The sequence below is a fragment of the Nelusetta ayraudi genome, unplaced genomic scaffold, assembly GCF_046127955.1.
Source record: "Nelusetta ayraudi isolate G7.1 ecotype Tasmania unplaced genomic scaffold, CSIRO-AGI_Nayr_v1 ptg000053l, whole genome shotgun sequence".
Lineage (NCBI taxonomy): Eukaryota > Metazoa > Chordata > Actinopteri > Tetraodontiformes > Monacanthidae > Nelusetta > Nelusetta ayraudi.
Genome location: NW_027466103.1, coordinates 6,042,412 through 6,185,817, shown reverse-complemented (window position 1 = coordinate 6,185,817; position 143,406 = coordinate 6,042,412). Strand labels below are relative to the sequence as shown.

Genomic DNA, 143,406 nt, shown 5'->3' with positions numbered 1-143,406 from the left:
CACCCCTTTGGATTTCTCTATTTTTATACTAACCTATGCAACTACAGCTTAGCTAGCCTATTACAGAGTTTACAGATGTCTACCATCCTATCAATTGCATATTTGCTGTCTCTACCATGCTGCAAGATCTACAAGGTAATGCAAAGCCAACATTTAAGATTTCTGATTTGTTGTGCATTCTTTTTTTTTTTGTAGATTTGGCTTTAGTCTTTTCACTTGAGCACTGATGCCAAATGTAAAGGATCTAGAGCATTGGGGGCACCAGAGCTACTATAAGGCAGTTCTTGGCGCAATGCTTAATATACAGTTATGGTTGAAGCCAAGTATGTTGTAGTGGGGGTGCAGAAATGGATAACTAACTTTCTGAGAATATGCAGAGTGTGGGGTGTAGAAGGATGTGACCCTTACAGTGGTGGTTAGGTAGCGTACAGTTAGCTATTTTTAAATAGAATTTAATCTAAACAAATTTAACATGACTTAATTCATTTTTGAGACCAGGAAATACATTTGGTTTAGATGGTCCAGTTGATGTCATGCACAAGATACAGCATTTGTAAAATGTGTGTCCTTGTACTAAATGTGTCTTTACAGTGTAATTAAAAATTCCCATTTGTAGGCTAGTGAGATTCACACTGGTACATGCTACCCCTAAGGGAAAAAATGGCTCTGGAAATGGAAATACAAAAAATGTTGCAAAAGGATTTCAGTGATTGTAATGTTTGAATGTCACGGTTTGTAACGTAAAGCATGACTCGTCACGTTATTGGCTTGAAGATTCACCTGTGGTCAGGCAGAGCGCGTTAATGACTGCAACTATTTCTGGATTATCAGCTTGGCAACATTGACTTTTGATTATAGTTTGTTGTGTTGCGTACATGGTAGAGGAGCGACAACGATCCACTGGTATCACAAGTTGGTAATGTGCTTTACACATTTACGCAAGTAGCTGTCAGACTCACTCACTTACTGATCTGAAACCTTCACGCATCAGCCTGATATTTAGCATTAATGTCACTTCTGATTATTTCTGAAAAGGGCTCAATGCATTAAATGCCCACATGCAGTGTGTAATTTACACACTATCTCATCAACAAATTGTAACGGCTGAATCAAATGACGTGTGCTGTTAAAATGTGAAATCAGGAATCTGTTACATGACGGAATGTACACTTTGTGCCATTTAAAAGCAAAAACAAAATCACCAAGTGTTTACTCACAAGCTGCTTTTATTCACGTTATGAAAATGTACATGCTTGCTTTAACAAAAAAAAAAAAAAAAAAAGGTGCCAGCCCTCATTGGAAATTATTATAAATATATTACAAGAAATAAAACCTGCTGGAAAAAAAACCTTTATGATTCAGAGTATTTTTTTCAAAGCCATCTTCTCTTCAGTATTTTACTTTATTTACCTGATCTGGAATATAACACTATGCATATGGACATAGTTTAGCTATTCTGTAGACATATGTGTCACCTTAACGTGGCAGGTTAGAGTCATAACAAAGGAGCATTTTTAAGAATCGGACTTGGAGTTTTCCTCACTTTCAGTGGGCGCTGCAGCTGAACATGTGTCCGGTTTTGATTTTCTGCCTCGGCTCTGCTGTTTCCTGGCCACCTGTGGTGCCCTGCAACACACAAGCTGCATTATGCTACAGTCAATCACAGGAATTACACTCGGTTACATTAGTTCTTGTTTTTTATGTTGATTTCTTTGGTATTTACCATCAACGTGTTTTAGCTGAAATCAATGGTTGTCATGCAGAATTACCTTGCCAACATGTCCACAGCTTTTTGTGTAGCTTTAGTCTTCTTATGTTGAGCACTGTACAACAACTGTTGAGTCTCCAGGCACTACAATTACAAAAAAATACATGTTTTTAAAGAAATAATTATTGTAAACTGAGTGACTGATTCCTTAGCAACACATGAATGCATAAAACATCCTCTTCTACAGTTTTGCGTCACCTGTGTGCTGTAAACTTGGTGTTTCCTACCCACAAACTTGGCAGATTGACAGTAAACCAAAACCCAATAATACAACTTTTTCTCCACTTTCAGATTCATCCACCTAATGGATCACTTCATCGATTTCCTTCACCCTGACTTTTTAATGGCCTTAAAGCCTTTTAATCTATCACAGAATTGACTGGAATACATAATGGATGTGCACACACGTTGCCATTGGTGCAGCAACAATAAGCAAAATGTGGAGAGAACTTTGTATAAGTAAGGAGACAGGGAGCATGAAAACTTTCCCTTGCTCGCTGGGGAAAGAAACACTCAGTAATCTGGACCAGATCCATCTGGCCCCTCCAATGTTTTCACCGTTGCTAAGGTTGACGTCATGGAAGGCCTTTTTGAAGCAGGACTACAGAAGAAACACGGGGGAAAGTCAGATCTCCGTTTGTGTATTGCACCATTGTTCACTTTGTTGTTGTTTTTTTTGTAGGGGGCTCTCACGTACTGTACGGACTGCGTGAGCAAGATGTTCTTGGGGAAGGAAAAAAATAAATCCGGATGTAGTTGGTGTCAGGAATATAAAAACAAATGTGCTCACGTATCAGCTGTGTGAACTTTGGAAAGGTTGCGAGTTGGACACAGTGTCAAGAGACTTGGTGCTGATATACCCCTCCAGTGGGAGGGGACTTAATACTCGGACCCAAAACAAAACAACATGGCAACCAGGCTCCTTAACATTCAGACATGCTGTTGCTAGCGCAAAGAGATCTATTTACTGGTTCACTGCACCTCACTATTTCGATTGAATGATATAATGGCTACACAATTACATTAAAGGGCCTCTATATTGCAAAATCCATTTAATCAAAAACACATTTTTTCCCCTTTTGTCAGTGAAGTCTTCAGAAATGAGAGATTTTCACCCTTTACTTTTGCTTAGTCCACTTTTTCTGTACCTCACCCCTTTGTGATGTCACAAAAGGCACTGATACCTCTCCCAGGTGAGTCAAATGTTTGTTCTGCTCACACCTGCCTTGTTTGGGAAGGTAAAACAAAGGAGCAATTGAGTAGGATGTTAAAACTGCATCCTGTGGATGGCTGTAAACAGAGGGCTAAATATACGCCACGTTCTCTATGGAGTTTTTGCATAATCATGTGAAGCTACTTCACTGTGATGAAAAATAAAGCCCCAAATTTGAGTTAAGATCTTTTAACAAAAAAACTGTTCTTTTGAATGCCTGTTTGGTAACTCCTTGAGTTGATGAAGGACATTTCTGAAGGCCTCACTAAGCGGCTGTCATTGCCCCTTTAATTGACAGTAGTTAGCAGGATGAACTTTCTGTATTCTGAGTCATGCGGCTTATCTGTCAGGCTCCATCCGAACTGGGGAAATACCAGGTTGCACAGTGTGATATCTAACACCAGCAAAACAGTTTTTGCACACAGCACCTTTCTAAGATTAGCAAGCGACTCTGATAGCACTGAGCTTTAGGGAGGACGGTAGAAATAGCTCATCTCACTATGACAGAGACTGTGTGTGTGTGTGTGTGTGTGTGTGTGTGTGTGTACACTCTGAACAGGCCTCTGAGTGGTGGAGAGGGGCACACCTGCTGACTTATGGCCTTTTATTAAATCCTCCCAAAATACTTTGGCAGGTACAACATCGTGACTTGGAGGATAATGATTGTGGACTCTGCACAGCATTTATGACTTGTGACCAAGTCATAATATCATCTGTGCTGTTTATTTGTGTTGTTGGTGGCGTTACCTTCGTTAAGGTCCTGTACGCCTGCTTCAGCGAGCCTCCAGACATCTCCAGACTCCCAATGAGCTGAAGGGTGTCGGCCACCTCAGCACTCAGGTCACCAAACGTAGATCTCTTTGATGCGAGTGAAGCTCTCTGAATCTCCACACACCTCTGTAGTGGCACACGGGGAACTTAGGCCTCGTCCAGTAATACAAATCTATTTTCAGAAAAATGCTTCAATTTGGCTTTCAAAAAAAGTTTTATATATTTTAAAATGCATATGTAGACGGTCAAGCAATGTCAAGCCCAAATCCAAATCAAAATGTGGTGACAGCCTTTTTTCGCTGCAGATTCAGAAAAACTTGTATTAATCCCTAAAGGGCCAATTAAGTGTAAGGGCATGTTAATATAACAGAGATTTCTAAATAGAAGAAACTAAAGATTCTCATGACACCTGTTTTGTTAGATTAGAGTACCACAGCTATGTAGTAGTCTTTCTGCACGTACAGACGGTCGGCAGGTGTGTGTGTTTAACCTTTTGCTGGCCATTGGAGAGGAGGTGCCGACAGAAATCGTCCTGGGCAGCCAGAAAACCCGGATCGTGTGGACCTGCGCTGTTTTTGTACCCACTTAGACTCAGCTCAAAGTACTGACCTGCAGACTCTGTGCCGGGATGAAGAGGAGCACACGAACGACAAACAGGCAAATAACGACAGAGTAACTAACATGCAGCAGCAGAACAGCTGACATTGGACTATTTCCTAAAGTCATTTTCTCTGCTCCAAAACATGCTTTAGTGCACCGCAGAGCACAAAGATGCCACAAACTAGCTGGTGGTCCCTCAGACATGTCCAAGCTTAGACCTCTCCTCAATACGACTATTATACATCTTGTTTCCATTACTCTGCCTTTAAGAATTTCACATATAGGAGGACAATGGGAGACTCGGCTCTAATTAACCCCTCATGCATGTTGTTCTGTGGGGGTGGTGGGTGGGGTGGGGCTGTGTTTGGAAGAAACTCACCATTATGATTGGGCTCTGCTGCAGTAGAAAGGAGAAGAGCCAGGCTGTGGGAGATCTGAGCTGCCTCCAGCTGCTCTGGACCATGACTCATAGCAGCGGCATGTGCCTAGCAGAAACAACAGAGGTAAAGTAAAACAGATCGCCCGTCACAAAGTAAGAGGCGTGGCTGCGCTGCCAGATAACAGAAATCTGCTCGGATCCAGTGACCGGACGAGATCAGGTGTTTTTGTGTTTATGTATGTCAGTTAAAAATGCTCTTGACTGGGAAAAAGGTGGCGTGCCCTCTCCGGGTCGGTGGAGAGACCCTGCCTCAGGTGGAGGAGTTCAAGTATCTCGGGGTCTTGTTCACGAGTGAGGGAAAGGTGGAGTGCGAGATGGACAAGCGGATCGGTGCGGCATCTACAGTGATGCGGTCGCTGTACCGATCTGTCTCTCGATTTACTGGTCAATGTACGTTCCTACAAATGACCTATGGTCACGAGCTTTGGGTAATGTGTTGATACAAGCGGCCGAAATGAGTTTCCTCCGTACGGTGGCTGGGCGCACCCTTAGGGACTGGGTGAAGAGCTCAGTTACCCAGGAGGAGCCACTGCTCCTCCACACCAGGAGGAGCCAGCTGAGGTGGCTCGGGCATCTAACTTGGGATGCCTCCTGGATGCCTCCCTGGAGAGGTGATCCAGGCATGCCCCACCAGGAGGAGACCCCAAGGAAGACCCAGGACACGCTGGAGGGACTATGTCTCTTTGCTGGCCTGGGAACGCCTGGTGGTCCCACCAGATGAGCTGGAGAAGGTGACTGGGGCAGTCTGGGTGTCTCTGGTTGGACTGTTGTCCCCATGACCCGACTCCAGCAGAAGATGGCTGGATGGATGGATGGATGGATGGATGGATGGATGGATGGATGGATGGACTTTAAAGTGCTATGTTGTGTTGCAGACTTTGCGTCGCTCTTACCTCGGAGAGATGCTCTATGGCTCGGTCCACACGGCCTCGGTCTTGTTCGATGGCGGCCATGTCTCGGTAGACGGAGCAGGTTTTCTCTGGCTGCCCACCGTCCACTAGCAGTTGCAGAGAGCTCTCGCACTGGCTTAATGCATCCTCTGGTCTGTTCTGTTTCTTGTAGACTCTTTCCAAAGAGGAAAGGAAATAATGAGAGTGGATAGACAGGCTGTCAGACGCAGGAAGGCGTGTATTGAGACAGTCTACAGTGCAGTGTTGTACACAAAGCAGCACGGAAGAGCAGTGATTGAAACGTGACTGTGCGTGGTTTCCAATTGTCGCTCTGTTTGGAAACCTACTGGCAGCTCATCAGTTTAAACATCAAGTCCTGGACTTCCGAGCTCTCACTACCGTAAGCTGTTTGTATCAGTTCCATAATATAAACATTCCATTGATACTAAAAGATTATCACTTTGTATTGTTTTCAATTTCAATGTGTCATTTGTCGAGTGCAACAAATGCAATTGTGGCTTCATCATAGCAGCAAGTCTTTTCACCATCTCCAAAGTGGCTGTTTGGTCTCTGGCCAAGCAATGCAGTGTGTTTGAAAGCAGACTATATTAGGGAAATTATGCACATTGCTCTTTGGTTTCTTCCTCCACATACCATCCCCCAGTTAGAACCTTGCACTCCCCAATTTGCCCTCATGGTGACTGTAATTTGCCTAAAATTAAGGATTAAGGATGATTACAGTATACAAGGTCAGGATGGGAGAGCAGTCACCGTCAAGTTTTGATAAGTAGAATCATCAGTTCATTGTTTTCTTTGGAATGGACGCACTTCCATACCGCACTTCAATATTGTTTGGGCTCCAACAGAGTCACACAGTGGGAGGAAGGGGTCAAGACGGCAGCAGGGTTACCCGCTGGAAGGCACTCGGATCCATCAGGCTACTCCGCTAACAGCTCCAAGCATCTAATGGATTCTAAATTTAATTCAGCTCCCCAGTCAAGGAGATGGCCTTCCTGAGAGGACACTTCACCACAGTGCAGCCTCCCGCTCTGCTGCTACAACTGTACATGGGTCCAAAACGCTCTCTATCAAATCAGGGATCGCGCATCCTCAGTGTACTGGGGAAGCTGTTGCTGCATTCAATCTTTTAAAGCATCCCGTTTTATATTTAAGGTTGCGTTGTGTCCAGTCTGCCTGAAGCTTAAGTCTGAACTGTTTAATCTGAGTTTGGCCTATTTTGAATATGGTTGAATGGTGCAAGCATCATAAGAGTCTGAGTATATAAGGCACAGTGTTAAAATGCCAATCGTCATAGGTTCAAAAAAGATGAAATTTTTTTTTCTCGGATCTCTCTTTTCTCATAGCCTAAGATGGATCCAGGAGTGTCTCTCCTATAAGTTTCATGGAGACTTCAGGTCCTTATAGGGCAGTAGTGACGGCTGGAGTGAGCGGAGCTACATTCCTGCATGGCTTGAGTCCTGCCATCCTGCCTGCATGGTCGAACGGAGACAATACCCCTCTATCCTCTCATTCACTCTGCATCCTTATGTGTTTCCTGGCAGAGCGGCGATATGCCACATCCTGCTACAGTCCACTACCACGGCAGGGAATTAGTATATTTGAGGTTCAGGTAGTTGTGCCAAACAAGCCACACAGCCCTCTTTTGTAAAGCTTTCCATAACGTAGTTGACGCAACGTTTACTCCGGAAAAAGAGGAAGAAAGGTTGGGCTGGAGCGAAGAGAGGGACAAAAACAACCTTTAACCTGGTGAGGACATTGCCACAATTTGAGCAAATGGCTTTCTCACTGACACACACTATAATCACTGCCATATTTATCAATATTTAACAGAAAAATACTTATCAGAGATGATACAACATTCAGAATGGTCTTGAACAGAGTGCTGGAAAAGGGATTCCAGCCTACTTTAATATGTGATAAAGTGTAATGTCATCTAGAGTAGAAAAAAAAAAGACATTTTATTTTAGTTTGAAATCTATGAAAACCTTAAATAGAACATTAAACCATTAGTGAAGTTTTTTTTTTTTTATTATAAAAACAAACAAACATATTTGTCTGATAGTTAATGCACACCTCGAGCGTGAACATAAAATCCAGAGCAGAGTGTTTGGACCAGGATGTATATGAGAGCTGAGCTTAGATTGTTTTTCTGGGCTTTGGTGGGAACATTCCCCTCCATCACAACACTGTTGACTGACAGAGCTTTTAGACGCATGCCAAATTCTTAGTCATCATCTGACAAAAGAGGTTTATCGAGCTCGCACACCAGCCAGAGTCTGCACATTTTTCCAATTACAGGAATCATGTCAACAAACTCTGACTCTTTGACATGAAACCACTATTAACAGGCACACTATTACTTCTGCGAAGGCTTAGATACAGCATCAGCTTGTTCTTGTTTGAAATACACACATAGAAAACATAAAGTACTGAAAGGAACCCAAACAGAAGGACCTCTACCCACACAAGCATTAAAAAGAAAAAGATACTATTTTGGTAAATCTCAGTGTACTGTCGCAATTAACTCACTGAATTGCTGCATTCATTGTAGGTGTAGAGTGGTATGTGTTATAAGATAATGCTCTGGTTAGCAGTTGTACTTCTAATTCCAGTCACAGTGATTTAAAAACACCAGGGGGTGGTTATTTTTTATTATGTCGCTGACCATATCCCAGCTCCTGGTTGTACTTCTAATTTCAGCCACAGTGATCTCAGCACAACAAGGGACGGCTATTTTCTGTTCCGCCAGGCCACAGTTTCCATCACTCGCTCCTGCTCTCAATGTCAAAGCTCCAGGCCTCCGCCAAGATCCAGGATGTGAAATCTTTAATCTCCCACTAAGCATCGGGACCTTTGCTGTCAATACCACCATTACAATAAAAGCGCAACATGTAAATCAGGGCTTGAATCAATAATATTGAAGTAGTACTAAGAGGTAAACACAGCAGCTGACAGGTAACAATAAAACATAATTTTATGACCTCCTCAATGACCATAATGTATAAGCAATGTGTTGTTGTCCTACTCCAAGAGCTATCATTTAAGAAGGGACTATAGGCTGGTGTGAAAGAGGAGAAACCCTTTTTTAAAATGAGGGATGCCTGACACGTGCCGTTGCTGTGCAGTTGTTTAGCAGAAACCCAAAGGTAACATAAAATGACAACTAAAAAAAGCCACAGACTAATTTTGAAGAATGTACTGCCCTCTTGTGGTGAAATCCTGAGAAGCGTCATTTTAAAATGGCAATATTTGAAAAAAAATAAATAAATGTTGTATTACCAACGTATTATTGTTTCGTTTAATCATTTATCCTGTATCTTTACCTTAAGTTACGTCCTATATCATATAAAATACACAAACTGCTCATTCTTGTGGAATAGCATGAGGTTATTTTGCTCAGTCTGAAGATGACATGATGAGATGATACATGTTAAAATGTGTAATGCTAAAATGTAGATAAAAGAAAGTTTTAATTTTTGTACCTGTATAGACCAGTGGAGATCTCCAGCTCAGCTTTTGTCTTCTCCTCCAGGCTGATGCTACTTTGTTGATGAAGCTCCTCAAGGGTCTTTCCTGCTTCTAGGAAAGATGCTTCAGCCTCATCTGCTGATTTAGAAATAAGTCAAGGTCTCTTTTTGCATTCAATTTTGTTTTTGTTTTTTTCTAGCCTCAAACATTAAATATGAAACTTCAGAAAAAGTCAGGATATTTGGCTGTTACAACACAGGCAGCTCCATGTGTGAGGTGTATGCTCAGGAGACATGTGAGGACTTCCAGCTTTTCCTCTCTGCAGGAGCACCAGAGAGGCAGCATCTCTTTGGCCAGGGCCAAATGCTTCTGTGCCTGCAGTCCGAAACCTAATAATTAAAGTAAGTAAATTGCAGAAAAAAAGCTGCAGCCATTAAATAATTTTGTAAACAAGCGATGAGGCATTTGTGAAAACAATAAATGGTACATTAAAAAAAACCTACATTATTTCGTAATTTTCTAGATGTAGCACTCAACTATTGAACAAATATTTCATTATCTTTAGTTCATATTCAATATGTTGTTTACACTGTTATTTACCTTTGAAGATTAAGTATGCTTTGGCCAGTCTGACATGGGCCTGAGCCAGTTTCAGATGTCCCGTCCCGTATACCAATCTGGTCAGAGCCACACAACGCACCAGGTCCTGGATGCAAGCATCAAACTGAGCAAACAAACAAACAAACAAACAAACAAACAAACAATCAAAAATGTGCCTTTAAAAAATAGTGTTTTTGATTAGCAGACCATGCACAGGCAGCCAGGCTGCTATACACACTGCAAAACCTTTCTAAATCACAATTTGGCCTCATCATATGCAAATGTAAATATCAGACTATGTTTTATCCATGACAAACTCCAAAGCAATTTTTCAACCTCCTGGTTGTCTTCATAGGCCTGGGCACGACGGTCGAAGTGTTCCAGTTTATCTTCAGGTGTCATCATAATAAATTGCTTTTTTGCCGTCCCTGGCAGGGAGACACTCAACACATCTGAGTCACTTGCAGCAGATCCGTCCAGGCCACCGTCCGGGCTTCCCACACTGCCAAACAAGGTAGGGCTGAGTCAAGACGTTTGTCTAAAATCATCCGGCTTCCTAAAAGCCATCTGAGCTCATATTATGCTGAAAACTAGTCATTTCGTGGCAAGAATGGCCGGTGAAAGAAAAGGTTTGGAGAAAAATAACTTACTCAACTGGGGAGCCGCAGGAAGCTGGTCGCGCTCTTGTCGTTTCATGAGTGCCAGCCATTCTTCCAAAAAAGTTAAAAAAGGTTCACCCTTAAACAATCAAACAAAACAAAACAAACAAAAACTTTGTGGACATGCAGGCTAGCAAGCGTCAACGTAAACCTAGCCGTGAAACGCCATTGTTGTTGTTAGATCTCGTTGCCGTGGTTACACGGCTAACGCTAGCATCGCGGGACCATAGGGAGCCTTTAAGGGGAAATAGTACAACTAAAATGATAGATACCGTGTTAGACCAAACACCACTCCGCTGTGATATAATATACATAGTGTACGCGACACAGCATACAAAGTATAATTTCTTAGCTGTGGGCTAAGACCACGAAAACTCCTGTCTGCTCATTCAGAGGCATAGCTACACGCTATTAGCTAGGCAGGAAGTGGGGTGCGTTCAAGAACAGCACTGTTTAGAAGCGGGGAAATAGTTATTCTGCCACGGTAGATGTATTAAAAAAAAAAATAAATAAATAAATAAATCATGGCATATATAATGCGTAACAACAACCACAGTGCACTGCCAAAACATATTTCACGTGATTTCAAGATCAACATCCGTTAGCGTTTCAAACTTCAATACTTGCTTATGTTTTACTACAGGCTATTAGATTATCGACAAAGGAAGAACCGTTGCCGTCACTCCACCTTCCTACAGTATTGACATGTTTCATATTGATCATGTATGAATTGATGTAAAGGTGACAATTCAACTTTTAACTTAAAATTAGTTTAAATTGCCCTGCCACGCTGACAAAGCCCCCCTGTCTGGCCTGTGGTTGCTTGCCTGGCATCTTCTCACAAGAACACACACCTTATTTTGTGGCAGCACAAATCACACCTCTGATGACACCAAAACCGACACCTCTGCTCTAGCTAGCTGACTCATTAAACCTCATGACAGAGTCAGGGACCAGGGCGCTGTTCTAAGGAGCCGTTCTTTCTTTTCGATGAAGTTTGTGAACTATGCCACATCGCATATCAGTTTAAAATACTTGCTTTGTTATAGATTGTTTTATAAAGCACTGACTCTAAAACCAACATCCTTCTTTGTACTCAGAATAAAGTGAAATGAGAAACGCCTGTCTTTCAGAGGTGGAAAGTAACAAAGTACAAATACTTCAATACTGTACTTCAGTAGAGGTTTCAGGTAATTGTACTTTACTTGAGTATGTCTTTTTTCTGTCGACTTTTACTGCCTACATTTGTACATAAGTATCTGTACTTTCTATTGCTTTATTGGAAACACATGCTTGTTAGTTACTTTTGTGTTTAAAATAAACGAAATGTATGAATAAATTGAACAAATTCTGTTCAAAGTAATTCACTTATTATATAGTACATGTTATTTATTTTTTTTGAAGTTCGGCTATTTGAACGATGCTATTGTGTAGTTAAATATAAAAGTGGACCATATAGAGGGCGTACCTCGGCTTCTGTTCAGTACTTTTTTTCTTTCTTTTTTTCCTTTTTTTTTTTTTTAGTACAGAGGAAAAATAAGATATAGAAAATAACTATGGTTATTGTTATCAGTATAAACATGCAATAATTCACTGGTTCAATATTAGCTTCTATCACAACTTTTTCATTTGGCAAAATCATATCAAACAACAAATGTATTGTGTCGTTAAAGCAAAACAAAACATTTTTTTTTAACTTGTTTACTTAAGTGCATTTCAGAACCTGTACTTTCATATTTTTACTTGAGTAAAGGAGTTTTTATCTCACCTTGTATATAGATTTTTTTAGTCTTGTATTTCTGGAACTGGGCAACGACATTTCGTTGTGAATTGAACCACTGCTGTGTTTTTCTTCATAATGACAATAAAGAAAGTCTAAGTCTAAGTTGAATCAGTACTTTTTTTTTTTTTTTAACCAGAGTATTTTTTACACAATTGTCTGCTCTTGTACGTAAGTACAGAATGTAAATGCCTTTGCCACCTCTGCTGCTTTCAAGTACAAACCCTCATGAAAATCACAAGGCGTTTTGTAACATTGCGCATTAGTTGTTCCCCCTCACTCTCTCGAACATTTGGTCGGCAATGCTCTTGTTTCGCCACGAGATGTCAGGACTGAAACACGCGAGCCGTCTCGTAGGAGCCACGGCAAGGTTCACAGTTGGTCTTCAGGGAATATTATGATGTTGTTTTGCTCTTTTAAGATGTGATGGCTGGGATTCTGGCCTTTCCTCTGGGAGCCCACACTTCAAAGTGTTTTGGCTGCTGATTGCGAACCCATAGGCGATCCTTAGTGCATCCTCAGCTCTTATCAGACTGACTGTTTAATCTTTTTTTTTTTTTCCTGAAGACCTCAAAATGTTCCTTATTTTCAATGAACTGAAAATCGGTCATCTAGAAATGCCAACAGTTTGAAAAGAAATTTGAAAAAAAGTTTGAAAGGTTTTTCTCTCTGAAAAATAATAGAAAAATTAATATAGATTCTTACATACCTTCTCTGCATCCATTAGGTAACGTGAGAGAAGCAACATTAACCTTTAAGTTGTACAAGATTGGTTGCTAATAGCTCATTAGTTTTACTGGATGGGCGCTAAATGGAGTGAAGTGAGGTGGCTGTCACACACAATGTTAAACAATGAACCTTAAAGATGCTCTTTTTATTGCTCTGAAACCCCCCCCCCCTTTCAAAGATAGTCTTTTCCCCAGTGGGTGGTGTTTTTCTTTGAAAGTTTCATGTCAGAATAACAGACAGACAGAATAACAACATTAGTTGTCTGGTTTATCCCTGTAGAACTATCATATAAATGCTCCGTTATCTCTTAAACGTGCTTTGTGTGTTTTTTAATTTTTTTTTTTTTATATATAAAACACAAGGTCGTCAGACGTAATTGTGTGATTTGAAATGTCTATCCAGTTTGCACAATGTTGCACTAGTTTGGCTCTGAGGGTGGAAAGGAGAACTGTAAGGCCTTTTCAAATTTTAAATATAACGCAGTTAAAGAATAAAAAAAGAGAAGCAATTTCTGTGCACCACATCACTCATTACTTTTATAGACGCGAATGCCCTGAAAGCGAGAGGAGGAAATGTACATTTCCTTGTGAAAATATTCTTTCTCACATCACTGCTCAAAATCCACGCCAAATAAACAAGGAGTAATGTCTCTGTGGCTGCTTTGAGAAATTGGTCTCCGGAGGCAGCTTTCTAGGTTAATTCATTCTGTCTCTGGCTGGCGGTCTGTGTACTGTCACCACTTTTAAAACTCAGGGCAGGGCCTATTTTACGTGTAAGGCTACCTATGATAACTTCTTATGGCTCCTTGGGATGGCTGCTGCCGGTTGACTCTGGCAGGCCATGAGACAACCCATTTATTTGTTTGTTTGTCCCGTGAGTTTCTGGCTGGACGTTCAGGGCTCGGCTTGGCCTCCGTCCCTGCTGGGCTTCTATTTCTGAAACCCGAGTGGCTCTTAATGAAGCTTGTAGGGTTGGCATGGGCCCTCAGCAAACCCAGGCCTGATCAGACCCTTCTTCTTCTGCCTTGGCAGCCTCACTCCGTTCGCTCCCTCTGGCTTCCTAATTTAGTAACGGTGGGTAAAAATATGTGCTAACGAACAAGGTCTGGTATGTCAGGCTGGCGTCCAGAGGAGGGAGGAGGCAAGTGGGGTGAGGAAAGAAGGAAAAGGGGGAGGAGGGCCGGTGCTGTTTTCACAGCGTGCACTAGTGCAGTGACAGGGGCAGAATCACTCAGACCTCACTGACATCTTGTGTGTATGTGCAGAATACCTCGATATTTTACAGAGTGTGTGTGGGTGGATGTCGAGGGGTGGAGCGTCAGCACTTAAAATTTCTCACGATTGCCAAACTGCAGTGAAATACTTCATCTTTCTTTCGCTTTATCCCAAACGCACAAGGCTGCTAAGTGCCTCTGTGGTACTGGTGAAAATGGCCAAATTATTCTTAAGAATATTGCCTATACATGCACCATATATGTTACTTTCTGCACTTTTTTTCTGCCTGGCATCAATGGCTTATAGCCCCTCTGATATACAATTCTTTCTGAGCACTAATCAAAGCATTACATGGAAACCTGTGATCTTTCCTGGGGATACCAGCCCCAAAAGATGACTCTTTTTTTTTATTGTTATTAAAATTGATGAAACCGTAACTGCATTAGTATAGTTTTGCTTTAGTGCATAATAGATGAGTAGAACCCCTTCTGTTTGGAGTTTCTATTTGAGTTGAGTTAGAGTGTTTGGCTGATAGATGTTGTTGACTCTTTCAGTAATTCTTGTTTTTTCAAACCCAGACACCAAATGCAGATGTTACATAAAAGGTCCCATATTATGCAATTTTCACTTTTCTGCCAAAAATCTGTATTTCTAGTCTGTCAACAAACTCCCAAGATCTTTGATAAACATATTACTTCACCTTTCAGGCAATATACGTTTCAACACAATTCTGGAACCTTGTCCTCTGTGATGTCACAAAGGGCAGTTGTATACATTTCCTGGATTAGCAATGTCGAATTTTGAGCAGAGCTTCAGTTTTAGCAGGAATGTAAAATCCTGTATTTTTGCGAAAGGTTGTAAACAGGAGGCTAAATATCCTTATTACTCGCTATTGATGTTGGATAATAGATTACAAGAGGCCCTGCTGAATAATCTAAAATGTAAATAATTTGTCAACTCCATAAAGAATATCAACTAACAACAATGTAAAAAAATATATATATATATATGTGTATATATATATATATATATGTATATATATATATATATATATATATATATATATATATATATATATATATATATATATATATATATGTATATATATGTACATATATACATATGTATATATATGTATATATATATATATATGTATATATATATATATATATATATATATACATATATATATATATATATATATACATATATATATATATATATATATATATATATATATATATATATATATATATATATATATATATATATATATATATATATATATACATATAATAGTTGATTTTGCTGCTGTTTCTGTTTGGCCTCACTGGATCTGTGCATTTGGCTCTGCACATGTGAGTGCAGAGTTCACTCGCACTGTAGATTGAGTTACAAACCACGCAGGCAGCGGAAGAAAAACAGCTATTTGTTTTTCATGTATGTTTACCCTGCGCACCACAGACATTCAAAAGTTTCCCCTTTCCATGGAACCTTTCCAGCAAACACTGACGGTTAAAAATGTTTATTGAAGCCTTTTTGGATGGCGCAAGTGGCCCCAGAAAGGTGTCTAATACGATAACACTCCATAGTTTATACTGGGACAGGTTTTAAAATATGTTGAATATAAACAAGACGGTTAATTTCTTTGTGGTCCCTTGTGAGCGAAGTCCTGTACTGTTAACGACTGTGTCTAGACACTTAAATGGAGAATTGTGTTCTCCGGCACTGACGCTCTCATGCTCATGGCTTAGGGCGAGATTTTTAATTTAGTCATAAACGTCAGATGAAATACAACAAAACTTCCGTCAGGTGGTAACAGAAGAGACTCGACATTCACGTGCAGAGCGCCAGCTGCTCAGCACTCTTTAATAGCAGATATTCATCAGCTTATGAAAGAAAACGACGTCTTGTCTCGGTGCACGCAGAGTTTTGGGTGACTTGAACCTTTGCCGAACAAGAATGTTGCCACAGGCACAGAGCCGTGTTGTCAACACGCAGCATGATTCACATCACTGACGGCGTGATTGTCTTCACTGAGCTGAATCTGAAAAACAACAGTGCTTTTGCCAATTTAGCGGCTGTGTGTAATTATCAACAGGAGCCCAATAATATTTTCTCATTCAAGTAATAGGGTGAAGCAAAACTGCTTGACTGCCTTTTTTTTAATGGCCCATTTAACTCATGGTTTGGTATCAGGCTGGCAAGATTTTAGAGTTTGCTTTAGACATTAGTAATTGATTTATTTTAGATAACCTCTTCTTCTCCTTTGGGCCGCTACCTTTAGCCAATCACCTGCCTCCGTCTAAAACCTCTCCCTCTATGCTCTTCTCTCACACCACCCAACTTCATGCCCTCTTTCACGAGCTCCATAAATCTCTCCTCTGCTCTTCTTCCTGACCTCCTGCCTGGCAGTTCCAACCTCAGCATCCTTCTACTGATATATTCACCGTCCCTCCTATGCTCATGTCCAAACCACCTCAGTTTGGCCTCTCTGGCTTTACCCCCAAGACTTCCAACAATGCTCTGCCCCTCTGATGTTCTCGCCCTCGGTCCTGTCCATCCTGGTCACTCCCAAAGAAAAGCTCAACATTTTAATCTCTGCCTCTTTCAGCTCTGCCTCCCGTCTTTTCCTCAGTGCCAGTCTTATATCACGTACGGGTTCATATACAGTACATGCATACAGATATATATTGATTTATTTGTTCAGCACTTACTTATATTCTTGAATGTAAAGACAACCTGCGGACCTGGAACAGAATTTTACAATATCTGTGTGTATGCTGCAGTTATTTCTTAACCACATAGAAGGGCCTAGCTCTTGTACAGCTGTCCCCACTTCCTGTGTTAGTTAACCCACAGGCATCCCCTCGCTCAGCAGCGAGCGTCAGCATCCTGAGACCGATACTCTTGTTTCAGCCTCATTAAATATATTTCAAATGGAATACAAAACTTGGGGGAAACTGGCACAGCTCTTTGGCCTTTAATAACACGAGTGTTTCCACCTACCCTGACCCGCAGCACACACGCCAACATTCACGCAGCTGACATACTTTATTTGCACACAGGGTGAAAAAAAGGGTGTTTTTGTTGAACTGTAGTCAAAGTGTTTGTGCAAGTAATGCAGCTGCTTGGAGGTAGAGACAAAGCCTGGCTCTTTAAACCAGACACCCCTCTCTTTTCAGCCGAATGTAGCTGTCCACAGCACAGAAGTGAGAGTCTTTGAGCGATAAGATAAGCTCTGTTTCCACCCGGCAGCATCGCACCATGCCAGTGCCTCGCTCGACAATGCCGTTGTATTCAAATGTGATTGTTCTCTGCTATGGCAAAGACTTAGAATGGCTTAAACTCGTGTTTATCCTTACCCAAACCATGGCCTAATTTGATGCATTCGCAGAAAACAAATCTGCCATTGTTCCACCGCCAAAGCTTCTTCTACCCCCCCATTCAATGTCAAAATCAAAGATTACAGAGAGCTTTGGAGGTGATCGCGCCATTCTTTGTTTAGACAATGGCACCGTAAACCAATAACTGTGTTTTGTTCGCCGGCGGCGTGTACATTTCGCCTTAATTCGCGCTTTTAGCAGCGCTGTGTCAAGGAGATATGTGTATGGCAGAGTTTCATCTTCTTCCTGTGGCACCGCGATTAAGCTGCTAAAACACGAATCGTCAAACTCTTTGTCTCACTAGTTCGAACTGTGTAGAAGGGCTAAGTTGATGCAGCTGAACCCCTTCAACACTAAGACGACTGAGGACCCTCACAGACAAAAGTTCGAAATGGCGTGGCAGGTTGTGCAGGTTTACCAGCACGCACAAGTTTTTATCATCCTGTGTGGATGTAGCATGGCAACATGGCAACATGGATGTCCTACCATTTGATGAGAAGAGGCAGTAAGTCCTTGGTCCTTAGTGCCCACTGAGCCAGCCTCGAACAATCGTGACGATTGTCCACCACGAGAGGTACTGACCCATGTTTCATCTGTAAAAGTGTGCCCTTCAAAAAGAATGAGAATTTGTTACATAAACAGTTTCCCACGGAAATATTCAAGATAGAGTTTTGCCTCTTTGTCTTGCTCAAGGACACAGAGGGCCGGCCTCCTGAGTCGTGACCGCTTCAGTTCATCATTCCCCACTTTGAAAAATTCTCAATGTTTTTTTTTCCCAATGTGTCTTTAGTTTGTCAGTGCAGCGCTAACGCACAAAAGCCAGAAACCAACCCTTTGTGAGGTCACAAAAGTTTTTTTTTTTTTGTTTCCTCATCTGTGATCAGAGGGCTGAATATATAATTTGCAGAGATTTCTGGATACATTTTCAGTGGCTTCTCCAGGACAAAAACTTGTGTGATAAAGGGGAAACCACAGTAAAAGTACTTTAAACTTGCACATTTGGCCGAAAGGACAACAAAAAACTAAAATCCTAACTGAAATCACCTGTTTTCTTGAGGGTTAATTACGTCTTAGTATACAGTTTCCTAATAAATTTGGTAATTTCATAACCAACACAGCCTGAAATTCAGTGAGATTACTTGTGCTCCTGCTTTGTGAAAACCAATGTTTGGGGGAAAAAAACAGATGGTAGAATTCAACAGTTGATGTTGTGTACCATTTTGTATCTTCCAACCTGCCCTTGAAAAGTGTCCAACATTGTTGATTTCTCTCAAAACGTTCCAAACTTTGCGTCAGACTGGTGTACGTTTGGGGTCCTCTTTAAAATCAAACATTACACCGAACCTTTACCTTTTGACTTTGACTGTGAATGAAAAACTAAACGTCTCCCAGTGGTTCTTTGACCTTTGTACTCTTGTGCTGGGCTGAGGTAGGCGCAGTATGTGTGATGCAGTGGTATCAATAATGAAAGAAAGGCTATTGCCTCTCTTTGGCTGCTATGTGGGTCAGAGGAGGCTCTCCATGGATGGAAGAGATTGATGAAGAGCACCAGGGAAAGCGGTAGAGTGCCTACCGCACAGCGCTGCAACCTGAGCCGCTCTCCCTGCACTTGTTTCGAGGCCCCCCTCCTGAGCAGCAGCGGCTGCCGCTCTTTCAATGACCTTCAAATTAGCCTTATTTTTTCCTGAAAACATGGTGGGTATTGTTCTCTCTCCCTCCCTCTGCTTTTTACGCTGTCCGGTTGCCCACGGACGGACTGCAAAAACAACAGAGGATCACAGCGTGTGCAGCGGCAGCCGGGGTGATTTTGCTCTCCTGCTCTTGTCTCATATGTGATCGCACATCAGAACTCTAGTGTTTTCCTGATAGTGCAGTATCACTTACACCATTTTAAACCATTCATCACGATTATACAGGATAATTAGATGTTGTCAGGAAAAATACGTCTCCTTGTCAGACTGTTATACACTAACCCGAGCCACCAGAGGGAAAGCTTCCTGGATTCTTTAAATTTATCTTTATCTTTTGTAACATTTCCATCTTGGTAGATCCCATAGAGTGTGTTTAGAAAGAAGAGGCAAAACTTGAAAAAGATTTACGCAAACCCTCGGTTTGACGCACGCAAGTGGATCAATCAGGATGTTTGTTGTTGTGCAACATTTGAACTAGTGTCTCACTGCCCACTGGCTAGTTGGAAGCAAAAATGAAATAATTTTGCCCGACAAAGTGTTTTTTGACATTTTTATGTTCTATATGTTCTGTTGATGTAACGTTTTCAGCCCAACTCAGCTCGTAACCCTGGTCAGTATTGTACTAAATAGTACCTGCTACCGGGGACTACCACTTAAAAGCGTAACAAAAACTAATAGAGACAGTTATCGGAGTTTAAATCTAAGTACTCCAGCTCTTGTTAAAGTTAAAGTCCCAGTGATTGTCACATCGTCAGCATTTGACCCATCCCCTGAGGGAGCGGCAACCGGTAATAGCAGACAACCCCTTTTTACGGTAACTGTGGTCCTGAGCATTTTTTGCATGCATTTCTTGCAATGCAAGTTTGTTTTGGGAAGAGCACCCTAAATCTCGAACACCATGAAGATGGTTGAAGAAGCTCCACATAAACTCACATTACCAGTCAACAACAACCTACAGTGAAAGATGGAAACAAACACTTAAACAATCACTCAGGTTTTGAAATTATTGGTTGATGATTAGTCCAGCTCTTGGCTGTGAGCAAAATATAGCACAGCAGCCTCAAAAGCGACCTTACCTTGGAGAACATGCAGACATTTTTTTAATCAAATTGTGAAGCCTTTCCTCTTTGGAAACAGCACATGGCATTATAAATTGCATTTTCACAAGTGGCCCTTGGTCTTGAAAAGCTTTGATTTTATTTGACCTTGTTGTAAAATGGTGTATGGAAACTTTGAGCTCTTTGAAAAGATAATGCGGTGTCTGGTCTGCTCCACACTTAGAGAGCCTCCTTGCATATATTCTAAAGAAAGAGATAAGATGAAGAGCTAATTGTCACGCTGGTCTGATGGAAAATCAAGGGTCACGTTTACATCTCTGCGGTTGTAAAGCAGGGAATGAAAAAAAGAACATTGTCAGGTGAATTGAGAGAAGTCTGAAAACATGATAGTTCAACACATTTGCTGTTGAATGAACACAAAGCTGGTAAAATAGGCTGGAAGACAAGTGGAGGTGGGGCGTGACTGATTGCTGGGTGGCACAGGGTCGTGTAGCAGCAGAGGGGCAGATCAGGCCTGATTGATGGGTGAGTATCTCAGACAAACAATCATCATTTGTTTGTGTACGATGCTGGGATGCATTGACAGCCTTTTGTATATAATACAGCGTGAAGATGGATAGTTTTTACATGAAAAGCACCTTACTGTGAGTGACCCACAAAGAAGCAGAACATATCATATATTGGTAATTTCATGTCTTTGGGGAAAATGAATTCAACAATGCTAAATAGATGTTAAGTGCAACCTAAACAAGGTGGTGAGCTGCTGTAAAATCATTCAACCAACCGTCAAGGGCTAACTCCAGACTAACTAAACTAAACATACTAACTAACTAAATAAAACAAATGTTGTTGTACATGGCTGATGCTGAATTAGGAAAGATGGCAAATTAGCCACGATCAGTGTCCCACTTGAAGTAGTAGTTTGCACATGGATATAGTTAAACCATTAAATTAATGATGTGTGTACTGTTGGTTTGCAACTCAACTTGGTGCATACCGCAAGAGACCGTTCTCCATCCATCCATCTGTTTTCTAGCTCGGTTTTTCTCTGTCTCAGCGGTTGGGAAAAGGTGGGGTACTCCCTGGTCAAGTCAGCAGTTTATTACAGTTATGAGCAGAGAGACATACAACCATTTGAACTCACACTCACACCTACGGATAATTTAGAGTTGCCAGTTTCCCTGATGGGCAAGTCTTTGGACTGTGGGAGGAAGCCGCAGTACCTGGAGAGAACCCACGCAGACACAGGGTGAACATGCCAACTCCACACAGAAAGGTCCTGGATGCCGACCACTGCCCCACTGTGTCATCCACTCACTGTATTTGTGTAGATTCACAAATGTCCAAAGTCATACCTGTCATGATTTAATAAGACAACATGTGTACTGTTTCCAGCTTTAAGTCCGAATTGAATGTGTTTGACAACCAGCTATGATTAGTACCACAAGCTAAATGTTATCCAAAGGTGGTGATTCATGTAATAATTGGTGGCATGCACAGACATGGATCCAAGGAGGAACTGAATTTACCTAAAATCATGTGATCCATGTGCAGGTACGTCCCTGATGGCAACACTTCACAGTCCCGGCAAGGATGAAAAAAGTTTCTCTTTCTGCATAATTTTCATTTCTCCTGCCTGCTCTATTTTTCTGCCCCGACACTCATCCATTACAATGTCATAATGGCTCACGCACTTCAACAGCACCACTGCATTAAATTTCATATCTAATCTCACTAGTCTCTCTCGAGTAGTGCGTGGCTCTTTTCCATGAACGGCAACAGAAAGAAACACTTAGCTGTGGAATGTGCTTCACTCAAGAGCTTTTCTCCAGCTGGATGGTGGCTTTGCTCTTTCCTGACTTTCTACCACCCAGCCATAGAGGTTATTACCAGGAGTGGAGTTATGGTGCGTTATCCCTGGACACGTTGCAAAAACAATCGCGGCGATGTACGGAGCCCTTTGCGCGAACACGGCCAGCTGTTTGGCGGTTTTGTGGAGAAGCAGCGAGGGATACACGCTGCTACCACATTGCACTTTTCCTCTTTGAACTTACTTCAAACATCAGCCAGTGTGTGTTTCGTGTCATGCCAGCCATGTGGATGGCATATGCTAACATTGCAGTAGGGCTTGCTGGATATCGTTGTTTCTGCGTGTGTGCGTATCTGTGTGGAGACCAGTAGTCCTCGGTTACGTCCCTGAGCTGTAACTTTGATGTGAGGCGGTGGATGCCAGTGGCAGGGAGGCGATGACTGAGGCTAACGTGTATATGGAAACAATTCAGACACACACATTGTCTGACAGTAGCCACATGAAAGGCCCCCTTTGAGGGTCTCTGCTACCTTACAGATGGTCAGCTTCCCCCGTCCATTAAACAATAACAGAGCTCCCATCTCTCCCAGGGCCAGATGTGTCGAAATCTCTGGCTCTAAATGGAAACAAATCTGGACAGGCTTTTTACTTAATTGCACATCTGAGTGTTTACTTTCCTGAGACTGTCACAATAGACTTTGAAATTCCCATGGAAAACTCAACCATGAGGGCAGATTAGCCCATTTAGCACCTCCAGGCACTATTTACCACATGAGACGAGTCTTAAGTGCAGTTGTGCTGGTGGCGAGACTTCCACACGGGACTGGTCACATCTTTACTCACTCCCTATTTCTGCCCTGTGATCTTGCACTTAGGAGCTCCCCTTGTAAAAGCCGTCAACGCAGGGAGGTCACCCTGACGTCTTTATCATAATTGCCCTAAATACCCCCATTAGAGTAGCTAGCCCAGTATCCTCAATAACACCAGCCATCCCTGGTAGCACTGGTGCATCTAATTGCCCGGGCCTTTTTTTTTTTTTTTTTTTGAAAGATCGCCTGACATCAGCACGGCTCCCTGCGGGCCGGCCCTCTTCATTCTCTGCCCAGCAAAGCATATCGTTATCGGAGCCTGCGAAGAGACCTGGCCTCCCTGCTCCTGGATAATTAACTGTCTGGCTTAACTGCATAATGGAAAAAAGGACCATCGGAGTTATGGTAGTTATTCGAGCAGACTTGAGAGAGGAGAACTATAACACAATAGCGGGTCATCCGTGCTGGCCATTTTTTAGCGGGACGGGCGATAATAAAGAAGGATAGGAAGTTCGTATTGTTGGCAGTGGCTTGTTACGGAAGGATTGGTTTCATATGATAATTAGGCCCATATGCTAAGTGATGAGGAAGCTTGATGAATTCCTGGAGCCCAGTAGCAGCGTCGCTATCAGCCGTCCCCAACGTCCCCTCCACTTCAAAGGCTCGAACCATCTTTACATTGCGATGCATTTCCTCCGTCTCGTTTTTTCACATCCCAACAGCAGTCGCTATCACTGTGTACATGCAAACTCCCCCTCCGCCGCCCCCCCCAACCTCACTCTAACAAAAAAAAAACAAGAAAGCAAGTGGAGTGACGGCACGCAGGGGGAAGTGAAGGGGCGTTTCCCAGTGTTTGACATTTGCAAGTCTCTCAGTGAAACGCACGGTGCCACATCCCCACCAGTGTGCGAGCGCAAGTGTAATTAGAACACGGCGGGCGTGTGTTTGTCTTTGTGTTGCCGTGCGGCGGAGGTATCAAGGACAAGTGCATTAATGAGCACCTGGAGAGGAACAGCTTGTGTCTCCCGGTTAGTGTGACCGCAAGCGCGGCGCAGACTCCTTCACTGACTCAGACGATGTGACTGATGGAGGGGGAGGTTTCTGTCAGATCTGGGGCACTCCCGAGAGCTGCAGTTTGTCTCGGCTGACAACAGCGCTCACCGAAGGGGCCCTTCGTTCCACACATTAGCTGGAAGAGGTGAGAGTCGACGTTGTCCTTCCCTGCGTACTCCAAGTCCTCCAACTGCGCGAAATGTCCATCTTGAAAATGTGTGCGTCTGCTCTGCGCGTCTCCTTGCTTACCTTGGCAGCGTGACATGAGAAGGAACAGCTGCCACATGCTCAGTGACAACCTCTTGGAAAATTATCACATTTTCATCTGTGGATTTTAAAGGCGGTTGTTCACCCACAATTGAATTTTCACTCATTTGCTACTCGCATCTTCACTCGCCAGCCACTTGCTTAGGTACACCTTGTCGTTACTGGGTAATGAATAAAGTGGTGTGTGTGTGTGTGTGTGTGTGTGTGTGTGTGTGTGTGTGTGTGTGTGTGTGTGTGTGTGTGTGTGTGTGTGTGTTTGGCGCTTTAATGCTGGATGCGTTGTGCCTTAGAGGTGCTATCCTGTCAACCTCTGTTGTAACCAGTGGTTCTTTAAGTTACCGTTGCCTTTCTAACCTCCCCAACCCGTCTGCCCCTTCTGACCTCTGACCCTGACAGCAACGAGACATTTTCCTCCACACAACTGACACTGACTCAATGTTTGCTCTTGTAAGGACCATTCTCTGTAAACCCAGAGATGGTTGTGCGGGAAACTCCCAGTTATATCCTCTTTCTTCCCTCTTCTGATGCTGGCTTTGAATCTCAGGAAGTTGTCTTCAGCGCATATACATGCCTGAATGGAGTGAGTTTCTGCCATGTGATTGGCTGACAAGCTATTTGTGTTTTCCAGCAATTGAGCGTTTTACCTAATAAAATACCAAGACACTGTAATTGACTTCAGTGATGTTTCTAAAAGAAAACATAAGGAAAACACATGATTCCTCTGTTTTGCTCACAAGGTCACATCAACATGTTGAGCTTGAGTCAGAAATTTACATTAACTGCATGTTGTTGCAGAAAAATAGTCAGGAATCAACGTTCATGAAAGTGAGTACATGAGATGATGACCACATTTTGGATAAAAACAGTGTTTGCGTGGCTGTTTCAACTCAGATTGTACTGCTGCGTCTTCCTGACACTTGGATCACATGGAAGCTGCAGACATTTTTATGTTTTCCTTCTGTTGTTTTTTTCCATTGGAACTCTATGTTATGAGGCTTCCAGTGGGTCCACGAAACTCTGTGAAAAGTTACGTGGATTAGAAAATAACATTAAAGCCTGTTGCAACGTAGGGGTGAGTAGTAAATGCTGTGATGTAAATTTTCAATGTCACTGAATCTAAACAAGTTTTGCTTTAATCAACCAAAGATCACCTGGTAAGATATTTGTTCTTCAGAACAAAAATGTATATATATATATATATATATATATATATACATAAAAACAATTTTTCAAGCTGTGAAATTCAAACCATACTCCCACCATAAATTTGACCACCTCAGGGTGGAGTAAATATCCCCCAAATGTCCTTCATTGAGATGGCAGAAGAACAAAGAGGCAGCGCTATATCCTCGGTTGCATATGGACTGAACAGGATGCACGTGGAACCAACGCTTGGCTTTGCTTGAAAGTGCGCTGACTTACTTAAGGCCAGCCCGCAATAAAAGAGACGCTCCCCCAGAGCCAGCTGTGCCACTTAACATAACACAGTGCAGCGTGAGATCGATAATACCTTGCATTACATCAGCTTAAACCTTTTACATTCTCATTAATACAGAGCAATGCCCATGTATGGGCATCTTTAGAGGTTTTGACAAGCAGCACACTGATATTGTAAGTGATACACTGGATTTGCTGCAATGCACAAAGTGGGGAGAAATAAAACGTACTAATGACGTTCATGACATTTGACTCGAATACTGTTTTTACTGTGTGTTCCGTCATCCTACGTGAACTTAATACCATGTCAGCAAACTTGTTTGAGACATTTACTGATGAAGATCAGGTAATATGATGAACAGGTTGATAACTGGTACCTTCCAGCTGTTAACTAGAACTTTGTAAATAATAATAATAAAAAAGAAAGAAATGGTGAGGGCCACGTTGGGAAATACTGTTTTGTTCTTGCACAGTGGTTTTTACAAGTTCTAGTCTGTGATGGCTTTTCCAGGATATACTCTGCTGATTTTATATGAACAATGGCCCTCTACGAACCTCTACAAAGGACTTTAAACAGATGATACTCTTTACAGTGGAGAGCCTCTTCAAGGGGGAAAATGAAGCTCGGGAAAATTGGAGCGGCACGCTGCCACATTACCTTTTCTCTGTGTCTTTTCATTGTCTTTCCCCTCACCCCAGGACTGATTGGTGAGCTGCTGAGGGTCTCAAAGTTTGAAGAAGAGACAGTGTTGTAGGCCGAGACGGGGTCTGAAAGCGGCAGCAGCAGCTCAGCTATTCTTGGCTTTTGCCGTACGGCGGTGAAATTCTTCTAGACTTGATAAGGTTATCAATGCAACGCTCTCCCCTGGCGTTGTCCCCTTTTTGAAAAGCCCAAAATGAGCCCATGGGGGGCATTTGAGCTTGTGCTCCAGCTGCCCATGTTTACCATCCTCCACCTCAGGCTCTTTCCACCGGGGGAAAAGGTAGCGGCCTGGGTGCGGTGTGGCTAAATCCCACCTGGATGTGACATTTGTAATAAACAACCTCGGGCCACGGCTGCCACCTTCTTCCTCCCCCACTCCCAGGGCTCGTCCCCGAGTCACTGCTCGCGAGCTCCCCAAAAACAACCCCTCATTTGTGCCTCGATAAGTGGCGTATCAATTTGCGCGGCGTCGTTCCTTAAGTAACTCCATGGGAAACATTTGACGTGAAATGTTTCTTTTGCAACGCTTCCGCCCGCTTTACGCTCCCTTTCACACACGCGCGCACCCTCACTCTTCATTACTCTGATAGCACATGAGGGAGAAGATATAGTTATTCAGGGAATTATCTGCCTCATTGGTGCCATATCTCATCCCGCGCTCTCCTGCCAAATGGCCATGTTGCCATGGAGCCTGCCCGTGTTTACCGTGACGTGCCATGGCAGAGACCTTCCTGCTACACACAGGGACTCGAGCGCAGAGGAGTGGACAATATTTCAGTCCCCGTTTGGAGGTTTGGGGCCTCTCTCCTCTCCTCCCACCTGCTCTCCTTGCTGTTCCTCCACCGGTCGCCCTGGGCTCCTCCGCTCCCGGCCCCGTTCTTAGACAGACATTGGCTAATTGAAAGGGAAGGCTGCTCTCTGCTGATCGGCTGTGACAGCAGTGTCTTGCCAGAGGTGGGTGTGCCACCCCGTGCTGCGAGTTTTCACAGCGAAATAACAGCGCTGTCTCGAAGAAAGAAAAACACAGGCCGCGATTACCCGGGCAGCGAGCCAGAGGAGGCAGATGAATTTTTGCGAATGGGAGAGGAGGGAAGCCCACTTTGTGTGCTGTGCGACTTCAGTGATGGGATCCGTGCCAGCATTTATTGAAATATAACAGGGATTTTTTTTAATTAGTCTTAAATGTAATGTTACCACTTTTTTTTAAAATGAAAATGAACGAAGCGCAACAATTACTAATCATGCTCAGTCGCAGATGTACAGTCTGTCGTTTTGTGCTGCCTTCCAACTTTAAAGAATAAAAAGGAATTGTTCACGAAAAATGTAATATTCAAGAGTTCACAGCTCACTAGCTTGTTAAAAAAAAATTATTAACAGACACACACAGAGGGAATGTATTCCAGGGTAATTGAGGACAGCTGGCATATCAACCAGTCGTATCCTTCGTTTTTTTTTTCCCACCTCCATCTTTTGCAGCGGTGTGTCAGTTTTCAGCTTTGAGGGCAGAAGTATGGTGCCACAGATGGTGACAGATCTAAAATGATCATGATTTCCTCCAAGTCATCATCCAGCCGTCAACCCGACCGCAGATTGATTTCATATGCTTCAGGTTCTCGGGTAAACAACACCTCTTTTTAAACTTTCCTCCTGACTCTTAACCCTGCTTGGAGGCTCTTCCCACTGCCCATGTCAGAAGATGCCACCAACGCAGGGTGACTTGATGCAGCCGGACAGGCTGGCACCCCTCAGCGGGCCCGTGTTGGACAGCTGTGATTACTGTTGACAATAATTTATGGTCTCCCCTGATTGAAAACACGAGAGCCACAGATTGAAAGCCCGGTGTGGAGTTGAGGCACCACCGTAAGATGTAAAGCTGAGGCCACAGCTGCTGTTAGACGCAGGCTCCTCGCCAACCTCTGCAGGCCGTATGCCCATCCGGAAGAAATCGAGCTCACATCTTACTCCCTTCCCTTTTGCGCTTCCGTCCTCCATAATCTTTCATTGGTTAAAAGTCTTCGCCTTCCCTGGCATTGTGTCCGTCCTCGGAGCTCCCGAATTTCAGTTTTCGATCCACGGCTTCGAGCCGCATCGGCTCAAATGTTCTTCACAACATGGAGATGGGCTCTTTGTAATGGGGATCAGCCATGAAAAAGGGGACAAACACATTCATCCTGGCTGATCAGGTGTCTCCACAGTGAGCTTTTTCAGCACCGAGATTACCATGCTAATCCTAACAATAGCAACGTGCAGCTGCTTTAAACGACTATCTGCACCATTGTTTATGTTGTCATCCCCTGCTGAATCGCTCCCGTGAGGGGAAACCATTTTACTGGATTTGTACTTACCATTTCAACACCATGTCTAGGGATGAGGGACTCTCCCACTAAAACAATGTGAGTTATGGGTATTATGTTTTTTTTTTTTCCTAAAAGAGGCCTTGAACCAAAGGGAGATGGTGGCAGCACTTCTTTGAATATGAAGGGTTATTGAATAGAAAAAGATTTAAATTATTCTGTAGTTTGGAATTCAAAACCTGTTTTCTTGCACTAATTTGCCCCGGCAGCATATAAATACTCGATAAACAGTCTGGTGTAAAAAGGAACATGCAGGAACATTTATCATATTTTATTCATTTTATTTTCCTAAAAGATCCAATGCAGTATTAATTAATTCATTAAACAATTTTCGATGCGCTCAGCTTTAAGCTTTTAAAAGCTTGACCGTAATCTGGGCCTCGCCACCACTCTGTTGGTTACCTGTAAAAATAGCACCTCGATGCGAGGGCGGAATATGTTTCCTCCCTGAGCACAATGGTCTGCTGCTGCTTCAGTGTTGTGTCAACAGGAGCGGCAGAGAAAGTGGAATCTCCCCAAAATTCAAGGTGCGCGACTTTGTCATTGTTCACAAAAGCGGCCTTTGTTCTCATGGCAACATGATTAAAAGCAAATAGGTAGAGTGAAATACCAGGTCATTAAAAGCTGCAGTGTACAGCAGTATCAAACAATATTTTACATATCCACCATCTGCTTCCTATATGATTGAATATGTACATTCTGCACTTGGTAAATAAAGTTTAAAGGATGAAGAAACCTTGAGACAAATCCACATCAGAAAGGGCAAGTCAACATCGTGAGATGTTATGTTCCATTAAGGACTGATGTGCATAAACTGTGCACTTAACTGTGTGAAGTCCTCTGAGAAGGAGGCCAGGCCTACCAGGACTCAGATCTGCACTCCGCTGAGGTGATGCTCCATTATTTTTAACAAATCTCCAACGCCTCCATTCTGTTGTGCCTCCTCAAAGTGTGTTGTTAAGATTTGGCAACACTGAATGTGACCAGGGAGTGCCACATCTCTGGGGAGTGGGAGGAAATAGCATTAACCTAAATGAAGGCAGGAAGTCCAAACAGGAGGGACTGGATGGTATCTGCTACACGAGTGCCAGCGTGTGACCTCAGACACACAAGTCATTCATCGTCAGAAACAACCAGAGCCGGAGCTTGTTGATTTGTTTTTGGTTCACGGCTCAATAAACGCTCAACGCAATAATTCTTGAAGAGTTATTGTAGAATGCATTAGTTGTTTCCACGTCATAAAGAGTCGTCTTCAGCTGAAAGAGAACACATGACTTTAGAATGCTGACTGTTATTATTATTATCATCATTATTATTACTGCCGTGATTTATTGTTGTTGCTGTTGCAAAATGAAAAGCACTGCTGAAGCTTTAAATGTGGTGCATCTCAGAATTCAATCAAATTTTGTGTCCAATTCTTTTTTTTCTAACCGCATAACTATTAGTGACTCTAGAAACACTTGCTTCTATTTGTCAATTGACAAATGTGGTAACGTCTATTATGCAAAGATTAGCTCAGACCAGTCCTTCTGATTGGGCAATTTCAATAATTCCATATATGATGATTAAGATTGCAATAACAGAAGGACTTCTAATTTTATGTATAATGCCCCGCTAACCATTTATTCACACCCAATTCCACCAGTGTTGTGTGTGTGTGTGTGTGTGTGTGTGTGTGTGTGTGTGTGTGTGTGTGTGTGTGTGTGTGTGTGTGTGTGTGTGTGTATTGACGTGTAATCACCTTGAGGCATGACTGGCAGCCACAACTGTTTCAAAGTGCTGCTGGTGTCAACTTCAGACACGGAGTCTGAGAAGACACAGCGTGATGATTGTCAGCGCTCCCGCAGCCTCATTGGCCTCCAGAGTGACAGCATGTGATAGTGATCAAATACATTGTAGCTGCCGAAAACCACATCTGATCCGCGCTGAAAATGGTTTCCCTTGCACCTGCTGAAACCATACAAGATTATCCATAGGTGAAATTTAACTTATTTGTTGTTGTTTTTTTTTCCTCCTGAAGAAAGAAACTGAAGCGCAAAGAAAGGGAAGAGGAAGCAGCCGGCAACGTGGCACAGTCATAGAATTTCTCTTCTCATCGTGGTTTTATGGCGCTTGATTTTGTGCATTTCGGCACACACAGTAAGGCTCGCGCTATCAGACCCTCCATCTCCGTCTTCCTTCTCATCCCCGTCTTCCACCTCACATCCATCCTCTGCACGCGCGTGCAGCAAACCCACACATCCATGACATAAAAAGACTTTCTTTCTGATGAATAAATTTGTATATTTTAGAACCTATCCCTGTTTCAGCAAGTATTCTCCAGAGGCCCTGCCTGCTTCTCTCCTGAGCTCCCCTGCAACCCAGTGGAGTCATTAGTCTGCTTGCTGTGTTGAACTCTTTAATCATCTGTGTGTTACATAAAAAGAGGACTATTCCTCAGTGACACACAACGGCATGCTCAGCGTGGCTGGGGCTCGCTTTGATGTGTAAGGGCTGTTGTGTCTGCACTGTAGGCTTCTTCAGGCTCAGTTTTTCCATTTCTCTGCGGAGGTGAGATAAGATGTCAGTCTTCCTCTTGTCGCACTCAAGATATGACTGTGAGTGTATAGTTTCCCACTAAAAAGAAGCCCGGGACCTTTGTAGACGCATGTCGCGCTCCAGCTCAGTCCTGACTGTTTTCCTGTTCCCACGCTCTCCACACCGCGCTCGCTGTCGTCTGCCTCAGCCAGCGAGGCAGCAATAGAATTTTTTTACGCTCACCACACACAGGCACATACGTCTTTTTAATGGAATCCACTAAATTTCCCCACTCGAAATTTTACACACACGGGGACGTAAATGCACTTGTACACATCATGCTGCATGCCGGCTCCTCGGGGATGCAGGCAGGCGCCTTCTCCCTGGTCGCAGGTCTGTCAGACGCAATGATGAGGAGTTGCCTCGCAGCTCCGTCTGTGAGGGCAGAACAATGGAGCCGCAGTGCAGACCGCGCAGCAGAGGGCACGACCAGCCGATCTGTCAGCCTGGTAGAGCTGCTGCTCCGACTCCAGGCCCCCCCCCCTCCAACCCTCCGTCAGCACATACAATGGAAAGTGGGAGGTCAAGAGCAAGCGGAAATGGAGGGGAATTCCCAGTATGCTATAATAAAATGGAGTCCTCTATATTGGTGACGGAAGGGATCGGACACAGTTGGTCTACACCCAGAATACATCACTTTGTACATTTGTGAAAAAGTGAAGTCATCGCAGCGGGTCAGTGTGCAGCTGGAGATAATCAATTTACGGGTCAGCGGTTTTGCTCTCTCGAACCGCCGCTCATTACTTTTGCATAAAACTGGATTGTCTGTCGGACGGGCGAGACGGCGGGAGGCCATTACGACGCGCTCCCCATGGTGATGGCAGAGCGAGAATGTTGTCGAGAAAGAGGGGACGGAGCAGAGCGAGCAGGAAGCCTTTATTGAATCTTTAAGGTTTTCCTCTTTTTTTTTCCCCTTTTCTTTTATTACCGGCGCACATTTAAAGAGGCATTTCAGTTTGTCGGAAAAATATAATTGAATCACATCAAGCCATGACATCCAATAAAGTGTGTCTGATCTCCTGCAGCTCTTAGCGCGGAGCGGTTCTGCCACGACTTTATACAACGCAGCAGGAATATCTCCACTCCTCGCCTTTTTATCTACCCGCCACATGTTTACTGGTCGGATTGGTTGTGCATGTGTGTCTGTGCGTGTGTGGCTTTGGGTGGGTGGTGGGGGTGGGGGGGGGGGGGGCTAAGCATTTAGATGGGGCTGTGCGCAAACACAGCTCCTGAAGACTGCCGCCTTCATGGCTGTGACTAAGGGTGGGAAAAGGGGGGCGGGAGGAGTTGGTGGGGGGGGGGACTGAAAGCCAGATTTTGTTAAAACTCTTAATAAGGCACAGTGTAACATATAAGCCTGCAGGCGGCAAAGCTCTGTGTGCAAACACTTCAGCTCGCCGTGTGATAGGGCAATCTGTGTGTGTGTGTGTGTGTGTGTGTGTGTGTGTGTGTGTGTGTGTGTGTGTGTGTGTGTGTGTGTGTGTGTGTGTGTGTGTGTGTGTGTGTGTGCGCGGCGGACGCTCTAACATCACTGCCGCTCCACACGTGACCCTGCTTGGCCCCTCTGATATCCTCCATTCGGTGGCTGAATTTGATAGACTGCCGCAAATATTTGCCCGGGCACACGTTGGCTCTGTTTGCCCGCCGTGTTACGATAAACAAACCTCGATGATGTCGCGAATGTAATAAATGTTAAACAGTGCGTGCAATTATGTACTTTACATATCCGGCCCTCCGCACTGTGAAAGCACACGTTGTGGACTTTTTTCTTTTTTTTTTTTTTTGACAGATCGCTACTTCTCTCCCCCGACCACCTAAACTCGCATTTACAAACAAACCGCTCGGTAGGGGCCTGATGTGGATGCAAATTTTAGCTCATGTTTTACTGGAATTTCACAGACTATTTTCATATCTTTGGCCACGTTAAAGTACACCCAGAACGGCCACCAGTCTGATGCAGGTACGCTGCCCTTAGAGGGGAAAATGTGGGCCGGTGGCAAAACTGTTAGATTGGCTGGCGCTTTTGCTCTTTCTTGCTCTGCTCTCTGTCATACTCCTTTCATTAGGACTTCAACTCTTGAACCGCAGAGCCAAGAATGAAAACCATAACCATATTCTTGCTCTTTCTTCTTTGGCTCTTTTCACCTCTCTCGCTCTCATAAAAGACTTTCTCTTCCTACCGCAGCATTGCGTATTACTCCTATTAGGTCCAGTAAAACACACAATAAATTGCTCGGGAAGCGTTTGGGTTTATCAAAAAGGTCTTAGAGGCTTTTCTCTCAGACATCACAAATGGAGAAACTATCTGTCCAGCTGTCGTTCTCTCTTCCAAGTGGCACAAATCAAGTCTGGGCCTTATATAAAAAGGTTTAAAAAATGACATCATTCCTTTTATAAATAAAATCTATATTCAGTGTACCCGCATTGTTTCCATTGACTTTTAGAAATATGTTGTAGGGAAAAAAAAAAACCATCCTAATTACCCACAAGAAAACTGCTTTAATTCTTCTTCTGGGATTAATTAGTTTGAATTCAAGCCCAAGCTGAAGGGTGTGAGTGTGTGAGACCAGGAGAAAGTGGGGCATCACTGATCAGCTGTACTTCTAATCCAGTAGGTGGACGTGCTTTTAGCTTTGCTGCTCGCTGAATCAGCCCTTTTTTTCCTTCTTTGTCTGGAGAATAAATGATCCCAAGTGTGTAAATCTATGTAGCCCTCTCAGAAGGAGGAACAGAATTAGAATGGTGCAGATATATTAGTCAGGGAAGGTCTAGACAAAGCCACAGAAGCTCCTTTGACAAAGGATCTGCTAGTTTATAGCTTGTGGTTGTTGTCCACTGCAGTTGCTGGAAGCGTCGACCTACATCAAAGAATAGATCATAATATGCTTTAGTGCCTGGTCACTGCATGCAATCTGGAAGCGCTCGTTCAATGCACCATTTATTTTAGTAAATTTTTCACTGCATGAAAAAACTGCACAAAGCAACAAAAATACAATTGTTAAACATAAAGCCCTGCCTTTATTTTGTAAAAATTGGTCAGTTGTAATTAAAATTGTATTCATGATTAATTCCACTAGTAACATTTTTCCCAGGAATGTAACTGATTACGATTATCTTTATTTTGTAATGAAATTACACAACTTGCTACTCCTCTTATTAGTTACTGCATGTCGGAGATCGTGAGTGTGGTGTCAGGTTCAGGGGCTGCAACTTTACTGCAACACACACATATATCTGCTGCACTGCATTGCCTCGCCTGCGGTTTGAGAGTGGCGTCGGCGGCTCCTCTTACTCCTCCTGATGGTTGTTCCGGAGTGAGCGCTCCTCAGGCTGGTGACAGCTCGCAGCGGCGGCGGCGTGAAAGGAGGGGAAGACAAAGCACTCTGCACTGCGAGGCTGCGCGTGATTAATGGCAGAGGTGTGTGTTGCGCCGGGCACCCTCGGAGCAGCTACAGATCAGTCTTCCTGTAAGACAAATCTGACACTCGCCGAACCACCGCCCCACCTGCTCCCTCCCGAACCCCTCCACCCCCACCGCCGCCTTCGCCACCATCACACCCTCGGCCCCTCGCAGCCAAATGCACCCGGCACGACGGCGTGCCCATAAATCATCCCAAACAAAGCATGTTTAATCTGTGACACGCAGGCCTGACACGCAAATTTATTACCTGTTGTAGCTAAACTGCATGTGTCCCGGGCCCCGCTGAGTCCAGCCTCTATTTACCTTCGAGAAAAGCAGTTAAACGCGGGAAAGACAAAGTCTGCAACAAAAAGGGAGCTGATGATGACGCCGTCTTTCAGCCTGAATTCCGGAGACAAAGCCTCTCTTTTGCGTCGCTGTCCTGCCGCCTTTTCACGCTGGATGACATGCTCACCGCGACTTTCTCCGCTGCACTTGCCAAATAAGATTTAGGGATTTTTTTTTTCTTCCCTTCTCAAGCACATTTGTAAAACATGAATACCAAATTATCTCTCACGGATTAGAGTTGGGTAGCTGCTCTGTGCCTGGCGTGAGTCATAATGCTCGGTGAAAAACTGGGCACCTACTACCTACGATTGTGCGTCGGGGTTAGCTCTTGTACACATCAAGTGTGCGCGGCGAAAAAGAGCATTGTGAGGGTGGGATGGCGAGCTCGGTGTTCACAAGCAGGAGAGCAAACAGAGGGCAGATGTGAAAAGTAGGTAAAAGTCCAAAAGTGTCACTTTAAAATCCTTTAAGGGCAGGAAGAAAAACAGTGAGTGGTTTAAACGCCTGGAATTAAAGGTATATTTAGCATGCGCACTATACAGTCTGACAAAGTGAATTACGCTGGCGTTGGCGCGGTGTGGACTTGCAGCAGAAATGCCAGGAAGAAACTGGCTGAAAGGCAGAAATTAGCGTCTCGATGGTCTCCCACACACTCCCCATCGCAGACGCTCCTGATCCCGCTCGCGCTTGCCGAGGCTTTACACCGTGGATGGTGGGAATGAGAAGTGATGGCACCTGCTGACTGGCCTTGGCGATGTCAGAAGCTCACACGTACAGACACACACACACACAAGCGTGCACGTACGTAAGCAGACACTGTTTTGCGTATGATGCAATCGCCAAGTCAGAAAATCTGTGAATTTCTCCCACAGTGAAATGCAAAATGAATGTGCTCTTACATGAGATGTTTGTAAGCGCAGAAAATCTATCATCTATTTATGTTCATTTACAATCAAAGCTGCAAAATAAAGAATCAAAGCGGCCAGTTCAGTTGTGCCTCTGGGTCTAGAAATCACCCTGAAATTCATGACACTGTAAAGTATTTAAGTCATTTTTGGTGATTTATTAAAAAAAAATGCTTGGGGACAAAATTGAATAATGGCAAGAGGAGTTTTCAATCTTGACCTCAATCAATTCTTAATGAGCTGCTCGGTGCTTGGAGAAGTGGAGCCATGCAGGCTGGCGTTGAAATTCTATACAGATAATTAAGAGATTGTGTTGTCATTTTTCCGTGTACCTGCAGGAAAAGTGAAAAAGAAGAAGAAAGAATAAAGGGAAAAAAGAGGTCGCATCAAGCAGCTGGAGACAGGAGGCGGTTTAGGCGACTTCACCTTGCAGTTGACAAGCGCTCTGGAGCGCGATAAACAGAGACGAGCGCCATCAGAAACCCAGGAGATGGGAAGTCTCAGGAGAGATCATCAGCTCATCATAAAGGCTGCTGCTGAATGCTGTCGCTCTGCGCCTCGGGAGAAGCACAGACACTCCACAGAGCAGAGTGTCACAGCGACACAAGTGAGTTATGAAGGGAGGTGGGGGAGGGGGGCATCACAGGAGAACACCTGGGAACTTTTCCCGTCGTTAAACCTGCGTGACAAATACAATGCGGCTACATTTTTTTTTTAAATTAAAAATTGATTTTTGAAAAGATCATGTAAAGGGATATTGAACCTAATTTGGACCCCCAACTCAGTGGAGACTCTAATTCATTTTAATGTACCTGGTTTTGCATGGAGGGATTAAATTTCACCCATTGTGACTCTAATGTGGCTCCAATGACTTCTTTTCTTCTTGGGTTGTTCCCTTCAGGGGTGGCCAGCCAATCACATGCCTCCATCTAACCCTGTCCGCTGCATTCTTGTTCCTATCAACCAACTCCAAGTCCTGGTTGACTATGAAATACTCCCTCCATCCGTCCATCCATCCATCCATCCATCCATCCATCCATCCATCCATCCGTCCATCCATCCATCCATCCATCCGCCTCAGTCAGCTTGACTGCCTTTTCAATTCTATTGTGGATGGTTGGATAGGTGGATGTACTCTACGCACTATGAAATTTCAATATGGACTGTAATATCCCGTTAACAACAGCAAGCGTAATTATAAACTCATTTTTTAGTGTCCCGGGAGTGAGATCTTTTTTTCTCGCCAGCGATGCCACACACAGCTGCGCTCCCGGTCCATGTAGCCAGAGTGTGGCTACAGTAGCTACTGTATGGACTTGTCTCCGGTGACACACATTCCCGCTTCTCAGAACTCTTCGTTAGCTGCGCCGCTTCAATTTTTTATTTTTTTTTGGCGTATTTGAGTGTATGCAATTCATCCATGCCGTGTAGAAGTGGCAGACCTGGGTTACTTTTAATTACCACGTGTAATGAGAGAGGAGATTCAGACGCTGAGACACAAGGTATTTTTAGATCTTGATTATCTGAAACATTGCTGCTGTCTCCCTTTCCCTTGGATACAACCTTTCAACAATGTGATTAACATCCCCCCGGACCGCGTGTTTTAGCAGCAGCACTTTAAAAGTATAAAGCTCCTCTGTCTAACCCCCTTTTTAAACGATTGCACAACTCATCAGATGTTTGTTTAATAAGCCCAAGCGGCGATTATGTGGTAATTCGAAATGAAAAGGGTGCTATTGGCAAGTATGAAAACTGATTGGGTTTGTTTTTCTCTCCCATCAACGAGGATCTGGAGGCTCAGGGTCTGGTCACTGAGTTTTCAGACAGCCAGTTTTAATTAGCGCCAGATAATTAAGCGTTATTTCAGAGTGCCGTGGTCACCCGCCGTCTCCCAGAAATTGTGACTCAGCCCTGCTTGTGCTTTTCTCATTTATAAAACAAACATCTCTCTCTCCTCCTCCCTCGCTATTGTAATGCAGATCAAACTTATATTGCCTAATAAAGCTCCCTGCATGCAATGCTCGTTGTGTCCCTTTTTTTTTTAATTGGAGGGAAAGAGCGTCTGAGTCTATTTGCGGTCTGGCACAATGCTGGAAAATGCCAGCTGTCGCGCATCAAAGCCTCGCTGGAACAAACCGTTAACAACTCGCAACTTGTTGAAATACATCACTATCATTTTGACAAAGTGTGCTTGCGTATGTGTTTTTCCCTCCTCTTTCGTTTAAACACGGTGTGTTAGTTTGATAATTTATGCTTCAATCAGATGTTTTTAATTTTCACGTTTGCACGCCAAAGATCGTCCTCTCAGGAAGTAAAGTACAGCCACTTTCTCTCACAAGGATTTTGTAAAGAAATAACTCACTACTTCCTTGTTTTATTCTCCACCAGACGCACATTAGACTCAGGCAAGCTCCTCAACACCTTCTGCAGTTATGACTGACAGCTGTGGCTGGCCCAGAGAGCCCTGAGCCAAAGCCCATCACATAACACATGCCCGACATGTCTGTGTCCATCTGGGGTCCGACCCTTCAAACCGCCGCAACCCTCTTGCTCTCTGCCGGCAGAGAGACCGAGGGACAAGTGGAGGAACGGGGGTGAGAAGACGGGCCTCTCAGGGCCTCCGGGGGAAGCATCCCAAGCCAGCTGGTCTGGCTTTGAGGTAAATCGATGGGCGGAGTGACACAAAGGAAGCAGAAGGGAGGCCAAGTGTTGTAGACGGAGCGGAAGGGAGACACAAAGAAAGTGAAGACTTTTACCGTGGAGAGAAAAAAAGTGACGAGCGGAATCAGCAGGTTGTGTGCAGACGTCTGTGACGCACCGTTGCACAGGTGAGACACGCGCAGGTGGGACCCCGACGCGAATGACAAGATTGTGATGCCTGATTCAGTAATTCACCTCGTGTCTGATTGTGTGAATGCAACATCACTTGCTGCCTCGTCGTGCAGCACTTTGTTTCTGTGTCTGTCGCAAAAGTGCTGATTTGCTCGCATGAGTGTTTTTTTTTTTTGTCACCACCACTTTGGGGGTGATGGGTAGAATGTGTGTGTGTGTGTGTGTGTGTGTGTGTGTGTGTGTGTGTGTGTGTGTGTGTGTGTGTGTTGGTGAGGTGATGCTGAGAGCAATTTGTTTCTAAACTGTTGTCAGTTTGCATCAACCTGAACTCTCTGCCAAACACAGAAACTGCAGAAACTTTACAGGCTGAAAACACCTCAAGAAAACAGCCGGGGACTTCTTGCAACTCTCCTGCATGTGTGATGTCGGCAATAACTACCAGCATTTATGGTGCCATACAGTAAATATTTATTTTTTATTTTTTCCTGTACTCGGTCATATACATTTTGAATTGAATTGATTGTTTTCTGTGTTTTCAGAAGACAGAACAAGAACGTTTCTGACAGATTCTGTTAAAATCGAATCGACAGCACACATTTCTAAAGCCAAAACTTTTATGAGAAACATCTGCACGGATCTGTAAGCCAGAGGTGAGGAGGTGAGCCTTAGAATTTTGGATTAAGCTCTAAATCACACTCAGAAAATCTGAAGCTTTTGCATATCAGCTCAGCTAATGCTCAGCCTCAAAGGTGTGGTTCAACTCGGCCACGATGGCTGATGTCACACCGAATGGACAAACTCCCAGGCACCAGGTTAATGAGGTAGCTGCTGCTAGTAGAAGAAAAGATGCATAGACTCCCAAAACCTGGATTCACCCATGGCTTGAAAACATTTTCCTCCTCCGTCAGCCGACCAAACACTTGCCAGTTGGGCTAGCCAGAACATCTTTCAGGCCTAAGTGTAACTGTTGCGAAACCCCTGGTCTTTAAATTGACACAATATTATATATTATATATTGGACTCGAAATAAAACCTTCCACCTATAAAAACTAATCCTAGCCTTTGAATTTTACTCGTAGTATAAATATTCTGAGAAAAGTACACATAAGAACTAATAGCTATTTTTAAATAAGTAAAATAGGTCACAGGCAGTGTGTCTGGGTCAAGAACTCATGTGAAGTTATTCACACAAGTCTAAAAATGCAGCCCAATGATCCTGATAAACTCCCATATTTCTAAAGTTTGGGGGGGAAATCCCACCCCCTCATTAAAAATGCTTCAGGAAACAACACTTTGGCAAACGTCTCTAGACGTGACGCCCACTTGAACGCACGTATCTCCTAAAATCAGTCCAGCACTTTGTTCTTTATCCCAACCAAAACAAACTTGTAACATTTGATACCAACTTCGAGGGGGCAGAAAAACCACAGCGGCGGCGCTGCACATACACGTGACACAATGTGATGAGAATCGGATCGGACCCCGCCCTCTCCGCTCTGGTTGGCGGCTCAAGAGGCGCTGCGCGCTCCCATTGGCTGCGAGGGCCGCCCTTTAAACCAAATTCCATCGCTGTTGTCTTAGAGATGTGACGTCAGCGGCTGTTCCCTGCAGGCTGGAGGGGAAGAAGTTGTCCAAGTCAGACGGAGGAAAAACTGATGGGACGCCGCAAGTTGCTGCGCTCAACGTGACACAACCGACATGATTGTCGCTTGTCAGTCTTGTCAGTGGCGTTTTCACAGTGTGGCCGCCAGCTGGAGTGCGTCGTGCGTAAACAGCCACGCGGGTTATAGTGTACGAATCACGAGTAGCAGCGTAACCTGCGTGGCGTATCTCTCAGACTGACTGCGAAACTGTTTTTTATTGGGGAATAAAGCCACTTGGACGCGCGCTCCAGGCGGGTGGAGCGCGTCTTTACGCGTGCGCGCGTTTCGAGAGAGAGAGAGAGGGAAAGAGAGAGAGAGAGGGAGGAAGGGGGGGGGGGGAGTGATAGAGAGAGAGAGAAAGAGAGAGAGAGAGAGAGAGGAACGGAGTGTGTGTGAGAGAGAGAGAGCAGGAGGCAGTCCGCTGTCTGTCTGAGGGGGAGGAGTCTGTCACTAACTGGAGGGAGCCTCGCTTTTCCTGAGTTTGTCAGCTCCCCCCAACCCCGAAATAGCACTCGGCGTGTTAAATGTGAACCGAAATTACGTTTATCCACTGGAGCCGCCGATATAGAGTGTCTATACCCGGCGACTGGCTTGGGAGTCAAGGTGAGTAACGGAAATAGAAACAGTGCCGCCGCCGAGTGCGAGTGCGAGTGTGTGTGTGTGTGTGTGTGTGTGTGTGTGCGTGCGTGTGTTAGAGAGAGAAGAGTGTGCGTGCGTGTGTATGTGTGTTTGCGTGTGTGTCAGCGGCACAGTGAGCAACGGTGCCGAGTGAGGCAGAGTGCGAGTGGAAAAGCGCGACAAGAGCGAGTGTGTTTTTTTGGGAGACAGTGAACGCAGCAGCGGCGGCGGCGGCAGCAAGCACCGAGTCACGGTGCCCGGTGTGACCGCGGTGTGTGTGTTTTGTTGAGGGGTCTTTTTTTTTTCAGAGCAGGAGGTGGTGGTGGTGGTGGTGTTGGTGGTGGTGGGGAAACTTTTACAGTAACGCGCCGGCAGATGGGTTCTCATCACGGCACGGCACACGACAGAACAGCACAGCACGGCACGGCACGGCACGGTGGTCCGTCCGTCTGTCCGTCCGTCCGTCCGTCTGTGGGTCATCGCGTCATGTTCGTCCCTCAATCTGATTTGTGTCAAAGTGTAGTTTTTGTGAACCACGCGCGTCGCTCTGGGCGCAAATAATAATCAGCGTGCTTGTAATAACACGGTAGAGGCGTCGCAACAACAGCAGACTGCACTTAGATGGACTTTACTCTCTCTCCCCCCCCATCAAATATCTCTTTATGTAGGCTACATGATACGTGTACATGTACACATATATTTTATGTATATATATTTTAATTTAAAGTTGATTAGTTGTAGTTGGACGGGTTTGGTCGTTGACATTGTTGGTTGTGAAATCTAGATGGTGCTGTCAGCCCCTTTACAATGCTGCCTACACTTTGTTTGTTTCTATGTCTAAAAAGAATAATAACAAATTCTCAACATTTGTATTTTAATCTTCCACTATATTAACCTCTCGATTTGCCATTGATTGATTGTTTTGCTGTTGTTAAAACAATCCAGAACTGCTCAGTCCACCTCTTTGTGTTGTACAGAGGACGCAGGATGAAAGCTGAAATAAGTGCAGATGAATTGCAGAATAACATTATTATCTGTTTAAATTTTGGTGGGAAAGTAACGTCGATGTCTTTACGCCACTCGGGATGATTCCGTCGTTTTATTTTATTTATTTATTTTTTTTGTCATTTCGAGTGCCAGTTGTAAGGCAGAGCAGCTGGAATTTCAACTTGGCACCGTGGAGGTGAAGTGACAGAAGGTCTCAGCTGTCTGCTGCTTCTTTGAATCTCAGGGAATCTCTCATGACCTTAACCCCTCGCCAGGGTGGCTGATGACCAACAGTAACCTGACCCTGACAAATGTTCCTGCAGTACAGTATCTCTATACCATACCGGTATAATTAAACATGTGTGACGTGAATGTCTTTTCATTTGGTGCCCTGTCAGAAAGTGTTGTAATAATGACTGTCTAGTGTTTTCAATTGAACTTTAAAACTCTGTGTTGCTGTTTAGAAGAATATTTTTGTAGAAGGCACTCAATAAAAATGCATGCTAAAGTATTCATTTAAAAAAAAAAAAATGATGTACAGGGATTCAAAAACATCATGGTATGATTTTTTTTTATTGTAATATTTTTAATTAACTAGGAGAAAGTGCAGGTGCATTTATTAAGCAATAACTTCAATTGGATTGTGGCATAAAAAGTGCAGTGTGAGTGTTGGTTGTCAAATTGACAATTTCAATAGATTGTTGCTTTTCTTGTCTGTTACATTTTTTAACGGACAAAAACGCTGAAACCAAAACGTTCCTCCATGCAACGCCAGCCCTCTGCCTGGTCATGCTGTGCCTCATTGCACTCTTCCGCTGGAGCCGTGCGAGTGAGCATATAGCGCAGCGGCTAATCGGCACGCATGAGCCACTGGACACTGTACATCCCACTTCTCTCCGCTCTGCCTTACTGCAGCTGTCAAGAAAAAGGCTGCGTCTGCCTGAACCCACGACGGCTTTGAGACGCTTTTGTCGTCTGTAAAATTGACAACAACACGTCCTTATTGGCCTTTTGTCAAAGTGCTGGGCACCCTTTGCATTAACCTTTGAATTGCGATTCTGTTCTGTTCTGCGTGACATGTGCCTGAGTTACCAGGTCAAGTTGGGGAATGCTGCTATTAGCAAAGCCTACTTGTGTTCTCTGCTGCTGCTGCTGCCGCCGTCCCGACGGCTCCTGCATTACTGTACCAGCCAGTTGCCAGTGATTTCCAAGGCACGGCGAAGCAGTAAAGCACCCTCCAATCTGCAGTCATTAGCTTCTGCGCTGCCCCGGGCCTCGCCGGCAAATGGGCCTTGTTGCTCACGACCCACGTCACGTGCGCTCTTATGCCCCGACGTGTGCATGAGGGATTCTTTGCCTGCCGCTCGAAATGAATATCGCTTTAACAATTCATGCCGCGCATTAGCCAAAAGCTCTGGTTGTGACGTTGGGGAGGGCTGTTGTGTGTGTGTGTGTGTGTGTGTGTGTGTGTGTGTGTGTGTGTGTGTGTGTGTGTGTGTGTGTGTGTGTGCCTGGTTTCCCTTTGAAAGTTGACATCAAAAGGTCTGAACTTTGACATCTTCACAAGCGGCCGCGGAAGCTTAGTGGTTCGTCGCTCGAGTTCCCCGTCTCATCACCGGTGCCGCCTGGACAGACGCCCTCGCCCACGCTGGCTGCGTTTATTAAATGTTTTAGCACCGCTCGGCGCGTGTTTGCGTTGCCCCCGCGCATCCCAGCGCGAGCGAGGGTCGGTGCCTCGGCCCCCGAGTTCGCAGCAGGAGAAAGGCAGAAGTGAAAAAACGAGAGAGAGGGGCGGCGGGCGGCGCGAGGAACGGGCAGCTGCAGCATCTTCTCTGCCGCGCTCCTCGTCCCACTTCAGTCTCGGCGCCTCGGCTTCTCCTTCCAGGAGAAATGTGGAGTGTGTGGGCGAGTAGGATCTGCAATTAACGCCGGTTGTCAGAGAGAGAATGCTGGCGTTTACAAGATGCCTCTGAATCACTGAGTGAAAGTGTTTCTCCTCCTCCTCCTCCTCCTCCTCCTCTGCCTCCTCCTCCTCTCAGGACATTTTTCCAAGGAAGACCAAAAAAGCAGGGAGCTAAAGGCCAGTGTTGTATTGAATGAAAAAAAAAATATCAGAGAAGGAGTGAGAGAAAGAGAGAGATAGAGAGAGAGGGGAGAGAGAGAGAGGGAAAGAGGCTGAAGATTCTGGTTCCAAAAAGAGGGAAGCGTCATTGGATTGCTCAGTGAGTCAAGTTGTTCTTTTGTCCTGCAAATATAGCTCCAAGATTATAGCATCGATTGTACCGTTGTGTAAGGATTGCTTTCTGTGTATTTCTGACATTTTATTTGAACAAAATGTTTGTCTTATTCTTGTTTTTCAGTTTTTTTTGGCGAGGGAGCAGTTGAGAGGTAGTTTCTTTTTTTGGTTGTATAAAGATGGGCCTGATTTCTTTTCTTTTCCTGTTTTATTTCACGTGTAAACAGGGCTTTTCAAAGAGAAATTTTCAACCTCACTCAAAACAGAAAGCGTCCCGCTGATAGCGTCACATAGCAACAGTTTAGCTCGGTGTTAACTTCCCAACAAAGGCGCCTTGGTAACATGATTCATTGTTTATTGGAGCGCTATCATCAATATGGAGTTTTCAGCGTTTTCCTGTGAGACTTGGAGGCTGGATGCAGAATTTTGAGCCCGGCAGATAATTTTTTTAAGGCCGCAGTTCGCTGTGGACTCTCCTCTGTACACTAAACAAACAGCTGTTCCACAGCAAAACCGGGCCTCGTATCTGCAACTGAAACAGCTGATAAGTGGATTTCCAGACAAGTGGATTTGTAAACAAACACATTTTTTTTGTTCTCTGAGCCGCCGGGTTCAAGTTGAATAGATTGTGACAAGCCCAGCTGCAGACCCTCCTGTTTCTCAAGAAACAGCCACTGCTGTTAGTGTTACAGCAGTAACAGCAGTGGAAGCAGGTTGTGAGACGTGTCATAGTGGTCTGGTGGTCTGGTGGTCAGACCTGGCTCTGGGTGCTGCTCTTACTTGATGTGTTAGTGTGAAAGATTTCATAACAAAGTTCCATTACTTTTTCCAAAAATGAAATAAACAATTAGTACAAGTTGTAAACATTTTTTTAAAAGTCCACATTTAATATGGAGGTGCTGTTCAAAAGGTGCAGCTGTTCAGAAACTCCAGTGTTTGTTGCCTGGACTCTCCGGAGGCCCCACGTTCGGACTCAGAGGGTGAACCTGTTACTTGCCCGGGCAACTGTTTGTACAGTGGGAAAGCTCACAGTGACCTTTCAACTGTCCTGCCCTTGACTGAGACCTCTCGTGGTAAGCCACCTCGTTTGGCTCACTCAGCACATGTGCTGCTGAGCAGGGCAGAGCAGCTTAGCGCCGCCGCCGCACCCACACCTTCCTGTCCCGTCTGCCGCGCCGCTCCAAACGAGCCCTGACGGCGGCCGCCGGTCTCTTCACCTCTTCAGCCCGGACCAGGCGGGAGAATCAGTGGGACGATCCCTCCGAGCAGAGCCGCGCTCTAAATCTGCTGCTAATCTGCTTTCGGCCGCTGCGGTTCGAACCCTGTTTGCAATCTAAGGTCCCGTCCAAGGCTGCCATTGTAAATACAGACGGACAAACACGACTTGTTAGAGGCATTTCAAATAAGCATTAGAGTAAAATAGCTTTTTTTTTTTATATTTCGCATGCTCCTAATTAGCTTTTCATGAGGGTTTTTAGCCCCCTGTATGAAAGCGTCATACTTCATTTGCTGCTCTGAGAGCCGTGTCAGAGTCACAGCGAGCTGCAAGAAGAGCTCCTGCACTCGCGGAAGCGCGCAGTGAGGCAAAGGTGATGACTTTGAGAAGTCAAGTCATTTCGCACCTTGGTAAGATGCCCCCTCCTCCTGTTTCTTTTTTTTTTTTTTTTTTTTTTGGTTTCTGTAGTGCAAAACCACACGCAATAGAGTGTGTCGCACACTCACAGTTACGCGTGTGTCCTGTGGTTTTGACAAGTTATCCTTATTCAGGCCTTTTTCTCAGCCGCCTGAAACTACACATCTGCACGAGTGGAGGTGCGACGGAGACGGACCTCGTCGCCACAGGAGCCGACGGGTGAAATTGTGAAGCTGAATTGTGCGTTGAGCTCAACCGAGCGCCGCAAAGGAAGTTAAGAAAGACATCTCTTTGCTGAGTTGCATTTAACTGCATTTTAATGAGACCCTGAAAAAAACATAAATCAAAGGAATATATTATAATCTAATTTGCTACATCAAAAGATCTCCCATGATTGCTAATATGCCCCGCTGTATTGAATTTCTGATGTTCTACTGTAGATCTTAAAAAGCGCCCCTCACTGGAGACTCGGCTTCTCCGGCTTTGTCGGGGAGCGGTCACGTGCAGGCAAACAATCGAATTATGTGCAAAGTAAACTTCCTCCAAAGTCTGCTAAGCTCCGCATGTGGGAGTTGTTTACTTCGTTGTTTACCCAGTGGCGAAATGGGCGCTTTTTGAAATACCGGCAGAGGCCGTAGTCTGCGCGAGACGTCAATAAATACAGCTGTGAGAGCCGTGAGAGCTGTGAGAGCTGGGAGTGGCGGTGGCTGGCGGGAGGAAGACCTGGATCCCCTGCAGCTGGAGCGGCTCCCGTCGCCCCCCTGAGCAGCAGGAAGAGAGGGGCCTGCGATATTGTTGTGTTTTGGTGTTTGTCTGAGGAGCCTCCGAGAAGCCGGGCAGCTGGGGAGGATGCGATTCCTCCCATTATTCTGCAGCGCCCATCGTCCCGTATGAAGTGGTAAGGGAAGTGACCCTGGATGCTGCTCCGGGGCCACCGCGGGGGCTCCGACTCGCAAGTTCAAAGTTGCCTTCCTCTCCGCTGCGAGGGCGGAGCCCCGCGCCGCATGTTGTGTGCACAAAGCCCTTGCCCGCGCACGTTCTTATTCACGGGGACATATGTTTCCAAATTGTGGGCGCCGTCTTATTGCAATAGTCGCCCCTTCTCACCCCCGTCGCCATATGGCTGCCCATGGGGGAAACCTGGGTTTCTGCGTGGTTATATAAAAAACCAACAACAAAAAAGATAGTTAGATAATGGATGACATAGAGTGCGGGCAGAATGTGTTGGTTTTTTATTGTTAGTTCGACCACATTTGAGTGATTTCAAAAGCGAAACACAAGCCGAGAAGAAGAACACAGCGTGTTCCCGTACGGCTGCACAGTAAGACCAGTAGGTCTTCTTTAGACTCAGACTGTGCATTGAGAATCTATTGCTACGACAACTAAATGTTATTTTTTTGTTAGATTTTAATTGATCACATGCGTTGTCTTGTCTTAGTTAAAACTCCTGTCCATGGATTACGGCCCTTTTCAGCACAGAATCCATCCAATCAAGAGAAAGTCTCTTGTCGTGTCCCAGTATCGCAGCAGCTCTTTAGTGAAGGTTACTGGGACGTTAGTGCCACATCACGACTATGTTACGTGTTTTTCTTACTGATTTCAGCCTGACGGTCCTATTCCTCATGTTGTTTTCCAAACCTTGCCTGGTACTTTGTCACAGTTGTCATGTGACAAACACATGCCCATGGCCCTGACAGGATACATAAGATTGACTGGGCAGCAGGTTGAATCTTTGGCAGAAAGGGTCCGAGGGGAAGAGGTAAAAATGAAGGATGGTGTGGGGCCTTAGGTCACAGAACAAAGGAATAGTGTGGAGCTCGGACACTGTCGCTGGAGCCTCAACCCACTCGGCAATAAAGCCTTCTGAAGTCCTCCAGACTGTAGTGGGGTGAGACCAGGCAACGATTGTCCTCAGCCATCGTCCCCGTTTGGCCAGCACTGCACTCTGAATGGCCACGATTGTGTTTTGAAAAATGGATGGCGGGGGAAGCGGAGGGTGTGGGTGGGGGGGCTTCACAAATTATTGTTGCGCCTCCAGATCCCACCTCGCCACAGTGTGACTGTGACGCTGAGTGAGGTGTCGCGTCTGCCCCGCTGTTTGTGCGTCTGCCCGCCTGTCCTCTCCCTCCCGCTCTCTGCCGCTTCACTTTCCATCTGTGTGCCGCAGGGCTGCAAATCTCCTCGCAAAAAAAAAAGACCAAATAAATAATGAAATAAAAAGGGCCACAGCGTTTCCACCCTGAGAGCGAGTCGTCGCCGGCCACTGCGATCTTGCTCTTGTTTCTCCACAACCTCTCTGTCTTTGGTCCAACTGCTGGGTTGTCCAGAGTCTAGACCTGGGATTGAGTTGTGTGGGGGGTGGAGGGTGAGAGGAGGGTGAGAGGAGGGAGAGAGGAGGGAGAGAGGAGGGTGAGGGGCATCCATCCATCATCAGCCTCAGGCCTCGGGACTCTGGACTAGAGGCTATCCAGTGGTTTGACTGTTGGAGAGGTGAGCAGCATCAGGGCCTGTGTGTGTGTGTGTGTGTGTGTGTGTGTGTGTGTGTGTCTCTCTCTCTCTCTCTCTCTCTCTCTCTCTCTCTCTCTCTCTCTCTCCATTTCTTTGTCTGTCTCCATCTTCTTCTATCACACTGTTTGCACACAGCCTCCATGTGACAGCGAGCACACATCATCTGATTTGGGAGAAACTGTGCGCTGAAGCTGCAGAAATGCCCCCCCCCCCCCCGCACTATTTGCTCGGTGAATGCCACTCATTGATGTCGGCAGACTTTTCTTCTTTTAGAAATTGTTTCAGATGGGGGGGAGGAAAAAAGGAGAAGAAGAAGATCTATTTCTGCTTTTACGAGTGATCAGGATGTGACGAGTCGCAGTGCGTTTTGCCCAATATGGAGATATGGAGAGATTGTCTGGTATTTAATAACCTGCCGCCTCCCTACACAGACACACACACACGCACACGCACACACACACACACACACACACACACATCCACACACACACACACACTTCCCTGTTTATTAAATCGCATCATTCATGGAGCAGGGCTCCCAGAATTGAGATTGAGGACTGCCACTCAGTGTGGCAGACGCTGCAGCAGCGTTGTCTTCCACTCGCTGGAGCGAAGCGCCGTCCTCACAGGAGCAGGTGAGGAGAAGCTTTTTTTTTTTTTAAAGCGAATAACAAGCTTGCGCGAGATCATTAGCGGCCTAATTCTGCAATATGAAATTGTCAGGGCCGAAAAAAAACATGGAGAAAAATCAATACTACTTTAGCAAGCCTCTTTCACTGTTGTTATGACTCATGGCCATTCTCACCGCTCAGATTGCATAAACCTTTTATGTAATGGAACACTGTGGGAAAGAGGCATCGAGTGGAAGATAAAAATGGGAAGAGAAAATCAAATATTTATTCTCAGCTTTTTGAATACCCCCTCCCCCCCACCCCCAACCCACCTCCATTAAAAGTAGACGTCCACTGAAAGCTCCGACAATGGCGACTCAACTCAACGAATGCATGCGTCTCTATTTATTCAGTGGAGTTTGCCTGCTGATCATCAAGCAGCAGCAGCAGGCGGCGGTGGCGGCCGGGGGGAGGAAGGGGGGCGAATATCTGGAATTTCAGGGCCTAATCTGATGCATCTGATTTTTTTTTTTTCTCTTCCCCCCAAAGATGTGTTGGAGATCGTGCGAGTGCACCGCCGCTGAGACACATTATCCATGACGTTCCTAATATTCTTACACTGCGGATTCCCCCCGGAGGGAAGATCTCGGTTCATCTCTGCTGTTTACCATTTCTGGGATGCGGCCTGCGCAACATCAAAAGGCTTCCATGGCAGTTAACACAGCTCGCAGGGTTCCTGGGAGGGTGGAAGTCGGCGGAGGGGGGGTTGGAGAGATGCCCCCCCTTCCCCCCCCACCCCCTCCTCACTCCCCCACCTACACTCTCCCCACTCCCCCACCGCGCCGACATTATTATTGTTCCCCTGGTGAGGAGTCCATCTGACGGCTCAGATCTGTAAAAAAAAAAAAAACTGCGCGTTTCGCCAGTTTTTAAAAGCGCACGCGAGTGTTTACCCCGTATGAAAGCTGGCGAGAGTTCGAACCGTGTTCACAGCGAACGCACGCGGCGCCGAGCAAAGACAGAATAGGAGATCAGACGGCTGTGCGTTGAGCCGAAACCCAAGGCGACGCGCTGTTTGGCCAGAGGACGGCAGTGACACAGGAAGTAGTCACCGTTAAAGAATGCTGATCGTTGACGGTGTGTCAGGACACGGACTCGTTAAACTGACATATTGTCATAAGGGATGTCGGTGATGGAGGGTTCGTCCGGCCTCCACTACCAGTGCTGTGATAGGAAGTGAATGGAAAGACATCGGTCGACCTGTCAATTGCTTCTTACAGATTTGACTTTATTGGAAGGAGGTCAGGAAGTTTTTTTCCCTGGAAACTGAAAGTTTTATTCATCGTTGGAGTCTGAAAGCATCGCAGTCTCAGTAGTTTGGGACTAGTCGCATGTGTGTCTCACTCACTCGATGCAAATCACGTAGATTTACATAAAAAGTTTTGTGTAAATGCCATTATGACTGTTGTAGACAACAAGTTACCGTTCTGCATCTTTCTCACAGATTTCTTCAACTCCATTTCCCTTCAGAATGAGCAATTGGCAACACGTAAGTCCCTTAAGTTTTGCTCTGATTAAGCAAGAAAAAAAAAAAGTGCTGCATTTTAGGAAGCACTAAAATGTACGGATGTGATGATAAAGAGTGATTCAGAACGATGATGTTGTCCTTGGATTTTCAAGTTGCTTCCTTCAGTTGCCTCAGCAGTTTAGTTAAATGGCTGCATGAGGCATTTAAAAGGGCTCCATCATGGGGTTGTGTTCCCACATTTAATGAATTCAGTTTGGTGGTCTATTCCTGACAATCAATAAACCTGGTTTGTTTGGTCAAAAAACTACTAGTTTGGAGTTGTTTGGCTCCCCCCCCCCCCCACCTGCTTGGACCATGCCTCCCAACTGATCACTTCCTTGATTGGCCAGTTGCTTACTGGGAAGTTGACTCTTTGCTCTGATGCAGCGATTGCATCGTCAAAACTGGTGATGTCACTGTGACTGTGGTAATCAGCTCGATTTGTGACATAGAAAGTCAAACCCCGTCCAGCTCCATCTAGAAACGCGCAAGCTGTAATTTTCCGTACTTGGTGCGTCAGTAACACAAAAGAGATGCGTTCAAGAGCTGAAGGATTTTCACGCTGGGACCCCTCTAGCTTTTCTGGCAGTCAAAATATCAAAGCGTTGCCCCGGTGGCTCACTAACACATTTAAACGGATCTTGTTTTGACGCTGTTTCCACCTCCGCTGTCATCACAGAGATGGAAAACTTTGCCGCTCACCCTCCCCACACCTCCATCCCCCGTCCTCTCCCTCTCGTTTGTGTTGACGCTGAACAGGCCCACATTGAGCGGCCCGTGTAAAAGAGGCTTAATTAAGTTGCTCGACGGGCTTTGGGGGTAAAACGCAGCAGGCGTCTGTCCTCGCCGCGCTCTTTCTTCTTTCTTTCACCAGCGTTTTTCCTAATTATTACCATAAAAAGCAACAAAATCATCGGCGACATGCTGATGGAATTTCACGAATCGCTGTGGATTACACGCACGCTGAGCACAGGTCGCGTGTCAGCCGTGTTCCACCTTTTCGGAAGACTGTAACCCCTCCAGGCTTTGGATCGCCGGCCGATGAAGTTTTTGGGCAACTCATATGCTTAGCTCACATGTACCGGGGCGCGCTCGGGAGCCACAAATGGGCTAGTAGGACACTATAGCAGCTGTACTGCAGCAGCCCCCGCCACGTCTCAGCTGTCGTTAATTTTTAATGAGACATAATTCATCATCTCACGCCGCATCGAGGCGCTTGTCGGCGCTGCTCTTTTTTTGTTTCATGAGAGAAAAAAAAATGAAGCGGGGTGAAAAAAGTTGCGCTCACTCAGAGGTTTACCTTGAGCGGGCCAGACCCCCCTGCATGAAATGGATATAAGCGCTCGGAGAGGGTCATCTCTTTATCCTTGAGAAACTGAAAATCCATTCGTCGGATGAGCTGGAGAACCTGACTGACGCAAATGGATCGCTGGGAATAGACGCGTCCCAGCAGTAATTATGTTACAACGCGGAGCTGCCGCACACCACCTCCGAGGTGGGATGGGATGGGGATGGGATGGGACGGAGCGCTCTGCGTTTTTCCTTTTTAGTCTTGTTCCCTCACATCTTTCCTCCTAGTTAACATAGGCAAACTGTCAAACCCAAGCACTTCCCTCCCTCCTTCCCTCCATCCCCTTGTTTTCTCTCTGCCTCTTTCTCGTGCACACACCTGCTATCAAGCCCAAACAGCTCGACCAGCGCAGTGGAAAGTTTCTGACTAACACTTTTTTTCCCGCCCTGTTTTTTCGGCCCGTCCTGCCGGTCAGAGTCATGGAAAAAACGTGACTGCGCTGCAGTTTGTCACCGTGTCGTCTTCCCGAGGCTCTCGATCTCCGCTGCCCTCCCGCCTCCAAGCGGAAGGCAAAAAAAATGTCTCTTTGGTTTTTTTTGCGGGGAAGGACTCACTACCCAGGCCTCTGCGGCTATAAGTCAGTTGAGAAAGAGACATGAAATTAATGTAATGTCAATGGTGTTTTGTGGTGAAACCCCAAGGCGCTCCGTCAAAGTCACCTTGCCGAGTCCTCTCGTCCCCAGACGGTACGGCGGGAGTGAGATGAGATGGAGGATGACTGTCTGGCAACGCTGCCTGCGCCTCCACCGACTCTTCCATCTCCGAGTTTATCATTTGCAAGTCGCAGATCCCAAACGCAGCCTCGATATCCGGCGTCGTCCGCTTCGACCGTCGTGTAACGCCGCTGCTGCCGCGTCGCTACGTTTCTCCCAGCGAGGACGAGGTTCTTCCCTCGGGGGTCCCCCCCCCATCCATCCCTTTGATGTCATTTTAGAGGTGATAAGTAGCTTTCCCGCCTCCCGGTAGCTGCCTCGCCGCACCATCCCCCAGCCCGGGCGAGGTGCTAGCAGCACGGAGGGCTGTTTGAACTTGCACAGATCCGATGTGGGATTACAGCTGGGTCAGTGGAGAGTTGGACCGAGCTACCGAGTCATCAGGCCAGATTAACCGCTTGCTGTCCGCGCGGCGCAGCTCCTGCGGACGCGTGGACACAATTCTTTGTGAAATGCCTCAGTTCTCCGAGCCGTTTGTCAAACCGTGACCCGTTTAAAGATTTTAAAACCGTCTAGATTTGGGCCTGCAGGCTGCTCCGTTCGGCAGCTGATGATTTAGCTCCCGCACCTTGGAAGTTTTCACATTACCGGGACTTAATATCCCACTTAAAGGTCATTTGAATCAGCCGCCGGTTTGAGAGCGGACACGTTTTACAGGAAACGGGGGAAGCGCTGTAACGGAAAGTCCAAGTATTGGCGAACCGCCCCGCCTCCACTTTTGTCTGGAAGCCTCCCTTTTTTTTGCACTTCTGTGTTCGCGTGCCCTTGCGATAGCTCTTATTAATTACCCCTCATTAGTTGCTGTGGCAACCGAGGTGAGGAAATGTGCAAAGCCAGTTCAAAGTGAAAGAGAGGAAGACGGAATGAAGGAAAGAAAGAATGAAAGAAATAAAGAGCGAGATCTCAAGAAACCAAAAGCGAGAGACAGACAGAGAGAGAGCGAGCGCAGGAAAAAGCAAGGGGGCGGGGAGGCGGAGAAGAAAAAAAAGACGAGATCCGGAGAGTGGTTGTTGAGGGATCAGCCGTGTGTCAGATTAGCATCAGGAGACATTAACACGAGCGATGCTGCCGAGGCCACAATCCTGCCTTTCACTGCTGGAGAGGGAGATAAGCGTGCGCTCACAAAAGGGAAGAGGCAGAAAGCGTGGAGAGGGCTGGCTCGCCTCCACTCCCCTCAGGCCAGCGGCCCCGTTTTTACAGGTAACGGCACCTCCTGATGAAAGCCAGAACAAAAAGAGGGGGGGGGGGGAGCTGCGCGTTCGCTTCCTATCGCGCCAGTGTCAAAGCTGCATTGAAGCGAATCTGTTTCAAAAAAAAGAGAAAAGAAAGTGTGGATTTAGGCCGCGCCGCTCCGCTCTGCGTCCCCGGTGGCGAAGAACGCGTCACAGCCGCGGACGCCGTTGACACTTTGAGTTCGACGCACTTCAGGACGGCGTCGGGGATTATCGTGCCTGCATCCCGGTATCAATGCACATCGAGATTTGCTCGCACGAGTAGAAAAAAAAAAGAAAAAAAAAAAAAGCGCACTTTCTGTCCTAACCATGTTGTTTCAGTGTGCAGTAAGTCATGTTGCTGGAGCTGTGATTCACACTTACGTAATGGCTTCAAGTGCTCGGGAAAAAAAGCAGGGAGAGGTCTCCGTATGCTAATTGCGATGAGAGGTGTCGCGCGGCCCCGTCGCTCGGCGGCTCCGTGTGACGACCTCCTCCGGTAAACACAATCAGGGCGGCTGGAGCGTGTTGTTATTGTTGCTGTTTAGTCTGAGGCTCGAGAGCCGCGGCGAAAAGGCCGTCCCTGTCGCGCTCCCTCCCTGTCTTCCTCCCCCGCCCACCCCCCACCCTCGCACTCCCCCTCGCCGAGGGCACGCAGAAGGGTCCTGAATAACAGGAAGTGGAGGGGCAGGAAGTTCGAGTCTTGTCTGCCCACGGCCTGCGGTAGGATAGCGAGGCTGACGCTGCATCGCACAGGAAGCGCAACTGTCACGGCTCCAGCCGAGGCTCTGGCTGCTGCTGTCCGTCACTTTCAAGAGGACGTCGAGTGCGTGTGAGTGCGTACGTACGTGCGTGCGTGCGTGCGTGCGTGTGTGTGTGTGTGTGTGTGTGTGTGTGTTTGTGTGTGTTTGAGCTTCACAACAAGTCAGGATAACAACTTTCAAATAGCATCTATTGTATTTGATTTGATCTGGACGCGAGGGACGCAAAGAGAGAAGATTAAAACAGATTTATGTGATGGAGTTTTATTGCTTTACAAGCAGAGGAGATAACGCCGGTCACATTTTGTCTATTAGGTAAGCACTCCAGCGTCAATCTTTGCCTCGTAATTTCGTTAGCCGCTATCTGGGACAACAGTTGGAGAGTCATGCCTCGACCAAATGGAGGCGGCGCACAGGCTTTTACATGCGAGGGGAGGAGGAGAGGGACGAAGAGAGGGAGGAGAGGGAGAGAGAGAGAGAGAGCAAGGGAGGGAGGGAGGACGTGCTGGATCCAGTAATTATACTGGGAGTTGAGCATGTTTTATTGATTGTGAAAGGGCCGGCCCTGTCACCACGTCTCTCTGCGTGCACACAGTCCGACTTCAGGGAGGAAGAGGAGGAGGAGGAGGCCGGCTGCTCCTTCTTTCCAGTCTCGCACCTCGTCATTGCGAATCACAAAGCCGATCAGGTGGCGAAATGACCGGGTTGCCTTCAAAGACGCGGCCGCCCAAGGTGGAGCCGGAGGTCTGCGGGGTGTATATTGTCTTTCTGCCGAGGGGATTTGGAGGCTCCTGTGGCGACGGATGCCCTCCACATTGATTTTAGTTTTTATCAGGGCCCTGGCAGCCAACTCTCAGGATTGATAGAGTAGCGTATGGTAAAGAGGGAAAATTCACCCAAAACTGAAAATGTTTAGTCAAATGACAAACTAGGGGAAAAACGTCGGCAGGCTACTCATGTGGTACGAGAATCGGGAAGACGCGGCAACAGTTTGTTACCGAATGTGTTTATTTTTGCCCAAAAAATCTCACTGAGTACTCCCCCTCAATGGCAATACCCTCCTTTACAATATTGTAATTGTAATCGCACGGTTTCAATTTATGATAAAAGAGATATAGAACTGCACTGCACAGGAGAAATGCATTTTTATAGGCTTTTACCATCAGATAGCACAAATCTAATAGGCCGACTGCAACAAAAATGAGAAAACAAAAATATTTTTAGAAACCTTCCAGAGGCCACTTAGTACAGGTGGAGTGCAGGTGGTCGGGCATATTGAGGGCGACACAGAGAAAAAGTAGGAAAAACGGTCGAGAACTAATAACCAAAAGCTGGAACTTTATAGCAGTGGGCTCTTCAAGTTAGGAAAATAAAAGTAACTCCGGAGTCTGTATAAAAAAAAAGCCAAAAATGTAGCTCACTGGACTGCAAACACTTCAGGCAGACCTTGTCATCGTCAGTACTAGTAAACAACTGTCATTTTACTTTTAATCAAGAAATAATGTTTTTTTTTCTTCCTAATACTGTTAAAATAGAATTTCAGTGAAATAACGTCCACTCATATGCGTATTAAGCTCTAGAAAGACAACAATGTTGCCTATATTGAGAAGTTGTGGTACATGTACATGTAGTAATAGTAATAGTAAAAGACACAATTGATCAATAAAACTACCAAACTCGTTGATTTAAAAGGAACCCCGCTCGTATTTTTTCTCAAGGAGGGAGTTCTATATTTCCTAGTAATTTCAACAGGAAATCCCCCCCCGACCTCCCGTACAGTGTTTTCTGTGTAGATTCTGCTATTGCCACATTGTTACCTCTCAGGCTGGTGTCCGTGTGCACCACGCAGCCGCAGACACGCCATCAAGCATTGTCTAATAGGAGAACTCAGCGCTGGTGTTGTGTGATTGCTGGTTTTTGTGAACATGCTCAGACCTCAGAAAACCCAGAGCCGTGGAGCACACAGGTTTCATTTCGCACTTACACTCCTTTGTCCGTCCACACAGAGAAAAGACTTCTCCAAGTGTAATTACTGGGTGTTTGGTCTGTTTTTCCAGACCAATACCAACCTGTTAGACGGCGTATCTCATACAGTCATGTTTTCTCTCTCCAGCTTCAAGGCTTGTTAATAAGCTGTAATGTCAAACCTGGGTGTTTTTGTTCAACACATGATAAATCCATCCAGGCAGGGCTGCCAAACAGCCTTTGAGAAACAAGTCCGAATGACTGTTTCAGGGACAAGCTATGAAAGAACAGATTATTCCCTCCGCTTCCTTTTTTTTTTAATAAGACCATTTTACCACGTTGCACCGGCAGAAAGTAGATGTGACTTTCTTCTCAGATTTTGCTCTGTGCACCACCATTAGAAATGATGCAACGCAGAGCAAACAAGGTCAATAACATGTCATTATTGGCAAAATTATACTTTAGCTGCTGAGCTGAGAGTCTTGCTGCACGCTTCATGTTTTACATCATATACGCAATGTTAAAGCCAAGCAGCCGTGCATACAGTATGTACTGAGGTGGCTTAGTGTCGCTCCCAGGCTCAGTTTCCTCCGCTTCTCTTTCGCATTTCATGTTTGGCCAACAGTCACACACACACACACACACACACACACACACACACACACACACCCACCCACCCACCCACCCACCAAAACAGAGGGGATGTGACTCTTTACCATAAACAGATGCTATGTCCGGTGCTGGTGAAGTCTTAGTGTCTTGCACATTGTTTGTGTCTGTCAGTGCCTGCAGGTGCAGGTGCAGGTGCAGGTGCAGGTTCAGGTGCCTGCTGTGGCCGGCTGAATGTTTCCTACGTTAGTTGCATGGAACGACGCCTCGTCGTCGTCTCATTGACGGCCAAGTCTGTTGTGACGTTCTGCTCATTTCAGTCCTGAAAGTAAAGTCTTTGGACAGCGAGTGTTTTCGCCTCTTGACTTTTGATAAATTCGGACACCGAGTTGGAAGAGCGGCACACCTGCAGTCTGAATGCCTTCTCGGCCTGTCATCTTGTATCTGCGTAAGAAATAAATAAAAAAAAAGCCAGCGTGCTCCGCTGGGCCTCCGAACTCGAACTCAGCCGTTGTGACATCTCATCTCCTCGTGGAGACGGGAAAAGATGTGCGTGATGAGAGCATTCTGACGGTCGGATCCAGGGGAATTATAACGAAGTACGCGAGGCATCGCCGTGAAGAAGTGGCTTTAATTTGAGTGGGTGCTCCTTCATGCACACGTTCTCAAAGACTGTAATCTGCAGTGGTCGTTTCAAATCGGCCCTAACAGATGCTTACAGATGAGTCCACTTCATGTATGCTTTCCTTCAACACCAAAACCTTCGGATTAAGGGGCCTTCTATCGGCTAAAAGTTTGATAAAATAGAATACGGCACATTTTCTGATTTTATGTCAGACTGTCGGCTTTTCTGCTATTAAAAAATAAGTGTGCACCTCATTATAAAGTTAAAATTTTATATTTTCAAGGAGAAATGCATTTGACATCATATCGACTTTAAACATCGTCCATTGTGAAGTGTCATCTGCGTACACCGTCACCTCTGTACTGTAGCGTCATTTTCCCAGACGGCTTATGTGCGCTTTTGGAGGAGTTCGACCGCAGCCCTTGCCTTCTTACTCAAATGAACACTGATGCGTGTTAGTGTGTGTGAAATAGTGAATGAAGCTGTCACCGCACCGGGCGTGCTATGATGTGGTTTCTGGGAAATTCTTCGCAGGGGTTCAGGCGGTTAGTTTCCAGGCTCTGACTTGCTCTCGCGTGGGTAGTTAGCGAGGTGATCTCAGTCAAGTTTGCCTACAGTGGAGCCCCGATTCAGACAGCCAGACACCGTAATACCAGTCCATTTGTAACCCATAATGACTGTGTGCCACTGGAACTGGTCATTTTCGTTTTCACTGCCAATTCGGTCCTTGGCTCCCTCGCCTCACAACTGCTGACTGCATCTAATGGCCCGGGTTGTTAACCTTTATACATTTGTACTGATAGCGGGCATGTAGTTGTTTAGACAGCTTCTATTTGCCGGGCGTGCGTGATGGATGCACCTCCAGGGACAAGTGCTATATCTCTTCTTGCAGAATAGCAGAGACAGGATGGAGTTGGATGTTCCCCGGGGAACGGAGCAGTCTGAACCACTGGCCGGTTACGATACCCGTGTGGGAATATATCCCCAGCCCTCCTCGGACCCATTGCTTATCCTGCAGCCCAGGAGATTCTAACTACTGTCAACCCCAGACTGGGTGCTTGCTCAATCATCCTAAGTGCAAAGCGGCCAACGCAGTGAGTCGACCGAGGAAGAGTGAAAAAAAAAAAAAAATGCAGGTTTGCCTTGCACAGGGACAAAAATGTAGATTTCTGTCTTGAGGTCGACTAGATTAGGGTGCAGCTCCCGCAGTGTATTTTTGTCCAACCATAAAAACAGAGTGAGGCCCCTATCTGACATTGATTCTGTTTGTTTTATGTGTTGGAGACTGAACTGAGATGAACACTGTTTTAAGCCAGAGCGCCGAGTTTGTGTCACGCAACTCAACTGTTGTCACTATGGTTACGGCCTGTTTACTGCGGTTGCGCATGTGTGCTGTTCCTCGTGCATGACCTTCAGAAAGCATCACTTTATGCAGTAGGTGGCTGTAATGCACATGCGGACACATGCGAGCTGGAAAAGTTCTGGCAGAGGCTGTGGATGCGTGCAGGTGCAAATCACAACCCCCAGCCCTCAGCCACGCAAACAGCAAAGAAAGTGGCATTTCAGTCACCTGTGCTCTAAAAGCTGCCAGAACCTCATACAAACTTGGTCTCAATATTTAAAAAAAAATATCACAATTTGTTTGAACCCAGTACCATGGTGCACTAAACCAGATTAGATTATAATGGCTAAATAAAATAATGGATTAGATCAATTCTGCATTGTAAGCTAAGCTGCTGCTGGTGTCTAGTTTGACATCATTGACTGCCTATTTCCATGAATAGTAGCCGACGTTAGTCAATGAATCCTAAATGAAGTGGCCCCTCTTGATGGCTTTCAAGTGTGCCAATATCTGCAAGTTGACAAAAAAAAACGTGATGTCTATTGGCACGCTTTGATATACTAAAGGTGAAGTGCACCTTGCTAAAGCAGTCTTCATGCTGCCACCAGGTGCTGAAAACCATCCAACTGCCTATTGCAGCTTCAGCTTGTGGCTCCGTGTGGCTCTCATATTTCCAAGCGTGCTGGAGAAAGAAGACGGAGACCTTCGGCGCTTTGAAAAGCCCTAATAGATGTCGCTGAGTGTCGGACAAACACTCTTGCTGAACTTCTCCCTGTCTGATTTTCTCTCTCTCCCTTTTTTTTATACGCAGAGTCTGCTTATGAGTGTGCTGTGAAGAAAGAAAGAAGAAAAGAGCCTACACAAGAAGACAGCGTTGTTGCACAATGTGCTAGAGGAGAGCGGAGACAGAAATCGTGTTGTCCTGATATTGTTGAGGTGTCAGAGAGAACGGCAAGAGCGCAGCCATGGGCCGGAAGAAGATCCAGATCACCCGGATCATGGATGAGAGGAACAGGCAGGTGAGTGTCTCTCTGCCGAGCCATACACCTCTCTGTCTGTCTGTCTGTCTGTCTGTCTGTCTGAATGACAAATTTAGATTTCAAATTGCAGAATGTAGATCACACCGAATAGTAATGGATGAAAAAATAAAGTCTTAAAATTTTACACAATCTTAAATATTATAATAAAAATATTTGTGGGAAAAATCTGAAAGACCCAAAAAAAAATGCAAATGAAGAATGCAAAACAAGACCAAAAAAAAAAAACCTAACTTCTTGTGCTCTTGATGTGTCCTGCAAGAGACGGCTTTATCCTGCTTGATCATGCAGATCCAGGTTGGACGTGCAGTAGGAAGAATCCGGGTTGAGGGTGACTGTACAAAAGGAAAATGTAACTGCAGGAAAATGCACTCTGAGACTTTAGGAGGGATCCATAATGCAACATTATCACAAATGCATGAGGTGTCCAAACACCTTCACCCACAGCTGTATTTTTAAAAAATAACACTCGCACACGTCCCAACTCTCAACCTGTCTGGAGGTTCCAGTCTTCTTTTAGACCCACCGCCCCTGCCCCCTCCCCCTCCCCATCCACCACACCACGGACAAGAGTTCAGCGGCTGTCATGATGTGCGCGGATCTAAGCGGACACACCTCCCTCCCCGAAGTCTCGGTGACCGTGACATTTCTTTGTGAGTGCGGTCGTACTCGCAGACGTGATTCCCCCTGCCGCCCTGCAATTTCGGCCCGACAAGTTGATGAGGCAGCAGGAGAGCAGGGCTGTCGTGGTCGCATCTCGGCGTGGGAGTGAACCTGAGGGCCGAGCGCCGAGCGCGGCGGGGGCCCCGCCTGCGGCCTGGCCACACTCTTGGCCTCGTCCCCTGGACCGGCGGGCCTGGCTGGGGCCCCCTTCGCTTCGCTGTGGCCCCGTGTGTTTGCAGCTGTTTGGTTGTAATTAGGAGCAGCCAGTGTACCACAGCACCCTCTCATTTGCTGGGCGGGTCAACGGGACACACAGTGTCCTTCTCTGCCGCGGCTACACTGGCCCCAGAGTTGGAATTCACTCTGTCTGCTAGCGTTAAATTTAAACTCTTTAACAGCAGAACACTGTACAAAACAGTCTGGGCCTGTTTTGAGAGGGCTTGGATATCTTTAGCTGGACGGCTGCATGCGCTCCTGTCTCTGCTGCGCCTCCTTAGCTCCACCGAGCCATGGAGTAATAAAAGTACATCATTAATGGAAACAAACAGCTTTTACACAGTAAAATGGGAATCATTTTCTTCACTTCTCCTTCCTCCGCTGTCGTGCACACACATTAACAGAGGCCTTCAGAGGCCCATTTCAGACACCAGCAATAATCTCCATTGCCGTGAGTCTAGCAGGTCAGCCAGCTGCTAAACAACAGTCCACAGTGGGCTGATTATCAGTGTAACACCTGCCTTTGGGTGGGATCCAAACACGGTGGCAGGAGAGAATCACCTGTGTTTCAATGCTGTTGTCTACACTGCACGCAGTGGCCAGCGGCAGCTGGGAAAAGGAAGATGCAGAAGCACAACGCACGCGCTCAAAGAGCTCGTTAGCCTCATCAATCTTTAACATCTTTCGCAAAAAAATTACAGAGCTTATTTGTTTATTGTATGCCTTCAAACTACAGTTACAGTCGATTTAAAACTTTGCCTAATTCCCGTATTTTCTTTTTTTTCATGGGTCTTGTACCGCTTAGTATCGCCGCCATGGAGCTCGCTGCTCTCCGAGGGGGAAGAGCCATCAGCCAATGGTTCTCAATGTCGGAAAAACAATTTGAAACCTTCATGTAGCCGTCCTGCTAGCTATCTGTTCATGTGGCATTCAAATCAAAGAATCCCTTTAGCGGGCTAATAAGGCAGTTTGGCTGAATGGGATGTTGTGGGGGAACAGCGGTTGCTCCCTTGCATTACCTCTACAAGGGTTAGAGGAGGGCGGTTAACCTCTCAGGATTTATTATACAGAGCAGGGCAAAGGTTAAGACGCCGTGTAATTGCACAATCTATCAGGGATTGTAAAATGAGAGCTGAGACAAGTAGTGATTTTTTTTCATTTATTAGGTTTTTTTTATATATATATATATATTATTTCCCCCAGGGATAATATTCAGTTTGGCTTTATTATCTATATCTATATTAGTATAGATTATTTTAAACACCAGGTTAGAAACAGGTTTAATGTAAAAAGAAAGAAAGACAAAAAAACTGGTGAAAATGAGGCAATGAGCCAAAAGAGTTCCCAGTTCCTCAACTGCTCCCTGCATAAATGTCAAATGTCTCTCATTGCAGGATCACAGTCATCAGCCAGATTGACTTGCTGATTGCAAATGATTGCTGCAAGGAAGACAAGTGCACAAAATCAACATATGCTGAACATCTCGTATTTACAACATATCTGGGTTGCTCCAGAGTTACTTTTCCACATTTGCAGTGAGATTAGATGGACTCGCAACATTTGTTGTGTTTTGGCCTGACAGAAATTTAACCTGACGCAATAGAATAATCAACGTCAATCAATTCTTAATATTTTTCTATTAAAATCTTTGGTAGAGAGCCCATAGTAAGGTTTTTGGAAAGGAGAGACAGAACATGGATAGTGACTGAGTAAACCTTCTATGTCGAGATTTTTTTTTACTCTGGGACATTAGCCTCAAGTTAGCGCGCGCGGCTAGTCCCTGTGTCTTTGATGGAACAGTTGCCAAGGCCAGTTTGGACGAACCAAACAAAAAGAAACAATGTTATCCAGTTTGACCAAACTGCAATGACTTCAGTATCCATGCTAATCTCATTAGCAGAAGACATTCTTCACAAGTCACGTCTCCTCCGGGGTCTTGTCTGGTGGCTTCGTGCAGAAGCTTGGAGCAGTCTCATCTTACCTGAGTAACTCGCAAAATTTCCATCCACATGGGAATCTGGAATCTAGCCGACTGAAACGCTGTATGCTGAAGATGGATGGTAGATGGATGAAGGTGGATGAATTTTAGTGTTGAAATCTCAAAAATCCAGCGTTACACAAAGTTGTCTGAACAATTGTCGGGGTATTTTTGTGAGCAAGGCTGAGCAGAAGAACCAGTGGCGAGCAGACTGAGCTGTGCAAGGAACTGAGGAGTCAATGTTGGAGGCCTGATACGTAGATAAAGATTTGCACAGCAGAGCAGTCGGTGCCTCATGATGTCCTCTCGCTGCCATTAAGCGAGCACAGTGGGGGTAATTGCCCAAGTCATTAAAAGTTTGATGATTTTGCTGCTGGGTCGAGGGTTGCCTGCCCTTGCTGTGACTCACTTTGGATTTTGCTCCGGCTCTTCAGATGCCTTTAGGCACCGTGCAGCGTGCTCTCTCTTACTGTCTCTCCAGGGACCAACACAGAGCGCATACCTCTATTTCACAGTCTTCACCCGTTCCTGAAGTTGTGAGGAGTCATCATTACTGTTTGACAGGTAGGGCTTGTTGATTGGCCATGGATAGAGCACAGGAGCCAGGTTAGACCTGGCTGAATCACATTCAGAGTATCTTCAAAATTCATTTGCAGCCACACCACAGATGAATGTGTCGCCTGTCAAAAGCCCCAAAGCAAAACCCAACAGTAATAAAAGGTTAATGGGCGCTAGGTAAAGTGAAATAAAATGAACTGAAAACAACTTCAATAAGACAACAATAAATAGATGTTGTTTAATCATTTTAAAGCCCAGCCTACAAGTAAGTGTCAAATAGATTAGCTGCCTTCTGAGTGTAAAAGCCTGACAGCCAAAGGAATAGCAGATTTTGAGGTCGGCTCATTATGTTCTCTTCCTTCCTCGCCACCTGATTCTCCCTGAGGGCACCTGAGTCTCCTTGTTAGACTGCAGTCATTTTCGTGCAAACTTAAAAATCATATGCATGTGCCACAAAATGAGCCGAAAAAAGGGGGTCTGGATTTAAAGATGTTGAGTGTTGGAGGTCCTCGAATTTTAGATGTAATATTGGTTAAAGAAACAACAAAAAAACACAGTGAACTTAAACCGCAATGCATCCCAGTTGATATTTCCAGGAAACCTGCTTCCATTTGCTACCTGGCATGTCACTTGTTCGCACCAAACAGTATCAGTCACAGCTACTGTCGCTTTCAAGGTCAGTCCCGCCCAGTGGACGAGGCCATTGTGCACTCATTTGTCCACATGAGGCTCCCGGGGCTGTCCATTCTCCCGGAGCAGGCTGATCCAGGCAGACAGTCACGGTGGCTCTGGCCTGTCTCCCAGGCCCTCACACTCTGGGACTGCGTAGCCAGGGCAGCAGCCACAGGGCCTGGGTCACTCTGCCAGCTGGTGCCAGACCTCCGCGACTCACAAAACTCACCCTCACGTCTGCCACGGGGGCCATCAGAGGTGACATGGGGTTCTAATAAGGCTGCTATCTCCTCACCCCTCTGAAGGTGTTAGTGACTCGAGCATCTCCTGCCGTACCCCAGACACAGCTGCACTCGGAGTCCCAGATGTCTTGTTTGTCATCTTGACACTTCTGCCTGGGGATATTTATTGATAGACCTGGTGATTGACACGCGAACCCTCACTGTTAGTCTGCACTGTTTTGTGTTGTTTTTGTTTTTTTTTCCCCCAGCATATGTTATTATATACTCAATAGTTTTCAGTGGCAGGCCATCTATTGTGTAAAAACACATGGCAGTAGGATGTGTTGTGGAGAATCTTTGCAATGGTTTGTTTCTGAATTTTCTGTGGCGTGCACATGTGGGATAACAAAGTTTGTTAGTTTGATTGGTCTCTGGATGGATTTAGCAATTTAATACTTTAGTAAATACGTAATGCCTTCATAACACTTTCATGAAGGGGAAACTGATCACTGAATGTGTTCACCCAAATGGAAAGAGCGCCTTTTAAAAGTCTCTGTTACGTTCTCCATTTAGGAAGTTCTCAATCAAATCAAAACAAAAGAAAAAAGCAGCACTTAGGTGTCTGCAGTGCTGGGTGTACTTGTCTTTAAAAAAAAAACACATCCAAGCTAAATTAAAGGATTATTATGTTGGGTCACGTGGCTAATGTTGAATTTGAAGAAAGCGTAATTTGAGATTAGACTTGCCCTTTCAAAAAGTCGGCCTTGGCACGGTCAGAATTAGATGCTAGAATATTCTCAGACGCACCTGGTGTGGAGTGAGACGTTCTATTGACCTTACTAAAAGCAAAGAAGGTTAAAATCACTCCAGTTGATTGTCTCGCTCACTTCTTTTTTTTGTTGTCTCCACAACAAGAGAGAGAAGGGCCACTAAGGTTGCAATATAAACCACTGAGGCTAATCTGGAGGTGCAAATTCTATTGAATTAAACTGGAAATCTTCTTGGATCTTGTGTTCCGTGCCTTGCTCGAGGGTCAGCGAGCTCATTTAAGACAAGGCGTAGGTGTTTGTCGGTGCCTTTGAATTGCTGGGCCTCAGAGAGCGATCCTCCCACTTGACCTCAAGGATGTCTGTGGTTTCTGTGTGTCACCAGCCACCCCAGAGAAGATGGGGGCGGAGGTCACACCGGTCTTTAAACAGCAGCACCTCATCATGACTGATCAGCAAGGGGCTGGACTGTGGAGTCTGTGTCATAACTTCCGTTGCATATGTAATATGATTGAATTTCTCTATTAGCAGTGTGTTTATGTAAAAAAAAAAGGGTAACAAACTCTCTTGTGACCTTTTATGGCCTTAGAGCAGTCATTTTATTTGAATGTTATGTTTTATAGATGACCGGCTCTCCACTTGGAGCTCGTTTTAAACTTTTTTTGTATCTGTAAAGATTTTTGTTGAGTTTTTACACACTATTACCACTTATTTACACCAATTGTTGTTTTTTAATGATTCCTACATCTTTCCCCTTGTACGGTAAGGATCAAATGTCAAAATGTTCTTTCTTTTGTGTTGATTTGGCTGTGACTTACAAACAGATCGCTGTTGTGTTGATTCTGGCTGCTGTTTAGCCTTCAGGGCACGTTGCTTTCCTTGCTTGCCTCTCACAAAGGGAGATGCACACCTATGGAAACATTCTGGCACAAAAGGTGGAGATATAGTTAGAATAACAGGAAGAGCAAAACATAGACCCTAACACAATTGTCGTGAATTTGTTGACACTTTGGTGCTGCCCTCAGTCATTTGCGTTAATGCGTTTCTGGATGCGACTGCCGTTCTGAGCCTAGAGAGAGGACGGAGTCGTGCTATCGGCAGTCCCAGGATGCTGTAGAGCTTTCGCTCCTGAGGTTGGGGCCAGCACCAAGTGTCGGCGCTGCTGCTGCTGAGGCTGAAATGAAGCGGTGCCTGGGTCAGCAGCCCTGCACTCAGCACTCTGCCATGCATTCAGGTGGAACAAAGCCCTCGCTCAGCGTCGCGTCCCGGGCTTCCTGCTGAAAGGTGACATCTCCGTGGCTTAGCAGCCACATTCATCTGCTAAGAGCATACATTTGGTTAATCATGCCCCCCTCTCGCCCCCATTACGGCACCTGCTTTCCACTTGGTTAGGCAAACAAACAAATGCGCAAGTGGGCAAAAACGAGCGAGTGGGCAGTCGCTGTTTTTAAAGTCAGGGGAAATTGGTGTCATCTGGAAGGGGGCTTCAGGCGATCTAAGTGGGTTGCAACAAAACCCGGGACTGGTTACGTTATGTGTGTTATCTGCGGCCGCTTCCGTGTTGCTGGTCCACCTTGAGAAAACCAGCGGAGGGACACACACACACACACACCAGACAGAGCCGGCAGACTCACTCACATTATGCGTCTGCAATTTGCAAGGAAACATGTCATTCGATCCGGCTCCTTTTGTATCTAAACCTTGTCATTTAAGTAAAAAAAAAAAAAAAAAATGTCATTTTAAATTTTTAGTCTGTCATGTGAGCTGGCGGACGCCAAATGGAAGATGACACGGGGACAGGCTCCTCCATGTCTGGGGCCCGGAACAACGAGCCCGTGTAATTACCTGTAGTGTGGAAGATTTGAAATTCATTTATCACAGTTGGAGTGACCCGGCTGCCCGAGCGACCGCGTGCGCCGCGCAACGCGTAGGATTAGGCTGCATTATACCTGTTTAAATGAGGGTATAGCCGCAAGCTGTGACCAATTAAAATTTGAACAAAGCCAACTCATCTGCTCGACTCTGCCGTTAGTAGGTCAGCGAAACTGACGGCGAGCACAGACACACGGTTTCCGCCGTGGCTCTGGGCGCAGCCTCAGCGCCCTTTAATTCGCAGTTCAGCGGACGTGCGAAGCCAAGGCCGACGCCGATCGGGCGCCTCCGGTTGTTTTTCCTCGTTTAACGGAAAAGCTGTTTAGACGCAAGTGCGTAATCAGCCAATCAGCCAATCGCACGGCAGCGTCTCAGCGTTGTGTAAGACCGCCGTAATTTCAACCGAGCGTCGGGACGGCAGATTTGGGTGACTTTAAACGTGACGCAGCTGCCTTGTTGATGCTGGAGGTCAGAGACGGAGCAACTCTAACAACCACTTGAGAAAACGGCGGAGAGACCAGAAGATCATCTCTGAAAACAGTAGCGGCTGCGAAGCAGGTGGGCAACAGCAGCAGGAGGCCACTCTGGTTGCCAGGTTTGCCAGCTAAGGTCAGGAAAGTGACAATTCATACAGGCTCACTGCAACTGGACGATAAAATGTTGGAAAAATGCTGCCGGGGTCTTATGAGTCACGATGAGTTATGAGTCAATTTCTGCTGCAACATTTGGATGGTCGACTCGGAGTTTGGTGTAAACAACATGAAAGCATTGCTCCATCCTGGCTGTATCGACAGTTCAGGCCGGTGTCGGTGAAATGGTGTGTGCTTGGGGGGTGATTTTCTTGGCAGAATTGTTTTAACGCCACAGTCAATAGTGCACAACTACTGTTACTGATCATGTCCATCCTACTTCTGCAGTGTCACAAAGTGCCAGTCATCTCAGAGCGTTTTCACACTTGCTCGTTTTCAGCCCTCATAGTGAACTCAGACCTATGACTCAGCATCTTTTACGCATATGCAATCAGTCCAATAGGACTGAGCTCGGTTCACTAGAAGTCCGTGTGAGGGTTTGTTTTTATTGTGCATTGTGAACACAAAGAACTCCAGGTTTGTGTCACCTTTTGCCAGTGTATTTTAGCCCTATGTGCTTGTCTTGGATAGATGACGTTCTACGTTACGTTGGAATGTTGGATCAGTGTTGTTTGAGTAGTGCAAACAGAAAAAAGAACTGAGACCCCAATGGAGCTGAAGTGAACCAGAAAAAGACAGAGTCCTCTTTCAAATGAACTGACAGTTTGAACACAAAAAGGGTTGGGTCCCCATTCTCTGGTTATTCTGGTTATTGGTTATTTTAAGGTCCTCCACAGTCACCAGATCTCAATCCAGCAGGGCACCTCTGGATGCTGTCAGAGAAGGACATTTTCATCATGGGTGCGTAGCTGACAAATGTGCGCCAACACTATGGTGCCTCCATGTCAATGTGCACCAACATTTTTGAGGAATATTTGCAGGATCTTGTCTAATTAAGGAGGTCCAACCCTGTCCTAGCAAGTTGTATCTCATCAAAGGACCATATCTCAAAGATAGATTTTCTCCATCACAAGGAGCGCACTGTCATGTTTGCTCTCCTGGTGACGGATGTTCTCTGCGTGGAAAATGACGGCAGCATGACATGTAGAGGTGCTCTAACATAATGACATGCGCGTGTGCACGGCTCTGACACGACCGCAGAGACGGCTCTGCAGAGGTACAGCGGGACATAAAGTCACTCTGCAGAGAGGGGTCGCGTTACCACGGGAGTGATGTATGACCCCCAGGTCCCATCTGAGGGCTCACGTTACAAGGCTTATGCTGCACTATTGCGATGGCCCTCCGTACGCAGAGTCAGGGGCTGCGGTAATGTATGGACCCCTGTTATTGCCGAATGTCTGACTCAGCTGGGTGACTCGCGCCCGTAACCCTGACCTCCGTCCTGATAACTAGACATTTCTGACAAGCACTATGTCATCGAAATGGTTCCTAAAGGAGGAATGATCTTGTTATCTGTCACCTTGGTTACTGTTACGTTGTAATGTAATGATACTATTATTTTACTGGCGCCGGCACGCTTGGTGTGCTGTAGGCGAAAGTAGTTTGTTTTGGTTTGTTTGCATACAGGCTGTACAAGTATTAAAACAGGGCACTAAGTGTTATAGCCGTGTTGTTACACAAGTTGCACCCAAAAAAATGGAAATTTCACCATGTACTGCTCACTCCTGAGTCTTTGCTACAACCCAATGAATGTCTATTGTGAGGAAGGCCTCCAACATAAATATAATACAAATTAAAAAAAAAAAAGTTCATATACCCATGCTGGTGATGTGCATCCACCCAAGTGTCATTAAGACTTGGCAGTCCGACTGACTTGAAATGGGAACGCTGTGTTTTTAGCCTAAATGTGTGCAGGTGTGGCAAGTTGCATGTAGACTAAATTGCACTGTGGAGCTTCACACAAACTCTGAGGCCACAGTGTTTATTTGGGTTAAAGACACGGTGTGGATGCGGCTTCTTCGGAGATAAACTGGCGAATCTCGACTTCACATCACACAAGCAGTATGGAGGCATTCAGCTTTTTTGTTGGCACCTCCTACTCTTTGAAACTAACCAACGGTTGTGTTATTATGAAAATGCCAATTTTGTGTTAACTATCCCTTTAAGCATGTAGCCGAATAACAGCTGCACTTTAGCATTTGCCAGTGCGCCGCTCGCGACAGGGTGTTAGCTCGCGTTGGCTAGCCTGTTTTCGCTGACATCTCTCTTCATCTCTCCCTCTGCTCCGCCAGGTTACCTTCACAAAGAGGAAGTTTGGCTTGATGAAAAAGGCCTACGAGCTGAGCGTACTATGTGACTGTGAGATCGCCCTCATCATTTTCAACAGCTCCAACAAGCTGTTTCAGTACGCCAGCACGGACATGGACAAAGTGTTGCTGAAATACACAGAGTACAACGAACCCCACGAGAGCAGAACCAACTCGGACATTGTGGAGGTGAGTGACTGCAGCCTCCTCACCCCAGAGAAAAAACAACGTCTGAAAACATTTGCCTGTGTCATGCAAAGTAGACAAGAGTAATATTTGGAGATTTTGAGAAGAAACAACAACATCAAGTGGTTACATTTTTAATTGCAGCGCCCTTTCGCTCACCTTCCCTCTCCGAGCTTGCCAGTGAACTACGTTGGCTTTCGCACGCAAACCTGGATAGCTCGTCCACCGTCTTCTTCGTTGGTTTATCTGAATACGAATCGCGCTGTCAGGCATGGCTCTTTGTGTGTTCTTATATATAAATTAGAAGCGTTCTATGAGCGTTCTCACTTTTATTAATGCATTCATGGGCAGTATATTAAGCTTTTACCAATATAAAAATCATAAATCAGGCCAAATGTTACACACTGGACCTTTAAGCTCAAATTGATTGTAGACTTGAACTATTTGTTTGTCGTGACCCTGAGCGGAGGGCCGGAGAGGAATTAACAGTTTCCTTCTGGGCTCTGCTCAGATAGGGACTCGTCAGCCTGCGTCCCCTGATAAGTTGAACTTCTCGTGTCGCCAAAAGCCGCTGCGGAGAACCTATCTTTTCTAAATGTGCCGCAGCCGAGCGCCAATACAAGTCGGTTTCCTGTAGATATCGCACCTGTTGTTATCGCACCGGGTCCTCCTCATCACAGACCGATCAGCTCGCCTGTTACTCCAGTTAAAAAAACAACAACAACAACAACAAAAAACCAGCACACACACACACACACACACACACACACACACACACACACACACGTTGCTTAGTTGATTCCCGAGCACTCGGCAAAACTCAACAAGCTCTCGCCTCTCCTGGCAGCAGAGGAGTCAGCCACTTGTTATGCCAGCACACAACGCTGTCAGCCAGACCCGCGAGGGGCCCAAAGTAAATGAGAATGATGGGGGAACACGTCCCCTTCCAAACATCTTTGACTGGCACACGGCGCTTCCTCTTCCTCTTCTTCCTCTTCTTCTTCCTTTTCTTCTTCCTCTCGTCTCGCTTCAGGAGTCTGCCGCTCTCGACCGACGAACCCCGGATAGCGCAAAAAGCTGCCTACTTGTTTTTATGGCGCTTATCTGAAACACATTAGTCTCTCGGAAGATTTCTTCCTTTTTATTGGACCATAAAAACAGCTGCGTGGCGATGTTATTACTGCCACCTGCCCACGAAAACACATCCCTATTAAGAAAAAAAAAATGAAAAATTGACATTAAGTGTTGGAGATGGGGGTGGGATTATGAAGAAATCAAGAATCCCAGCCCTTGGAATAGACTCTCACTTGACGGAATTAGTGAAATTACATGCAGCATAAAGGAGTCAGCTGTGGCCCATTATCTTTTATTCATGCTGCTGCTGCTGCTGCTGCTGCTGCTGCCTGTGAATTACCTGCTTGGCAGAGCTGCAGGAGAGTGCTCTGGCATCCAGTAGACCCATGCAGTCATCCCTCCATCAGGGGCCCTGAGTGCCGAGCAGGGGCTCACCTGCATGAAAAATACATGGACACATTCCTCCGTTACGTAACCGTGACCAGAAATGTGTTGTTGTTTTTTTTTGTTCCTTTTTTTTAACACGCCATTCTGGAAACAGTTTTTTTCTCCCTTTCTTGTCGGTCGTCGTCTTCGTCGTTGATTCCTCGTCGGCGCCTCGTTAGTCAGGAGGACCGCGATGCGCACGGTCGGCCTCTCTGTACGATGTTTACGTTGTGCACAACGCAGCACCCATGATCACATCTACCCCCCCTGCCCCCCAACCTCACCCCAACCCCCCTTCCTCCTTTTTTTTCGCCCTCCTGCTCCGGGCTACGTTCATGGAATATGCTCCCGCTGTACAAAAGATGAGAACAGACCCACTGTTATCCCCACCGACTCTCCCGCTTGGCCGGGACGGCATCTTTTGCAGATATGCGCAGCCTCCGCTCCCCTCCCCTCTCTTGCCTGCTGGCTACGTGTTTCAAGGTCCTGAAATGAAGAAGCAGAGCAGAAGTAACCAACCCCAGTCCACTTCACAGCGTCGCCGCACAGGGCCTCCTTTCACGAGGGAAGCCGGTGCCGAAGGAGCTCGATGATCCCGGCCGAGGCCGTGATTAGATTGTATCTCTAACAGATCTAATCGGGAATGTCTGCCCGTTTTGCGTGTTTGGGGGCTTACAGTGGAACCGGGAGGTAGGGGGGCGGGGGTCTTTGTGCTAACGGGGACTGGTGTCTTTTGTGTTGATGGGAAACTTCCAGCCCTCCCACCTATTTATCAGGCGAAATGGGCCTCACATGAGGACACTTACTCAGGACACTGTTTTTTTTCTTGTTTTTTTTTTTTTTTTTTAAATCGCGTTAGACCAATCGCTTTTGCCGTGCAAACAATCATGTGCTCATTAATGCGGGGGCCTGGGCTGGCCAGAAAAGCCCTGTCGCACACCACACCGCACCGCACCGGGCCGGACGCTCGCTCCGTGAGAGGGACTGAATCAAAGGTCACATTCCTGCCCAGTAGTACCATCTGTAGATAAAAGGGCCGAGCTGTGCCGTGTGGAAGAAGCACTCGCCGTGTTCTCCGCAGATGGACGCATGCCTGGGCCGCAGTGTGACAACCCAGTGGAGGGCGGTGGACTTTTTTTTTTTCTTTTCCCTCAAACTTGGCTCGCCATCCAAAGGGGAGCAGTAGGCTCAGTTTGTGTTTTTTTTTGTTTTGTACTGTGCGTGTGTTGGCGCGCATGTCGCCATGTTTTGATGGCAGAGCTCTGGCTCTGCAGGCGACAGGTGAACTGTTAAATGAAGGCTGTCGCACAACGGGCGCACTTTTTAGTGCCACGCAAACCTCTCTTAAAGGGATAGTTCATGGGTTTTACATTTCCGAATGAGGAGGAGGAGAGAATTCCAGCCAATGGAAAGTTCTTGTGGCAAAGTACTCAAGTCGAAAAATGTCTCTGAGCTGCTCAAAAAACAGAAAACAACAGCAAAACATTTCCATGATTATGAGGCTACGTAAAGAGTTGTTCCGCCACTGCTCCTGGATGTAGCAACAGCAATAGCAAATAGCACATGCTAACCCTTCTGGCCTGCTGAATTACACCTCGTGACCAATATGGCGACATGGTAACGTTTCACTTTTGTTAAACTCCTGGGTTCCACTAGCTGCGCTTCCATTACCACTAGAATTGCGCACAACCAAAATATCCCAATAAAAATCTGGTAGTGGGATCATTTAAACTTGGAAAAACCTCTCAGATGTGGCTAAAAGGTTTTGACGCTCTCACAAGGAGGTTTTTCCAGACGTATCGATATAGAGGTATATCGCAAAAGTGTCATGGAAACACCTCATTCACATTTACACGTCAGCGGACGTGACGTACGGGGTCACATGACCAGTTCACGTAATTCTTGTAAAATCTCCTCCAGCGAGATTTACGGCCTATGCGCTTCACACCATTCAGTGGAAACACCTGCAAATGGCAATTGTGCTTTGTCGAAATTTTTCAAGTATCACTTTTATTTTGTGAAAAACTGTTATGGAAATGCAGCTACTAAGTATTGGGTGCAAACGCTCTGTCTGTAAAACTCAGGATCAGCAAATGAGTGGGTGAAATTTCCTTTTTGAGTCCCTTAAAACACTGGTAGAACAGAAGTTCCGTGTCTGCTATTTAGTTGTTTGAGAAAAGATTCAGCAGCCTTTGTCGAACCTGCACTCTGTGAACGTGGTTGTTGTTGTGAGTGGGCAGTAGATCGGCGGCTACAAGTGAAATGATGTTGTTCTTATTATGCTTGGCACCCAGTTCTGTTTGTGCCGCAAATGAAAACGCTGCCGTTAGTCATTACATTAATCTAATAATATTTACCCTTCCTCCCCTCTCTGCTAGCAGGGCTAATAAGATTTGGCTCATGATCCGGCACAACCTCACACCGGGCTTTGGCGCGCACAAAGATCACTTGTGTCTCCCGTAGAAACCCTGAAAATCACATCGCCACTTCACACGCCTTCATTTGCCGTTTATCTGTCCCCTTACTGAGCAATTTAACAGGATTACGGTACACAGCATACATTAGGATTAATCGTGTTTGCAGGCACATGGAATCAACATTCGGCCCACACTTAGATGTAATCTCATAAAATCCCAGGCTGTGAATGGGCCTTGAACCAATTTGCCTTTGCTTTTTCTCACTCTAAGTAACGGGAGTGCACAATATGCAAACGCAGCGAGTGCTGTGTTTTCATTTCTTTTACCCTGATGACTTATGACAGTAAACAACATTTCATTCATAGGGAAATGTTTGATTATCTTGCTCTAAATCAGGGGGGGTTGCCATTGTTGATGTGACTCGGGGAGGAGAAAACACACACACACACACACACACACACACACACACACACACACACACACACACACACAGACGAAAACACAATTCGCTGGCTGCCGATGATGGAACGCCCCTCTCACAAGACCACGGCAGTGAGGGAGTCTGTGCATAACATTATCGGCTCATTTCCATTTGAGTTTATTTCACAATCTTTATCGACGGCTCTTATAAAGGGAGCTGGATTAATGACAGAAGATATGCAAATTCTGACCATTGCTGAATGTCAATGGCTGCTCCCTTTAGTCAAACCGTACATTTTGCCATTTTATGGTTTAGGAAATTGTTCAACGGCTTGAATGACCACAAGGCTCCAGTTTGGCATCGAGCGTCTCATTTTCTATTTTGAATTATTCCACTCAGTCGAAACAATGACTTCAGTCAGCCCTGAAGAGTTCAACCAAAAATGAAACTTCAATTATTCTGATCCTAATGATTTTCCTATTTCGGTGGTGATGGAAAGTTGTTGAAAGAATTTGTGGACCTCTGTAGAATAATGAATGATGAGTGAGGAAGTAAGTAAATAAGCAGATGCTTCGAGTCATGTTGCAGCTGATCTGATGTGTTTTCATCTTCTTTTAAAATCTTTAAAGTTAAGGTCATGACTCATGACCAAAGGCCATTTTCATTGATTTGAGGTAAAATTTCCATGCATCCATGTTCTATCACTCCTATACTTGGGTTGCTGGAGCCCGTCCCGGCTGTCTTGGGGTGAATGTGGGGTTACACGCTGGACGGGTCACTAGTTTGTGGCAGAAAATAACCACTGCACTGACACTCACACCCACAGACAATTTAGAGTTGCCAATTAGCCTAATGTGCATGCCTTTGAACTGTGGGAGGAAGCCGCAGAACCCGGAGAGAACCCACGCAGACACGAGGAGAACGTCCACACTCCGTAAAAGGAATCAAACCTGCAACCTGTTTACTGTGAGGTGACAGCGCTAAGCACTGCACCACTCTGATGTCTGCAGTAAATTTCCTTTTAAGAGTGTGATTCATGATTGGGGCCGTTCAGTAATGCGTTGGTCTCTTTAAAACATGTAGCTTCTAAAGGGTTTAATGGAAAACTGTCATCACTTTTTGCAGTCAAGCTCCAGAAAAGCACACCTTTATTTTTTGAATTGTCTCTGTAGAACAGAAAAGACAATGGCTGAGTCCGTGCTCCCTGGTTGAATTGTTCCTTTTCAGAGAGCAATAGCAGCGGTTCGCTGTAGGGGGAAAAAAAAAAATGTTTTCTTTGCAACACCGCTGGATTCCTTGTGGCGCTTGCAGCGCGACGGGCACCAGCAGTTTCAAATAAGGGGATGTTTATGTTGTCAATCAAAGCCTGAGCAGTGATTAAGACTCATTTTTTTATCTTAATGAATGCAAATTGGCACATCTGCTATGGTGGGCTAGCTGTCCAGACTCTTCAATTAGCATGATTGATCAATTATCGTCCTGCTGGTGGCGCAGTGGAAATGGAGGCTGCAGCGGAGATGGGTGTGGAGGTGATGAAGGGGGGAGGAGGAGGAGGAGGAAGGGAATGAGAGATGAAAGCTGAGAGAGAGGGAGGGGGGATGTCAGGAAATGGTCCGAAACCTTTGTTCTGCAAATCACTTTCTTTCTCTCTTTGATTCGATTAGAAGAAATGCTGCAGTTTTAATTCGCTGCTTTGGGGGTCTTTCTCATTTATTTTTGTTAAAGATCGGCAGCAATAAATGAGCAAATGAATGTTGAGCCCGACTCTCTCTCTTGCCGAGTTCATGATAAAATATTCCAACAAGCGAATGAGTTGCAGCCTGACCCTGGTGGGTCGGCGCTCCGTTGACTCTGAGGTTTGCAGAGGATTTTGCCTGTACATGCATATATGTGAATATTTCATGGCACGTTTCTGAGCGCACGTGAAAAACTGTGAGTCAGTAAACACAACAGTGTGTTCAAACAGTGCTGAAAAAATTTTACATTTTGCAAAATTGTTAAAAGTGATGTTGTTGTATTCATTTTAACACAGCGATGCAATTGCACACTCGAGAAACACTGGAAAGACTTTTGCTGTTAAATTTGCATTAAGACGCAGGTGTTTTTATGCACGAAACCTCTTCAATTTTCCATGTACGTGTTCTTGTTTGGTTTTTTTTGAGAAATATATGACATAATTTCCCTTTCTGCATCTGTTGTGGTCACAGATTTCCTTTGTGCTTGATTATCATTTGCACAATCTAAACAAGACGCACGTTTGTCTCTGTCAACACGCATTTAATAGATTTTATTTCTGGGCCGAAATGACTGAGTGGTTTAATTAGAAACAAAGTCAAACCTTCTCTCCTGCAAACCAGTTTGATTCTGCTGGAAATTGTAACATAAAGTAAGACTAAACCCATGGCAAGTTATTATTACAGGTTTGTTCATATTGATTTATTCCGAACTGCACGTATATCAACATGTAATTATCATTTTTGGTCTATTTACACTGGCTTGTCAGCAGAGAAAATTCTAAATTTTAGAAAAAGGTTGATTGATTTTGTATTCATTTGAGAAAGACCCGTCAAAGAGATACATTGTACGTGGTCAATGTATGTAAACTCACATGAATCTACTGGAATTAACGAGAATAAACCAGGAATTTTATGGATTTTAATGTTTACCCTCGACACGGAACTTAAATATAGTTGTGGTGAAATGAATTGCAGCATAATAAGTACATGGAAAACCCGGATTCAATGCAAGAACACTTGAATATCTATGCTGTCCCTCTGTCACATGCACACAGTGCACAGCTTCCTGCAGGGCAATTGAGGCCACGCCATGCATTCTTCAATCACATGCACAGATGATTTGTAGAACCCTGGCTTATAGAGGCCACACTTGTGAGCCCAAAGCACAGCACTACTGAAGCCATGCATTTGATGATGTATTGTATTAACGTTTAACTCCAAACCATAGTGTTATGGTTGTATATACTTTCATTTCTTTTATTTTTTTGGGATATTTAGCTAACTAAATATCTTTCCACATTACTTATATACTTACTTATACTGCTATATAGTTTTACAGACTAGGTTGTTCAATGCAGCCATTAAAACTTTTTAAAATTTACTCACAATACCATCTAATGTCATGTGTTTTAAAGGCCTTCTGATGTCAATGAGGTTTATGTTTATGTTGGAATTTGACACAGTTTGTTTAGATTACGCCACATTTATACGTTATTCCCATATGTTCCACGTAATTTTATTAAATTCCCATAAAGACCTTAATTCCCATGGAATGTTTCCAATTTGGAATGTTTCCAAAGATTCCCCAGCATGGCTTTCCATTGGAAAAAAAAAAAATTCTGGCCCTTTAAAACACAATAAAAGTTTCCATTAGATTTCCATTAGCTTCGATGATCTAATGCTCACACAGTACTTCCTCTCATCACTTTCCTCCCGTCTCTTCTCTAAACCCTGTGTCACACAGACAGCAGGAGTTTTCTTTTTTTTTTTAACCAAACCTAATGTTTGAATTTTTATTCCAATCTGTTCACTTACTGCAGTCAGAAATAAATACTTTATTTCCAACTGCGCGTCATCCAATGTCATGACATGCGAATATCATTCAAAATATAAAGGTGTATTTTTCTATACTTTGAATTCATCTCCTCACGTTGGTGTGCGTGTTGTAAAGACAAGCTGCTCCCTAGTTCCTGCTTTGCGCAGACATTCAACAGTAAATGACCGGCATTATTAGGATATTTTTTCCTAAATGTATTGTCGGATGAGGCTTTTTCCTACTGGAAACTCTGATGTTCGGACGTCGTTTTGAGCCTGATCACGTGCGACTTCAACTCTTCGCTGTCACCGGCGGTTTGGCGGCGCGTGTGTGCGTTTGGAGGCAGCCGTCTGAGGTCTGTCACAAAGGTCTCACCGCGGCGAGTGGAGCCGCGTTAATGTTTCCGTCGCGAGCAACATGCTGGGTTTCAAAGTGCCCCTTTTTATAGGACAAGGACTCCTTTTCCTCTGGGCTTTTAGTGAAAAAGGGTCACCACGTCTCCTTTGTAGTCGCACCAGAGTAATAATGAGTCTGTAAAACACATGCTTTCCTGTCCCCTTTAAGAGCGTCCTTATCTGCTGACAGAGATCTGATTCTCAGCCTGTTCAAATCGTATTTTTTTTTTTCCCAGCCACGGGTTTAATTTAAAATCCTCACGGTGAGACGAGGTCCGGACTGGGTTCCTGAAGGAGCGATTTTAAAGGCGGCGTGCTTTCCATCACATTGTTTTATTGTGGCTCGGCTCTCCGCTGCGTGATGCTTGTTACCAGGTTACTGCTAAGAGAGTTTTGCTTTTAGCAGGTCATACCTCATTGACGTCAGAGCCCTTTTTCCACCCTCTCAAACACGTTGAATATGTCTTATTTCAGATGGAGAGTCTCCGGGAGAGCACATAATAACATGCGAGGCTGCAGCAAAAGGCCACAGGACGTTTTCTCGGTAAACACTTGAATGTGCAGAGAGCAAGGTGGTCAAAAAAGGTTTTATAAACCTCACTTTGTTTTCGCCAGTATGTTAAAATAGGGATGGCATTTTTTTTCCCCATTTTTTTTGTTTGCTCTTATTTTCTTTTTCTTTTTGAGATATTAAAACTTCTCAGAGTTTCATAGAACCAGCTTGGCAAATTTATGAAAATAAAGCAGTGGTTTAATTCCAACTAATCTGCGAATAAATGTCTCTTACTTTGATTTGATACTTCACCCAAAGCTATTTTGTTTTTTTTATTAAAGATTAGTAGTAGATTAGCAGTTAAAATAAAATTAGAATTGAATTCCTATTTGCTTTTTTCAGTAATTAAATTGTTACCTAAGTTCTATTGGCTTTTTTTTTCTTTTTTTCTTGTAGAAACTCTGCAACTACCAGTGCAACACAAAGCAAAAAAAAAGAAAATTGCAATATTTAATGAAAAAAATGATTTTGGACAACAATTAAAGACTTAAAAGTAACAATTAAAGAAGTTTTGGTAGTCATTGTTTTATGCACTTTTATGTGCCCGAGTGATCAACCAACCTGCCGATTCATTTGAATCCAAACTGTGTAACACAAAGCAAATTTGACATGATTTTCAGAGTTATTCCAGACAACTGGACGACAGAGAACCTTTGCAGGCAATTTTACCACGACTCGTTCTTTTTGCTGCCAGCTGCCACGAGTGGCTGCTCGCACAGGAGCCGAAACCGCACACCTTTCTCGACGGTCTATTAAAGAGCACAAAATAGACCGGGGCAGGAAGCTGACCTGATTAGGTCTGTTCCACTTGCAGGAATTGTCTGTTAGTTCTGTTGAAGATCGTCAGAAGCGGCGGGCCGTGTGCGGATGTGCGCGGATATGCGCGGCTGTGCGCCCGCTGACCTTGTGGGCTGTGCGGCTGAAAGTGAGACCTTGCTCTCGTGCACTGTGGTGCAACAACCAGCCTGCCCCTGGCTGCCCGTGCTGTGGCCAACCCCCCTGCAGCCCAGGGGCGAGGGCAGAGCAAAGCCTGCTGGGACGGAGAGGGGCGGGGGCGTTGGGGTTGGCTGGCATCGCGCCACTGCCGTGACTGCGGGGGCAAAAGCGAGAGGGCTGCTGCACCTCGGACTCATGAGGACGGGGTCCGTGGTCCGGGTGGGGAGTGTTGCAGGACTGACAGACAGACAGACAGACTGACTGACAGACAGACTGACTGACGGACCGACGGACATCCTGCTGGCACATCCTGCCCTCTCTGTCGCTCGGCCCTCCGTACTCTCCTTATCGGAACTCCTAATTGTCCTTATGAATATTTTAGAGGCGAGCAGGAATGGGAGATCAGAGTTGAGGGCTTTGGTTACAAGGGCCCTGACGGCAAATGATCCTGAGAGAACAGACACAGCGAGGACGAGAGTGAGAGAGAGGCGGACAGGAGAGAGGGACACGTGGCAAATTGCTCTGAAATAAAAACGGTTTTTCACATCGCTGTTTGTTGATGTGTTCATCCCAATTGTATTCCATTTGGATTAGACGTGTGCCACATTTTTTCCTCTCTCTGTGCGCAGCGTGCTCTCATTTCCTTTAATCTGTAGATAATGATGACATTGGTTTGCCTTTATCCTCAATTTGTCGTTGAATTCCCTCTCGTCTTTGCTGAGAATATGCCGTCCGCTGATTGAGACCGCCGCTCTCTCTCTCTCTCACTGACTGCACCATCTAATAGCTTCGCCACATCAGTCATTCACCGCAGTCTCGGGGAGGAAAACTCTAAAGGGACCGCTCACAGCACGGCGCTTGCCTTTTTTTTCCTTGTTAAATGGATGAGCTATATTTAATTGGCCATCAAAGCAGCCCAGTGCAGGTTAACATTTGCAGCACACTAAGGATGTTTTTTTTTAAAGCTTATTTTGTTAGGTTGCAAAGGGGCATGGAATGGAAATTTTTAGAAACATGCCACAGAAAGGCAAGCTGGAGGACAAGCATGAAAATTTCCATGGGATTTAGCAGGGACTTCATGGAATCACGGAGATTTTGTGACTAGAAAGTTGCTGCAATTTCTATAAACTCTTTATTCATATAAATATGAGCATTCTATCATAAATCAACGACCTACTTGTGTGCAAACCAAAAGGTTTTATATATATAAGTTCTATATACGTTGTTCTCACACACAAAAAAAGAAAACTGGCTCGCAGAAGGTAGAAACAAACAGCTTGCGATGTCATGGTGTCAGCTCGCCATCATCAAAATGTACTTGACTGGATGATGTTGGGCTCCAGTTGTGACTTCAGTGGTCACGCTGTAGTGTCCTGCATTATAGAAATGATCTGAGCATGTTGAAGGACACAGTGCACAGAGCTGGGTTGAATCTGAAATTGAATTTGGGTTAAATTAAAACGTTCTGTCCTGCCAGATGCAGGATGTTCTTATATTACAGTGAACTTGCAAACTAATCAACAAAATTTGAAAAATCAAGTTTGCTCCTGTTTGCCATCACTAATAAAGTGTATTTATTCTCATGAAAAAACCTAGTCATTTTGAAACTTTTTGTTAAAATCTGGTTGCAGGTAAAACTGATCCCAGCTCAGTCGCTCCTGCTACCGCAAGCCACCGAAATTAAAATAAAATGTAGACAACAGAACCCGCAGGTATCCCCTCCTGCTGCGCCACTTCCTGTCCACCGTGTATACCGCACAATGGAGCTGAGGCAGAGGAAGGACATGCACATAGCCTCATATCCTGATATCAGTCTGCTCTGCGATGTGTTACGGTCATGAGATTAAACAAGATGTGTCTGGGAATCACAGAGGCCTTTTTTATCCCTTAGCAAAAAGAAGAGGAGAGCTGGCGGGTCGCTACAAAACTTCCTAAATACCAACCAAAAAGATCTTTCTGTACGCTCGGAGCGGAGACAACAGCGCCGTGGGGGGGAAAATAAATATGATGGTAGTGAAAAGTCTCTTAAGATATTATATAAGGGTAGAAATATTCCTCGGCTAGATAAAAGCCCTCCTATCAACCGCCTCCCCATGCCGATTTCCTAGCGCATTCACTCTCAAAGAAGCCCTTTGATAAGCACATTAGGTGGAACGGCGTGGGCACAATGGTTATGTCATGAGGATTAGCACGCTACCTTGCCTTAGTGTAGCAGTGGGCAATCCGTGGCTAACGCAGCGGCGTTACACTGCAGGGCGCGAGTCTTGAAGAGACTCAACTAGAAACGAGGTGGTGGGGGTGGGGGTGAGGGGTGAGTGGGGGGCGCTGCGCCACCCGTCCAGTCAAAACATGGCTTTTGGTGTCGTTGAAGGGCCCGAGATAAACACGCAATATGGCAATATGACGGCATGGTGATTCTTTTCCAGTGGCCACTTGAGGTACTGCAGCCAAAAATCCCATGTTTCCCAAAAAAGTGTTTTCAGCATAAACCACGACAACTAGAAAATAAAGGATCTGAAATGCAGTTTGTGGTAAATCTTTCTCTTGGCTCGTTCTGATTGGCTGATTGGCATCCTAATGTGTGGTGACAACGCTGCACTGCATGCTCTATGGGGCCTCATAATGCGGAAGCAACTCGGAAGCCAAACATTTTTCAATCAATGGGCCACCATTTTGGATCCCGTGGGGCTTGGGTTACCTCTTAAGACTTTCCCGCCTTTCAGGTGGGTGGGTGGGGGCGGGGTTGTGGGTACAAGAGCTGTGGCCCATGCAGCGCCACGGCATTTCATGTGGTGGTCGTCTGCCCAACAGTCAAAGCCGCTTGCAAGTAAAAGCCTCAGCGATGTAGGCACAACGTGGTGGTGGCGGGGGGGCATAGAAAAAAACTGCCTTTTCTCGTCTTCCCTTCAGCAACCCCCCCACCCCCCACCCCCACCCCGGCGCTCCGGACTCCAGCTTTCATCACGGAGGAGGCAGCCACTATCTCCCTGCTTTCACGCGGCCCTTCTATTCACATACAGTACTGTGCGCAGCATGAATAAGTGAAATGCAGAAAGCTCTCCGGACACAAGAAGTGGGGAGGAAGGTGGGTGAAGGGGGGGAGGGGAAGAACATCGGAGCAAAATAGTTTGATTTTTTTTTTGTTTCTTTTTTCCGAGGCGGCAGCCGAGTAAATTGCTCGGGCACGTCTCACTGGAAGTGCTCCTCAAGAAACAGGTGATGTAGGTGGCTTACGCAACCCGGTCGGGTTTTATTTTTATTCCGTGGAATCGTTTTTTTTTTCTTCTTTTTTTTCTTTCAATTTTGCAGCAAAAAGTGCAAATTCAACGTTTAGATGTCGACCCACCCGTGCATCAGGGAGAGCAGCTGATGCTAATTGTTTAAGCGCGGTTTACAAGTGGGTTGACGATTGTGTTGACGGCAAGTCTAGGGGGCTATTCAGCGTTGCCGCGCCACTCGCACCTTTTGTACTGCGTGTGTCGATGCGAAGAGGCGGTCGCTGCGCTCGGCGTTACCCTTGGTTACGGAGAGGTTCAGGTGGAAGGTGTTTTTCTCCTCCGTGAGCAGGCGGGCGGGCGGCCAGGCAGGAGGAGCCGTCGTCTACCCGGCCAATGTGTGTTCGCTTTCGCACACACGACTCTGATGTCGAGTCCGTCGGGGGCGTTGAATGGACTCGCAGGAGCGAAGCCGGCTCGAGCCAATCACAGCGGGGGGTTTGGTGCTTTAGGTCGCTCTTGGCAACGTCGCTCCCTGAAGTTCGCAGTTTTGTCTGCGTCCGTCGACTCTGTGGCCCCTGAAATGAAGTCCAGTCGCACCACGGTAGTCCTTGAGTCTGAATGGCGAGTTGGTGCCAGTTTGGCCGTCAAAGCCTCCCGCCATTGGAAATTGCTGTTTGAGGAAAAGTTGACACACGCACGCATGCACATGCACGCATGTGCACGGTCACAGAATAGCGTCCAGTCGGGGTTTGACGTCAACCACTCGGCCGTCTTTGTCTTTTGTCGACGGAGCCAAATTTCTCTCAATGCAGGTCTGGACTTTAGTGAGCAAGTAGCAGCTGGTCTGGTTCCCTCTCATCTCTCGGTGCCAGTGAAGAGTCTCTGCAAGTCTCTGCTCTCGACTGCAGAAGCCCCGTTCTGCAGATTCAAACGTCAAACTCTCGATCTAGAAACAAAGTCTCCTGTTGTCTCATGAAGACGACAGAGGCGTCGTCATTCCCGATTGTCTCGTCATTTTTCCGCCTTTTCTAGGTCACAGCCCGGCGGCGTCAGCAGCATTTGGCACCGACCCCACGTGCACGCACGCAATAGTTGATCCGGGGTCGGTTGGCGTTCCGGGGGACGCTGCCTGCGGGCCCCTTCTACGGCCATGTCGCCTCTGATTGGCCGGCGCCGGGAGCCGGGTCCTGACAGGTGTTTGGAAGAGAGACACCTGTTTTGGCCATGTGCTGGTTTAGTGATCCGTTTACCCGGAGCCGCGGGCCGCATCCGCGGGACGCCTGGGCCGCGCCAAGTCGTTTAAGTAGCGAATTAGAGCTGCGTTGTGCGTGCGCGTCGGAATGGCAGAAAAAACTCCGGCGAGCGGCGGCGGCGGCAGTGATGCACTTTAAAAGCTTCAGGAGATAATATGTAGAGCAGTGAGTCACGTCACGTATCATGGAAAGGATTGCTGGTGCGTGTGTGTGTGCGTGTGTGTGTGTGTGTGTGTGTGTGTGTCTAGCCCTAATCTCTGGCTATCTGGTTCCCCGCTCCCCCACCATGGAGCAGCCGCCGACCCTCCCTAAATGGCCGCTCGGCCTTGCCAGGCTCCTCGTGAAAGTAGAGAGCAGCCGTGCCCGACCCGCCCCGACCCGACTCGACCGACCCGACTCGACCGACCGACGTGTTCTGGTAATGAGCGGCTTTGGAGCTCAAAATTTGCAGGTGGAGGCCAGGTCTGCGGCGAGGCTCCGGAGAAAGTGCACCGCTTCTCCCCCAGTAAACACCAGCTTCTCTCTCTCTCTCTCTCTTTTCCTTTCCAGGACCCTAACTAAAGAGGGCCTGTTCAGTAAACAGGAAATGAACCAGCAAGGCGTTTTCTTAGAATGAGAAGAATGTCACAACCACTCGGAGCAGTAACGCATCTGGTCTAGCCGTTCATTACCCGGAGAGACTTCTTTGTCTCGTGAGCTCCTGAGGGCTTTGTGGATGCTTTTCTGAACTTCCCCATCTCTGCCAGCATCTGCACATTTTCTCGCTCTTTCTCTTTCTTTGTGTTTTCTCTGCGCAAAAATACATCCGATCCTCAAAGGTCTCGCAAAGAGATGGACTGAGTGCAGTCACAGAGCGGTAGCGGCCGACGTGATTAGATTAGAGTCAACTTTATTGTCATTGAACATGTCGCAAGTACAGAGCAACAAAATGCAGTTAGCATCCAACCAGAAGTGCCTAGCAGTGAATTACATATAAACAGAATAGACACATCACACACACACACACACACACACACACACACACACACACACACACACACACACACACACACACACACACACACACGCCACGGGGTTGAGATCATTGCATAAAACCAAAATATTGCAATAAAAAACTGCTGATTGAAACACCTTGAATTGGTCACCCACCCGCGGCGCATTGTGTTATCAAGTACCATTTAATGGAAACACCTGCGAATCATACTTGTACTTTGTCGAAATCTTAGAAATATCAAGTTTATTTTGCAAAGAAACTGTAATTGAAACACAGCCCTCTTCTTTTAGTGTCTTGTTTCCATCAAGAACAAAATCAAGGCCAATCATCAAGTCAGAAATACAGATTAAATATATATATATATATATATATATATATATGATATATATATTTTTTAATAAAATGATACTATACATCAATACCACTGCTGGCCCCCAAATAGCTCCGCCCCTGTATGATGGAGGAGCAGCATGGTCGTGGAGCGTCTCGAGCGAAGGATCAGGCTCAGAGAGAGAGAAGTTGCGCTGAGGTTGTGGTGTGGTGAGCAGCTCTGGTTTGGAGGATGCAGCAGCTGTGGAGCTCTGACGACCCCCCCCCCCCCCACTCCCTCCTCCACCGCCACCCACCCCTCCCCCTCCCCTCACCACCGCTGCCGCCACCTCTCGCCGCACGCAAGAAAGTGGTTCCCACACCGAAGGCGCTGCATCCAACACACACTTCTCGCACGGTTTGGGTTTCTCTCACGTGCACCGCCCCCCCCTCTCGTGGTCGGGTGATGAAGAGCGCAGAGCTGAGAGCGGCGAGGTCTCATTAGCGCGTCGGCTCCTCTTCTCCGCCGTGACCTCTGACCCCTGGCATCGGCGGGAGTCGAGGACCTCGGGCCTCCACGCCGGGGGCCCCTCGGAGTCGGGCCCCGCTGATGGAGGGGTGAGGGGGGTGGGGGAGGGTGGAGATCTTCTCATAAATCACGTTTTTTTTTAGTTTTTTTTTTATGTCCGCCGTCTCGATATCACAGGCCGTCACACGCTGTCACCGGGTCTTGTTAGCGGCTCCACCCGGCGCCGTAATGAGGAGCGCAGAGCAGAGAGGAGAGCGAGCGGAGGAAGATGTGTGTGTGTGTGTATGTGTGTGTGGTGTGTGTGCGTACGTGTGTGTGTGTTGGAGTTGGGGGGGTATCAGGACACGTTTGTTGGTCTAGTCGTCTGTTTTCGTCCCCCAAAGTTTAAAAAGAAAAAAAAAAAATCTCTTTTGAGCGCAGACACAACAACAAAGCGGCTCCTCTCTTCCACTCGTTGCCCCGCTTTGGTGAGCCGATAAAATAAGCACCTTGGAGCACATTAAGATCATCCTCTTCCTCTAATTTCCCCACATGCATTGGCTTCGATACGATCCCGGGGCGCGACGACCGTACTGAGTCACAAAGCTGGGGAGTGATGGAGGGTGGAGGGGGGGCAGCAGCCTTAAGAGGATCCCCTTACACTGGGCTCTCTCTCTCTCTCTCTCTCTCTCTCTCTCTCTCTCTCTCTCTCTCTCTCTCTCTTTCTCTCTCTCTCTCTCTCCTCCGGCCGGCCGGGCGGCTCGCGATAACGGGAGATACAATGAAAAATGCAAAACACACATTTGCGGTGGAGGAGGGGTTTGGGGTTAGGAGGGATGGGGGAGGATGGAGACGGTGGGGGAGGGGTGGGAGGTGGGGGGGGGGTGAAGATGAAGGATGGAGAATTGTTTCTTTCCCTTTGCAGCTTCTCCTCCAGTCAAAGCGGAACCAGCGGACGAGCCGATCTCACTGCTTTTCTCCCCCCCCCCCCCCCTTCAGTTATTTTTTTTTGCAGGTGGACGACGCGACACCGATCCTCCTCCATCCTGCCTTCCACTCCTTGTAACTGTGCAATTTCATTTTTCAGAAATTGAGAAACAAAGGCCATAATGACTGTGCTAGTCCCGATCCCGAGGACTGTTTCGGGCACAGCCCCGTCATGGACGACCATTTCGGCAAACTAAGCGAAGAAAGTGATTTAGTGTACAAGCGCTGCGGTGTAAGTACTTCCTCCACGTCCCCTGCTGTTTGGTGTTGATCCCCTGTCTCTATGTCGATGTTCACTACAGGCGCTAAACAAGAAAGAACACAGAGGTTGCGATAGCCCGGACCCCGATGCCTCATATGTCCTCACTCCTCACACTGAAGAAAAGTATAAAAAAATTAATGAGGAGTTTGATAATATGATGAGAAATCATAAAATCGTAAGTACTGTAAGTGCAACGTCTTTGCTTGGCTTTGTGGCTCAAAGGATTTTCACTACTTTTTTTTTTCTTTATTTTTTCGATTTAACTCTTCCGCTTTTTTATTTTGTTGTGACCTCCACCACCCCTGAAACCTCTGCCGGCCTCTGCCAGAGCTGCTCTAGATTATTGTTGCCCCTCACCCACTCACGCACACGCGCAGCGGGCGTGGACTTGTTTTACTCTGTGTTACGTCACTACCTTGGCTTGACCGATATTTCGGCACACCCTGATAAGATCACATTTCCTGTAAACAGGTGAAGAAAGAACGCGCTCGCTGCAAAAAAAATAGCCATCGATTCCAATCTGTAAGCACAATAAATACACAATCAACACCTCCTGTGTTGTGTTGAGCAGTTGCCAGAATCAGACTTCAGGCCAACTTCTTCTGAAACCTTGTTTTTTGTGATAGTGCTTTTCCCCTCCTCAGTTGAGGACCCTGCTTCCTCTCAGTTTTATCACACATGGTCACACCTGTCATTCTGAAAGATGAAATTAGAGACACGCTGCACCAGTGTCGCTCACTGTCTCCCCCCTCTTTTGTGATCTTATCAAGCGTTACGACGCCGGAATCACGAAAGCACTTTCTCAACACCCTTTCTTTTTTTTTTTTTGCTTTTTTTTTTTTTTTTTGCTTTTTTTTACCCCCCTCCCCCGACGTTGCCGACACAACATCAACGTAACAAAACTAATGACGGCCGGCCGATCGGTTAACGCCGCGATGAAACTTTCTCACTTTCGCCACCTGCCATCCTCACTCACACTTTGCGCAGTCAGCACTTGGGAGGTGAAAAGCAGGCGAGTCACGATTCTTTGAGCAACCCCCCCACCCCCACCTCCCTCCTGTGCCGAGAGACATGTGACACGGTGCCGTTAGAATAAAGGAGGGGTGTGTGTCCGCCGTGCTGACTGCTGCAATGCCACAGTGCTCACCTGAATGCATGTCTTTGGATTTTTGTGGTTTGTGTGTTTTGTGTTGTTTTTCTGTGTGTTACAAAATGTTTGCGATAAAACTGAGAAAAAAGTTGCATAATTTTATGTAAAAAAAACCAAACAAATGTACATTACTGTGAAACAGTTTGTAAAGTATGAGCTTGACTGCAGTATGTCCTAGTGTACTGCAGTTTTAATTGCGCTTTGCCCGACTACATGACACCAATGTATTTGTCTATTAAAGCAAACCCTCAGGGTGGCAGAGTCGCTCTCTCTTAATGATGCCGTGACACTGACCAGTGACCCGTCAGATTTTATTTTTGGTTTTGAGCGCCCCCTCTGTCTGTCTCCCTCCTGTAGCCCACGGCGCTGCCTCAGCAGAGCTTCTCCATGCACGTGGCAGTGCCCGTAACCAACCCCAATGCCATGTACCAGCCGGGAGGGACGCTGGGCAGCCAGGCCCTGGCCGCCGCCACCGCCTCCCTGAGTGACAGCGGGATGCTGTCCCCGCCCCACGCCTCCCTGCACAGGAACCTAGGCTCGGCCGGCGCCTCCCAGAGGCCCACCAGCGCAGGTTAGTGTGGGGCGACCCAGGCAATTCACCCAGAGTTGAAAATTCACCACATTTCTACTCACCCGGTGTGTCGAAAGTGAGTGGAGTGAGATTTTCTAATCTATAGTAACACCACACGGGGAAAACTGATTTTCCCCAATGCCACTGAAATAGAAGCGCAGGGTGGCCACATGCTGAAAGATAAACAAACAACACGAGTTAAACATAGCCTGTCTCCATCCGCTGGTGCACAGAAGACTGAAGAGTACAGTGTGTCTACAAATTGTCTTATTAAAAACCATTGCTTATTTGTTTTGCTTTTTTTTTGTTGCCCAAAATGTCCACTTGTTCTGGAGCCCTGCTCTTGTGGAACTTTTATGGAATGTTTAAGTAGCATGTAAATCATCTTGCTAGTAATGGAACTGTTTGGAATTTGTCTTTAGAATTGTTACATGAATCCCAAAATGGCAGTTTTGGGTGAACTGCATCTTCTTTTTTTTTTTAATTAACAAGATTTCTGGCTTTATGATCTGCTTTACAACTCACTCAGGGCGATATGCCTTGCAGGCGACCAGCAACACTAAACGTGCTGAGTGTGAAGCCTGAGGTTGACAGGGGAGGAGAAACACTGAAAGCACTAAACTTTTTTTTGACCTGAACTGTGCTTACATTTAAGATACAAAGCAGAAACACTTTTGTGTACTGTACAGCCATTTTATCTAATTTTGTCATCGACCGTCAGTCAATGGAAATAGTGTGTTTCCATTAACATTTGTATTAATATGATAATTCTGCAAGTCAAAATTGCAAAAGAAAAAAAAAAACAGCAGTTGGGCAAAAACCCATCACTTTCACGAAAAACATTTTTACATTCACATCATTGCTATTTCAGATGAAGAAAAAACCTGAGAAAACAATTGTGCAATGTGTGTGGTCAGAAGTGGGAAATTGCAAATCTCAAAGCAAGAGATTAAAAAAAGCCAGAGAGCAAGAAAAAGCAAGATAAGCTGTGCAAAAACGCGACAGTTCGATGTCAGGGAGTTGGTCGCTGCAATGGAAGTGGTCTCTGAATCTAGAACACCCACCGCTGTGCTCCTTCCAATAGCTTAATGTGCCTGAATGTCGCCCATGTTTTGCTCAAGTTTGAAATGGCAACCTGGCTAAATGATCGACTCTGACTTCAGCTAGACTTTGCAAATTGCCTGACGAGAAAAAGTGCAGTGTGTGGTTTTGGTGTGCTGTAGCATCGACAGGCTTGGCTGCTGCTGCTGGCTAACTTGGAGTAATCAAGCAATCAGTGAATTCATCGTCCCTGCACCCCCAATTAATTGGAGGAGGTTTGGAGGTGTTGTCTATCCAACTGGTTGAAATGTTTTCGTAGTACCAGCTAGTTTATCTTACTTCAACTGGTTTTGCTAATACTGGTCCCAATATGCATATTTCTTTTGCATTTTGGCTATTTTCTGCTATAAATTACAAGTGTCGTTCAACAAGGATTAAAGCTACTACTCCTTGAAGACCCTTGGAGTGGTGTTTTTGCATATTTCTTTGCCACACTTAAAAATATTATTATAACACCTTTCACTGGATCTGCATGGTGGAAAGATGAAGTCACTCCTGACTTGTGCTTGTAAGACCCGAAATGACTCAACCAGGGTGGCTTTTGCAAGATTCAGGTTTGCTGCACGAGTGATAGGCAGCGAGGTGTGAAATACCTCATTCAACTTTGACCACATGTCAAAACTGGCTATCACCTTCCCGTTTGTGTTGCGGTTGATTTCAAACGTCTGTTTGTCTCTTCATTGTGATCACTTAGTGGGAGCACTCCATTTTCATTTCCTTTACACCGCTTTACAGCCGTTCCTTTTGGTAGAGTGTGTTTTAAAAGGCTCGAGACTCGTTACTGTCCGTGAGGAATACCAGCATGGCGTGCTTTTAATTCAGGTGGACCTTTTTGAACGCAAAGCCTGGCCGAGACTTCACACGGTGGATAGAGCCTCCGCTAGAAACCTGTTTTTCCGAGACAATTAATAACTGCATGCTGGGTGCTGCTGTGTCTTCACAATACGCTGCATGTCCCGCCTCCATACCTCCGAACGTAACAAACGATTAGCGGCTCTCGGCTTGATATGGGCTCCTTTTGATCGTATGTGGACAAATCCCCCAGCATGAGGACGCTGGCCAGAGCTTTTTGAACCCCGGCCGTCGACACGACGGGTCCGCGTCTTCCGGCGCGGTGCGTTCCGCTAGCCCGCCGACGGATGCAGATGGTTAATCATATCACTCTGTGCATCTCATTAGGTGGCATGCTGGATACCACAGACCTTTCGTTGCCAAGTGGTGTGGGCTCCAGCCCAGCGGGTAAGTCCTCCCGGAGAGATTCATTAGCTCTGTGTAGCTTTGCCCAATAGGCCTCCTGCTTAGCATGCGAGCTGGATGGCTTGCGTGTCCATCTGTGGCTGGTTCGAGACAATAGTCACAGTCCTCGGCTGATGGAGCTCCTCCCTGTGTAATTTCACTGTGTGTAGCGCCCTCTTTGACAGAGGAAGTGTTTGTTGCTGCTCGTTAAAGGTTAAGTGTGTAATGTTGGGAGATTTTGAAGAAGAAACAGCGACATCAAGTGGTTACATTCTAGATTGCAGCGCACGTACCTTCCCTCTCCTGAGCTTGCCAGTGAGCTGCGGTGGCCTGCGCACCCAAATCTGGAAACCACGTCCACCTTCTTCTTCGTTGGTTTATGTGAAGAGACGAGCAGGCCCCCGAATTACGAAACGCGTTCTCAGGCGAACTCGATTGTCTCGATTATTTTTCTTATTTTGTATATTAAGCTTTTACCAATATAAAAATCCTAAATCAAGCCAAATATTATAAACTGGATTTTAAAATGGATGACAGCGTTTTGCTTGAATTAACCAACTTTTTAGCCAGGTAGCTAAAGGGCTCCTTTTCCTCCATCCGTAGACCTCCCTCCTCCCGTCCCCTACCCTTTACTGACAGGTGCATCTGTCCACCACCCCAACCCCCCGCCGCTCTGGCGGGCCTTATAAGGCCGAAGAAGGCCACCAAGATGCCTGGAGCGCCATAACCCCTGTAGGTATTCGGGCCGTGACATCCCACTAAGTCCTCGAGTACACAATGACCGGACTGCCTGTCAATGTGCTGCGTGAGAGGCAGCGGCAGGTGGAGCTCGGCTCCGTGTAGCGTTTCTGACGAGGTGCGTTACGCCGCAAAACTCTTAGATGTGGTTTAGCGCCTCGTGATGTACGACTTGGAAAAAATAAAATAGATGTTTGATAACTTTTTCTTTTTGCTCGCTCTGGCGTGACTCGCCGCGGTTGCCGTGGTTGGCAGTCGGAGTGGCTGCGAGCAGGAATGCTGGGTGTGTTTCCAGAGCAGGGTGTGGTACCAGGGTTGGGGTGAGGTCCTCTGCCAGGGGCGTCACTGTCTCTGGGTGCTGCAGCTGTTGTTTTTGCAGGCGGAGGCCGCGGGGAGGAGAAGCCTCTCCGGGCCCCTGCTGTCAGATGACCGTTCCTGACATAGTCCTGATTCTTGGCGAGTATCAGCTCTGACCGCAGCCGAAGCCTGTCAGCGAGCGGCCGGATTGAAGATGCAGCCGCGTGAAACCTTCACTCATTGATAGAAACACCTTTATTTAACAGTAATAGTGGGAGTCCCTGAGTTTGACTGCGACCCAGCGAGCGTGAGTTTGCTAATTGTGAAAGCAAACACATCAAACTGCGAAGCGCGGAAACTTTCAGTTCAGTTGTTGTTTTCTTTTCTTTTTCAAGGTCCCACAATCCACCTGTTTCCGCCACGCACAATTAATTATCCAGAACATGCTGTAGACGCCGTGCTGAAGACTGTCTTTAGCGTCTGCTGTGACATCACAAGGCTCTCATTTCCAGAACAGAGCGATTTAACACCCATTTTTCTGAAAAGTGGAGCGAGCAACAAGAAGCAACAGATGTTTTTTTCTTCATTGCAGGGAGCTTGCCAGCGGAACAGACACGTCTTCCTGTGTTAGAAACATTTGTAAAGTGAATTATTCATTCAATGGGACCTTGATGGTGCAGCGGCGAAGGCGTTACTGTACTGTCTGAAATCGCTTTTTTTAATTGAAAGTAAATCAAGTTTGAAAGTGATGATGGGCTCCACGCTGTGACAAGTCTCCCAACTATAATTAACTTTTTTTTTTTAAATGCCATGTATTTTGGACCCGCCCTCTAATTGCGCTCGGCCTCAGTGCCCAGGAGTCTCTGGCAGGTCTTGGTTCTCGTCGTTTGGTCTGAACCTGGCACACGTGGGCCGTGGACAATAAAACTCGCTGGGTTTTTCTGCCCTCCAAACTTCAAATGAAAGCTTAATATTTCATTTTGTAAACACACCAGTCTTATGTAATGCGCCTTCCTTGCTTTTGTACATAATTCAGGGCCACGCAGTGAAACCAGGCACCTCTCGACTGGCAAAGGTTTGAGCCAGGAAGGATTTATTGACAAGAGGAAGCCAATAAAGACGTGTGCAAACATGTCTGACATCCGGGGAAAAAAAAAAAAAAATCTTTATTGAAATACGGTACTTGCTGAAAAATTCTCCACCTGCAGTTTTTGACTTGCTTCGTGCTATTGCACTACAGGTGACATGTTGTTCGTGCTCATAGCAGACCGAGTCGTCATAACGGCTGCGTAGTTGGCTGGTGTTGATCTTCACTCGATCATGAAGATAATAAGATGAACCCAAGTCAACAATTACCACCAACAGTCAGTGACTGCGTTTTTGGTTCAGAGTGATGCGATGGCTCTGACTGACGTTGTGTCGGATTGTGTCACATAACACAGTGCAGTTCCTATAAACAGTATTACCATTTCAAAAAGAGGGCATTGTTCCCATTCATTGGAGCAGGAGATGGAGTGAGCTGCACTTTTTTTGGGAGATGAGTCTTGTGCCTACTGAGGGGAAGCACATCATTTCCACTCAAATGATATGAAGTTATTGTCAAACTTGAAATCGGTTAATATTAATTTGCAAGTGTAATTTTTTTATTTATTTATTTCAGTATCATTTCAAATCATGATAATTGTGGCTTTTACCATTTTTACACCCTTTCTTCTTCTTCTTTTTTTTAAACACCAAATAGTTTCAGAAAAATAAAAACAATCTCTATGCTCATCTTGTTCATCACAAATAAGTTGCAGTTTCCAGATTCTGGATTAGAAACGTGGCTGAGACGTTGCTGCACTGCCTGTGTTCTAGAGAGAGGTTGCTTTTCTTTGCCGACGGCAGCTTTCACAGCTCGCTGATTGTAATCAGAAAGCTCTTGGCCTGCCGTTTGCTGTTTTTTGTTTGTTTTTTTTGCCTCCCGTTTTACATGAAATTGTATTTGCACTTGTGTCCAATTCCAGCTCAATGACATCTTCAGTGCTTTTAATCAGGTTTGCTATTTTTAGGGCTGTGGACATTTACTCTACTAATTCTGTAAACATTGTTTTCTGGCAGCGGCCGAGTCTCGTGCGATCAAAGTCCTGAGCCCACGGCGATGGCTACTTGAATATACTGTTGATTCAGCTGCGTGATACTATTGTCGGCATCATAACTGTTTATTTGACCGTGAATTGTCGCCGTCCTTATCTGCAGTCGGAGGGCCTATTGTTCCATTATGTTCCCAAAGCAAGAGCCTGCGTATTGTGCGTACACTTTGTGTTTCGCTGGAATACGGCAAACACAATGGCGATGTCGGCAACTTGTTGAAGTGTTAGTTGATCTGTCGATGGCCTGCCACTGATACAATTCATTCCGTCTTCCCCTTGTTTGTTGGGCTTCGACATGTAAACCAACAAGTAACACTTGTAGGTTTGGGGCGAAATTTCTATTTTTTATTTTTTATTTTTTTTTATCTCAGCGCGTGTTCATTTTCATGATAGTACGCACACAACTCACAAGTAACTGAGAGATATTCAGCTTTCGGTTGAAATTTAAGAAAGAAACATTGTTTTTTTTTAGGCAATAGCTTATTTAAATATAGGCATGCGGTGATTATTTCTTCTGCTTAAACAAACAATTGAAAACAAAGTTTTAAATACAAACTGACCTTCAACCAGAACACTTGGTGGTCACCATTCATGGACCAGACACTTGTGTTTGTGATTTTTGGGGTTAATCGACTTGTCAGACTACAGTATGTAATTCAATAAACACTGAAACACTCAACAGCTGCACATGTGCATTCAAAAGTTTAGAGGAGGTCAAATAACTGTAAATGTTATAGTGCATTTTAACAGCACTCTGAAATTGTTCCCAAAATCCAAGTGCACGCGAAATCTTTGGCCCTCGTGCACATTGTTGAATCATTACGGCTTGTGTAATTATTTTGCAAAGAAAAACATGAACGCCAGCCCAGCTGAATAAGATGTGCACTTTTTCTTACCTTTCATTTGGCTTCAGTTTAATTCAGCAGACCGCATCAGTTCACACAAGCAGCAGCACAAACACCGTCAAGCAGGACGAGCAACCTTCAAAGAAGTGAGCTGATGACGAGTTGCGGTCGGATCGATAATGTTGCCGAGCTGCTGCTGCAGTTGTTGTTGAGATTGCAAGAACACGCCACAGTCACCTTGAAAGAAATGGGAACGTTCACATAGACGCCGCTCAGGTTGTATGTCTCACTGAGCGTCAGCGTGGGCCTGTGACATTTAAACAAGGCTGTAAAAACTATTAATCACCTTCTATTAAACTGCTCTGTCCACAAGCAGCCATGGTATTCACCGTCGTGCACGGCCTCATTTCTGCTGCGGTGCATCAGCGCAGGTGGGAGTTTCTCATGTATGTTGGTGGGGAGTCACACTCTCGCTCTGCAAAATAAGGAAATGACTAATGACGGTGCGCATTAAGGTGTGAATGTTGAAAGGGAGTGTCGAGAACTTTACCGTTGTTTGTTGGAAAACAACTTCAATCTTTTTCTTCTTCCTCTTCTTTTCGTTTCTTTTTTTTTTTTTTTTTGAACAAAAAGCCGTAATAGCTGCAGCTATTCCTTTTAAACAGACACGGTACATTTGTCAGCGAACCGCTGCTCAATCCCAAGATGCAAGGCAAACTGACTTGCATCCAATCACTCACAGTAAAAAATAAAAGGCTCATCAATTTTGAAATGGACATTTTATTTTTGTAAATGTGCAGGATAATTATCCCAGCCTATTAAAACTTCCCAGAGGGTTGGAATCGCTTAGCGCCGTGCGTGGCGGTGGTGTCTGTGTGTGTGTGTGTGTGGGGGGGTGTCGTCGGTCACGGCGGGCGGCTCGCTGATGTCTTTCTGTGGTTGTCGCACCTCTGCAGGAAACGGCTTCGTCAACCCCAGGGGCTCCCCGGGCGTCCTCAGCACACCCAGCGGCAACGGCCTGGGCAAAGTCATGCCCACCAAGTCGCCGCCGCCCCCTGGAGGGAGCATGGGAATGGGCGGCCGCAAGCCAGACCTGCGGGTGGTCATCCCTCCATCCAGCAAGGGGATGATGCCCCCACTGGTGAGTGTGGAGCTGCTGCCAACAGGAAACATCAGCACCAAAAGACCCTTTCAAAGTGGGCTTCGCTCGCCTTCTTCGTTCCGAGGCGTTGGTTGCAGAACTGGGCGTCCGCCCTCGGCGTTAGCGCCACCTTGTCTGATCAAAGCAAGGCCGGGAAGTCATTTGCTGAGCTCCGGCCGTGTCTTGAGCACACCTCAGATCTTCAGACGGCCCCAAATCAAGGGAGCTGGCACACGGGGCGAAGCTCCTGGAGCTCGCCGTCGGTTCGTTGTGCTGAAAAGGAAAGGTCATCGCTAACTCAAATGTGCTGTAAAAGCAGTCTGGACCACAAGCTGACTTTCCCACTTAACACTTTTTATTCATTCATTTATGGGCAGTATGTTAAACTTTTTACCAAGATAAAAATCATAAATCAAGCCAAATTTTACACACTGGACCTTAAAGTGACTAAAATACAACAAGAAACTGAAAAACAAAACCAAAGAGTGTCTCAAAGGGGCGGAGCAACAACCGGAGGACGGTTTCCTGCTCAGTCCGAGGCCGAGCAGGGCGCCGACTGTGGCAGGTCTGCAGATAACCTGTCATTAGGCCATAATGGTATTAAATTAATCACATCTCAGTGTGACAGAGTGTAGATGAAGACTTAATCAGGGACCCGGGGTGTGAGCCAGATAATATCTTGTCGCCCTTGTCGTGTCTTCCTGCCGCCATTGATCGAGTGCAGGTATTTAAGACGGCCATGCCCCGGTCGCACCGGCTGCTGCTCTGTGCGACGGCGCGCTGCATAAAAATGTCGGAAGATGAGGTTTCATTTTTTTGCCTCATCGCAAAGTCTATCCTGTCTTATTTGTCGTGGGAGAAGAAAAAATATATAATTTCTGGTGTTTACGAGAGAATTCCGATGTCACAATGAGAATTAGAGGTACAAGGAAACCTGCATGCCAACCACATTTACCATCACACCACATAAAAAGACCAAGTACAGCGTCGGACGTTCATTCATACATTTTTAAAAGCCGGTTGATTTTGATTTGGCAGCGAGAGAAAGACATTCCAGTAGTAGCACTCAGGCTCACAGGCAGTGCAAGTAAAGTGTGTTTTAGGACTGTAGGAGGAAGTCACGCCACTCGAGATCCGATTGTGCGTCTTTGTTGTTGAATCTAGACGTGACAGCGCAGCCTGAGCAACCAGAGCAGGTTGCCAGTCACCTCTTTGTAACTTTGTAAATCTCTTCTTCTCTTCTGTTGAGGGCAGTCGGAGGAGGAGGAAATGGATTTGGTGAGTTTGGACTAAAATGCCTGAAAGTGGCTGAGATGCGAACACACGTCTGGTAGTCGCGCACGCTACACTAAAGACAGCGCCTGAGTAGGACGTCGGCTCTCACAACTGCTGACAGTGTTCATCAATCAATAAATGTTTTGTCACTGCATGTTTTTTGAGGGTTTTTTTGGCCTGTTGAGATCGGCTTCCAACACGTCCGTGCATTAGTCATGTATCACCTGGAAGGAGAGGAAGAGAGTGAAAGATGGGCCCAGATTTTTACTATCGTTATTATTATTAGAATTAGAATTAGAATCACCACTGCTTTAGTGGTCATATTATTGACAGTGGGTTTTAAACGTCGACAGAGGTGTTTAGTGGGTGAAATTATAAATAATTGCTATTTTTTTCTGAGGAAGAGAAGATTACATCACTTCAAATGACATCACGGTGTGAGTTAGTCAGGTTGGATGAAGTCATCTGGCCGGAGAGTGTTGGAACAATACAAGGAAGCCATCAACTGGATTATGATGCAATGCTGCCTCAAATGTAACTGCTGGCAGCTGTTGGTTACATTACATTCTGATGATTTGTTGAAGTATTGTTCTGAGCTGTCTGCTTTTGATTAGTGCCGTTTTCTGTGAGTGCACGTGTCCCCCCCCCCTCCCTCTCTCTCTCTGTATGTGTCTAGCTTAGTTTTTACGACCACACCATACTAGGGTGGTTTTCTTGTGTGTACTCCCCACGTTAGAAGTCACTCGAGCTCTCTGTTCAGCACTCTTAGAATTGAAACGCGCTCTATAGCTCCCCCTCAGTTCAGATTAGGTATTTCATTTGAAATACATGAGACACTGCTCGGACTTTGGCTGTGTGGCACCTTGAATTACTGCTGTTTATCACTGGTATCCGTTGCCTGCAGTGTCTTATATAACCATGTTGTTTTTCATTACTAACTAACTAATAAACAAACAGTGAGTAGAGAGAGAGAGCCGCATAAGCCGGTAATAATTTGCTGTGCACTTGCATGTAAACTCATTGTGGTTGGTCCACTGACTGCATTTGCCAAATTGCATCTTTAAAGTAATGAAAAACACTTTTCTTATTGTAATTGTAAAAATATCAACAACTTACTTTTAAACAAAAATGTCTGATGTAGATTTAAGATGTTATTTTTTAGTTTAATGATGATATTCTTTTTTGTCAGTGAACCAAATCTTAACAGTTATCAGCAGGAACTTAGAAAAAGAACTTTCATTATTATGCCCTTTTTTTATTATTCTTATCGTTTTATCATTATTTTCCCCTTCAAAAATTAGTTTAAATAAAATAATGACAAACCAAATCGGAAGTGTTGAATCACATGAAGTTGTACCTCCCCCTAGTGGTATTTTTTATTCTTACAACCAAACTAAAAAAAAAATTGAAATACGCCTTGTGAACACAAGTATTAGATTAAGAATGTAAAAGCAACACATTTAAAAATATCACTCCAAAAATTATTTTAAACGTCTTTAGAAGCATGGTGTGTTTTACTTTCAATGTGCTTCTCTATGTGTTGCAGAACACCCAGAGGATAAGCAGCTCCCAGTCCACCCAGCCTCTGGCCACACCAGTCGTGTCTGTCACCACTCCCAGCTTACCCCCACAGGGCCTGATGTACTCAGGCATGCCCACCACCTACAACCCTGCTGGTGAGTGCCGCCTCGGCGAGACTCTTTTCGCTGTCGGCCGTCGTTTCCTTCGGTCACGTCGACGCAGCAGCTGAAATGTGAGCTCTCACAGTGTGTGGCCGTGTCGTCTTTTGGCAGAGTTCTCCCTGAGCAGCGCAGAGATCTCATCCCTACAGGGCTTCAGCTCTCCCGGGCTCTCGCTGGGCTCCATGTCGGCATGGCAACAGCATCAGCTTGGCCAGGCAGCTCTTAATTCTTTGGTGTGAGTAACACACTTTCAAACAAAGGCACACTCTCCAGACGCCCTCACATGAAAGCAACACCCACTGCGCTCTTTGATATCACGCTGAATCACAAATCTACATGTTCTCGCTTTTCCTTTTTTTTTTTTTTACCCCCGACCACACACACGCACACACACACACACACACACACACACACACACACACACACACACACTTGCTACTCCCCTTGTTGCCTCGTGTATTGCAAAAACACTGTCTCTGTCGTCCCTGCAGGGGCGGAGGTCACCTACCTCAGAGCTCCAACCTCTCGATCAACACCAGCCACAACATAAACATCAAGTCCGAGCCCAACTCGCCGCCGCGGGAGCGCGTCACCCCCTCCGGCTTCCCCCCCCAGCAGCCGCAGCAAGGCTCCAGCCGGCAGGAGGCCCTGGGACGCTCGCCCGCCGACAGCCTCAGCTCCTCCTGCAGCTCGTACGACGGCAGCGACCGCGAGGACCACCGGCCGGACTTCCACTCCCCACTGGGACTGGGGAGGCCCCCTGCTGGCTCGGAGGACAGGGAGAGCCCCTCGGTCAAGCGCCTGCGCATGGACACGTGGGTGACATAAAGATCCCCAGCCGGGCCTCCAGTCACCAGCCAGTCAGAGAGGGGGAGGGGTGAGACGTGGAGAAAAAAAGAGGAGAAAATAAGAAAATGAAACAAGGGTCCTTAGCGCTATCATTATGATGCTATTATTCAACTCCATTTTGATTTTTTTTTTTTTTTTTTTTGTGTTTGAGTCTCAGTGGAAAATTGTTACGAGACACGTCAGGACATATCTAAAGTAAAAAAAAATAAGACTCAGACGGATGTGGAAAGATGAGAGGAGGTGAACCTCGGCTAGCTGGAGTGAAACTTATGCACAAGCAGGTGGTACCAGGTACTTGATGCAATTCAGACAGCCTTGGCAGGTGGGAGAAGAGAATGGTGGAACTGTAGGCGCTAGGCTATCGTAGTCACTGGTCTTGTCAGACACTTACATGTAGTTGCTTGTGTTGCTGTCGTGCTTTGCAAGTCGCAAACAATCGGAGAAGGTCGCCGGCTGCTCTCAGGCTTCTGACCCGTGTATATGTTGTTCACTGCACTTGACGTTAGAGTCATGCCACGCGACCACACAGGACAGTGGCCTCCTCTAAAAACATCATTTGCCATCACAAGGAGACGCCCAAAACATGGATTAATTGACATGCTATTTAAGAAACAATTGCAACAGCTGAGACTGCAGAAAATTTGAAATAAAATGAAAATAAAACCCATACAACATCAACAAGAATTTATTGCAATAACGACATCTTAACCTTTTCTTGTCATTTCAAAGATTTGGGTGGATGAATTAAGGTCATTCGAAGCTGTCCACTTGAACTGGTGACAAACTCCACACGGTCACGTTTGTGTAACAGCTCATCAGTAATATAAGCCAAAGCGGTTCTTTCTCGTCTCGTTTATTTTGTACAGTTGCTGCAGTTTTTTCCTAACAGCTCACTCAAAAAGGCGCGGTTTCTCAACGTCATAGTTTTATTTTTTATTGTGCTGTATTGCGAACAGTGTAAAGTCACGTCAAAGCCAGATCCTGGGTCGATATCTAAAGCCATGAACGTACGCTGTTCTGTTTGTATAATTGAAAAAAAGAAAATTTGAGCCAAACGTGTTCGGTTTCTTTCTGTGTAAATAATGACTTTAAGATATATATCTATCTATATATATATATATATCACACGGGTGTGTGTACATGCTGAATGCTCTGTACGACCCCCGTTTTTTTTTGTTGGTCTTTTTCGAGAAAACTATATTTTTGTGGATTACAGCCAAGTTTACAAGAGTAGACCCTTGAGAAGTAGATCAGTCACTGGTTAATAGTTGCTATTTTGTTAATTTCACTGTAATCTCCTCTCAATTGGTTCACATATACAAGCCAACATTAACCTACCATGTATTTTTTTTTCTCCCCTGGCCGCCTAATTTGTTCTTTCTCTATTAGTGGTGTGTGTTTGTCCTGAAGATAGTGTCATAACAGAGCCGCGAGCTGGAAGTTCCCCTTAATTCATACTTGGTGAAGGATGATGACGAGGGTAAGGGAAATGGGAATTGTGCTCTTCTATTTTAAGCCCGTGTTAGCTGTATACCAGCTGCTGCTGAACACACTGCCAGCATTCAAACGCCAAGGTCCCAGCCCCACTCTGAGGAACCATCGATTGTGCTCGCGTGAGGCCCCACTGAAAGATACGCTGTCCCACAAGCCCTTCCCACGATGCTGTTGTTGGGTTTGCACAGTGAAAGCCCAAGGCCGACTAATGTGACCGTAAAACACAGCAGCGGACCGTGGCGCGCGCCCACGCGTCTTTGTAAATATCTCGCTCTACTTGAATCCTCACCCCGACTTGTGTCCCAGGATGCGCTTTGATTGGATCCCATTTGTGCACCTGTGCAGGTCAACATGAAGCGTACGATAGTGCTGAGGAACCTGAGGAAGGTCTGACCGTCAGGTGACGAGAGGGGGAAGCAGTGGCTGTGACTCGTTTTCTTTACCGTCATCATAAAAGAAGGGGGGAGGTGGGAGGAAAAAAAAAAAGAGATACGAATCAGCAGCTAAATCATGACAAACACCACCAACTGCAAAATGTCATTGACTTCAATCTCACTGCTGGATTGCACACATTTGTACGACGAGTTTGCTTTGTGAGAGAAAAAAGGGCATCACGCTGCATTCTCCGTGCTGCCACGTCTCGTGCGTCCAGACGCGGGTCTCTGCTCTCCATTGTTTCAATCTCTATTATTTTTTCTTTCTTTTTTTTTTTTTTTTATCAACGCAGCATCCTTTCATAGGCTATGATGTCATAACAGATCACTTTTAAGAAGGAAAACCAGAGAAAAGGAAGAGTAGCTGAGATCTGACTGTTAGCACGTTGCTACAAGTGCCAGAGGGTGTAGGTTGCAGGATTATCATGAGTTTCATACGATGCATCTTTATCAATCAATTGATTTGGAAACCCCCTTCCCCCGCCCCCTCCCTATCCATGATCACACACACTGACAGACACACTTTTTATAACATATAGTCATCCAGTCGAACACAGCTGGTGAAAAATAGCAATAATAAATAAACAACTACAAAAATTGTCAGCCGGTATTGGCGGCACCACCTCGTAGTTGGGCACATACTTTAGCACTTGATTACGTATCAGGGAATTTTGTAGTTTCTCTCTTGACAGTATATGCACAGATAGGAAAATGCCTTATCCCAAAGAAAGGTTCTGCGGTTGTGTTCCTCTTGCTTTGAAAAACAATGGAGATATCACCTAAGTAAAGTGGAGCAGACTTGACTCCCCTCCCAGAAGACCCACGCTATGGAATGCACCGTGAATGCACCGTGATACACTTTGCTCTCCTGGTCCATGTCCAAATTGTGCACAACTAATGAATGTGAAATGGAAGGCGTTATCAATGAAACTTTGTAGAGGACTTTTCTTCACTTTGCTGTGTAAGAGTACACCGCTTTGCTTCATGGCTTTTATAAACAGAACTACGTTTGGTAAGTGTTTGTAGTTGATAGTTCACTTAACTCAAGAAGCTGTTTTTTCGGTTTAAACCCTTAAACCGTTTGGCGGCACAAGCTGGACTTTGTTGCCAACAATGAAGTTATTTGTTTCAGAAGAAGAAGCGATTTTAAGTTAATCGACATTTTATTTCCCTTGAATGTGTAATTTTATTTTTATCATACAATAAATATTCAAGTGAACTTTTTATTAAACAATTAAGATACTATGCTAGATATTGTTGTACAAAATTTGTATTCTTCACAAAAGTACAAATATTGGCTTTTAATGTGTAATTTAGGTTCTCTTTCTCTTTCTCTCTCTCTTTCTCTCTCTCTCATTCTGTATAAAATGAAGTTTAAAAAAAAAAAATCAACTCTTACATAGAATTTGTTCTGTGAAGTCCCAAACAGTAAGAACTGTCAACTTTATTAAACACCTCAGTGTATGCTCAATCTGAACTCCATGTCTCGTCATCCTTTCTTCTGTCCATTAGAAACTGCTTTTCTTCTAACGCTTCGCCGCATACCTTCCAGTCAGTTCAACGTTCAATCTGTGTCGTTGGGCGACATCTAGTGGTGTGAAAGCAGAGTGCAAACAAGTTCAACCCTGCTTCCTGGTGTCCCATGTGATCCCGCATCTGTTGGTGTCGTGGTTAATATCAGTTGACGTGAAGACCCCCGAAAAGAGCGAATGAAAACACCTTTTCAGAGGCTTTTATTTCATGTTTGCAATTCGAGCGTTAGACGCCCAACTTTAGCTAGTTGTACTAGATAGACTAGTCACTAAAAGTATCGGTACACACTAGCGGGAAACAAGAAAACGTTCTTATTCTCAGTGTACTATTTACACCTTCGTGGGTTATTAACTATTAGCAGTGACGGAAACTGCTGATGTCCACGCATGCATTTCCGCCTGCTGATCCACCCGGAAGTTGAGGTAAGTCGCCGTTCACTAATGGACTAATGGGACGACGGAAAAAGATTTTTGTAATATTTACAGGATTTGGCGAAGCCCTTTCCATTTACCACAACATTAGGGGGCTTAAGGTTAATATTTTATGAAGTTTCTGTTTCATAGTTTCTTGGCTATAAATATATATATATTTTTTTTTTAAAAAAGAAAAAGAAAAAAAGAAAACTACTGATACAAATGTACATGACCACTAGGGAAACTGTCACCAGTACATGGATCATAGAAAACAAAAGACAGTACTTAAGCAAACAACAGAATCACTTTAGAAAACAATGCAACATGTACACAGATTCCTCGTATGTGGCGTGACAAGTTTGTACCGGAAATGTTTTAAGTAAGAAAGTCTGGGGTAAGCTAATACCTTTTTTTAACTTTACATAAGGAAATGTGTTATATTGTGTGCTCAGTTTTATTAAGTTTTTTTTTGTGTGTTTGGTTATCAGAACAACCAACACTAACATTTTGAACCTTTTCACAAGTTCATCATTGTGGCCACTGGCCAGCGCCAATCCACTGCAAATTATTTTATCACACATTTTTGTTTTGTCCATGTTGTCTTGTACTTCTTGAACAAAACAAAATGAAACAAAAACAAAAAAAATCTGGTAGCAGGGTTTATTAAAGTTTTTTTGGTGTATGACCTCATTCCCTGGCAAACGCTGACATCCATCCTCAACAGCACGGTTGTCCCTATGTGCGTGTTCCTGGCTTCTTGTGCACAAGACAAACTGTGCCACCAGCTGGAACATATCCAGAGCTGCATGTGTGGTGTAACCAAAGCAGGGGTTTTGGGACTGTTTGGGTTGTGTGAGAAGAAGGGCGACAGGCCACCTGCCATCGGGCCTTGCCCCCTCTGGGTCCGCGGCCCAGCCTTTCAACTTGGAGCCAAGTGTGGATTCTTTCATGTGGGACTGATCTCTTTTAAGACACCAGCAAATATTCAACGAGACTCAGTCCAGACTCAAACACATCTGTTGTCATATAGTCCCCACTGCCGTGCACAGACAAGGAGAGAGCGTGAATCCCAGTCGGTCTGTTGCTTTGGCTCGTCTATGTGTGCAGAGTGCTATAGTTTATACTCGGCAAATAAAATGCACTTTTTATGAGCTTAGGCTAAACCATTTCCCACTGTAAACAAATATGGGGCTGTGTGAAAGAATTGGAGTTTGGTATGACAAGGCTAACCATCCAGCGCCAGACCCATGATGAAAATCAGAGATGAGCGAATAAGAATAGATAGCCAACATTTCATATGCCTCAGTCATGTTGTGGACTCCATCAACAGTATTTTGGGACCGTCTTGGGCAGATAAAACTGTTGTCTGGTAGAATCATGCTAGATTATAGTATTAAGAATCCCCCCACCCCTTTAAATACTTGAATACACATATTAGAGCATGTGTAACCACACAAGTCTTTAATGAGACCAAAGCTTCACAAATGGGACAGTAACATTTTCAACAGACTGGCCGGTTGGTAGAAAGCAGGCTGTTCGACTTGCGATAATAACCAGCCCCACCTTTCTTTTTTAAATCCCTCAACTCTTTATTTAATCTATGCCGACCTCCTTTCTGTGACTTTGTCATCTTAGACAGGTTTATTATTCAGTACTCCCACATAGCTCAAGTGGAACTATATCACGGTTCACCCTTAGTAAAGTTGTTGGGCAACGCCTGACACCGTTGCAGAAACTCACCTTGCGAGACTGGTATGGCTAGTTTCACCCAGTCTGTCTTCTCCACCAATCACTATTTTGCCAGTAACACTTCCTCTTTTTGCTCATAGCTAGAATGATTTAGCTGTCTCCTTGGAATTTTGCTTCTGCCCGTGTTGGAGAGTGATTGAGCACAGAACTCGGTCGAGCTTTTTCAACACCCGACCTACTGAGCAGGTGAGCAGTGTGACATTTTTCTGTTTTCTGAATGAACTTGGAAAATTTCATCAGAAATGGATTGATTTGTAAGAAGGTACACAGGGTTGGGCTGTGATCTCAGTATTTGATCTAAGTAGTGTTGTGCTCAATGAAGTTGACCACTTTTCGGTCTAAAGAGGTGAAGTTAGTTAAACTCAAGTTTGTCGTTACAAATCAAAGCGTCAAAATATAAAATCACTGAAAATGATGAGTCACTCTATGTCTTTTTTGCATCCTTGCATGTTATAGTGATTCATTCACAATCGTACAAATGCTCATAAAGCTCATAAAGAAAAAAAATCCAAAGTGATTCCATGTAATCTTTGTGTGATCTTGTAAACCAGTGATTTTCCACTGAGGGACATGCATGTTGAAAGGAGTGCTGTTGTTTTTTTCTGTATCAAAGGTTTCACTCAATATGGATGCCAAAAAGAAGAACTTTTTGGAGAACCTGCGCCTTAAAACTAAGCTGGTCAACCTGAAGAAGCCACGCAAGAAGCCGCTTAACAAGCAGGATAGACTGTTGGCCCATCGGCGCAGCATTTCTGTACCAAACCTGACCTTAGTGCCAGATGAAGGATTTTCAATAGAGAGTGGCTTGGAGTCCACTCTCACAGAAGCCATCTTTTTTGGCATCTCCCCCGGGCTGAGTGATACTGATTCTATTGCAAGTGGCTCCAACGTTGATGGCCCTGTGTTCACAGAGAAATTCCCTGATTCAGACCCAGAAATTAAACTCAAAGTTCCCACCTCTCAGGTAGACACTGCAGCTTATAGAATGAGCGCACCAGTGGGGACCCTGTTCTCGGAGGAAACTGAAGAGCCTTTTGTAAATCCAGGCTCAAAGAGCAACTTGAATTTGGAAGGCATGTATGCACAAGTAGATAAGAGGGCAAAAGGTAACGTACCAAAGTTTTATTTCGAGCCGATTCCTGCACCAAGGTCTGTCTCTTCCAATGCTATTGCTCAATCGCCAAAGCCAGATGTCACAGAAAGAAGGAGTCCCTGTGGTGAAGACATGCTGGCAGAGAGGGTGGTTTCCGATACCGTGTCTGCAGCACTGATGAGAGCGAGCTCCCTTTCAGAACAAATAAGTCCTTACACGCGAAAGAGAATCGCAACTGACATAAAAAGTCCGTCGTCTGAAAAAGGGACCCCTCCGACACATAAAAAAGTCCCTGCAGATCGAACAACCCCGGTGTTGGATACTCTAGTTACTCCCATGGAGAACATAGACGGCAACTCTCTGGACTCAGCCTGTGGCACTCCCAGCGAGGAGCGGCTCAATATGCCCTGGACGACAGACTCAGAGGACCTGGACCGAGATCTCTGCTCCCCTTTTTTCACGAGAGACTTCGCCACAGAGGAGAACATGCTGGAAGGAGTCCAGTTGGAGGATCCCCTGGAAGAAATGGCAGAGGTCAGTTTCATCAGAGCTCGACTGAACTGTATGAATGGTCCTGTAGTGTAAAGCCATGGACGGTGTGTTTGAGGTCTGAATTCTTTCATTTAAAATAGCCCTCCCAGATCAATGGTGACCACTTGAATGTCAGTAAATCTGTCTAGTAGCATGACATGAGTGAATGCCCGTCATGTAAACATTTTGTTGACCAATTAGATACCTGACTGTGTGGGTAAACTACTGCAACATATGATAAGTCGAAGCAGACGTTTGCTGTTAAATCCAAGATTAATTCAGCCCAAGATTAGATTTGTATGCGTGTATGTGTGTGTATACATTTATCTATATATATATGTGTATGTGTGTGTGTGTGTGTGTGTGTGTGTGTGTGTGTGTATAAGTTTGTATACATGCACACATACATGTGGAGAGACTGTTGTGTGCCTCTTATGAGGAAACCACAAGTTAAGAACCTGTCTTACTAGTTATATACCATGTTTTAAAAAAAAAGTGATTGATGGGAACTCACTACTTTTCCTCTTTTTACTGGACCTGCACCTGTTGTTGACATGACTACTTTTGCTACAGTGTGGAGTGTTGAGTGGGTTCGGTTGAGGTTCCTTTTGGAATGAAACAAATCTGTTTCCTCGTGAATGCAGACACATTTTAATTTGTATCGAAGGAAAACAAGCAAAAACAATTATGACAAATTATTATTTTGCAAATAGATGTGATCTCCGCTGCTTTCTTTGGACACTTTATGCGTGTTCCCAATATGGATGTTTCATCCGCAGTGAACTTGCAGTTTGCATGCAGATGCTCCATGAAATGTCAACACAGCCCCTTTTTTCTGTGTAGATGTCCAGTGAACAGTGCGATTTCTTCGACGAGAGCATAATAGATCCTCTGGAAAACTCTGTGAGTACTCGCCAGACTGTGTCAGTTCATTCAGGTACAACAAAGCACGTGCTGTCAAAGTATGCACATATGAATTGGTTCTTCACAGCAGGTTTCGACAACTGGGCCAGAGCTCCAGGGACCAGCACCTGTTCAGAGATACCTCCTGAGCATCAACCTGAAACAGGGAAAGAACCTGATAATCCGAGACAAACGCTCCGGTAGGTCAACAGCCGGCATTTAATCGCCAAGTCCTGACTTTTCACAGCCTGTTATGCAGTCACCTTCTGTCTCTGAGTTCATTTTCAAACTGGGCTCAGATGGTGCAGTTCAGATAAAGAGATGTCTTATCAGTTTTTTTGTCGGCCCTCAAAAGAATGCAGTCCTTGTATGTTGTCTCTTGGCTTTGGCGAAAGGACTCGCCCTCTTGCTGAACGCTGCACAAGCAACGCATATTCGTCTTGTTAATCTCCTTGTTTATGACAGCGGGGAATGGGGAATGGGGAATGGGGAATGGGAAATGTGTACTTGTGTATGAAGGCACGATTGGCTTAGTTCAGTTAATGCCTCTGTTTACTTGTAACGATGACGTCCCTCGTTGAGTGGCATATGTACACAGAGGGAAAGAGAAAATCACTTGAAAAGTATGCGGTCCAACCAGTAGGACACAAACTGCACTGTCAGAAAGCAATCTGTTCTAATGAGAGAGAAAACATGATGAGTACATAAAACCCCAGCCAACCAAACTTTGTTAATTACTCCGGTTACACTATTATATAGGCATGAATTGTGTTGGACTTTAATGCCTCTTGGATGCGTTATGTAATTTAATTTTCCTTCTTTACTCTAGATTTAAAGCAGTTCACACGCTGTATGTATTTTATTATATAAACTATATATGTTTTAAATTCTAAAAGTAATACTGAATGCTGTAACTTCATGACAGGAATGCTGAGAAATACCGAATCCCTACCTAATTCACTTCCTCCTGCCTTTGCCTCTTGCTATGGCCAGACTTGGAAGTTTGCCATTAGAACACAGTGACGCTATGTGGGCATGACTGGAACTACAACCCATGGGAAGACAATATCTTTGTGTGTGGTCTGCTAAGGCGTGGTCATTTTTGTTTATGTGGTGAAAATTGATTTTTTTTTTTTTTTTTTTTTTTTTTCTTGGGGAGTGAAGAAACATGACACAGCACAGCAGTCTTTCAAATCCACAGTGAGCCGACAGACAGGACCAGTATGATTCTCTACCGCTTGACCCTTCAGCATTGGGAAATCCCCTGACGTTAAAACGGTCAAAGGACTGCTTCTTCCCACTGGTGCCAATAGTTCCTCATTAGTTCCCGGTCGTCGCGATGATGCAAGCCCGTCTCTCCGCTGTTTCGCCAACAATAAACGCCACGCCAGAGGCTCACCAGTGGCACACATTGTCGTTGCGCGCCCTGAAAAGGACGCCACCAGCCCCCACTCCTTAGTTTTTGTCCCCCCCCGCCATCTTTCTTTTCCCCATTAATTTCCACCGTCACCGTTCTCAGTCATGCCAGAGCCTCTCCGGTTGCTCGCTGCCACATTCTCCTCCTGTCAAGTTGCCTGGAGGTTTCCCTGTCACAGGTTGGCAGGGTGGAGCTGCTGTGGGTCCTGCCTGCCTTTGCGAGATGTTCATTTGGAGTGGGGAGCTGACAGGCCTGACAGCCCATCCCCACAGGGCCTTTGTCATGTGATTCAAGCCTCCCTGCGGGCTGTCTCAAGCACCCCTTTATTCCCCTATACAAATGAAGGCATGGGACTGGCTTTCATTTTTTTGGTCATTTTGCATGCAATTGCAGAAACAAAGACGGCCCGCACCCCCACCCCTCTCGGAGACAGACTTTCTTAACAGGCTTGGGAGATTAACACTGGTTGCTTCTACATTTGCGATGCTGGTCGCCTCATGCTGCTCAGTGTTCCTACTCTTTCCCAGTTAAACAGCTACATCCTTCTGCCCACCCTGTGCGTGTGTGTGTGGGAAGTGACTACCACATATTGTGTTTTCCTACACAGACAGCGTACACTTTGATGTACTAATGTGCCCGACACTAAATCGCCACAGTTTGTGTTTAATAACAAGGCTTTGACATGGTTTGCTTCGTGGCAGCGCACCTTGGTTTCCCCCTTTGATTTAACAGCATGTGTTACACAGCATTGATTTTTCTCCTGTCGATTTGATTTTAGGTACCAGTGATCCTTACGTGAAGTTTAAACTGGAGGGAAAGCAGCTCTATAAAAGCAAAGTGGTTTACAAAAGCCTGAATCCACGTTGGAACGAGTCCTTTTCCTACCCCCTGCGAGACAGAGAGCACGTCATTGATTTGCGGGTGGGCATCCTTTGTCCGAACAGAAGTGCGGTTTCCACCAAGAAAAGCAGAGTGGATGTCAATCTTTCACGCCTGTAAATCAATTGCAGGTTTACGATAAAAACCGTACCGCGGATGAGTTCATGGGTTGCAGCAGCATATGCCTGAAAAACCTGGACCTTTACAGGTGATGAAAGAATCATTGCTTTGGGAAAGGGGATATTTGAACAACTCTATGGTATGGGTAACATTATTCCTTTGCCTTTTCTCTCCTCAGAACCTACGAAATGGAGCTGCACCTCTCCGATCCAAAAAAGAAAGACGAGGACATGGGATTTATTCTGGTTGATGTGTGCTTAATGTTTAGAGATGCCACCATCAAAAAGGGCCTGGTGAGAGAATTTCTGTTGTGACTTCTATTTGCAGCCGCAACGTTTTCCCCTGCTTCGTTCATTCTTATAATGCTTTCTTTTACAGAAATGGGTACAGAAGAAAAACAAGGTATGGAATTTATTTTTTCCCAACACACCTCATTGTTTTCTAGGTCCAACCAGGACAGCCTCAGTTATCCTGCGTTTAATAAGGCCGTTTTCATCATGGTGCTTGAAGTCACCCTGATGGGAAACACTAGGGGGCAGTATCACACCGCGTTATAATGTGACAAAGGACAAACTGCATGCCCAGGCTTTGTGTGTGTATCACTGGGCTCAGCCTGTTTCTTTTGTGGCTCATTGTAAACTGTTTTTGCCTGGCATGTTGTTTTCAGTGCTATCACTGCTCAGATAAAAGTGCGGTGTAGTATTACATTCTAATCAAAACCGTAATAATAACAATGACTGAATATGTTGTTGTGGCTGAGCTCACCGCTTGGGAATCAAAGAGCATTATTTGGTTTTGTAGTAAACAAAGTTCCGTTTTTTTTTTCTTTTCCCCTCCCTCCCTCAAGTGGCTTTCAATACATCTCCACGGTAATTAGATTCAGAGTGAAATAGGAGGCTCGCTGTTTGGGACTAACGCCGCGGCGAGTGGGTTTATATTCACACCTATGTAGTCACTACATCTGCCACTGTTCGGTCTCTTGATGGTCCGGTAGACGGTCTCAATTTGAAATTAGATGACAAAGGAATGAAGCCATTTCCTTGCGCGTCGCAGGTTATCCGCTGCAGATGGTTAAAGATACTCTGAGGGAGACGGAAATGTGTGATGGGACTCCTCGCCATGTTGCGCTGCCTAAAACCGCGGCGCTAAATTAACAATGTAACAATGCCATCCCATCCCATCCCAGCGCCACCCCCCCACCCCCTCCTCCTCCCTGGTTTTCATCTCTGACAAACGTACAATATCTTGTCGCATTTAACACCTATCCTGGAAGTGCTGAACACCCGGAGCTCGCAGCTCCACTCCTCCTCCTCCTCCTCGTCCTCGGAACATCGTTCTCTTCCCCCCTCTGTGCTACCACCGCAGAGACCGCAAATGGCAAGTGCCTGAGTAAAACTCTGCTGTGTGATAGTGTTTCAAGCAGGAAAGGGGGGCCGAGGGGTGGCGTATGGGAGAAGTGGGAGTGTAGGGGTGGGGGGGTGGTGGTGGGGCCGCCACTGCTGTTCGAGGCATGTTGCCAGTGTGGGATGCCTAAGATCGCCGGCGCTGATAATTCCCAGGCATGGCGGGCAATAACCCAGATGTTGGGATGTAATATCACAGCTGTGGACGGACAGCACTGAGGTACCAGCCAAATGGACCTGGGTCTGAGCTCATCGCGCTTGTCCCCATGCTGTCCCACCATATGGAAGCAATCGCACGGCTCCTTTTAGGCCCAGGAATAGATTCTCCTTTTGGGGCCACTTACAGTTAAGTGGAATTGTTTTATTGGCCGCTGAGATAGAAACGTGTCCAAGATAAACACTTGGGATGACTTGGCCCAGGCCTGCTTTATATCGCCGCCCTGCTCCCTCTGTTCCTCCTCCTTTTGAAGGGGGTTGATATTTATAGGGCCGCGCCTGTGCTATTCCATGTTAATTCAGGTCCCCGAGATGCGCTTTGATCCCCTCCGGATTGGGTGGCAACGCGGGTCGCGACCCCGGCAGCGGAGGGGAGGGAAGGGGCCGGAGTGGCAGGGGAGTTTTGGGGAGGGGAGGGGTTGGTGGGGGAGCGTTTGAAGCGGCGTCGCCCGGGCAGTCCAAGGAGCCGGGGCAATCAAAGAGGCTGGAGCAGATTACGGCCCTGCGCTTTAATTACAGTCCGCCCGACACAACCTCGCCGCTGTTTGTTTTTACAGCCCTGGCCTATCACCGCGCCGCCTCCCGGGAACTCCAACATGGAAACATATCAAGCCCCCCCCCCCCCACGCCCTCCCGCCTTTCTTTCTTCCTTTCTTTCTTCCTTTCTTTCTCTCCCTCCCTCTCGGTGACACAAGAGAAGTGGATTGTTCACCGAGCCCGAGAGTTCTTTTGTTTGATTTCGACTAAAATCACTTAATCGGGGGAAGATTTTCCTCTTTTTTTTTTCCTCCGCCACGCCGTAAACTGAAGCAGGCCATGCGTGCGGCGTGTATACACAATTCTCTGATAAGAGAGCTGTGCGGTTTGCGTCATTACTCACCGCTGACGGCCGTCTCGGGCGCAGCATGGTGAGCGTGCTGCCTCAACTAGCACCCAGTCTGGGCAGGCAGTGATGAGTGGGACCGTCAGAGCCGAGAGGGTGGGTGGGGGTGAGGGGTGGGGGGTGTTGGGGTGGGGACGTCTGGCCGCTCGCTGTCTCTCCTCTCGTCAGCCGAGACGTGCTAACGCGCTAACAGAGACATAGCATTCAGCGCAAACTTCTTTGTGTGTCCCCTGTGAACACCATGAGGTTGCCAGGTTGAGGCGGTCGGGGCCGTTCAAACACAGGGAGGCTGCCGCTGACATGTGTGTGTGCCCCTCCCCCACCTCCCCTCTATCTTCTCGTCCGTACGCAGCAGAACCAGGCGGCGCCGAACCAGCGGCCCGCCGAGGGGCCCAAGAACCAGCTGAGGAACCAGATGTGGAACGGCGTGCTGGGCATCGCCCTGGTGGACGGCCAGGACCTGCCGCAGCACGGCCAGGGGGACATCTACGTCCGCTTCCGCCTCGGGGAGCAGAAGTACAAAAGCAAGGTCGGACACTTTAGTATTTTTTATTTCTTTTTTAATAAAGTTTTCCTTTCTCTCTCCTCTTGTCTCTCCCACACCTCGCGCTGTTTCGTAATGGCTGCTCTTCATGCGTTCTATCTCTCGCCCACTTTCCCTCTTCCCTCCCCAGCAGGTGTCTGTCAGTGACTCACCTCCACCTTGGCTCACTGGGCCGTGGCAGAGGCAGCTCATTAGACTGGGCAAGGCTGCCACTCACTTCTTGCTGCGCTTCGGGCGCCGGGCTTCATTGCCTTCATTTGCATACCCAGCATGCCCTGTTCATCTACCTGTACTTGTTGCCCCCCCCCACCTCCCCGTCCCTTCCCCATCGCCTCCCCCCAATGATTCTATAGTGCATTTGTCTGCTGTTGTTGCTTTATTTCTCTGTAAAGCCCCTTGCGCTTCTCTCCCCGCTTGTTTGTTTGTCGGACAAGGCTGATTCTAATTGGAAGCTGTCAGTGTTTACAATCCCACAGTGGCTACCAGGGTGTAGACATACAAGTGCGCTGAAACAGAGACACACACACACACACACACACACACACACACACTAGCCACCTACTCTTTCTCCTCTCCTGCCTTGTTCTGGTTCAACTGAAGGAAGACTTAATCCACCTGTCATGCCGGAGCTGCTCAGCCCGATGAAGCATTAAACCTGACACGCCGCCCCGGAGTGTGTGTGTGTGTGTGTGTGTGTGTGTGTGTGTGTGTGTGTGTGTGTGTGTGTGTGTGTGTGTGTGTGTGTGTGTGTGTGTCCTCCCGTGCGCACCTCCACATTACTGTATGCGTTTGACAAATTTGTGTCTTTGCTGCCCCTCAGAACCTCTGCATTCAGGCCAATCCCCAGTGGAGAGAGCAGTTTGACTTCAATCAGTTTGAAGATAACCAGGAGCCTCTGCAGGTGGAGCTGTTCTCCAAGAGGGGGAGGAAGGGCGAGGAATCGTGGGGAATGTGAGTGTCTCCCGCTGGGCGGTGTTAATTTTTTGGCCCCCTTGCCGTGGAGCTCGCCGGTCTCCGTGTGTTCCACTTTAACTTTTTGCGCGTGTGTGCGTCTCAGGTTTGAGATTGACCTGTCGCGACTTCCACTTAATGAGAGGCAGCTTTACAATCATGTGCTGGACCCGGGGAAGGGAAGGCTGCTGTTTCTGGTCACCCTGAGACCCTGCCGGGGAGTCGCCGTCTGTGACATTGAAAACTGCACCTTGGAAAAACCAGACGAGAGAGACGCAATCGAGGAGAAATTTGTAAGCGTACACCTCAGAGGAAGCAGCACTTGTGAAATGTGAAAACATTACTGTGTTTGAAACACATTGTGTGTTTCAGAGCTTGAAGAACTCGCACCAGGACATGGAGGAGGTCGGCTTCCTTCAGGTCAAAGTCATAAAGGCCAACGATCTGCCGGCGGCTGACCTTAACAGTAATCCCTCAGCGCAGTCCACTGCTCGGCATCGTCAGGGTCCTTTCTTTACGCTCAGCACTAACTAGCTTTTTTTTTTTTTTTTTTTTTTTGTCTGCAGAGAAAAGCAACCCTTTGTGCGTTGTTGAGCTCGGTAACGGCAGGCTTCAGACTCACACAGTCTTCAAGACTCTCAATCCAGAGTGGAGCAAGGTCTTTACATTGTAAGCAGGCCTGCTTGGCAAGAAAAGAATGTGTTTTCCTTTTTTTATCCTCCGTGCACAGATGTGAATGCCAGTTCTCGCTTCTTTCACATCAGGCCAATTAAAGACATTCATGACGTGGTTAAGTTGACTGTCCTTGACGATAATGGAGACAAAGCACCAAACTTTCTTGGGAAATTGGCCATCCCATTATTGAGTGTAAGTCAACCACTGTGGCACATGTGAAGTTTCAATGGAAAGGCCTGTCTGTGTAATATCTGATAATCTGACAAAATTCTGATGTTGTCCAAAGGTCCAGAATGGGCAGCAGGTGTGTCTTCTCCTGAAGAAAGAAGACTTGGTTGGTGTATCCAAAGGAACCATAACACTGGTGCTGGATGTCATATATAACAAAGTAAGTATTGGGCCAAATATGTTTAAAGGCTACTGGAGCATGATGAAATAAAATATCATTTATCAAAAATATATATGATAAAATGTCCATCCATCCATCCATTTTCCATACCCGCTTAGTCCCGAGGTCAGGGTCACGGGGGTCTGCTGGAGCCTATCCCAGCCGTCTTAGGGCGAAGGCAGGGGACACCCTGGACAAGTCGCCAGTTCATCGCAGGGCCATGATAAAATGTATTAAATAAAATAAAATAAATAAATAAATAAAAATTCTGAATGTTTTTGTCCCAGGTCAGAGCTGGTGTAAGAACCTTCAAGCCCAAGGAGACGCAACTGATGGAAGAAAACCCAAAGTTCTCCAAAAAGGTAATGAAATGGCCATTTTCAAAAGACTCCAGCAGATGGAAAAGTCCTCCCCACGTCCCTCTGATCCAGCAGTAATGTGGCCGCAGCACAGTCATCGTTCAGCGGTTTTATAGGCTTTAAATATTCCACATTCCAAAGAGCAAATAAGGTGTTTTAAAGTCAATAAGCCCGAGTCATAACCATCCTGTCCTATCGCTAATGACGCTAACGGCTCCTCTTCTAATTATCTCTCCTTATTAGGTTCTTGCCCAGAATATTGCCCGGGTTCGAAAAATCAGCACGGCAGTTCTGTACACGTTGCAGTACATTAAAAGCTGTTTTCAGTGGGAGAGCATACAACGGAGTCTAATAGCATTCCTGGTAAGTCATTGCCTCATGCTAATGAACTCTCCTCAAGCCTCGGGGGCCAGCCATTTTTGTCCCATTTCACTGCAGCCCCGGTTTTAACGCTTTCATTTTATGTGAATTTGAGGTTGGAGGGGTGGAGGGGGGAGAATCTTTGGTTTAGCCATTTTCTCCCTCCGCTCGTCTTTTTCCCATGGAAAACAATGACTGCCTTCTGTTTTTATCCCATGCGTACGTGATGGATGTGCTCTATCCCCTAAATCAAACCCCACTTGGCTCTCCTCGGGCTCTGATGACATTAGAGTGCATGTGAAGGGCTTGGGTTTGGGTCGTTTGTACATCTGACTTCTTAGCAAAGCCCGCTAACCCGCGGGACGGTCGCGAGCGGGATCACAGTCTCGGCTTCCCTCCGTCGGAGGATGACAGCCTGCCTGCGAGGTTGGAACCCTGTTTAAATGTCTCTGTTTAGCTGTTTTTAATGAGGCTATGTGATCTCGGGTCCTAAGCTTAAATAATCTGAAATCACCCCGCGAATCCCCCCTCAGCGCGGCTCGTGTAATGTCATGATTAAGAGTGTACACTTGCCAGCGCCGTGTCAGGGTGAGGAAGCGGTCACAGACAGGGTGTGTAGAGAACTCTCCTTTCAGCGCCTCCCCCCTCCTCCCCCTCTCCTCTGTCTGTCTGCTCCTTCTCAGAGTGACATGCAATTCATACCTGGTGTTTTCTGTAAAGCCCTTCTCACTGATGCCGAGGCGCAAATCCCCCCCAGGCAACGCCTTGGCTAAGGGTATCAGAGGAGCAAGACGGGCGGGCGGGCTGGCAGGCGGGCGGGCAGGCCGACCCACAGACAGGAAGATGGAGAACAATGCGGACGGCTGTGAAAGGACGGAGCGCGGGGCCGGCCCGCTATCTAGGAAAGAAAGTTGTGGGAGCGAGACGCTCTGGGTGAGCGTGTGGTCTTGGGCCGGCACACAGATAGCGAGCGAGGGAGAGACGTCGGAGGCAGGTAGAGCGGGAGGACGGGCAGGCTGACAGGTGACGGGGGTCAGCGGGACGGGGGTCCGTCTCCCTCCGCCTATAATTAGATCCTCCGCAGGCGACGGGAGTGTGTGGCGGCACACTCTAATCTCTCATTTCCACTCGCGCTCCGCCCGCTGTTTGGGAGTCGGCAGCACAAATAGAGAGGAGTTTGGCGAGAGAAGATTCAAGCTCACTGATGTCATTTTTACCGCTGGCTCCCCCTCCCCCCCCTCCCCTGCTTCCCCTCTGACAACATGGTCATTTTCCTAAAGTTGAATCAAGCTGCGCCGTCCTCTCAATTGAAACCGCGGCTGTGGTTTCTGACACCGACACCGGCTCACCTTTTTTTTTCTCTCTTGTCTTTTTTTCCCACAAAGCAGACAATAGTCAGTCAGTGGCTTTTGTCTGTGAGAAGCCTCGACTGGTGTCAAACGGGCACGGCCGCACTTGTTGAACGCGTAGTCGCCCACTCATCAGCAGACAGGAAGTTCAACAAGGGAAAAGGACATTTTTTTATTTTGTTGTTGGTTTAATTATTTTTTTTAAAGCCCCGGCAAGTTACAGCTGCAGTAAAACACGCAGTGCTGCAAGTGCGTAACTGAAGATGTCATGACTGCATGATTCTTGATACTAATTCTTATTACTGCTGTCTACAGTGAGTGCCAGGTGTAAAAAAAATAAATAAATCCAAGCTGTGTCGATGCAATATTAAAATGCAATTTCAAAAAGCAATACAGCAAGTGTAAATATAATAACAGGTGTGTATGGAGTCAGGCTGTGCAAAAAAGTAGTTCAAATAGGGATTTAGTGGAAGTGCATGAATGATTATTTGCAACAAAATTCAGTGCAATTAGGAAACTTTCAGCATGAGGAGCTGTGAACTTTGCATCTGAGAGTCCAAACCCTGACTGTCATTCCCAGTCTGCTGCCCCCCCCACCATCAACAGCAACGCCCCTGCTGACCCCTCCTCTTCCTCCTCCTCCTCCTCCCCTTCCTCCTCCGAGTCATCATTCGCAATTAAGTTAGTGTTTGCAGCCGCCCTAAAAGCAGCATGCGCACGGCGTGCCTTAATGAAAGCAGCTCCCACTCCTATCTTTATATCTTTAGGCGGTGGTAATAAGGTAACTGATTCCGACATTGACAGATAGCCTCCGCTCGCCCCTCGCATGTGCATAATTACGCCGCCGGTGTCTGCTCTTTTCCACAGGACTTCCCGGGGTACGGCGGTAGGAAACGCCGCAGTGGCCGGCTCGAGCTTTAATATACATTACAATACATTATTTATCAAGCAGGCAGGCCGTGCTAGCCTTTTACACCGTATACATCCTGTAATGCATTACTGCCGCCGTGGTTTCTGCTGGGACTGCGGGACGCTCGCGCGGTGCTTTACCAGAAATACTCAGCCATTATATCACTCAGTCCCAGAGGCCAGTTCTCCTGACCCCGGCACAGCGTGCAGTCTGCATTTGTATCCTGTTTATGTAGATTCATGTATGCATTATGAAGTGGTTGTTGCTGCGTGCTTGTGCGAGGTGTTCAGATTTTTTTGCATAAGGGATCACTGCTCCAGTTTGCTCGCGGGAGCCGGAGGAGAAAAAAAAAAGAAAGGAAGTCTTTTTAGTTTGTTTGTGTGTTTATTTGCGCGTTTGTTAGGCCCCTTAAGGAAAAGTTTCTCCTCGACAGTGGCAATCAGGAAAAGTTGCACATCCCAGAGCGTATAGATTGAACATTTACAGATTGATGGTGTGTGTGTGTGTGTGTGTGTGTGTGTGTGTGTGTGTGTGTGTGTGTGTGTGTGTGTGTGTGTGTGTGTGTGTGTGTTCTTTTTTTAATGCTGCTTCTGAGTGAGACGAGAACTCGCTCGCTGTTTACGAACAGGAGGTTACTTGGTTCGACTGTGCAGTCGCATGCTGTTTGAAGTCACCCTCGGTTCCCGACCATCCGGTTCCCAAGTTTTAAGATAGAGTTCCTCTAATTAGGTAACTTAGGAAGAAAAAGAGGGAGGGGGAAAAAAAACACATTTGACAAAGTTCTGCCAAATCATCATAAACGTCTTCATCAGCGAATGGAAATACAAGCAGGGAATTTGTATGTTTTCCCCCCCTTCCCGCCCCCTCCTCGTTTTGTTTATGCTACAGTAATGAGCCTCGCATCTGCATTCTCTCCCCGCCACCCCCCATCTTCCTCAAGAGTTTGACAACTTTGTGTTTCTTTCTGCGAGCGACCAAGAGAGAGAGAGAGGGAGAAAATGTGACAGCTAAAAATCTTCATAAAATAACAGCCTTTAGATGTGCTTTTTCAATAAGACGGAGCGAGATGAATGTGCTATACATCAGCGCTGACTGCGGAGGGGTCAACCAGAGTTCCTTGCTGCACACGCCAGCGGGACCTGTAGATGGGGCTAGAGCACTGCTGGAAACGCAGGCGGCGGCTCAGGGGAGATCAGTTACTCCACCCCCCCCCCTCCCCCTCCTCCCTTCCATTTGTTGGTACAAGTTGCAGTGAAATCCTCCATTCCGCGCATTAGAGACACAAGTTTTCTTCCATAAAAAGGAGGGATGTGGGGAGGGGTGGGGGCGAAGCTAAATAAGCATGTATTAGCCGGCCAAATTAATCTGCTTCAGAAGTTTCAAGTTAAGAACAATTTTGATTTTGATGAAATGGATGAAAGTTTCGAGGAAAAGAGAGGAAAAGGGATCATTTACACTTGAAAGCTGATTCTGAGCTTTGCTGTCATTAGAGCGCTTTAAGTATTTAAGTAGAATTAATATTTTAACATACGAGGTACCTCATCTGTCAGGCGCCGGACAAGAAAGAAACCTGTATACCTTGTGTGCGTATTTGAACCATTTCCTTTCTGACACTGCCAGCCAGCCAGCGCTTTAGACATCATTTGACAGCCTGTGAAATGCTGATTGCCCCACATCACACACTGTAAAGATGGCATTTGATGAATGTTTGATGCGGTGCAGCTGTAAACACTCTTGGCAGCTGCGCGGTGGGCACTTTTTCTTTTTTTTTCCCCCCTTTTTTTTCCTCTTTCTTTTTCGGCGGGCTGATAGAATCACCGTCTCCCCCAGATGAGGGCAGGACGGGGTCAGCGCCGGCTCCCAGGGGTCCCGGGAGACCACCTGTGTAGAGCCGCGGCGGCCGGGGCCATTAACCGGCACAGCAGCCCCGGCCGGGATCAAAGCCGTAATCAGAGTGTCATAATTGTCCTTGTTAACACCGTCCCTGAAAATGAGACGCTTTGTGAGTCTTGGGCCCGCCTGTTTCGCCGCCGATGGCCGACTGTGAGAACGGACGGGCAGGACTGCGAGCGCCTGTGAATTGTCTCCTTGTTTCTGCTCTGCATCTGTTTTGCCTCAGCTGGTAGAGAGAGACGAGAGCGGCGGGGAGATGAATAAAAAAGAGAGAGTTGCAGGCCGTAGAGGAGTGAGTTTCCCCGGCCTCCCGAGGGTTACGGCTCCGTGCCTGCCTGGGAATGTGTCATGTAAGTCGGGGAGAAGCACTGTGACGGTTCTGCCCACGTGTGAGTTCATGCTTTTAATCTGAAATCCATCAATTATTAAACTACAGCCTCCCTCACACCACCAACAGCAACAGCATTATTATTAGTATTATTATTATTATTATTATTATGATTATTATTATTTTCCCTGAATGCTTTTGTGTCTCTCAGTTGCTCAGCTTATTCAATGTGCAACCTTGAAACACGTCCCCCATCAGTGGGATTAATACGTTTTCCACCCACCTAATATTCACCTCATTAAAGCTGTGAAATTGTTCCCGTTTCTCTGCGTCTCGAGACACGGCTGGGGCTTTTTTGGGGAGCGCGTGTCATTTCATTTGCGATCAGCCAGATGTATCCGTCTCGCTGCTGGGAAGGAAACTTTCTCATCGCCGCCTCCGTCCCGCCACCGGGCATGCTTTCTTTTAACGTTTCCACCGGAGACGTGTTTAACCCCTCTTGTTGCGCGCCATCCCATAATGGCTGCCTTCTTCACTGGCCCTCGCCACCCACCCAGTCACAGAGGACGACCCCTCCCCGGGGCGGTTCCGGGGCCCCGGTCTCGGCCCCGGCGCGCTAACGTTTGGCGTGAGCCGAGCTGACGTGGGGGTGGTCGGGCGGTGGGCGGTGGCGGGGGTTGGAATGCGTGCCACTCCCCTCCCTCGCCCTCCTCGGGGTGGGGGTGGGTGGGTGGGGGTGGACGGCTTGCATGGCAGATCTGTCACCCAGGAGGTCGCTCAGTGTTAACGCTCCCGACACGGATTAAACACTAGTGGCCAGTGCCGCAGTGCGGGGTCAGCGTGGCCGACCAGTGACAGGCACCACGGGGCCCCTGCAGAGTGCCCCCCCCGCCCCCCCCAATCCCCCTTCCTCCACCCCTCCGCCTCGCACTGGTTTCTTCTCCGGCTTCTCCTGGCATGTGTCAGGCGGTCGGGGGAGACGCCGACGCCGACGACCCTGCGAGCGAATGCTAATGTTTGGCCCGGCGCAGCTGGTTGGCCTCTCTGCTCTCATCACGGCCCCCCCGACGTGATTCTCATGCTGAAGGTGTGTTTCATCCAAACACGAGCACGTTTCAAGTCTTTCTTCTTTTTCTTTTTTTTTGCAACGCCTCGAATATAAACTGCCATGTAGTTACTTTTCTCCTTCACAAAGTGCTCTTTAGTCAGATTTGTGCATCTTTCTTTTTCTTTTCTTTTTTTTAATGCAGCCGGCAGTCGCAAAAATAATCACAGCTTGAAAACTTGACCCGAGCGAAGAAGGCGAATGCTGTATTTTATTTTATTTCACTGAGAAGAAAAAAAAAGAAAAAGAAAATATAAATATCATATCGTTCTCCCCGTTCTGTTGCTCCCCTCGCCTCCTCTCCTCTCCTCTCCCCCACTTCCTGTCTCTCTCGCTCTCTCCCCAGTCGATACGACTTGAGCTGAGCATATGTGAAATATTTATTCAGCGTTAGCTCAGAGCGCCGCGGCTGCCCACACACTCTACCTGCCCTGAAGAGAAATCTTATCTGTGCTTCCTCTGCCTCTGACACCCCCCTGAAAGCCTGTCCCCACGCTGGCCCCGGCTCAACACAAATTACATGTCTCATTGCTCTGCGTTTACGGCTACTTTAAAGCCCTGCCGCTGCTGTCCCCTCAGCCTTAAAACAAAGAGGGAGGAAAAGGAAGACAAGACGAACATGAGCTCCACTGCTGGCTGCGCTGCTGGTTGAGTTTGAATCTGCGCAGAAATTGCAGCAAACGGCCTCGGTGAAATCATTTTTTTGTTCCTGTGAACTCCAGTTTATGACAGACGTCCCTCTAAATTTTCAAAGATTTTCATGTTTTAATTCTGGCTAAATTTCACTCATATTCTCTTGTACAGTGTGCGTCCTTTACTGTCTCACACACACACACACACACACACACACCAAATAAGAGAGAGACACGCAGACTGACAACACACATGCAGTGCAGCCTGCAGCCTGCAGTCAGCTCTGTGAAACTCTCGCGGCGTACGTTCACATAGTCTGGCATCCGCCCACAGCCCCCATGACCGACCCCCATGAAGCCGGCCCGCCGCTCCTCTTCGCTTTGTTTAGCGCCGCAATTGAAACGCAACCAAACTGGAGCGCCGTACATGCAGGCTGACGATGGAATCTTTGGTGTTTGTCAGACGGTGGGCACTGTGAAAAATAAGGGTGTTCTTCAGTTGACCGTGAATGAAATAAAAAAAAAAAAAGGGGGGGAATTTCTCAGCAGCTTGTCAGCAACTGTGCCGAGGAAGCATGTGTGGCCCTGTGCGCTGCGACTTTACATTGAACTGGCGCCTCAGTACGTGAAGCCGACGGTCACAGCCAGCGTTTCCAGCCAGCCGTCGGTCTGCGGGAGGGTTTGGCAGCCTCGCACTCAGGGGCGGAGCTACGTGGTGGCCAGTGGTGGCCGTGGCAACCCCCGCCACGATGGGAGGGATGATATGACACTACAGCATCTCAAGTCATATCTTTGTTGATTGGTGTAAATATATATTAATATACAGAGTCAGACAGAAATAATGTCCACACACATCAGGACAAAAAAAACTTGCATAGATGTGAATTTCATAATGTAAAAGTACTTCTATACATGTAGACACCTCTTTGGAAGTTTGATCAAATTATGATAACGCAGTGAAACCGACTACGTTGGCGGCCCTTGGACAAGGAATTGAAAATGCTTGTGCAGTAATCCCATTGGACACTTTGGCCAACGTTAACCAGGCACTGGGTTGCCGTACACATGAATGTCTGGACGCCAGTGGCCACCACTTTGAGCACCTCTTGTAATTGTAGAGGCCATCGGGATCTTGTATTCATCTTGTGACGTCTGAATAAATTTGATGTATCGATATCAGTTTTCTTTTCCTGATATAAATGTTCATACATTATATTATACATTATTTCGACTCTGTGTATTTATATGTATAATGTATTTCTGACTTGATAATTGGCCTGGATTTTGTTCTTGGTGAAAACAAGACACTCAAAGATGAAATTAGAAATGAGTCATGCTAACACTGACCCCAGGACAGTAGGAACGAGCTGAGACAGGTTGATTATTAATATTGACATAGGTGAAAATTTGCTGTTGCTCTAGTTCACAGGAATGTTGCAAGGTCACCCTGAAAAAAACTGTACCACCATGCCACCCCAGTGTGAGTTATGATCTCACTCCCTGCCCACCCCACCCTCCACTCACCCCCTCCCCCCCCACACACACACCACCCCTCTAAGGAAATATTTCTGGCTGCGCCGCCGCTTGCAGTCTGATGCTGCGTCTGCCACTCAGTAGTTTTGGCTGCTGGTCTCTCCTTCTTCTCCTTCTCCCGCTAATCAATTTCCAGGATGGCGGGAAGTGTTTCAGAGGGTGTCTTTGTCCCTTTGTTCCCGCGGCCCGATTTCCCCCCCCCCACTCCGGGGAGAGCGTGGGTGGTGGGAGCGGCCGTGCTTGCTCAGCTTTAACTTATTTTATTCACACTTTTTTTTAATCGCTGAGTGCTTTATTATTAGGTGCCGGATTCTGCCGGGCCAGGGGATCTGCATGAGAAGGCGCCGAATGCATTTAGCGGAATCATATTAATGGCGCCATAAAACAAATCTGTCAGGCCGTTCTTAACCCCACCGGCGGAGCCGCGCTGCCCGGGGTCGGCCCCCGTCTCCGAGCGCTTACAGGTGGCTAAGGAGAGTGCATCTCCATCATCTCCTCCTCCGCCGCCGCTGCCGCGCTAATAGTTTTATTAATTCATTCTTCCTCTCCCCCCCCGCCCCCCCCAGCTCCCCGGGCGCCCTGGCGCCCCGGCGCATAATCATACGGGCATTTTTCAGCGAAATGGTGTTTGTCAGGGGAGGTTTCCCCGCATTAGGTGCATCCCCCCCACCCCCCCAATCCTCCCAAGAGCGCAGCAACCAACACTTGTTCAATTACAAGTCGTTTGTTATCCACTTGCGCTGCGCGGCCAGCTAAATGCCCAGGTATTCCATTAATTATCGCCTCGCCAATTGCCTTTGTTTTGTCGCTCGGTGTCCCGATTTTTTTTTTTTGTTGTTGTTTGTTTTTTTGGTGAAACGGACGGACACTTTACAACTCATTCCCCGCATTAGCATTCCCGTCGTCAGGAGGCGAAAGGGTTTTTTGCTTGTCATTTGCTGTCAGATCATGAAATATGCAGGCAGGCCCTCAACTAAAGTGGAGCCCATCTTTGAAGGCAATTAAAACGCGGATTATTTCTTCCCCTTTTCTTCCTTCTTCTTCTTCTTCTTCTTCTTCTTCCTCCTCTTCTTCCTCTTCTTTTTTTAACTCTCACGCCTGCAAGGTTGCACTTTGTCCAACATGTCCTTTAATCACTCAGCCGCTCGCTAATAAAACATAAACCACTTAGCGGGGAATTAGCTCCGTCTCCGTTTGGCTGAAACTCTGGGAGAATGTGAGGAGACGGGGTGGGGGGGGTTTATAGTCCTGCCTCCGCTCATTACCGCTGGATATCTGACGGCGGAGCCTCAGCCGCTGCACCTGAGTGAAGGAATCTGAGAGGTTTTCCCAGATGTTTCCCGCTCCGCCGTTTTTTATTAGTGTTTTAAGAAGAAAAAAAAGGATGTAAATCCCGAACACACGGGCTGACACACCGTGAGGGAGGAATGGAGGAGATTTCTCTGACAGTTTTGGTTTATACCCTCATTTAAGCCCTCAGTTTAGACACCAGGCATTGTATTTCTGCGGGCTTTTATCTTGTCCGCTGAGCCAGAACGCGCTCGGGCAGAAATTTGCATTAGCGGGCGATTATGAATACCTGTGACAGATTCTCTCTGCCGGCTCCCCGGGTGGAAATGAATTGGCTCCCTCTGTTGACTCGCGCAGGAAGACAGAGACCAAGCAATTAGACTTTAGTGGTTAATGCAGCCGCTTTTTTTTTTTCCAGCGAGGGCAAGGGGGTTCAGCCTTCCTGCTGGGCTCGTGTCAGTTTGCCGGCACATTCCCCCCCTCGCTCCTCTCCTCTCCTCACTTCTTCTTCCCGCCAGAACGCCGGGAGTGTGACAAGCTACCTGTCCGGCTGAATTCCTCTGGGGTGAGAGGAGAGCCGGTTTTTGAATGGCCTCACGGGAGCGGGGGTGACAACACATGACGTAGGTTATTCATAACGCAGGGCAGGCGTAGCGCAGGTACCGCTGCACGTCATGCATATTCATTGTTTACCTGAAAAAAAGGAAAAAAAAATCCCCCCACCAGCTCCGGTTTGTTTCTAAATGCGTAATGTGTTAAAGGAGCGCTTAGCTTAGCGCTTCTGGGCCGTCATTTCTCAGATGTCCTGCAGCGTTGGTGTGCTCAGCCTGGCTCAGCCTGGCTCAGCTCGGTCCGGCTCGGCACAGCTCGGTCCGACTCGGCCTGGCTCGGCCTAACCCTGTCCGGCTTGGCCTGGCTCGGTCCGACTCAACTCGGCCTGGTTCGGCTCAGCTCGGCTCGGCTCGGCTCGGCCCGGCTCGGCTCGGCTCAGCTCAGCCCATCTTGGCTTGGTCCAGCTCGGCTCGGCTCAGCCTGGCTTGGCTCAGTTTGGTTCGGTTCGGCTCGGCTTGGTTCAGCTCAGCTCGGCCTGGCAGGGCTGGGTCTGGATCAGCTTGACTCAGCTCAGCTCGGCCTGGCCCAGCTTGGTTCAGCTCGGCTTGTTCTGGTTTGGCTCGGCTCGATCTGGATCGGCTCGACTCGACTCAGCCCAGCCCGGCCCGGCCCGGCTCATCCCTCTCCCAGGTTACATGGTGGGATGATAAGCGGCGCACTGTGAGGCCCCGGGCTCTCGGGGGCGCCGTGGTGTTGCCTGCATTACTCACGGTTCACGTTTCCCCGGTGGCCGTTTGAACCTCAGCCTGGTGTGGCACTAGGTAGAGCGCCCCCCGCCCCCCCCATCATCCCCCATCCCCCCATCACCATCACCACCTCCACCCCCACACCCCCAGGCAGCAACGTGCACGGGTGCCGCGGTTGCTATGACAGGAGCAGTCTGCTGTTTACAGGCCTGCTATGGAGGCCCGAAGGCCCCGGCGCTTCACATCCTGTCTGAGGCTTAACTCGAACATATTGTTCATACTTTGAGCAGCCTGCAGGTTTTTCTGGAGCCTCAGCTGCGCACTCCTGCCACAGTGTGGGTCCAGCATTCACCTTTTTCCCCCCTCCAACCTCCTCCAAAGAAGTGATGCCTTATTAAGACGGCCAGACGTGAAGAAAGAAAACATGATTCAAATGAACAGGGCTTTTTTTTTTTCAAATGTGCAAGAGATGTTGGTGAACAATTTGAGACTGCGATAAAAGTATTGAGAGTGGCAGGCAGGCCAGAGTGAGTTGCAGGGTGAACAACTAAATACTTCCAAAGCTCTCATAGTATAAATATAAACATAAATATGTATATAATGAAATATTTCAAATATAGAAACATAAGTATATGAACATATATGTTTAAAAAAATATGTATATAAATGAATGTTATTATGTAATTGCACCTACACTGACTATAAAATTGACCTCAACGTACAATGGTGGACTGTGTTTGCTGCCGTCCGTGTCGAAGGTCATTCAGTCTGTTAGACTTGCAGTCGGGGACACTTTTTTTTTTTCTCTCACTCCGTCTCCGTCATTCTTCCGGTGTGATCCTCCTCACGCATTCCTGACGACCGCATCCGCAGCCGGTCTCATTAGGCCGTCACTAAACTGGGCTCAAACACGGCCGTCCAATTAGCGCTCCGCCGCGCGGTGCGGCGGCTGTTGTGCAACGTGCTTAGCGCCACTTCTTTGCGGAATTATAAGGGATTACTCATTCGCCGTGATCCGTCTTATTTCTACCGGGGGTCTTGGCTCTTCTCGGCATCGCCGCCGCCGAGGAGGGGGTGGGGGTGGGGGGGGGTAAATGTTGCAAATGTGTCTCCGGCTGCCATATGCGCCTCGGCGGAGAGCGTTGCAGGCCTCCGAGTCTAAGAGGATTTGATGTGCTAGTTAAGAGACGGGAGCGCCGCGCCCGCCCGTGTCAGACTCTCTGTTCCGCAGCGAGGCTCTGTCTGCCAGCCTGCTGTTATTGGTGTATATAAATAGGATTTCATGATATTAAAAAAAAAAAAGTTGTCCCCCAAATGTCTGTTACTCTCAAAAAACCCACTAAGAGTAAAATCTATTGCCGCCGGCTGTGAAATCTCAGCGGCTTTAGAGTCGGCGGAAGCTTTTTCTTCGTGAGATTTAAGACGGCGGTTAAATCCATTACATATTTTGTTCCGCCGTCCCGCCCTGCCGAGATTAGAGAGCCGCACAGATCCGCGCCTGACGTGTCCCGTCTCCTCCTCCTCAGATCTTCCTGGTGACGGTGTGGCACTGGGAGCTCTTCATGCTGCCCCTCTTCCTGCTGCTGCTGCTGGGATGGCACTACTTCCAGCTCTCCACGGGGAAGAGCAGCTCCGGCCAGGACCTGGTGAGTGACGGACAGACGTTCAATCACGCTGATCACCCATATTCCATGTGTGTTCATTCATAGTTTCGAGGCCTTTGAGTGACAATCCACAATGTCAAAGTCATGACAATGAAAGGAATACCATGTAATCAGAAGTATGTGTCATAATTCAATTATAGAAATACATGCATCAGTGTATATACCTATGTACATCTGTATACATACATATAGTGTCTATATGTATATTCTACGTATAAGTATACTTAAAATTATTATAAAATATACTCCAATGTATAATAGTGGACTGTTTTTGCTGCTGTCCATATAAAAAGTCACTCACTCCATGAGACTTGCAGTGGGGGACTTTTCTCCTATTCCATGCTGCTGTGATCCTCCTCACACGCTCCTGATGACTCCAGTCGCTAGCAGGCGCCCGTGAGCAGCTTCACAACGCAGGAGTGGCTTTCTAAAAGAAACGACATCTGTTTTACGAAGTCCGAAGTGTCTCCACAGACCCAATAAAACACACAGCGCCAGGCCAGCCGCTGGAAATCACTTTCAGTGTGTGTGTGTGTGTGTGTGTGTGTGTGTGTGTGTGTGTGTGTGTGTGTGTGTGTGTGTGTGTGTGTGTGTGGCTCCTAGTGTGTTTGCTACAGTCACACTGCACGCGGACACATTTCCCGTCCTACTCGTCCCGGTGAAGGTTAATTCCGTTCACACTTCCGACTGCCCCCTCAGTTTCCGTCGTGTCGCGAGCCGTCTCACCGGCCGGCCGGCCAGCCGGGGGCTTCGCCCGCACGCCCCCCTGCCTCCCCAGCACCCCCTCCCAGCCAGCCGGCCGGCCCGGTGATGGTGTTTACGGCTGGCGGCGGAGATGCCATCCCGGGGCAATGTTAAAGCCCGGGCCGGGCCCCCCTCGCATGCGGCTGCTGCGCTGTGCCACCCCTCCCTGACCCTCTGGCCAGGCAGTGACACGCGGCTCTGTTCCCAGGCAAAGTCACCACATTGGGGTCAGGGATGACTTGATATAATGTGATCTAGGCAACGGCGTCCAAATTAAATGTGTGCGGCGCGGGTTTTTTGTTGTTTTTTATTTCTTTTTCTTCTCCTCTTCCCCCGCTCTCTCTCTCTCTCTCTCTCTGCCCCCATCCCCCTCCCCCCACGTTGTGTTTTTCTGTGCGCTTATGTCGAGGCGAAATGAGATTGCTTTGGTGTGACAGTGCTCTTGTGAGGAAGGCCCTCGTTCACCTCTCCTTTTGTGCGAGGTCACCCCCGTGATGCAGTCTCTATGGAAACGGGGCCTCTCCCAATAGGGGTGAATGTACTCAAAGAAAATTTCATTACTAGGTGTTTGTTAAAAATGCTCTAGTGCCCACACGTCCCCGGCCGTTTGAAATCACCCACTACCCTTTATTTCCCTCCTAGGTGAACGTGAGCACGGGCGACGACGAGGACGACGACGAAAAGGTATTTTTCTTTTAATCTGGTCGCTCTTAGGTTTTCAGGGTTGGTGCACACAGTGGTCGACCGTTTCTAAACATCTCCATTGGATTGGACTGCAACAAAAAAAATCCCACTGAGTCTTCGCTGATTTACAACCCCTTTTTTCATTTTCAATACCCCAAAAATAGAAACCTCTTTGTCTTTGCTGCAAAAATCCTGGTCCAGCAAAGCAACTCAACTGCTGCAATCGAAAAAAAAACAAAAAAACGATCAACCCTGCATTCAAACGCGCTCGCAATGAACGTCTCCGCTCTCAGAAGCTCCTTTTTTTTTTTTACATCTAAAAATAGAAATATTTATCTGCATCCCAAATGAGGGCGACGTCGGCGAAGCAGCTGGATGCGGCTCTCCGCTCGGCTCCTCTGGGTATTCAGTGTCACTCTACAAATGTTCTCCAAGATGAAGCGGCCCTTTGAAAAATCCATAAGTTCAATTTAAGGAGCAACAGTCGGTGACGTCCCTCCGCAGGCCACCTTTTTTGTTGTGTTTTGTTCTGTTTTTGTTTTTGCAGGGGAGAAACATTATATATTTGTGCACGGTGTTGTCTGAGAGTTGAACTTATGATGAGCGCAACCTCTCACTGCCAAAGCGAGTGCGAGAACGACGGCAAAGTTGGACTCTCGCCCCCAGTCATCAGTCATGTTGGCTGCTTTCGTTTGTTTGCGAGGAATCGCAAATGATGATTATTAATGCGTCTCTCCGGTGTCTCGCTTGAAAAAAACAAAAGCAAAAAACAAACAAAGCAAAAGGAAATCTTTAAGTAGCCTGAAAATTATACTTCCCCACAGCGCACTGTATTCAATTACACTCACCCCACAGTTTTTCTGTAAGGAAGGGAGAGTTAACAGGGATGTGTGTTATTGCTTTATGGCAATGAAGTGTGGAGCGAACGCCGAGCCTCCGAGCGATGACCCCTGCGCTGCGTGTCTGGGCCCAGGATTCATATCCATAATGCGCTCAATATATTCTGCTGCGATGACCCGGGGCTACGAGAAAAAGCCAGATTCTTTTAAAAACACAGGCACATCCGCCAAATCCTGTCTGAAAGGACGGGCTAATTCACAGATGAAACTCGCATGATATGTCTGCTCGCACAAAGTGGTCAACTGCGCTCGGGAAAAAAAAACAAAAAAAACAGCCGACCGGTGGCCAAACAGGCGGCGGTGGCGGAGCAGGAAAATTCAGCGTATTTATGAATACTGTAGCGGGCAGGATTACTCTCAGGCGCTGGATTTAATATCGCGGCTACACAGAGTGGTTATTGCATTTGTCTTTACCTTGAAACCCCAATATAGTGGAGTGTTTACTGTCGGAGTGTGAGGAACGGCCGCGTCTTTGGAAAGATTTAAGATTCCCTCAATGCGCTTTACGTGTTTCTGATCTCAGCCGTCGCCTCTGCGCAGCCTTTTTGAAGGCTCTTTTTTTTCCCCTTCTCCTTCTCCAAACGAGCCTCCCTAAGCCCTCTCGCACTCGCAGAGGAAATGAAATATCTCCTTTCATTTACTAATTAAGCAGTCACCCGTGTTTGTTTTAAGCTGTCAGCTTTAATTTAAAGTGGCTTATTTGAAAGTCTTGTTATGGTCCCCGCTGTCACTTGGACGCCGTATCGTGCAGTCAGATCAAGCGCCGCAGCTTTTACACCTCCTTATCAAAGTCTTATTTTAAAATATTTGGGGTTAAAGAGTGATCAGTGTAAAGTTTGATAACTTCAAAGCTCGCTCGCTCTCCCTCTCTCTCTCTTTTTATTTCTTCTCCTTCGCCCGCTCCCTCCCCTGGACTTTTCCTGAAACACGTGAATAAAGGCTTTTCCCTCTGAGAAGGTTATGATTACCTCTCAAATGTGTTTTTATCCCCTCTATTTTCGCCCCCCCTCGAGGAGGGAAACATTCAAACCCGGGACGGGAAGGAGGGAGGGAGCAAGCGAGGGAGAGAGGAAGAGAGGGAGGGAGGGAGTGACGCTGAAGGAAGACGAAAGGCGAGGCAGAGCCGCCGTGCCGAACACATTCCCCGCCTGTGAACAAATCTGTCCTCGGGGAGGGAGACAGCTTACAAATTACGTGCGGGCAAAGCGACTTGCCTTTGGCCCTGGGTATCACTTGTGCAGACAGACAGTATTTAATCGTAACATGGAGAAGCAGAGGGGCGAAGCGAGCGTCTCCGGACGCGCTCCTCCGCCGGAGAGTGGAGATGAGACCACTCTCTCGCCGCCTCCCCGGGGCGTGCGACGCTGCTCCGGGTTCAAGTTTCCTCCGCGAGCTTCACCCAGGGGGGGAGGGGGGAGGGGGGGGGAGGGAGGAGGATGAGGTGGCTGCCAGACTGGGTCCATACGGCGCGCCCAGCAGTCCACCAGTCCACTGTCACTGATGCTTCTCCTTGAGTGAGTGGCCACGCAGTGCACTAGGGCGCCACCACCAGGGCACTGGGAGACTCCTCCCCCCGGACGGCCTTTCTGTTTTCTATCCCGCCAAATTGTTTGTTCGCATTTTTGCCTTTTTTTCACATTTTTTTTTTCTTGTTTTTTTTTTCCGCTCTGCATCGTGCCAGAAACGCAGGTGTTTTTCATTTAGCTGCAATTCTTATCTTTGTCGGGGGGAAAAAGAGGAAAAAAAGCCACGGCGCAAAAAAAATATTCAGTTCGGAGAATTCAAATTTGGCACCGTTTACTCCAATTAAATCCATGCTAAATGAGCTTTTTCCAGCCTTTTGATAACAACCCCCACGTGTCTGGGAGAGTGTGTTTACCTTTGTGCAGGAGATCAAATTGGTTCTCCATTACCGCACCTTTATAATAAAAAAAAAGAAAAAAAAAACCCTCTCAAAAAACTGGGGCTTTTGCAATTTTACCCGAAATGAGAACATGATTTCACACAGGTTTTCTCATCAGCACACATTTAGGATTCATTTACACCATCCGCTGGTTTAACCTTCGTTTTAAATACCCCCCCCCCCCCCCCCCAACCCCCTCCACTTTAACCCACCCCTCCCCGTGATCCTGAAAACAGTGAGGGGAGAGATGAAAAAAAAAAAAAGAATATCACCAAATGATTAATGTAGGAGGGGAAAGAAAGGCCCCGGCGTCGGTCACCAAGGAGATGGAGGGTTGGGAGACTCTTTAAGCGCATGAATAATGGAAACGACGCGGCCCTTTGCCTCTTGATGCCGAGGACGTCTGTTTGTTCTGTTTCTCCCTTCCAGACGTTTAGAGGGCCCGTGTCTCCGCTCTGGTTTTTATCGGCATCTAAACACTTCCATTACTGTTCGGAATTGTGAGTGGCGTAATTTGCTCACTTACGCCGGCTGCCTGGGAAGAGCCGAGAAGGAATGTGAGCCGCGGCGACGGCCTGAACGCGGCCGTGGCTCCTGGGATCCTGGCTGGGAGGCTGTTCTCTCGCTCCGCTTGTAAAAACAAATAAAATAAAATAAACCCTGGGATGAGATGAGAGAGCTCGACCAACACCTGGTCCGAGCAACTTCGCCTCCACCCCCCCTGGTGTTGGGCGGCGGAAGTGCGGGTAAAGGGCAGCTTCCTGGTGATGAGCATATTTCTGCTGGTTTCTCCTTTTTTGGGCCGGGCCGAGCTGCAGGGCGAGCTGCGTGTCCAGAGCCCCGGCCCCAGTGTGGGAGGGCCGAGCGGCAGTGTGGGAATTGCTTTTTTTTCTTCTCCTCCTCTTCCCCTCATGGAGAGGAGCGGACCTGACGGTGGGGAGTCTCTGGGCTTTTTCCCAGGGGCCTCGCCAAGCGAAGCTCTGATAAAGGCGTCCTGTCTGTCTGGACCCCGTCACTGCTGACTTGTAACGTAAACACGCAGGCATCACTCAAAGCTCCCCCCCCCGACACACACACACACACACACACACACACACCACCACCACTCCCAACTGCCCCCCACCCCCCCGACACTCTCGCTTTTCCTCCGTTTTCCTCCCCTCACCCTCCCACCTCCTCTCACTCTGCGTGTCATCATTCCTGTCATAATTTCCTGCTTTTGATGTTGAGGATTCTCAGCCCTCCCCCACACACACACACTCTCGCTCTCTCTCTCTCTCTCTCTCCCTCTCTCTCTCTCTCTCTCTCTCTCTCCCCCTCCGCTCCCTCCTCTCCTCTCGAGCCGCTCCTCCATCTCTGGATCCCTGATCTCGTCCTCGCGATGCCTTCACTTTCGTTCCGCTCGAACTGGAAGAGCCTTCGGCCGTGTCGCCCCCTGCTGTCCGGCCCCTGCAACCAAAAACCCACCGCATGAATCCAGTGTGCGTGTTCCCACAGCGCCGGGACTGCATTTGTGAAAACCTGCTCAAACTTGTTCAGCCGTTGGCTGGCGGAATGCAACCTTTCCTTAAGTTTTCTCGAGCCGCCACCCCACCCCCACCACCACCACCACCACCACCCCCTCCTGCACTTCTTGTCTGGGTCATCTAGTCTGCCTGATTGCGGATGGCCATTTTGTGTACTTTTCATCTGAGGGAGAGAGAGGGAAGAAGAGAGAGAGAGAGAGAGAGAGAGAGAGAGAGGGAGGAAGAGAGAGAGAGAGAGTCTTGATTGTGCTGCTCTTGTGCAACAGCTCCATTGTGCTCGCCAGGACAAAGGCGGAAATCTCTCCGCCGTCCACATAACAGCTCCTGAGCGCTGCCTCGCCGTCCGTCTCATCTTCAAAAGAACAAATGTGAAGATGTGCGCAGTGTTTGGCTCATTACGGGCCATTCAATAGATAAATCACACATAATAGCACAGAGAGATAAACTGCTCTTTGTCTCCACGCCGGCCAACATTTAACACACAGTGCATATCATCATCATCTTCATCATCATCATCATCATCCTCTCTCTCTCTCTCTCTCTCTCTCACTGTGTCTGTTTTTCAATGTGGCCCTTTCCAGGAGGCCGGCAAAAAAGGTTTGATGGACAAGATCCACATGGTGCAGGAAGTGGTGCTCGTGGTCCAGAACGTTCTGGAGGAAATCGCCAACATGGGGGAGAGAATCAAGAAGTAAGTTGACTTCCCTGCTCGTCCTACAAAGCAGCTTTTTCTTTTCTTGCTAATTTTAAAAGTGTTTTGCTGCTCCAGAGAGCATAATGGGTCTCGATGGTTCTTTTCCAGCATGTTCAACTGGTCCGTGCCCTTCCTGTCCTGCCTGGCCTGCTTGGTGCTGTTTGGGGCCACGCTGCTGCTGTATTTGATCCCGCTGAGGTACCTCGTGCTGATCTGGGGTAAGCTCCGTTTTTAACAGTTGTGAATCAATCAGTGCACTTTATTCTTTTTTTTTTTCTTGTCTTGAAAGCACAGTGTGGAGGCTCCTCTCCGTTTTCATTCCCGCGTACAGCAAAAAAAAAAAAAAAAAAAAAAACTCCCGTACCGGCGCCTACAAAACGCAACCTTTTTGTTTATTTAGTCTCCCTAAGTGGAAATCCATGGTTTAACGAAGCGGAGTAAACGTGCGAAAGAAGCGCGCCGTGCCCACACCGCTGCCGACGCTCTGCCGAGATCAGACGGCTGCAGAGATTTGCTGGGCTGCCCAGTGTGGGCTGAGGCAGCGGTGTGGGCCCGGCAGAGCCGAGCCCGGGCCCGGCGTTTGTGTGTGTGTGTGTGTGTGTGTGTGTGTGTGTGGAGGAAAAACAAAAGCAGAGAGCAGAGTAGCGAGCTGTATATAATGCATGATGTCCTTGGGCGGTCTGTAGGCTCCTGGTCTAGCCTCTCATTATCCACTGCAGTCATACAGAATAGACAGTCATCCCGGTGGTCAGGGAGATGCGCTGCCCTTAACAGGCTCTCTCCTGCTCTTCCTCCCCCACCTCCTCCTCCTCCTCCTCCTCCAGCTGGAAGCCTGCAACCACTGTACTTCCACACTGCCTTCGACGCAATCAATAACACACACACACACACACACACACACACACACACACACACACACACACACAAAAATAAATAAAAAAAACCCTCCCCATCATATCAAACAAAAACACACACACACACACACACACACACACACACACACACACACAGTCTAAGACGCCCCTCTCTGCTTCCCCAGTTAACCCCCATCTCTGTGCTTGCCAGGCGAGCCTTTCAAGTCGCTCGCACATATTTAAGTCCTTAGGTTCTTTGTCTGCATCTCGTTGAGGTACAAGCAGCAGCAAGCTGTGAGTGTAACAGTCCCATTACAAGAGCCGGGAGGTAGTGTGCTCGCCCTCTCCCTCTCTCTCCCTCTCTCTATCTCTATCTTGTTCTCTCTCTCTCTCTCACTCAGAAGTAAATACAGGCGTGCAGAGAAATGATCAGACCCGTGTAATTCAGACCGGGCAAAAGTTACCAGCGGCTGCATTTATTTCATTACGGATCCGTTTGCCCCGGCTGGGTCTGATGCTTGCAGCGCCTCACTCAGGGGCTTGAGTGAAACACACACGTGAGGCCGCGATTCACCGATACGACGCTGAAAACAAGGTTGCACGACAACCCTTTTTCTCCTCTCTTTCTCTTTCTTTTTCTTTTTCTTTTTCTTTTTTCCTTTCGTCGTCGGTTCCCAGCGCAGTTATTTTTACGCGGCCGCTAAACTGCCCGCTTGCGTGTGACACCTCTATTTATTAACGCCTCCCTGTTTTTCCACAGGCGTTAACAAATTTACCAAGAAGCTGCGCAACCCGTACACCATCGACAATAATGAAATACTGGATTTCCTCAGGAGGGTGCCGACTGACGTTCAGAAGGTAAGGGGGTGTGGGGGGTGTTGGTGGGTGGGTGGGTGTGAGGGGGGGGGGGGTCCGGTTTTTACATACAGATAAGGGTGTGGGAATTCCCCCAAGACAGGCCGCCGCATTATTTGCCGTGGCCAGAATTCCCAAGTGTTGCGGGAGGGGGGCGGAGGAGGGGGGGGGGGCTGTATCCTCTGGCTTTGTTTGATTATTAATGGACTTGCACTCTTTTTTACAGTGGGGGGATTGGGGGGGGCGGGGGGGGGGGCTGGCCCAATTACAACAGCTCCACGTAGCTGCCGCCGCACAGCTGTGCAGCCGCCATATTTGCTTCAGCCTCGACCATTATTAGCTATTTTTTCACCCGGCTGACTGAGGCAGCATCAGCAGCCCTGATTGGCCGAGAGCTCCTGACGCGTGAGAGACACTCTGGTGTGGCCTGAATACACCAGAGTGGTCGTTTCAGCATTTTCACAGAAACCTTCTTCTGCCAATAAACTTGCAGCGCCACACCAGGTCTGGCATAGGTACTACATCGTGTTCAGGCAGGGATTTATTTATTTATTTATTTTTTTTTTTCGAGGGCGTTTCAGAAAGTTGTCACTTCCAAAAACTGGGCCTCATTCGCTTCAGGGCAGCGGAGTCAATTAATGTAGCGGCAGCCACATGTGATGACACATGAGCATCATTTGCAAATTTTCGCATCACGGCGCCGAGGAGGAGCCGTCACCGCTCGGCCGGGGCCGGGCCGGGGACACCAAAGTGGCACTCGCCAGCGCCTTCATCGCGTCCCAGGTAGCTCAGCAGACGGAATTCAGCGAGAACTCCTGACAGTTCTGGAATCGTCGGGTTGGGGGAGGGGGGCGGGGGGGGGGGTCTGTTCTTTCTTTTTTTTCCCCGCGGCCTTGATGTCGTCCTGCGGCGAGCCGTCCCCGACTCTCCCCCTGTGATGTCGGAAGGGAGCCTGTGTTGTTTGAGATTTGGCCGACCGAGTTGGCAAAACAAGGTGGCGAGTACATTTTTTGATTCCACCCGGTTTTTCCCTTTTTTGTGTCTTTTTCCCGTCCCCGCTGGGAGACGGCGCTCGCGGGCGTTTGAACGGGGAGGTTGTGTGTGTGTGGGAGGGGGGGGGTAGCGAGTCACTTTCAAATCTCGCGGAAACAATACTTTTAAGCCGGGTTTAAAGGAGGAAGTGGGGGGGAGAAGCTGCATCTTGAAAATAGCTCCAATCATGGAAAAACAAAACGCCCTTAAGATTCATCATAAGTACTTTTCATTATGGACTGGGGGGGGGGGGGGACAAAAAAACAAACAAAACAAAAAAAATCACCTTAACATCGTATACACAGGAGACCCGCAACAATGGGCCGCGCGTTTTTGTTTTTGTTGACTTAGAACTTCAATCCTCAGATAGGTGCGGACGCGGGGAAAAAGCAGCACAAAGGCTGAAAATTGACTCCTGTCTTTCTTGCAAATGTGACTTGGCAATTAGTGGCTGCGCGCGTCTACAAAGTCGGCCTCAAACGGGGACTTCTGACGACGGCCGTGTCTGTCCGAAATAAGAAGCATCTGTCAGTTCTGAGGACAGTTTCATGTTCTGATGCAGGAGGCAGCCACTTTGTTCCCGCATTCCATCTCCCATTCTAATAATGGAGAGCGGCTAATTAGCATAGAGTTCTTACCTTCTTTATTCAACAGATTCGCCGTGTTGTCTGAGCTCAGCAAGCGCTTCTTCAAAAGCAACTTTTTCTGTTTTTTTTTTTCTCAAAATTTCCAGCCCTTCTCCTTCTCCTCCCTCCCCGGCCCCCTGTTTGACTGTGATCCGTCCTCCTCCGATGATACCGGCAGTTCCGGGACGCAAAATAACATGGACATCGTACATTAACGTTGTTTTTTTTTTTTTTTTTTTGCCAATTCATTTTAACATCAAGGCGAGTCTGCGGAAAAAAAAAAAGGGAAAATACACCCACGGCGTAATTCTACACGTGGAACTGGCAGCAACAACAAGGTTCCCAGTTCAGAATGTCACTCTCAGGCCCCCCCCGCCCCCCCACCTCCAAGAAAGTGAGAAGTCAGTCGCTGGAAACTTCAACAACATTTTTTCCTCCGTGTCTATTTTCAGCATTTCGCAAAGTTTCCTTCAGGGGGGCGTTCGCTGCAGTAGGGCCGATTACGCAGTCTGAAACTTCCTCACCGGCCTGGTCGGGTCACCTCAGCGCCGTAGATGTCTGTTTCTAATATTGTGATGGCGGTGGGTGGGGTTGGGGGGCGGGGGGCGTACACTTGTGCGGGAACCCCTTGACTCTTCAAATCCTTCCTCCGTGTGATTAATCCCCTCTGCTCCCGTGTTTTAAAAATGATTCATTACAGGCGAGGCCCGCCTCGCTCTCCCCCCCCCCCTGCGCCGGCTCTCCCTCCTCGGGGGAGCCATTACTGCGCGCTCCGCTGAGCTCGGATTACCTGCCGCCGCCGCCGCCGACCAAACTCCTGTTTGTTTTCACAGGTGCAGCACAGCGCCGTGAGAGCGCCCGCCGGCCAGGGCCAGCCAAGGAGGAAGAAGTGAAGCGTCCACCTGACCACCACCACCACCACCACCCCCCCCACCCCCACCCCCACCACCACCACCACGCCTCAGCGCCCAGCGGAGCCCCGAGACCACCCCCTCCCTCTAACCCTCACACACCACCCCCGCAGAACCCCCCCACCCCCCCCCACCCCCCTGCCCCTCCCGACTCCCTGCCTCCTGCTGTTGAGGGCCGGCACCCCTCCCCCCGTGAACTGGGCCGAGCGACCGGGGCAGCACATGGCGCTGTCAATCAAAGAGCCCGGAGGTAAAGACTCCGGCCCTCGTCCTGCTCCGGATGTTGATTTGGAAACTTCTCTTCCAGTGTCGTGTTTTTGTTTTTGTGAGAAATCTGCTCCGTTTTTTTCCTCTTTTGAGGCGACGCTGAAACCGCATTGACTTTGTAAAAATGAGCCAGGAGGGTGTGAACGGCAGGAAAGGGGTCAGGAGGAAATGCATCCGTGTGAATGAATCAACTTGTAAATAATAGTCCAGAATAAGTATCTTGCTAGGACGACGTGTATATATTACAACTCTGCAGACGAATTAGGCGAGAGTGACTGGAAGTAAACCAGCTGCCGTTGCTGGAGTGTTGCACCTCCTGCTGCCTGAGTGTTTCTCAGCCTGTAAATTCAACTCTCTCACTATTCGCTAATACGTCTCTATTTATTTTAATAATGTTGAGTGGGGAATACTTGTGCCTTATTCTTCTGCGCTAACACTGTGCTTTGAAATTAGACTGCAAGAAGCAGGAATGCAAAATATATAAAGCTTCAACTGCACAACGAATTTCCCCCGTTTGCCGCTGTACAGCGAGTGAACGGGGAACGGGCAAACAGAATATGAATTTGGCTTTTATTCACTTTCGACAAACTCACAATCTGTGTTTGATTGATCCGGAACAGCAGCTAGTCACATGTCGGAGGGAAGGTATTAATATAGGGCTAATATAGCCGCTGTCCAGGATCAATCGGCTCTCGGTAATTTGTTCTCCCTCTGCAAAGGCCGAGCCAGTTGACGGAGCAGTGCTTCAAATTGTCCAACGGACATTCTAAACTACTGGTGAAATTTCACCGGGTAAAATTTGAGCTCCTGGGTGTCATCAACATGCCAGTGTCATTTTGACTGGTCAGAGGTCTGGACGTTTCGACACAATAGCGAAAAAATAACAGCCGCTTTTTGGCTCTGTGGAAATTCGCTCCCAGTGTGCGAGGACCTGAACTGTCGAACATCATCCACCCGACCAACTAGCCCAGAAGCTGCTAGCACCTGCTAGCACCTGCTAGCACCTGCTGCCACTGACGCTTAATCATTCTAATCTAATTTGTGTTTGTTTGTTTTTCATCAATTCACTTATTTACTTTTTCCATTTGTCTGGGTATTAAAATCCATTTATTTTTGTTTCGCCACGCACTCAAATTTGTGCTGTAAAAGTTTTTATATCTCCAATAAAGAGCCTCCATTATTCCGAACTCCTGTTTTCCGCCCGTGTCCGCTTTGTAATAAGTGCACTCCTGCGAGAATGGATTACACCACTTCTCTTACTCCAATACAACAGTAAACACATCTGATTACACAACACAGTCGCCGGGACAGGTCTCACACGCCGGCCACCGCTGCGCCTTGGTTACCAAGCTCACATCAAAGCCGCGCGGCTCTGCTGTGCCTCCTAATGCATCGCTTTGTTGCCTCCTCACAATAACAGATTACAGAGTCCAGATGAGAGAGAGAGAGAGAGTGAGAGTGAGAGAGAGAGAAAGAGAGGGAGAGACTCATCTCGCAGAGAGTGCTCTCTCCATCCTTGGCACTTAGTGCTTTACATTTGCACTAAAATCACCTGGCCTAATGGTTCCACACACACACTCCTGCTCCTCTCTACGCTATTGGTTTTGTTTTGTACCCCCGCCCCCCCCCTCCCTCCACCTCCTATTATTTCAAGTAGAGGGACGTGATTTGTCCTCCGCTGGTTTTTCCCGTCTATATGAAGTTTACATAACAAAAACACTTATCGACACCTTTCGCGATTTGCGCGGCGACCGTGACGATTTCATTTAAAGAGAAACTGCTGTGAGAACTCCTCACACCCGACCGACGCAATACAAGGAGGAAGAGGAGAGGCAATTTCTCTTTTGCCTGTATTTTTTTCTTAAAATGCACACACACACACACACACACACACACAGACACACACACACATATTCTGATAAAAATGCAAATGGCGAGCGCTCCCTTTTAAAAGATAGCGAGAAGTCGAGGCTCGGAGCCCACCAATGAGGGGTTTACTCTATCTGATTAGGGGGGACTGAGCACCCCTGCACCCCCCCCCCCCCCCCCCCCCCCCCCCCCGCTATCAGCCCCCTCCTCGGCGGTAGCACGCTGGTGAAAGAGCATCCATCTGTGCTTTGTGAGGAGTTTGATTGGCTCTGGGGGACCCAGCGGAGCCCCGGGCTATCTCTTTTGACAGGCTGATAGAGACATCACTTGGCTCTCCCAGGAGCTGCCACCAGGGGTCCATTTCAAAGTGAGAGGGTGTGGAGGTGACCCTGAGCTTCTGACGGGCTAAATCCCACACACTGGCTGGAAACCCTCCTACATTCTTGGCTCCGCCGGGGCTGGAGGGGCTGGGAGGTGTGAGGAGGGTGGCGGCGGTGGCTGTGGGTGGGTTGGAGGGAGGGCGAGGGGTGGGGGGGCGTTGGAGGGAGGGGCTCGTGGCTGCGCTTGGAGGAGGGCAGAATTTGGGGAAGAGGGGTGGGCGGGTGGATGGGGCGGAGGGTACGAGCAGATCTTTGGCAAGACCTCAGTGTCCCCAAGAGGTGAAACCAATTAAGCGATACTCCCAGGGTACCATTAATCGACATTTCAACAAACAGCCAAGCTGCCGCACCAGGACATCTCAATGTTTGACAAAACACACACACGCACAAGAGCAGACACACACACACACACACACACACACACAAAGAAGGAGCCTGGCAAATAGTGAAACCTGAGTTAATTAAAAACTAACTTCGGCAGAGAATTTCTTTTCCTTTTTTTTTTTCTGACTGTTTTGTGCAGTGGGTAATGCTGTCGCCTCACAGCAAGAAGGTTGTGGGTTCAATTCCCAGCCTGGGACCTTTCTGTGTGGAGTTTGCATGTGTTTGCTGGGTTCTCTCCGGGTTCTCCGGCTGTCCCCCCACAGTCCAAAAACACACACGTGAGCTGAATCGGAAACTTGTCCATAGGTGTGTGTGTGAGTTTGTCTGCATGTGTCCCTGTGTTGAACTGACCACTTGTCCAGGGTGTCACCCTGCCTTCACCCTGTGACAGCTGGGAGAGGCTCCAGCAGACCCCCACAACACTGGGTCTAGGAGGAAGTGGGTATAGAAAATGGATGGTTGGTTTTGTGTCCCACGCAAGTTTAAACACAACACAAAAAGTAAGGAGATTTGTGTTTGGTAGATTATTTTTTTGTTGTAACAATGCTTCTTTGAAATAAATCTTATATCATTGGAAATCCTGTTAATTCCCCTTTTAAATACACTTGTAAAGAACACGCATGTATGGGGTGGGCAGCAGAGCTAAATATCTGGGTTGGACCAGATGTATGTATATATATATATACATATATGTATATATATATATATATATATTTTTTTTTTATATATATATATTTATATACATATATATATATATATATATATATATATATATATATATATATATATATATATGTATATATATATATATATATATATATATATATATATATTTTTTTATATATATATATTTATATACATATATATATATGTATATATATATATATATATATATATATATGTATATATATATATATATATATGTATATATATATATATAT

The 143,406-nt window shown here is 46.7% G+C and overlaps 3 protein-coding genes across 6 annotated transcripts; 2 read left to right on the top strand and 1 right to left on the bottom strand.

The window, feature by feature from the left end:
- Positions 1-1,206: 1,206 nt before the first annotated feature.
- On the bottom strand, positions 1,207-10,882 carry ttc23 (tetratricopeptide repeat domain 23). The gene is given in 11 exon segments (XM_076037950.1): positions 1,207-1,626; positions 1,770-1,852; positions 3,729-3,878; positions 4,243-4,370; positions 4,732-4,837; positions 5,685-5,856; positions 9,185-9,333; positions 9,435-9,559; positions 9,771-9,894; positions 10,107-10,272; positions 10,421-10,882. Coding segments are annotated over 11 exon segments (1,374 nt in total). The 5' UTR covers positions 10,480-10,882; the 3' UTR covers positions 1,207-1,514.
- Positions 10,883-40,847: 29,965 nt separating this feature from the next.
- Positions 40,848-103,895, top strand: mef2aa (myocyte enhancer factor 2aa). Its single transcript, XM_076038024.1, has 10 exons — positions 40,848-41,028; positions 59,974-60,181; positions 69,968-70,171; positions 87,312-87,443; positions 88,981-89,195; positions 91,467-91,534; positions 96,500-96,684; positions 99,506-99,635; positions 99,753-99,876; positions 100,133-103,895. Exons 2-10 carry the CDS (start codon positions 60,128-60,130, stop codon positions 100,467-100,469), a joined length of 1,449 nt encoding a protein of 482 aa, XP_075894139.1. The 5' UTR covers positions 40,848-41,028; positions 59,974-60,127; the 3' UTR covers positions 100,470-103,895.
- A 192-nt stretch (positions 103,896-104,087) lies between these two features.
- On the top strand, positions 104,088-141,019 carry mctp2a (multiple C2 domains, transmembrane 2a). Of its 4 annotated transcripts, XM_076038019.1 has the most exons (24): positions 104,088-104,373; positions 106,194-106,299; positions 106,727-107,740; positions 108,581-108,640; positions 108,729-108,840; positions 110,836-110,978; positions 111,068-111,144; positions 111,235-111,349; positions 111,435-111,458; positions 113,911-114,087; positions 114,923-115,053; positions 115,160-115,346; positions 115,426-115,519; positions 115,620-115,722; positions 115,818-115,920; positions 116,015-116,116; positions 116,404-116,478; positions 116,719-116,838; positions 128,700-128,819; positions 130,224-130,265; positions 135,175-135,284; positions 135,396-135,505; positions 136,902-136,999; positions 139,488-141,019. In XM_076038019.1, exons 3-24 carry the CDS (start codon positions 106,739-106,741, stop codon positions 139,545-139,547), a joined length of 3,165 nt encoding a protein of 1,054 aa, XP_075894134.1. In that variant the 5' UTR covers positions 104,088-104,373; positions 106,194-106,299; positions 106,727-106,738; the 3' UTR covers positions 139,548-141,019. The 4 variants fall into 4 exon arrangements, with proteins under 4 accessions (XP_075894134.1, XP_075894136.1, XP_075894137.1 ...); XM_076038021.1 differs by lacking the exon at positions 104,088-104,373 and having other exon boundaries at positions 106,166-106,299; positions 108,732-108,840; XM_076038022.1 differs by lacking the exon at positions 104,088-104,373 and having other exon boundaries at positions 106,166-106,299; positions 113,914-114,087.
- The last annotated feature ends 2,387 nt before the right edge of the window (positions 141,020-143,406 follow it).

Excerpts from the sequence above, each read along its gene's own strand:
- mef2aa (XM_076038024.1), top strand. The coding sequence starts at position 60,128 with ATGGGCCGGAAGAAGATCCAGATCACCCGGATCATGGATGAGAGGAAC. Across the intron at positions 70,172-87,311 it reads CCAACTCGGACATTGTGGAG|AAATTGAGAAACAAAGGCCA; the intron begins GTGAGTGACTGC and ends TTCATTTTTCAG. Across the intron at positions 87,444-88,980 it reads TAGTGTACAAGCGCTGCGGT|CCCACGGCGCTGCCTCAGCA; the intron begins GTAAGTACTTCC and ends TCCCTCCTGTAG.
- mctp2a (XM_076038019.1), top strand. The coding sequence starts at position 106,739 with ATGGATGCCAAAAAGAAGAACTTTTTGGAGAACCTGCGCCTTAAAACT. Across the intron at positions 108,841-110,835 it reads AATCCGAGACAAACGCTCCG|GTACCAGTGATCCTTACGTG; the intron begins GTAGGTCAACAG and ends ATTTGATTTTAG. Across the intron at positions 130,266-135,174 it reads ACGAGGACGACGACGAAAAG|GAGGCCGGCAAAAAAGGTTT; the intron begins GTATTTTTCTTT and ends GGCCCTTTCCAG.